Source organism: Watersipora subatra, chromosome 11 (genome assembly GCF_963576615.1).
Source record: "Watersipora subatra chromosome 11, tzWatSuba1.1, whole genome shotgun sequence".
Taxonomy (NCBI): Eukaryota; Metazoa; Bryozoa; class Gymnolaemata; order Cheilostomatida; family Watersiporidae; genus Watersipora; species Watersipora subatra.
In genome coordinates this window covers 28728641-28851935 of record NC_088718.1, presented here as the reverse complement: position 1 = coordinate 28851935, position 123295 = coordinate 28728641, and the positions used below count along the sequence as shown (strand labels likewise).

Below are 123295 nucleotides of genomic sequence, written 5' to 3'. Positions count from 1 at the left end.
ATATCTACTTCTGTTTCAACACAACTAATTAAAAATAGCATGTCTGTGCACATCAGAAAAGCTGGGCCATGAGGTGTCTAACAACATGCAGCAAGATATCATCCTTGGTGCATGTGTACTTATTATTAGTCTGTAATAAACAACCAAATTTGAATTAGTTCTGTCTAACTCAATCTTAGTTTACAGCTTAATACTTTTTAACTAAAAGGTTGGTAATAAGATATAAAACTGAAAATAATTTTAAAACATAGAGTGGTTCTGGTAGCCATCTTAGATGATACATTGCTGGAAGACCAAACTAATATATGCTGTTCAACCATGCCCAACAGTACAAACTGCTCTGACATTTATTCAGCTCAAAAATAAGAAATCACTAGTAGGCACACCACACCTTCTCCTCCCTCACCTCTTTGAACTCTCACCTTTAAGAGCTCTATAGGCTACAAAATGTCAGAGAGTACAAAACATTTATTCTTAACCAACGAACGCTATCATAAGTTTTGATGTGGGGATCACTACATTGAAAAACCACTCTGTCATTCTATGAGTCTATATGTGCAAGAGGAAGAGTGCTAAACAATGTGTCATTATGACAAGATAATTTGACTGGTTGAAGCTGAAAAGATCACACTTCCCAGAATTATTGAATCGACGACAAAATTAACCCTCTGAGGCCCCATGTTGCATAATTTTCAAAACTGAATGGAGCCACTACAACTGCTTTGTAACCAAATATTATTCTCAAGTGGTCTCTTACATGTCTTTATGCATCCTCAAACCCAAAATTGATTGGATTTCATGCTCGTGATGTCATCACATAACTCTAGAACATTCCTTGAAATTGAAAGTGGACCACATGTGAAGAAAGCAACTTTTTAGGCATAGATTTTTAAGTTTTTGAGGTATGTTGGAATAACAAATTTTCTGTTTTGAGTATCATGTTGACCATACTTTTACACACATAAAGTTTTTTGGGTAAATTAATTTCTTTGCTATCTTTATGAGCTCAAAATGTCTTGTGCAGGAGTGCAACATTGGGCTCTGCATAGCTAAGCTGCAAGCCAAGGGATTCGTATTCGAAAGGGAAGTATACAACATTCTAATTGACCATTGTTAGGGCTAATGCTTTTTATTCCTGTTGATGTGCATAATACCTAGTGTTGTAAAAATGGTAGTAGAGGTACACAGACTACCATTGAGGTAATATTACCAGTTACCTTCACTGCGACTACCAGTACTACTGCTATGACTGTAGCCATTTACTACCTAAGCAAATTGGTTTTTCAAAATGATACAAAATTATGCAATTCTTACACTTGATATAGCATGATAGTTAAGTGTGTAGGCTTTATGTTGGGCTATTTTAGGTGTTAGATGAATGATATTGCAAAATAGACTGCCTTAGTTTGTAAATACAAAATCTATTCAAAGCCATAAGAAGCAGAGTTGATGGAATGCATTTGCTAAACGAGCTCTGGAAAATGTGACCATGGATAGATGTCATATGGAACAAATGTCTGTAAATAGAACCCAAAAAATGTCACTTTATAGATGAAATAATGTGTCAATACACTGGAAAGATTAGCCCTTGTCAACAATGCATAAAGAGTAAGCCACATTTATGGCGCTTCAAGATCTAGGGTCGAGCAGGAGTCAGTGGCATTTTGCACGACTTTGAAGTATACCCGGGTGGTGATGGCAAGCGGACGGAGTTAGGCTAAGAAGCTGATTTTGTACTCAAGCTAACATCTACTCTACAAGAGGACTGGAGGTGCAAAATCTATAGAGATGACTTGTTTATCAGTCTTCCCTTCATCCCTGAGCTAAATAAAAATGGGATGTTTTATACAGGTACTGTTCGAACCAACAGGGTTCGCGAATGCAAGTTCAATGATGAAAAAGTTCTCAAACGAGAGACCAGAAAGTCCTATTGACAGCTAAGTGGAGGAGGTCTACAATCTGGTTGCTGTCAGATAGTGTGACAACAAAGTTGTCACCCTTCTCTCCTAGCTGACTGGTGTACAGCACTTTGCTCAAGCCAAAAAGTGGGACAAGCCATCAAAAGAGCATCATTTCTACAACATGTCTGCTATAATACAATCATATAAAAAATATGGCAGGCAGTGATTTATAGAATTTATTTTTAGCAAAGTACCGCTTTGCCATGAAGAGCCGGCGATGGTATTTCTACCTGTTGTAGCATTTTTAGTGGTAGCAGTAATCAATGCTTGGAATATCTACAGGCGTGATAGTCGCCGTCTCAAGCTACCAAAAAGTGAAGTACTAAATAGAAGAAAATTCCAAGCTGAAGTTGCTGACAGTCTCATTCATGTCAGTGCTGCTGCTAAACGAGGATGTCCATCTGCAGCAAGTGAAGCCACTCTATGCCCGACACCAGCTAGAAAAATTCGATGTTCGAATTTCAAAAAAATCCGAAGTTCCCTATGACAATTTTGCTCATTGGCCAATAAAGGTTCCAAAGTGAGGTCGCTGCAAGCTGTGCAAGAAAACAACTACTGCAAATTGTCAGAAATATAAAATAGTCTCTGTGTTTTTGATGAAAGAAATTAGTTACGTACCAATCATTGCAAGCGAATGGAGAGATAGAGTTACTTTGAAACAGTTGACATTGCTCCAGTATTTTGTTCATTTGTACCAAACAGTGGTATAAACTTATATGCTTGGGTTGTATATATAAAGTATATATATATACATATATATATATACATATATATATTCCAATGTAGTGTGTTAAAGCTGCCAGATAGTGCTCAATGAGTGGTCAGAGCTTAAATATAAAATTTATTCATGTAAAACCTTAGATAAAAAACAACTTCATTACTATTAGTTTCATGTCTGTTACGCAGACAATCATCAGATAAAATTGTTTTGGTCCAACTGAGTTATATATGTAAGGGAGGTGTAATTACTATAACGACTGATAGCTATGTAATTGCATTTCGTAGTGTGTATTTAGTAGAATGTCGATCACTCGAGTAGAATCTAGTAGGATCACAATAAGAAGCTCTTGAACAACGCCTCGACGCACCCAGCAAACAACAAAACATGCAACTGTTGCGCACCAAATGAATGCCCTCTCAAAGGAAACTGTCTTAGCAAGTCGCTCATTTACCAAGCTGTAGTCACCGCAGACGACGGTAGCAAACCTACAGAAAGTTATATTGGTCTCACAGAAAATACCTTTAAGACACGACTCAGCGGCCACATATCATCTTTCAGGCACCAGGACAAGCAATCTGCCACAGAGCTTAGTAACTACATCTGGCAGCTAAAAGGCCTGAACACACCGTATACAATTAAATGGAAAATCGTTCAACACGCAAGGCCATACGACCCAGCCACCAAGCGTTGTAACCTGTGCATATCAGAAAAGTACATCATCCTCACAAAACCAGAAATGAGCTCACTCAACAAGCGTAACGAGCTAGCTTCCACATGCCGACATTCTACTAAATACATACTACGAAATGCAATTACATAGCTATCAGTCGTTATAGTAATTACACCTCCCTTACATATATAACTCAGTCGGACCAAAACAATTTTATCTGATGATTGTCTGCGTAACAGACATGAAACTAATAGTAATGAAGTTGTTTTTTATCTAAGGTTTTACATGAATAAATTTTATATACATATATATATATATATATATATATATATATATATATATATATATGTATATATATATGTATATATATATATATTGCATGAGTATGTGCTCCCTCGCTTCGGTTTGGTTGAGCACTCTCTGAGAGGCGTGGCACTATTCGCCTTTGTGCAAAGCTCGTCACATTTGAGATTTGAGCACTCTGGTGTCAGCACATTGACTTTATTTAAGTCTGTGAGGCAACTTAGTTGCTTCATGGCAGGAAGTCACCTCTCATTGGTAATGGGATTTGTGTTCCTTGTCTGAGCTCTGAGCTGCACTGATGAGGCTTCAATAGCCAAAACAGTACTGTCTGTAGCATGACTACATATATATCTATATATTTTTAAATTTATACAAATATATAAATACCTATATAATTATACAAATACATATATAATTATACAACAATATATATAATTATACAAATATATAAATGTTGATATATATGCTATATGCTATATATGTATATATATATACATATATGCTATATATATAAATATTTTTATATATATATATTTTTTTTTTTATATATACATATATTTTTTATAATATATGTTTTTAAACTTATTGGATAGCCTCCAAATATATATATGAGTGTTCTTCTAGATTTTTTATTTTCTACTATCACCTTGACCTGAGATATTAAATGTTGCACTCACACAACATTGGGCTTTAATGCTATATACATTACCGCAATAGGCAATAATGTTTTGAAGTATTTGAGCCAGTAAAATATCTTTATTTTGAATAAATAAGTGCTAAATCTACATATATATATATATATATATATATATATATATATATATATATATATATATATATATATATACATACATAAATATATATATATTTAACATAAAGATATTTTACTGGCTCAACTACTTCATAACATTATTGTCTATTGCGGTAATGTATATAGCATTAAAGCCCGATGTTGTGTGAGTGCAACATTTAATATCTCAGGTCAAGGTGATAGTAGAAAATAAAAAATCTAGAAGAACACTCATATATATATTTGGAGGCTATCCAATAAGTTTAAAAAATTTCAGAGCAAAGCTTCTGTGTGTAGGCCTCAGAGGGTTAATATTGATTTTGTCTCGTAAAAGGTTGACTTCTAAAAGTTGAAAATAATTATTTTGTTTGAACTCTCATGGCGCATCCATGTTTTTGAATATCATCACATTTGCAATAATTACTTGTTACAATAATATGCATGGATTTATCTCCCCGTTTTTTAGATTTTCACTATAATAACAGCCATGTCTGTCTGTCCGTCTGAAGCCACACTGGAAGCATTAAGAACAAAGACTGCCTCTCATAGGAGTATAGAACTCAGATATTTCATTTCAGCCAAGCCCAGTACTAACTTCACCACTCTACTACCTTACCATATTGAAGAATAAATGTATACATAGTTATTACACCTGACAATTTCGCACGGCACACAAGACTGAAAGTGTATTAATATATAAATTAATCCTAAATACGGAATTATTCGAATGCTTGTAAATCTTTTGTATGCCTTATTAAACTGTGTATGAAACATGTTTCAACAGCTATGAAGTCTCCTTGAGTCAGCTGTTAGTGTACGCATCGCCTTAGCTTAGAATCAATAAGGGTCCTAGAGTGAGTTTTTTGACTGGGAAAACTTGCTGCAGCTTGCCATTTAGTAATATTTAATATGCTGACAATATAAGCACAACCTTAGTGGCAATGGAAATTTAAAACTTAATTTGTGCTAATCAAAATATTAATTGTGATCTTTTAAAACTTCAAAAGTATTTTTGTATTCATATCTTTTCAATTATAAAAAGAAAATGTGTAAAAACAAAGTGAGTTCAATTTTTGTTCCTTATGCATTCATTCAAAATTTTCCGAAAAATAACTTTTGCTTAGTTTCTGCTTAGAAAACCATTTAAAGGTCCCAACAACCATTTGCTTGTTTTCTCAAGATTGATGTTGGAGCATTACAACAAAATCTGTTCACCTTACATCAACAATGTGAGCAGGATGTTATATAATCACTTCTGGCCAACCTTGTACTATTCCAAGCTTTTGCTGATGTTCTCTTGAAAGGTTAGAAAGCAGCAGACGCTAGTATCGAGTAGCCACGTAATGAGAAAACAAATCATTCTTGGCATCTTGTTGTGAGTTTTTGTTTGCCACAACGTAGAGATTATATCATTAAATTGTTTTCACAGTATTAAACACTTTGTCTTTTGTTCTTTTTTATGCAGACAAAAACACTAAGACTGAAGCAAAGGCAAGAGATCATATATACAGCAGCTGCTGTCAACCTGGCTTATTGGCAGCTCAAACAGATGATGAGAACCTTGGCAGCCTATATTTATAGTTGACACTGACATGATCCACGTGTCAGTGTGTGACATATTTTAGTTTATGACATACTGAATAGACAACGTAGTTATATATTCTGTTGTGCCGCAGTCTACACAGGAGTTATTTTTAGTGCAGTCCCATAGGCTGTCAACAAGGACTATGGCATAGCTGATTAAATGGTACACTGCTCTTTCCAAGCAAAGCAAGGTAGATTGCTATTCAATTGCAGGATAAGCTTTTTCTTTTATCACATCATGCATTAACAAACAGGCAGGTTGTCTGCTAGCTATGCAACTTCAGGTAGTTCTTCCTTGATCACGAGTTCATTAAACTTTAACCTAAGGCAGAACTTCCTCCCGGCTCATAAGCATCAGGACTACTTCCTTGGTAAACAGAATTAGCTTTCTGTTAGACTGGTTCTTGACTCAGTGAGCACATGTATATATTAATACTCTTGGACAGTGCTGAGGATGGGAACCATACAACTTCATCTTATATTGTTTAGATTTAGGTGTTTTGTTCCTTAATTTGTTGCTTTGTCAAGTGGTCAGAGCAGTGACTTAAGATTCGTAGGTCAGGAGTGCGAGTCTTACAAGGCTCATTGCTCATTGTAAGAACAGGGCAGACAACCATAATTTCTTTTGTGCGGCATAAGCGCAAAGTCGGTCGACTAAGTTTAATAATTCTCTAATTTTTTTACAAGATTGTCAGACTAAACCAACCATGATGTTTTTCGGTTTTGAATATTAGGAAAGGAAATAAAAGCAAGTAATAGAAATGTTAAAGATGAGTCGGTTGGAAATCTATGAATTCAAGCAAAGTTCGTTTTAATCTCTTGACAAGTAGAGTAGTAAAATAACTATTTTTTCCTTTTTAGTTTTCAATCAGTTAAGTAGTTTATTGTGTATAAGCAAATATGTAAAGCTGTTGTTGTTAATGTTCTCATGTCAACAATCTTACTGGACCACTTCGGGACACAGATATTGCAAAATTTTAACAGAACCAAACAAAAATTAATCAGTTTCAGCGGTTACCATAAGTTTTCCAATTCATATAGTCAGTAAAAAAAACTGCATGTGCGTCATGATTGGTCTGCATCAAGCTCGAGCGATTGTATATTCCTTTGTAGACAGCGAGTTTGACTTGGCTTGTGATCCAGTGTACACATTGAAGTTTTCTGGACTAGCATGATATAACAAAGCAATAAGCATCAAAAATAAACAATGCTTAAAATATTTACCATCTTCCTTAGAGCAGTACATAAGATTGTTGAGAGGTGTCATGATAATTGGGCACTCCATGAGCTAGAATGTTATCTATGTACAACCACGTGTTATGATTACATGTACTCAGGTTTGAGGGAATAGGTGTATTCTATGCTAGTGTTTTAACCTCAATCTATTGTCATATCTATTTTATTATTGAAAATATATAACTCTATTTTTCACTTTAGCAGAAAACTGAATTAAAATTGATGTTTATCTTGCATCAAATAAAAGTTATTATCTGAAGCACTAAATACTTTATACATGGCTGAGTTAATAACAAACTATTGATTAAGAATGTATTAATTTTTGTATCATCTTTAGATATTGAAACTGCTTAAGAAAAAAAATACTTGTAGCAATAAATAAGTCTGTCATTGGGTTTAGCGGTAATTGCCCCTCTGTTATGTCATTAATATCAGGCTAAATTAATCTATTCCTTTGTCTATGACACATTTCTGTAAACAATTCCTTCAGCCGCTAGCTACGTGACCCCTGTTGTTTTGAGCAGAGAGTGGTTGTGTATAGGTTGGTATATTTCTGACAACTGACTGGAGAAGGTAAAGCAGCAACATAAAAGCAACAGCAGATTGAGTAAATACTGAGTAAACATATAAAACAATGACAATGAGATAAACATGAGTTCAGGCAAAAACTGCATAGTTAGAATTACCGTATAAAACTGACAAAAGGCTAAATATTGACACTGATGGAAAGTCACATTACATTCCAACGCTCCCACTAATTTGACTTGTCATCCTTCCAGCACACACAGTAGCACGTCGGAATCTATTGCAAAACACCCATGGCGGTTCTCAGTCTCTCAAATTTTGACCTTGGTAATGGTTTAGTCATTATGTCAGCTGTCATGTCACTGGGGCAATATTTTATAACAATCTCTTTATTATCTTTAGCTTCTCGCACATAGTGGTACTTGACCTCAATATGTTTTGTTCTTGAATGGGCGACAGGGTTGGCGGACATAGCAATAGTTCTTTGGTTGTCTTCATTTATTAGAATAGTTTGTTTTTCTTCCCCTGGTCTTAGTTCGGCAAGCAGTCGTTTCAACCAAACAGCTTGTTGGGCAGCTGAGCATAGGTCTATGTACTCAGCTTCAGATGTAGACAACATTACCACCGGCTGTTTTTTGCTCACCCAGCTGATGGCGCCACCAGCTAGCATAAAAATTTGGCCTGAGGTAGAATGTCTGTCATCATGGTCACCTGCGTAATCAGCATCTGAGAAACCAATTATCTGGTCATCACTTGATGTGCAATATTGTAATGTGTAATCAACAGTTCCTTTCAGATACCGAAATATCCTCTTTACCGCGGTTAGGTGAGCATTGTTTGGGTCAGCATTGAACTTTGTGACGGCTCCCACGGCCTGTGCTGTATCTGGTCTTGTTCCAAGAGCCACATAGAGTAAACTGCCTGTCATTGATTGGTATAGCTTGGGATCCGTTGGTTTGCTGACTCCATAATCTTTGCACAGAGCTACACTGGTATCTGTAGGTGTTGTAACAGTATGAGCATCAGCTAGCCCATATTTATTTATGATGTACTTGATGTACTCCTTTTGATGCATCTCCAGCTTTCCTCCCTTTCTCTCTATTGATATGCCTAGACAGTAATGTATTGCGCCCATATCTTTCATTTTGAAACGTGTTTTGAAATTGTCTTTCAGTTGAATCATTTCCTCTTCTGTCCTCGTTAGCAAAATTAAGTCGTCCACATACACAGCTACCAGTGTTTGTGTAGTTGGGTGTATATATATATATATATATGCAAGCATCAGCGTCAGGTTGCTTGAATCCAATAGATTCAACGAATGCTCTGAATGCCTGGTTCCAACATCGAGGAGATTGCTTGAGGCCATACAATGCCTTTTTCAATTTACAAACCAATCTTTCTTTTCCAGGTCGTTTATATCCTTCCGGTTGGCACATATAAACCGTTTCTTCCAGCTCCCCATTTAGGAATGCAGTTTCCACATCCATTTGATGAATTAGCAGATTTCTTTTTACAGCATGAGCCAATATTGTACGGATAGAAGAAAATCGCACCACCGGAGCAAATGTCTCTTCGTAATCTATACCATGTTTTTGCATATAGCCTTTGGCTACAAGTCTCCCTTTGAATCGCTCAATCTTTCCATCTCTCCCTTGTTTAACTTTAAAAACCCACTTGCAGCCGATTGGTTTCTGGTCTTTAGGCAACTCCACTAGATCCCATGTTTCATTCTCCATCAGGGATTTGAACTCCGCCTCTGCTGCAGCTTTCCATTCCAATTTATGCTCACTGTTCATTGCTTCTGTAAAGCTGCTTGGCTCTGCAACTTCGCTAGCCAGACAAGCAACATGAGTAGAGTTAATAAATTCATCAGCCCCAAATCTAATTGGTGGTTTTCGCTCTCGCTCTGATCAACGGCATGGGTGCTGTGCAGGTTTTTCATCGGTGCTACAGTGTGTGCTGGGTATTGGCAAGTTTACATCAAAGTCCATGTTGTTGTTCTGAGGCTGTCTGCAATCAAGTACAAAATCTGACTCATTGAAGACAACATCATGCCTAACCAAAAAATTTCTGGATTTGACATCAAACAATCTATAGCCTTTCGACTGTCTACTATAACCAAAAAATCTAACCTTAATTGCTTTACTGTCAAGTTTTTGCCTGAGGCTATCAGCTACACGTGCATAGGCTACACAACCAAAAACTTTAAAGTCACTGACATCAGGTTTTTTACCATACCACAGTTCATAGGGTGTAACGTCTGTATTTAGAGCAGTTGTTGTTACACGATTACGTATGTACGCAGCTGTTGAAACTGCCTCAGCCCAATAACAATTGGACATTCTAGCATGCTTTAGCATAGTACGTGCTGATTCTACAAGTGTTCTGTTCATCCGTTCAGCGATGCCATTCTGTTGTGGCGCATAGGGAACGCTGAGTTCATGTTTGATACCTTTCTGTTTTAGATATTCCTTAAACTCAGTTGACAGATATTCACCAGCATTCTCTGTCCTTAGTGTTACAATTTTCTTGCCAGTCATGTTTACAGCTGCATTTTCAAACTCTTTAAATCTTTCAAGAGCTTCAGACTTATGTTTTAGAAAATAGACAGTGCAACAGCGTGAGTAGTCATCAATAAAGGTCAGAAAGTAAATGCTTCCACCAAGTGATTTAGTTTGCATCGGTCCGCAAATGTCACTATGAATAAGTTGTAACTTACGGTTACTTTGTGTGTGAGACTCTGTGAATGGTTTGCGAGCCAATTTTCCCTCCACGCAACTTTCACAGAAGGATAGAGTTTTCTCAGCATCTTTGGAGTTATTGATACCATTTACTGATTGTCGAGTTATGAGTGTGCGTAGTTGTTGTTCATTCAGATGCCCTAACGGCTGGTGCCAAATGTTCATGTTAGGTAATTCTGCAGCACAGGCATGTTCACTACATCTATTCATCGGAGTACATTTTAGCTCATAGAGTTTGTCTACCAAAATACCCATGCCACGTAATTGTCCAGTTTTATTGCGAATCCAGCATTTTGTTCCACTAATCTTCACGGTGCTACCCATTTTCACTGCAGCTCATACCGAGAATAGATTACATGATAGTTGAGAGACATAGAGCACTCGAGTAAGCGTAGCAGGTTTTGTTGCACTCACTTTGAAGGCCATGTCTAGATGTACATCACCGCAACCTGTTGCTTCCACAGCTCTCCTATCTCCTAGCCTGACTTGTTCTGGGCATGCAATCTTCTTAAAATTGATAAGCAATTCTCTCTGGTTTGTCATATGAGATGAAGCCCCTGAATCTATCAGCCAATGCTTATTATTAGCTTGAGCTCCACCATTGCCAACAAATAGCCATTTAGTATTATTAGTACTGTTGTCATTGTCATGTTGTTCAGGCTGCTGCGCTCCCACAATTTGAGCCTGGTGGTTATTCATGTGCTCAGTTTTTCGATAAGGACACTGGTATTTCAGATGTAGAGGTGAGTTGCAAATGTAACAGGCACGAGGTCTACGATTTTTGTTAGCTTGCACAGGTTTTTGTGCTCCCACTAGCGCTGCATCATTTTCACTCATGACTTTTTGCTGAGGTTTCGTTTCGTGTCGCTTTAGTTCTTCATTCAGCATAGCCTGATGAGCAAAGTTAATGTCCAAGTTATCATCAGCACGCGCTTCCAGAGCCGTAACCAATGTTGCATAGCTTTCAGGCAAACTCCCTAAAAGAGTAACTACCTGATCTTCTGCAGCCACAGCTGCTCCTATCGCAGCAAGTTTATCTGTCATTTCCTTCATATTCTTTACATTTTGCGTAATTGATGTTCCTTCAGCCATTTGTGTGCGGAAATACTGTTTCTTATGTAAAGCTTATTAGCTAATGTATCTCTTTCATAATGTTTACACAGTGCCTTCCAGGCCTCACTTGGCTCCTCATAAGATGTGATAAGGTACAACTGCGGGGTACTGATTGTCATTACGATGGATGCAAACGCTCGCTGCGACCCTTCCTGAAATTTCCTCTTAGCTCCTTCATCTGCATCACTTGCTAGGGTAGTGCTACCGTCTACGTAACCCCATAGACCCTTTGCTAATAGCAAATGCTTGAGCTGAAATTTCCATGTAGTCCAGTTTGAGCCATCCAGCTTGTCAACGGTGTATTTCTCATCTCCAGAAGCCATGATGTAATAATACGGTAATGGTTACTATGTAATCGTCTATGTAGATTATGTTATTCCACAGTCCGGAGGCACTGGGCCCATAACCTGTTGTTTTGAGCAGAGAGTGGTTGTATATATGTAGGTTGGTATATTTCTGACAACTGACTGGAGAAGGTAAAGCAGCAACATAAAAGCAACAGCAGATTGAGTAAATACTGAGTAAACATATGAAACAATGATAATGAGATAAACATGAGTTCAGGCAAAAACTGCATAGTTAGAATTACCGTATAACACTGACAAAAGGCTAAATATTGAGACTGATGGAAAGTCCCATTACATTCCAACAACCCCATGTAGGCATTCCTTGGTCACGTATTTATTGACCTTTGACCTAAGACACAACATCCTCCTAGCTTATACACATCAAGATTACACCCTTCCTAAACTAGTTTAGCTTGCTACTAGAGTGTTTATTGATTCAGTAAGTATATATTCAATACTCTTAGAGTTGGTGATGGGAAGCATACACTTGATCTTTATACTGTTACAATTCGCCAACTCTAATGTCTTGAAGTGTTTTTGATGATGAGGAGACGTAGTGCAGTGGTTGAAATCTGAATTATAAATAATAGTTTAGCTATTTGAGTGGCATGAGAAACAATTGTGTTGTTAGAAAAGGCATTTGTTTGTAATTTAATTTGTGTTGCATTAGCTGAAAATTTGTAGAATACAATTAGAATACTCTAAAGCTTTCTCATGAGCATATCAGATTATATACAACCTTTCAGGTTCTTTATTTTGAAATTAAAAGATAGGAAATAAAAACAGGTTTTTAAAATGGTAAAGAGGCGTTAGCTATAATCTAACATTTTAAGCTAAGCTATAGTTGCTCTCTTGATGAGTAGGTCAGTAGAACAAGTATTTTTACTTTCTCAGTTTTTAGTCAGTCATGCAGCTCATTGTATGTGAATGAATTTATCGAGCTGCAGTTTTAATGTAGCTCCTATTCAACAATTTGAACTCACCACTTTACAACACATCTACTAAAAATCTTATACGTAACAAATAAACTATTTTAGCTTTATTGATTACCAAAGCTCATACTATATCCATAGTCAGTCTGAAAACCTGTGCATGTGTGTCACCTATAGATAACATGCAGTAGATGTAGCAGTTTATTAGCCAGGAGAAATAGAGTTAAACATAGCTTGTTATTCAATATACACATTAGAGTTTTTGTAGCTGTTATGTTAAGCAGGTTTAGCTTAATAATTTACAATGTTTAGGATCTGCACATGTGTACTCAACTGGTACATTAAAATGGTACATAGCTGTCATGGTCTGTAGATACGCTGTGAGCTGGTGTGCTGTTTACATACAACCAAGAGTCATAATTGTTTGTAATTGGTAGTGAGAAGGGCTGAGAGTGGACCTACTGTGTGTTTTCTACGCTAGTTATTAAATCACAAGCCTATTGGTTTACCTACTTCGTCAATGAAAAATTAAAAAAATTTTCTCACAAAAAATAGTTAATTGAATTACATTGATTTTTATGTCAGATTGCATAGAGTTTACTATTTTAAATGACTAAATACTGAGAGCCTTGCTGAGCCAATGTTTTTGGGAAAGACTATTGATTGGAAATGTTACAAGCTCTATATCCTGTGTAAAACTTGCTATTGTTTATAAAGGAAATGTACCAGTAAATATAGCAAAACTTATTTTTGTTTCAGACAGTAATGGTCTCAGTTCGGTCGCTTTAACAGCATAGCACACATTTTTTTCTTTTCACGGCAAGCCTAAATGAACGACTCATTCAGCTGCCATCTATGTGACTTTGAGTAGGCATTCCTTTATGGTTTGTTCATTAAACTTTGACCTAATGCAAAACTTCCTCCTAGCTCATACTATAATTCAGGTCTATTCCTTTCCTAAACAGGGTTAGCTGGCTAATAGAGTGATTATTAATCCAATAAGTTTATATTATTACTCTTAGATAGTGTTGATAATGCCGGGAATCATTCAGCTGTCTTTATACGCTACCATTTACCTGTTTCCTTTCTTCTAATGTGTAGTTGTTAGAGCTCTGACTTATGGCTAGTAGGTCAGTAGTTCCAAACACATGAAAAAGCACAGGATCATTGCTGATGTGAGACACAACAACACATTAAAACTTCTTTTGTGGTACATAAGCCCAACGTCTGTAGACCATGTTTCAGAATCCTCTGATTTCTTACAAAAGTATCAAACTATAAAAACCTTCTAGGTTTTATGGTTTTGAATGAGAAGAAAGGAATAAAAGCTAGTAATAGCTGTGGTACATATATGTTAGTTAGAAATCTATCAATATAAGCGTAAGTACTTTCCTCTCTTTTGGTGAGTAGGTTAGTCAAAAATGTCTTTTTGTGGTTTTAGTTGTAAACTGATAATGTAGTCTATTTTATGAATGTATTAGGCTGCTGCTTTCATGCTCTTTGTCGTTCAAAAGTCTGACCACTTTGGGACACTTCTAATCAAATTTGTTAGACGTAATCGACAGACAGATTTTACCTTAAGTTATTAGCCAAAATCCTTTCAGGTTTACTGCTGGGTTAATCAGAGATGCATGTGTGCGATGATCCGATAGCATGCAGGAGAAATAGCAAACTATTAGTCAACAGTAAAGGAATGTTTAGCATTAAATATAAGAAGTTCTTGAGAGTTATAAACTTACGCTAAACTGGTATATGAGAAAGGTTCTAGAGTGTCACGATCTGGGCTAAGCTGTCAGTATGTGTATTATTTACATACAACCACAAGCCTTGATTATATGTACCTATTGTTGATGGATGTCTGTATGCTTTTTTTATGCTAGTGTTTTAACCTCAACCTTTGAGCAATATTAAAATCTGTCCTTGGGTTGCGCAGCAGTTGTCTATGTTTGGTGTTATAACAACAGGCTAAACCAATTTTGTCCTTTTTCTTTGATACACGCTTCAGTAAAATATTCCTTTAGCAGCTAGCTACGTGACCTTGTGTATGCGTTCTATGGTCACGTGATTATTAACCTTTAACCTAAGATAGAACTTCCCTCTAGCTTTACATGTCATAACACTTACATATCCTATTGTCTAAAGAATGATAGCCTGTTGTTAGAGTGATTCTTGATTCAGTAAATATTGGCCAGCAATAATTGCAGGTAGTCTGTGTCAATGGTAAGCATTATGTACTAAGTTATTCATAATCACTATAAACATTGTACCATCTACAAAACTTGCCAAAGACAGTATAACTTTATATACCTGTGACAATAATCAAATAGGTATTTGTGTTCAACAGTAATTGAGGAAACTTTTCGTATTGTTAGTCAATGGAACACAGGGTTTGGTGAATACATGTAGTTTTCATACTGAATAGACAACATTGTTATATCATCATATATTCCACTGTGATACACTCTACACAGGAATTGTTTTTTGAGCTTGTTTTCATTTGATTTCGAATAGAATGTCATATAGACTGATAACAATAATTATGGGGCAACTGAGTAATTGGCATGCTGCTCTTTTAAAGTGAAGCAGGATGGTTTGTAATTCCATAGCAGGAAATGCTTTTCCTTTATTTGCGCCTTGCTTTAACAAACGGGCATTTAAACTGCTAGCTATGTGATGTCAGGAAGCCGTTTCTTCATCACCTTACAAACTTTGACCTAGACAAAAAACTTTCCTAGCTCATATGTACCAAGATTACACCCTCCTTAAACATCGCTGGGGCGTTTTCAATGATCTGACTTGACCACTTAGAAAACATCCACTAAAAGTTCTTATTTGTAACAAAAAAAGTATTTTTAGTTCTAGTGATTATCAAAACTCTGTCTATTTTCGTAGTCAGTTTAAAAAAATTTCCTATTGGTTATGATTGGACAGCATGCAGGAGGAATAGCAGTTTATTAGCCAATAAAAAGCGAGCTAAACATAGCTTGTTATCCAAGATACACATAGGGTTTCTTTAGCTGCAGTGTTACATGGGTTTAACATTACAATTGGCAAAGCTTTGAATACACACACTTGTACCTAACTCGGTACATCAAAATGGTACATGGCTGTCACGATTTGTGGATACGCTGAGAGCTGATGTGTTGTTCACATACAACATTGAGCCATAATTGTATGTACTTAGGATTGAAAAAGTATTGTATGTTTTCTACACTAGTAATTTGACCACAAGCCTAACGGCTTATTTACTTCATCAATGAAAAATAAAACTATTTCTTCCACAAAAGTAGTAAACTGAATTACAACATATGTTTATGTCAGAGTGTATAGAAGTTACCATTTTAACCAACTAAATACTGGGAGTATTGCTGAGCCAAGGTATTCTACTAAATTCTACAAAGTACACCCTATTTCAAATTTTATATCGACAAATTAAGTGGTTTTATTATTTTGTAAACGAAACTGCAAGTTTCCTTTACTGTCCACAAAAATAAATACTCCATGTGTATAACCAAGGCAATCATATATTTGAGCAACATACTTGTGGTTAAGGTACATGAAGTTAATTTTGCATATACAAATAGCAACATGAAAAGCGATGGTCCCATCTCTTTTGGGTCTTTCATTCAGGCTCTTTATACATCTATACATATTTTCATAAAATAATTTAAACTTTTACTCAAGATTCATGGTCATTTTTATTTGCCGCAGCAACAGAGTTGTTCACTTTTTTAGAATCGCCGTAGTCATTTCATAAATAGGGCAATTCCAAATTGTTACCTTTCTAGATATCCACACAAGTGAAAGAGAGAGTACATCTTTCACATCAAATTGGTCAATCCCATATATGTTCATTAAGTAAGAAAGACATAATTGCTTCCGTTACCGAGCTTTAATATACTGCACAAAATGCAATAAAGTAAACACGCCTTGTTGTCACAAAGATAAAGAACAAACCTGACTGTATTAGGAGCTTTACAGACCAAATGCAAGTTTAGAAATATGTAGTAATCAGCTAGCACCACCGGCTGGTGGTCTTGCTTGTTGTTGTTTCCACCTGAGGATATCATTTTAAATAAGTATAATAGTAAATAAAAAGCTATTGCAATCAAGTAATATTTTACTTTCATTCTAAAAATTGTTATTAACAATTGATAATATGACACAATCGGTCTTGTTGTGACTAGAACCTTTCCATACATGTACATGTATATGATTACAGTTATTACACTACAATTTCATTCATTCTATGCCAGGTGACAATAAATCTGAGAGAATAGTTTGGTTGTACCATTATTCAGTTGATATCTGAGAGTTTCAAAAATATTAATTGCGTCTGATTATGAGCAGTTCTAGTAAAAAAATGTTGTCTTTTTAGTTTCAGAGCAAAATGGCAGAGGCTGTAGCAGATATGGAGTGCGGTTTTTGCTGTCGCAAAAGTGATACTATTGTAAACCCCAAAGTGCTGCCATGCAGTCATATCCACTGCATAAGCTGCTTGACTACATATTATGATAGTAAGCATCTCCTCCTTTGTGGATACAGTGAATGTGGGTAAGTCATTATTTTAATAATTAAATGTCGATATCGTATATATAAAATGTAGTATATACAATATTTGCATATTTATTTATTATTATTTATTAAATTATATTTATTTTTGTTTATTTACTTATATTTATTTATAGCAAGCTGTTCTGTCATTTCTATTGCAGATTGCCAAAATAATTCTCAACTCATGTTTAAAGTGACACATGCTGGATGTTAACAATAATTGCTCAAACACTCTCATGTACCTAGTCGTCAACTCTCACATAACAAATAGCATTGCCGATATCTCGCATAGGATTTTCAACTTTGACCTTTCATTAGAAGGAATTAGTCAACATCTAAAGATTGACACAAATAAAGGTTTTATTTTTCCCTCTGGTTCATGATTTATAGACATATTACGTAGTCTAAAGTTAAAGTTTATCTGAGAAAGGAATTGTGTCTCAGACTTTGTGACATTTGGCTGCTAATGTTCTGAGGCTCTTGCATAAGGAATGTTACCAGTTGAGCATCACCTAACTTTGTTGAAAACTTATGGAATGATTTTTCTATTTATATGATTTGTAAACGCGTCAAATTTAAGCTAAAGTAAAAGATTAGAGTTTCCATTAGATTATGATTAAACATGATAAAGTTTAGCAAAAAAATTGAGTAACTAAATTTATTGATTTAAGTTGGCTTGCCTAAAGGCTAATGCAGCTGCATACAGCAAAAGAGGAAAACTCAAAATATTGTGTAATATCATGTGTGGCCTAGAAAAACTCAAAATAAAGTTGTTTCTTGTGGAAGCTTTATAAATATGCATAGAAGCCATGATATCATTGTATATAACTCAAAATACTGATGTGACTACCTCATCACAATGATGAAATGACTGAGCAGGTCTTGTTTTACTACAGCCAGGTGTTTGAGATGTCGCCAGACAGTCTCCCATCATACGATTTGAGTTCAGATAAGACCCTGTGTGATGTTTGTCTAAGGAAGAGCTCACCGAGACAAAAAGCTATAAGCTACTGTACCCACTGCTGCAAGAAGTTCTGCCCTACACATTTGATGGTATGTTAAAATAAGACACTTTTGGATGAGATGATGTCAGATTGTTAATAGATGTTTATCAATTTGAAATTTAACAAGCATGATATAGGAGCAGACAACTCTGGATGTATAAAACTTAGTTGTGGTACTACACAGAACTGACAAACTGCAAGGTAAATATTATTTGCTCTCTAGAAAAAAAACACTTATAAACTTTCACGGTAGTTTTGGCTACTTGAAAGCAGCTATCATGTCTATAGTGATATTTATAGCTTATGTTATCTGACAACAGCAAAGTTGGCGCTGACAAACATTGTAAATTCATTTGTCCATGTTCATTTTCTGTTCATGAGCATAGTGTTCAGGGTTGAATAAGTTTCATGATATGATCGTAGTAACAGTACGTAGAATACCAACTAAACTTAAATATCTATAAATAGCATGATTGTTAGTGAAAAATTGCTTATATAAATCTTAAAACATGTAAACATATAACTACTACAAAGCCAAAAATCATATAAAAACATATACACAAACGTTTATATAATAAGTGGTAACTGCTGTGTTTTCGTAACTCTGAACAGTGAGAGCTGTTTAAAGGCTCTGTATTAAGGATTCTCTTTGAAGTGCATAAATTCCTAATATTACATTATAAAGTAGTATTACATTATTAGTATTAAAATAAATAACAACCTGTTTTCAAACTTGGAATTTTACTTGAAATCACTTATGCTAACAAAATTTAAAACATATCGTAAGTGAAACAGTATATAAACCTCTTAGTGTTTAGGTTAACACTTATGACCTTCCTGTCCATGAGTCAACACAGTTAACCAGCTCTGTTCTACTGGTTATTAAATGCTTGGTGAACGCATAAGGCATGGAGGGGCTACGTCCAATGAATTGGTCAATGGTTTGCATATTGTGCCATATTAAATTTGAACAAAATGATTTTAAACTTCTCAAGATATAACTTATAGTTTTTGTGTGCCATGTAATTACGCAGTAGACACTCCTACAACGTAAATTTCAGAAAACGTAAAAGATTTCTGTGAAGTTTTTGCTTCCAACAACATTAAATTCCATATAACGTAGAGTGTCAAGTCAGACAAGTTTCCAAATTTGATTTGAATGTTAGTTTATTTCACTGCATTTGCGGAAAGAAAAACACCGTGCTTATAATGTTATATATAACCCAAATATAAATTGTGCGACATTTCAGTTCATCGTAATAGATCATTAAATGTGTCGACAAAAATGAGAATAAGATAGCTGTGCAATTGTTCATAAATATAAAGGCCATAGATTGATGAGGGTGTTACAGCGTCGGCCTAGCAATCCGAATGTCACAAATTGAAGTATCGTCAAAAATTTTATTTTAGCCTAACCTTGACCCCTGAATACAAATAGGCAATTAACAGATAGAAATGCTTTTTACAGTCAAAAGGTTTTGCTGTTTTGGCTTATTGTAGACATACAAAATACTTTTTTATTAGCTAAAAGTTGCCGATGACGTTTTGCTGTTTAGAAAAAAATGAGCAAATCATTTTAAATGAACATTGAAAACATGCAGTTCCCTTCATATTGTTGCAAAATTACTGCAATCATGGTCTACAAAAGCAGTGAAATTGATCATAAAAAGGAAAAATGTGGTCGATGCAAATCAATAATACTTCAGTTACGGTACCGTCCACAAATTAAAAGAGTTGACACAAGTTTTTCTTATTTGAATGGCCAAAGGGCTGAGTTTGGAAAGACCTTGGAGCGGGTTGGGCAATTTACATGTATTTTAATGATCTTATAATGTAAATTTCCTCTACTGTAAACATTCCTGAAACAAATTATTTACATTGTAGAAGAGCCTACTGTAAAGCAGGGATTTCGCGTATGTCACATTCATTTCCATATTATTTCCGTTTTCAATAACATTTCTATAATTCTTTTCTATATTATTTCCATTTCCATACCATTTTTATAATTCATTTCCATATTATTTTCATTTCCTTATCATTTCTATAATTCGTTTCCATATAATTTCCATTTCCTTAGCATTTCCATATTTCTAAAATAAAATTTCCATATCCATTTCTATAAAATAATGGAAATATTTATGTTTATGGAAATGGAAAAGTAAACATTTCCATAGTATGTTTAGCGATCCCTGCTGTAAAGTAGTTTTGTTGATGCAAGTAGAGAATCATTATATTGCAAACTAACAAATCAGTAAACTACTAGCACTAGTTACTAGCTGTTAAGTTTATAAGCCTTTGTTTATTCTTTAGTATACCAAGATTAAGCCAAACATACCTTTACTATAGTTTTAACAAGCAGAAACCATCCATTGCAAAGCAATTATAAGTATTTGGCAAAAACATGCTAGGTTCTGAAGCAATTTGATTGATGAATATTTTAGTCACATGATGATGTGCTAGAGGAACATGACAAAATCACAATTTTGGAATATCTTACTCGAGAACAAAAGGTCAAAGTCAGCAACTGTACTGAGCATAAGAACCAGCCATATATTCTTGGTTGTGGAGTCTGCCATGTGATCAGCTGCTTGAAGTGTGTTCCTGACCTGCCAACCTGTGACAGGGGTGTGTCTATAAATTATATTGTTGTTGTAGTTTATTTGTGAGCAATAAGTTCCAGGCTTTCGAATTAGTGAAGGGCAATTTATACATTGGTTTGACAAAACTTAACTTCTCATGTTGGCATTCTAACCTATAGCAAGATCTACTTTATATGGTCTTAGCGTATCAATGATATCACTGATGTCTGTAGCTTGTGACTGGCTAATGACAGGCATGCAGATATAACTAAACTAGTTAAAGGCCCGGCATTGCAGGTGTAAATTTTGTACAAAAAAATGAATTTTAATCACTGTACACAACATTCAACATTCTAACTTTTAAATAAAGGTGTTTGTTTATTTCTGTGCACTATAAGTATAGTTCAGTTTGTGCTATTTATACATATACAGTGCACTCTCGAGATACATGTACGATGTTAATTCGTTCCAGGGTTGGCATCGTATGGTGAAAAAAACGGATATCGGGGTATGGAGACCATTGTAATTATACAATGCAAACACCCCCTGGTAAAAATCGCCATTTTTTTATAAAAATCTGTATATATTGACAATTAGCAACAAAATAGTATGTTAACTTTAGTAATTATAGTTACCTACAGTAACTGTATTGTATTTAGTGTATTTTAATGGTTATGATCTGCAATAAAATGCAAAATTATAATGTGTGTACCAAATGTAGTACGTACGGTAAGGAGTTCTTACCTTCAAAAGGTACGCATAACATAAACTTTGAATTCACTTCAAGTAAGTTTAGCTTGCTAGGCCTACATTTCGAACTATGTTTTAGTATGTACTTTGAACTATTTTACTGAATTTCAAATTTTTATCACGAAATTTTATCCTTCAGCAGTTCCTATCTTCACTTTCACTATCAACTTTAGCTTATCTGATTGAAACCTTTTTCAACTTAAATCAATAAGGCCGAGCGATGCAGTTATAGAAAGCGGCCTCTCACACACTTGACCGTTTAATGGCTACCGAAAAGAAAAATGAAATTATATTTTCTATACTGGGCGTACATCCCTTTGGAGTAACGTGGCTTTAGCTGGTACATGTAGAGGATAAAGCAGAGAGGAGGCCAAAACGTATCAATGCTAATTATGATGCTGTACACTTGTAAATAAATTTAAAACGTAATGAATTGGAATTTTTTAGCAGGCTAAAAGAAGTTGTTCATTCCTGTCCAATTTTTTTACTTTTTCTACAAAAAAATTGATGGTGCAATGCAGAAAGTTGCTAGCTAGCGCTTGTAAAAGGATCCAGAGAATGTGGTACAGGAGTTTGTCTTGTATGAAGTGTGCACAAGAATCAATGTAACCATACATACAAAGTTTGTACGTACTTATACCCTATGGAGGGACAGGGCTTTAGCAAATTTCAGAAAGTAATGTAGATGCGTCAACTATCTTGAGTAGCTAGTTATATGAGTTACATACGATGAATTGTATTCACATAGAAGATAACAAGCCCATATGCAAAGACATAGTTAAACAAGAAAATATAACATAAAATCAAAAGGAAACAAATAAAATGAATAAAATATGAAAAATTGCCACACAAGTGATGAATAATATATATTATGCATGCATTGTTTTAATGTACCAGTTCACATCAGTAAATTAAACACTTGAAATATTTCTGCGAATGTGGGATTTTCTGTATCTTCTACATCCTCGCCTTTACTAAATGGTTGCTCCTTTTGAATGCTGATCCTTTTGAATGACCTAGCTCATTCAAATCTTCAGTCGGAAGCTCTTTCTTGTGCTTGCTTTAATGGAGTTCTTGTTTTAATAATAATTGCAAATGCTGATTGGTTGCGATCATATTCCTTGACAATGTTAATAATACAGGTCCCTTCTTATTTACGACATCCAACTTTGTTGACGGAAATAAATTTTCCTTCATTTTGTAACATTTGTATCGGTCTCAGATTTCATAGATAACGAATTAAATGTAGATAGTTGTAGTTATATACGTATGCCGACTTGAAAGTTAATAGTAAAAGCTATAATAACGCTACAAATGAATATTTGCTCTCGCTTGTGTATTTTACACAAAATTTTCCACGCGGACATGAGAGAAGTCGATCATCGTGTCTCTTCTAAACGTTCTAAGAATGTTTTCGGCAAACTATATTTCGGTGTCTTTTTTATTTAGACGTGTGTTATGAGCACACCGACGGCCAAATTTTAACTCGGGCGAAACTTTTCTCAAATTCATATGGTGAAATAAAATTCATATAGCGAGGTGAAGATATCACAATTTTTTACTTCGTAAGGTAAAAAAATCGTATATCAGGGTAATCGTATCTCGAGGGTGCACTGTACTAGTTGTGCCTCCCGTCATTGCTTGAGTATTAAAAATCAACTTATAAGCAATGAGAAACAATGATGAGAGTTGCTTGCCACTTGCTGGCAGGCAATTCTCCAGCAAGTGGCAGGCCATTGCCAAGTGGCTTGGCACACTGCCATTGGAAAATTGTAGTAAGCTTGGCTTCTAAAGACAGTATGCCATGACGGTGTGTCAGCCAGTGTTGTCCAGCTACAGCTATTCTAAGAATAGCTTTAGCTGGAAGGACACATATACTTTCACACTTATATACAGTCAAACATGGATAAGTCACCCTCGGATAGCTCGAACGGATTTGTTTGGTTCATTCTCACGCAATGATAAATTGCTTCAGATAACTCGACCTCAACTTCGTTAACTTGAACTGTTTTTTGCCCAATAGCTATCGAGATGGTTGTTACCGCTTTAGAATACCACTTTATTACAAGCCATAGAGATAACCTCAACTTTTAATAGTTCACAGGCATTGTTATTACCATCATCAGCAAATTATTTTTGTTACCGACTTTTCTAAAGGTTTGCAAAAAATCGAATTTTAGCAAAACATCTGCTTAGCGATGGCCCTTGGAAAGCAAAGAAAAGTGAGGTAGCCTTCTGATAGACTTAAAAAAACCTCGGCAAAATTGATCTTAGGTATAACGCTCAAAAGAAAAAAATATTTTTTCTTCTGAGCACTCCAACAGCAATCAAGTTTTGCCAATTTTAATCTGAAAATGTCCTGGCAGTCACATCACATAAAACAACAAACAAATCTCAAGTAATAAAAAAATCTTTATACTTTTTGATAAATATTTTTTACTTCACATTAGAAGCCTTTTTACTTTGCAAAAAGCCATCTATGCTTTTGATTTATATATAGTTCGTATACATACATGTATCTACTAATAAATACATGGACTTGTGACAGTGCTCTGATAACTTGAACACTATGATAACTCGAACACTTTCACTCGGTCTCATAAAGTTTGAGTTATCTATGTTTGATTGTATATAGATTTTGCATTTATAGCATTTTGGGGAAGTCCGGGCACTTATTTTTTTCTAATAAAAATTTTACTTTAGTACATTAGTTAAAGTGCGAAACAAAGATATATTAACCAATTGTCATTGACAGATGTGATAAGCCTGTAAAATATTATTCCACTGTACAGCAATATCACTGCTTGATATAGTAGTTAGCTTGCATATCTGCAAAACAGAAGGTTCCTAGTTGAAATACAATGTGAAATAAGTTTTGGGCAGGCATATTTTATTGCTATATCTGAACACTCAAACAACTAACAAATAACGGAAAAAAGAAAAACACTGAGATTATTATAGACAAACGTAATAAGTAATAGATTTCAATTAAACTTCATCTTAAGTTTAGTCTTGTCTTTATTAGGTATGTAATCCAGTCAGCGTTGTCTAACATAATTTGTATAATTAACACTCTGGTTCAGGTTCCTCACATTCACTGATGCCATTGGAAGACCTTGCCTCAACTCTTCTCACTGGTAAGATATCTGCTGAGAGTTCAACCAGGGATGACCAACTTGAAGCACTTTTTAAATGCATTTCAAAGCTTCAAGCTGATTATGACAGTCAGACTGAAGCTATGCTAAAGATGATTTGGGAAAAGAGGGATGCTCAGGTTAGAGAAATGAACATTCAATTGTTCTTAAACTGAATCTATGAACAAATTCTGCATTTCTTAATACATTTTTTTAATACGCTATGTTTTGCACAGATTCAATGTCACAAATATAATAAAGCGGTTAAAATAGTTTCAACAGAAATATATGGTAATTTTATTACTAAAGAGTCTTATTATGACATATATCACATATGATGATATTTGAAGCTAATAAAATAAATAAACTAGAAACGACTGGTACAGTTATATTTATGAGTGACTCGCAAATTACACCTTGAAGGGGTTATATTCTATCAGTGTTGTTTCTATTTTGTTTATAGTCTATGTAATGTCATGTTAACAACAAAATAGGGTTGAAGAATAAACTGTATAATTATGTCTTTCTAGCTACATAACTATCTATACCAATTATTCATAAGGAAATTAAATTGAAACTGAAACTTTGCTATCACACATAAAAATATTACCTCATACTGCCAGTGAGAAAAAGATACCTTCAACGATTTAAATAACCTTATCAATATTAATATAGAATATTTGATGTTTAATTTGCATATTTTTATCTGAGACTGAAGCTAAACTTAACTATGATACATGTATATCAATAACTATGATTTTTATTACTGTACAAATTAATGCAAGGGGAGTTGGCTTCTCACTACTAGAATAAAGCATTGCCAAAATAGATCATTGTTCAAAAAATCTGGCAATATGATATACCCAATCAGCATGTCAAATTGGCTAACTTGGTTCACAAGTACCTACAACTCACATGACATAATAACACATTTATTGTTGGCTTTTTATTATTACACATAATCTTAGATAAACACACTGAAGCAGCAGTATGATGACCTAGAAAAGAAGGTCACTGAGAACAGGCAGAGGTCAAAAGTACAAATTACTGACTTTCTGGAAGGTGTCCTAAACAAATGGAGAAGTCTTAGAAACCAGAGAGAGATGTTAGAGTCTAAAATCAAGTATTCTCCACCGGTAAGTGAATGTTTGTTTTAAGTTGTAATACAGTAGATAAGATGTCTTCCTCTTATGGATATATACTACTAGTACCTGAATAGTTTGGTGTGCTTTGAAAGATCATCAGCTGTGTCAATAAAGCACAAATAATAAGTTTATTTACAATAGCCTACCTGTAATTCTTCAACGCAGAAGAGGAATAGCTGGTTCGGTAGTTAACGTGTTGATCTGCAAAGCTGATCCTTGTGAGTTCAAATTCTGAATGATGAATTTTTTTCAGCATCTAACCATGGCTTTGGACATATGGATGAACATGACACTTATTCTAGTAAAAACTTAAAACTGACTTGAAAAGTCTCATTGAAAATGTTTATTTCCATATAATGATCATTTTGGTGACGTACAGTAATAATGATGTCTGATGCCTTCAAACGCTAGTTAATGATCAGACCTAACATGCAATTTTGGTTCTAGGTTCATCTTTTACTACAAGCTCACCAACTTTTTACAGTGTAGTTAGTTATTTAAAATGATATCATTCACAAAAGGTAATTATTACTACATTTTAAACTATAAACATTTGTTTTAGAGAATCTCAAAAATAATCAAACTGTACATATTTTTAGACCTGATAGTGTTATTCACATTCTGATAATATTTGCTGATGATTGGTTTATTATTGAGAATAGCTGACTGATTAAACATTACTTATAAAACTTACATACATGTATTTTAATCTGATTGAGTGTATCATGTATATTAAAAACTTACCTCGGTGATCTACTGTATATATCATGGTGGATATTCAAGGAATGCACCAGAAATATAGTTAAAAAACTGCTCTGTATTTTGTGAAAGTCCTCTCCCCATTTAATGTTTAGGATGCTGTTGTGAGAGGATATAAAGAACTCAAAGAGCAAATGGACAAGTTCATTGTTGAGGAATTGCCTAACCTGGAAGTGAAAGAACAACTCCACCTAAAAGAAAAAGGTATGAGAAAAGAAAATGTTTGTATGATTAAAAACAACATAGCCTAATCATAACATAACAATAATTTTGCATCCACTATGTTGGCTAAATCTGATGTAAACCAACTTATAAATTAAAATTTTAAAGCATTAACATGTTAATTAAGTTGACAGTAAACTACACACTCCCAGTGTGTAGTTTACTACTACAGCAAGTGTGCACCTACTGCAAAGAGACCGACAAGACCATGGAAGAGCAACCGTGCGTAGAACAAAAAAAGGGAAGGGAGCAAAAGAAAAGAGAGTGGTTTCGCTGGCACTTAAAACTTAGTGTTGTTGTTTGACTGCCTTGTGGAGAGTAAAGGGAATTAGCAGTTCGCAATATGTTTCACATAGAATTATTACAAACTACTAGAAATTTGGTAAAATGAAATGGAAAATGAAATGGTACTGCTGATTGTTGAAAAAGTAGCTTTTAGCAGGAACTGACATAGTATAGTGTAAATGAGACTTTTTTGAGATGATATAAAATAAATTTGAAGGAACACGACTCCAAAAAGGTGCAACTAACAATTTTATAAGTAAAATTGGGTTGAAACCAGGTATATGAGTAATTGGTTAATTACTAATATTACAATATCCGTTATAAGTATACAGTATGTGTTAAAGGTCGCGCAGTCTAGTCTCCTCTCTTTTACATTGTAAGATTTGATCATTGATAGCTAATCGAGTGATCCGCTCCCTAGCAAAGTTGTTAACAAGTAAGTCATTTATGTTTCGAACTCGAGAGAGCAACAAACAATAATCCAGCAGTCATTTTGAGGTGGTCTATACCAATGGCAGCTTTAGCCATGGTAAGACCTTGACTCTTGTGTATTGTCAAACCCCATGCTGGATTGAGAGGAATGCCTGTACGGCTAAAAGTGGCATCGCCAGCAGTCCAAGTACTCTTGATAGGTATAACTGGAAAACTGTTGGGGTGTTTGGGAAGAAATGTTGGACCAGTATAATCTGGAAATATGCAGACAAAGAAAGCAGGTAATGCAAGTGGGCCTTGATTTGCAAAGTATCTGATACGCAAAACAGTACCAATTGAACCATTGACTAATCCCTTCTCAATCCAAAGATTTGCTCTAAGCATAACTTGTGAACCGACTGATAGAAATACAGTGCGTTGAAGACCGCATGCAAGTTTAGAAGATGCCAAGTGATCATTGCGGCCAGCGTGTTTTGAGTTAATCTGAGCAATGAGATTGCCAAGTAGTAAAAGTCTGTTCTGAGTTGTAGTCGTGGACCAATTCACATGTTGGAAATAGATGAGTAGCGGTATCGAAGACGGGGTCATGATCAGCAATGCCAGAAAATTGGCGCGACAGGAGTTCATAGTCTTGCTCGGTCGACTCTCCATCACGGAGTCTTAGTAATAGATCACAGAAGATTAGATCGTTTGCTTGACGCATACATTGGGATAAGAAGAACGCAGTATCAATGGTTTGGTAAGTTGAGTGGCCATGCAAACAAACAGCACTCCTGCGTTGGGCTGAAACATTTTGGCATTCAAAACAGGCGGTAGTTGACCGAGATCTTCAAACAGGATTATGGAGCAGCAACCAAAAAACTGGTCAGATTTTTCAGGGAAGGCTTGTCGCAAACGTTTATCAATTGTATTTATTAGACGGCAGCAAATCATTGAAAGTTTGTTAATTATGATTTATTTAATTTGCAGACACTTAGCTTGAAGAATTTGCAAAGCAGGGCCATTTAGCTGCCGAGTGTCAGTAGGTTTAGCAAAGTGTAGGAAAGAATAAATGGTCAAACCAGAGATGTTCAATGCCGCAACACTAGTAGGAGCCAAAAGTTTGCAATGTTGACCGAGTAGTTGATGCAATGTTTGAATTAGGAAGCTTTTACCAGTTCCAGCGGAACCAAGACAAGTGCTCTGAGGGGAGGAGGATTGAGAAGCTGAGAATGGTTGTCTAATGTGGTCATAGACATGCCTTTGCTCATTGTTTAATTGGGCAATATCAACAAGCGGTATTTCAATGAGAGGTGAGTTGTAATGTTTTGAGCATCAATTAGAAAGGTAGGAGCCTGTGGGACAAAGTGTAGGAGATCTTGGCTATTGGCAACCCAGTCAAAATCCGGATTGGCTTGTGAAGCAGGTTGAGCAAGAGGCAAGTCGTCTTCTTGGTCAAGTAGGCTCATCCAGGGCTTACATTTATAGGGAGGATTTTCAAGAATGTTTTCTGCATCTTGAGCAAGTTGGGTCGCCGCTTGTTCCACTGCATTTTCAAATGGTTGATCTTGGTCAAAGAGTAAGGGTTTTCATGAATGAATTGTGCGTAAGCATCGACTGGGTTCTCAAAGCCTGCGGGCAATTGGTTTCACTGGGTGAAAGGTTTATGCAGAACTAAAAACTCCATGCATTACTTGGCAAGTGCGCCACAATCTGGATCTGAGCTGTATTTGAGGAAGATTTGCATAATGGCATCACCACCAGTACAGGCATGAGATGTAAGGAAGTTTGCATTACGGTGTTGGATAAGTCTAAATGATTTTGTGAATGCAAAGAAAGACATTGCGTGGAGGGCAAAAGGACGGGTCATGTATTTTTGCATATCAGAGTTTCCTTGACCAGGTTAATTGTCCTGTATTGTTTGACCATCAACAATAAGAGTGACAAAGCTGCATGAGGAGTGATACAGAAGTAAGCTAGCAATGACATGAACTGTTTCTTGTGAAGAAACATCTCTAGAAATAGTGTTGAGGAGTAAAGCAGTTGCAGTGCATTGTATGTTGGCTTCAGGAGGAAGCCAGGGGTAAACCTGTGTGTAGTCAGTCCTTGTGGTTTCAGCTTTTGAAGTATATCTGGCAATGTATTTGGCTGCATCGGTTATGTCAAAAGTCAATGAAATGTCGTGATTTGCAGTCCAAGTAACCATGTGTTGTGTTCTCACTGTAATTTTCTTTATTCCACTACTGAGTTTACAATGAATTGGTAAGAGACATCCCAAGTATATACATATATATATATATATAAATATATATATATATATATGTATATATATATATATATGTGTGTGTGTAGGTATATGTATGGATAGCTGTTAGCAAAAGTATTATCCTGGAATTATACATGAAGCAAGTGAACGTAATCTGTAATTATTCCATAAATACCCAGTTATGTATAATACTAGTATAATGTAGAGCTGCACAACGATTATAAAAATTGATCGCGATTAATAACTGGTCTGAACCAGTTAATCTTCGATTAATCTTGGCGTTAATTTAGCAGAAACCTGCATATTCAAAAACAAATAATACAGCTACATATAGATTAATTTTATTTTAGACAATTGTTAGCAATAGTAAATGTTATGTACAATGTACATAAGTTACAATGTAATAGTTTTTAACTATCTATGAGTCTATAATTAAGTCAGCCAAGAGTTGAGGCAGCACAGTTTAATTTGTTATCTATGGAATCTGAGACCGATACAAACGTTACAAAACAAAGAAAAAATTATTCACATCATCTGAATAAAGATATGCCCCCTTCCTACATACAATATTGCCAGCTTTAGAGAATAGCCGCTCACAGGGGACAGTAGTGCCGGTAATCGGTAGTATTAGTTATTGTCTGCGACAGCTGGTGATGATCTCTGCATGGTAGGATGAGAATTAGTTAAAATATATCTTAATGATGATGTGCTATGGTGGTAAGCAAATTCTTTCTGGCATATACTGCACTTCACTTTCTTGTTTACGCTTCCAACAACTTACAGAAATGCTCTACCTAGGGTGGAAGATATTTTTCTGTTTTCATGTTCCAATAAAGTGTCAATCTCATATTACTAATATTCTGAAGCTGAAATATGATTGTGACTTATTTGAAAAATGAAAATACATGTATAATTTACTTGAGAAAGTTTTTAAAAATAAACCAAGATAAACTGTAAGATACGTATTAAATAATACTGAAATCACTTTTGTTGCTATTACCTAGAAACATGTTCAAACAACTAACAACATGGCCGCTTAGGGCTAGATCGGCACGGCGCTTGTGCTTTGTATAAACAAGTTTAATGTTAGCGACCCACTGTGTTTTCATAGTGGAGTGCAAAATAATTGTGGTTGTAATTTATTGGTAAGAAATTGTTGCTTGTTTTAATATTTATTTGTTAGTAAATTAAATGGTAGTAACCTGCTATGTTAGTATTACTAACGTATGGTACTAAACAGTACAAAGGAAAGCAACCACATCAAGATCATCACCTCCGGTTGCATTTTAATTGATGATTAATTGGCCCAACTCAGTTAATCGTTTATTTGTATTGGTTCCGTTAATCGTTTAATTAACGCGATCATTGTACAGCTCTACTATAATGACATAGCCAATTTCATTCGTAATGTAATACACTGGTTTTCCATTGTAATGTCCCAACACCTCTCTGCTAGCTTGAAGTTGTATGGGTGACTTCAGCAATTAGATTGTCTCTTTGAGCGTCTGGGATTATCCCTGTTTTATTCATTGCCATCAGGCAATCTTGGGTTTCGTTTTTTCGGCTTTGGTACTGTAGCTAAGGGCAATGGTTGCGATTGTGAAAGACTGCTTAGAGTGGTTGGTATTTCGGCAGGTGGTTAGGCATTTTCTGGTGAAGCATGTCTAGAACAAAGCTGTTCCAGATGTCTCTTCCAGGTTGGTCCTCTTGGTAGTACTCTAACATTGACTGTTCTGCTGCCAAATACTTTGATAACAGGTTCCACCGATTTAGGCTGTTTATCTCTTTTGGGTCTACAGTACAAAGCATAGCAAGGTGTTCCAACTGTGTAATGATGAACTGTTTTAGTTGATCGATTGTCCTGCATCTGTTTGCTTTGAGCTAAGTGCTTAATCTTCTGCGATTGACATTGGTTGATTAATCCATCAACTGAGATTCCAAGCTGTCGAATACCATTTCTTGGTATTTTTCTTACGACAAAATGTAATTGCTTCTTATTTTGATGTGAATCTAACTTTGTTTTGACGAGACAGACTCTTAGTATGTCGTTCTTGTTTTTTGCTGCGGACTCATAATGGACTTTTGAAGTTTTGAGTGTAGGGCTCCCCAATTTCTTTCAGTTGTCCAGGAATATGAAGTTGTCTCCTGCTCCAGTGTCCACTTCCAAGGTCGTTGTGTGACCTTGTAAATGAAGGTTGACATGTAGCTGTGGATTATTGTTGACGGTTTTGACAGCCTTCACTAAGTTCAGAAGCTTAGCACCTTTCTGCTTTTTACGGCAGACGACTTCTAGATGTCCTGTAAGTTTACAGTAATTGCAGGTAGACTTTTTATATCTGCATTCAATAGATTTGTGGTTAGATTTTCTACATCGGTAGCATTTCTGTTGATCTGCAGATGTTGACGGTTTTGAAGTTGTCGTTTTCTGGTTTACCTCTTTGACAGGATTTGCTGCACTATAGACTGTTTCCTTTGCCACTTTTGTTGCTTCCTCCATTTCCATAGCAAGTTCGATAGCTCTGGCAAAAGTAAGGTCTTCATCTTTCAATTGGAATAGTTCTTTAAGTATTGCTTCATTCCTTACTGAGCAGATGAATCTTGTACGTAAAGCTTCATCTTGTGCATCCCTAATATTTGCAAAGTCACAAGTTGTAGCCTCATGTCTTGATCTTGCTGCTAACTCTTGAATTGTCTCTCCTGGATTTTTTTTCATATTGCTCCAGTAATGATATCTTTCTCTAACGATGAAAGTTTTAGGGTTATATTGAGTCATCATGTGGTTCTCAATATCTTCTATTGACAGTTTGTTGACTTCTTTCTTGGGAGTTTGTTGATCTGACCAATCAGTTAATTGTTTGTAAGCAACTTTTGATTGATTGGTTAGAAATATCTGTGGAACTCTGTTTTCAGTAATAGAATTGGCTCCTATGAATGTCCTAAAGTGCAGTAAATAGTCCGTCCACAGCTCTGTATTTCGGTCAAAAACAGTAAAATTAGGAGTAGTTCCTCATGCTTTTATTTCGGTCTTCATTGTTAGAAGTTTGATCAGCCATCTATTTTTTTCTTTCTGCTGCTGTCTCTGCTGCTCCATCTGCTCTCATTGCTGCTCCATTTGTTCTCTTTGAAGAGCCATCTGTTGAGTCAGCAGTTGAATAAGTTGCTCAGTTTGAGTAGACATTGTAAGGAAAATTTAGAGTAGAGTTGAACTGTAGAATGTCCAGCTGAAGACTGTCCTTGTTGCCAGGTATATCTTTGTTGCCAATAATATGTTGTGTTCTCACTGTTATGTTCTTTAAAACACTACTGAGTTTACAATGAACTGGTAAGAGATATCCCAAGTATATATATATATATGTATAGATAGTTGTTAGCAAAAGTATTATCCTGGAATTATACATTAAGCAAGTAAAAGTAATCTGTAGTTATTCCATAAATACCCAGCTATGTATAATACTATAATGACACAGCCAATTTCATTCGCAATGTAATACACTGGTTGTCCATTGTAATGTCCCAACACCATATATCTGCGATTATAGTTGTTCAAGAGAGGATCATTAGTGGCAGATGATATAGCCATAGATGTTCTATGACCTGGTTCATCTAGAAAAAATCAACAGATGTTTGTGCATGGAGTTCTTTTGGGAAGCCAAATCGGCATTTTTGAGTGCCATCTGGCTTTGTTCGCAAGCAGTACCCCGGATTCCAACGTGTATGTTTTTGATAAATTTTGACGAGGTCTTTCAAGTAGTTTTTTAAGTTATCTACATCTTGACCTCTTACTGAGCATGGGTAGTTTTGAACATCCCAATAAAAGTTAGCTGGATTTTGGTTATGTTCAATGGCAGGATTCCAAGTGCATACATATTTATTCCAATATGATGTTAGTTCAAGTTGTGAACAAGTTTGTGTGTTTGGGGCATTTTGTAACCAAGCTAGGCCATGTACATACAAGCTGCCTCGATTTTGCCATTTAAATCTGTACCAGTGGCCATCAATTAGAAAGTAAGGTGTAAGGAAATGTTTGAAAAACGTGTCAAATCTAACACCTAGGTATGAGTCAACAGTAAGAGGTGAGTGCGCAATTGCTTGAGCAATGGTTCTATTGTGAGTGTCAAGGAAATGTGCAAGATTGGGCCACTGCATGTCAGCAACTGAAAATGTGAAAAAAGCAGTAAAATTTTCAAGTTGTTTGATTATTGCCAGGAGATCATTGCGTTGGCTATACCAGTATTGAGCAGTACCCCTGATTTGGGAACCGAACCTAAGAATTTTGTTGCTCAAGTTTCGTTGATTTTATCGACAAGTTGGCGAATATCAGCAACAGACATTTCACGTTCATTTGGGTTGTTCTGTATGAAGACTTGACCTACTTGAATAGATTGCCAGCGGAGTGTACTATTATAAGCAAGGAAAAAAATTTAGGATCAGCTTGAAATTGACCATCTTTGTAGTAAATAAGATGTTTGAAGTAGTCACGCGGGGAAACAGGTTTAGCACGGGGTGCACATAAATCCGCTGCACCTGTCGGTAACAAAACAGGAAATGCTCTTGCTATGTAGCCAACAGTGTTGAACTTGTTGATAAGTTCACCCTGTCTTGCAGGCCAATCAATTACATCATTGTTATCAATTGCAGCCTAAATAGCTTGATGTTCATTTGGTGCGGGCCTTCGTGCAGGTGCAAATGTATTTGGAATGACATGGTCATTTGGAATATTTGGTTGACGTTGCAAGTTAGGTTCATTGTTGTTGGCTTCATTTGGGTTGTTGGCGCGATTATCTGGAATAGTTGCTAGAGGTAAGTCAGCATCTAACTCTTGTACTATATGATGGTCAGGTAGTTCCACAATGTCATTAAGTGACAAAGCATCTACGTTTTCCTGAATAATGTTTATGTTACGATAAAAATCATTGTTAGCTTTAAGCCAAATGAGGGCAGCAAGAGCTCTCTGATGACAAACTGTAAAGAGATTGGCTGGCAAGGCGGGTTGGTCAACGCGTCGCAGAAGGACAATGATGTCAATTTGTTGTAGTTGGCGAGGTAAATTTATAACAAATTTAGTTACACTCTGAGGAAAATTGATGACATGGCCTCTGAACCCAAATTGGCCACCACACGGAAGACGGAATATAGACATTGTAGGATTAACCTGAGCAATGAGTAACTGTTCTGTAAGTGTAAGAGAAGATAACAATTCAACAGATTGACTTGGGTCCATACTGTTGGCTGCACTGAATTTATTAACAGTGTCAGGTCTAACTTGTTGGCACATATGACATAGTTGTATTTGAGCATTGTATGTAATGAAATGTTTCTCATTACATCCATTACATGTGAGCTGTGATATTTTGTTGTCAAGTCTGCTTAGAAAGTTGTTACGCAGTTTTTAAAAATCAAAACAATCTGAAAGTGAAAATGAGGAAGGTGATGGAGGGGGCAGCATTGGGAAGAACAATATTGTTTTGTGCAATATTCGGTGCAATATTTTCATGGTCAACGATGTCCATAAAATCATGATCATCATGTGGAAACAAAGGGGCTGCCAAGTCCATGTCATTAACATCGCCTACAACATCTACTAAAAAATTCTCTGAATCAAATAAGTTGTTATTATTTTGAGTAACGTGTTGTTAAACATTAGCATTTGATGTTGATGGTTGCTGTGAGGACCTTCTAATTTTCCTCCTTCATAATAATTGGGAGACACGTGGACGGCCACTGCGGCGATGTGGTGTTCTGGAAAGTTGTATTTCCATGGTAGTTGTCAAGTTGCTTTGAAATGAAATTCAGAAGGTCAATTATGCAAAACAAAAGATTGTATAAAAATCAGACCTAATCTACAACTATCTCAAACCTATGTTTTACAACAATAAAATAAATGTTAATTCAAGCTGTAGGCCTAACCTACTGTACGTAATTTTACTAACAACGGCAATAATAAAATATGTTTATTATATCTCTGAAATGCAATATTAAAAGTAAAATGGCAAGCTGCCGTGTAATATACACAGTTTGAAAGTTGGTTGTGTTGAATGTAAAATGGTTTTGACAGCGATATGTAACAGAAAGCAAGCATTAGCATTCACGCGTCTGGAAGTTTTCTGCAAACTGGAGTAAAATAAAGAAAGATTCTTGTCACAAAGGGGCCTTGTAGTTCAGTCCTAGCTTGTAGATAAGATGTAAAGAAATCTGGCTAATGTTTTACTGTAGATAATTTAATGAAACCTTTGGTAATTGGACAAAATACATAGGCTGATAAACTGTGTACCACATTTTCGTACCTGTAAATCGGTCTACGCCTCAAACGGTCTACGTTAATTAAAAAAATCTTCAGCAATTGGACAATGCCATCATTATACACTTTGATGTTGTAAATTCAAATGATTATTCTTATAATTAAATATTATAATAATTTTATAAAATCGAATAATTAAATTGAATAATAAAATCGGCAAAAAAGAAACGATTACTTTTCAATACTTCTAAGTTAATTATAGAAATCTTCGGCAATTGTACAATGCCATAGACTGGTGAAATGTGCACGTGCTTCTTGCGAAATGTGCACAACTTAATGGTTCTACTCTCTGTCACACGGTCTTATCGGGGTTTCGTTGGCCGGTCTTAATTATTGTTGAAAAAGGTTTGTCAATTTTTATTTCGATTTTGGGCCAAATTAATCTGTCTATTTATGTATAATTCGAACAGATGGGTTAGTTTTTAGATGTTGCAGAAACTTTTCAATGACTTGGTAACATATTTAAATATGTTTATATGTGTTTTGTATCATTATTATACTTAAACGACTCTACACCAAAATGTTTAAATTTGTTGATGAGATTTCGGTACAAGGGTTTGGTAATGGCAGTTAACGGATAATTTTTCAGGAGTTGTATGGACATTTGCATTTATCATAAATCTCCCAAACAATCGCTTCGCTCATATTTGGTCGTGGGATAAATTTTTAAAATTCTTTGGGTATTTATATCATGCTTAAATTGCTGTTAAAGTTTTGTGAACGAAGCACAAAGCTATCTTTTCTAAATTTGGTAGAACTTTTCATAAATTTCATTAATATTTTATCAAAGGAGCAGCAGCGCTATGCACATCAATACAACAATGTAAGTTATTACCCTCAGAATTGGAAGCGCATATCAAGGTGTTCTAGTACCAAGTTTAAAGATGCTATACATGCTAAGGATTAAGGCTTGATCTACTATATAAACGGCAATCGTTGTCTGTCTATCTATCTGTGTATCTGTCTGTCCGCTTTATAGAGTACCGTACTTTTCCGACTATTAGCCGCTACTTTTATATAAGGGCGTGTCTATTCTGCGGTTTTTTTCACCGCTAGGGCGCATTAACGGGAATCTTCGGTTAGTACACGCCTCTATTATAATACGTAACTCGCTATTCATCGTAGGGATGGACGATAAATACTGATATGCTGATAGTATGAGTTGTCTTCTCGATATATTGAGTCACCGATAACTCCCAAATATGAGCAGTATAAATAAATTACCTTATATGGCGGTCTTTTTTTCGATTCGATCGTTAGTTAGTAATCTTTAATTTTGCTGATAACAAAATAACAAAAAGCCTCTATTTGCAGGCATATTATCCAATAAAACGGAAACTGTAGAGGAATCCTGAATGCAAGATAGTAGTGAACAATTCATATTTAGTTTGAGATTATTTGTGTAAAATTTTAAAAAAAATTTACATGAGAGGATGACTTCTAATAAGTAATGCAGGATAGCTTATACAAAGATAAATTGATTGATATCTCCACTACTTAATAACGTTGGATTTGCCGCTGTTCGTGATAGTGGGTCATGTTCATTTCCTTCAGCAGCCGAGTTACTAATTTTTTTCCAGCTACGAGTAGGCCTACTGTAACTTACTATTACAGAACTTTCACGAGTACTCCGAGGGTTGCGATACGCTATTGTGAAAAGAAAGAGAGCAGCTGCTATCGACTTACTGTCACCCTGCATCAACCATGACCAGCTATACGTCGCCTGCTCAAAAGTAGGCACACGCCGAAAACTGTTTCTTCATACGCCCGACAGAAAAACCAAAAATGTTGTCTATCCGCATGTGTTGCGTTGAACTAAGGGAGAGAGAGAGGGAGAGAGAGAGAAAGGGAGAGAGAGAGAGCGAGGAGGAGATGGGGGGAGAGAGAGAGGGAGAGAAGGAGGGAGAGAGAGGGAGAGCGAGGAGGAGAGGGGGGAGAGCGAGAGGGAGAGAGAGGGAGAGGGGGAAGAGGGAGGGAGAGGGAGAGAGGGATAGAAAGGGAGAGAAAGAGGGATAAGAGAGAGGGGAGAAAGGGAGAGAGAGGGGAGAAAGGGAGAGAGAGATGGAGAAAAGGGGAGAGAGAGGGAGAGCGAGGAGGAGAGGGGGGAGAGAGAGAGAGGGAGAAAAAGAGGGAGAGAGAGAGAAAGGGGGAAGAGGGAGGGAGAGAGGAGAGAGAGGGGGAGAGAAGGGGAGAGAGAAGGAGAGGGGGAAGGGGGAGGGAGAGGGGAGAGAGGGGAGAGACGGAGAGAGGGAGAGAGGGGAAAGAGGGAAAGAAGGGGAGAAGGAGAGAGAGAGGGAGAGAAAGAGGGAGGGAGAGAGAGGGGGAAGAGGGAGGGAGAGAGAGGGGAAAGACGGAGAGAGGGAGAGAGGGGAAAGAGAGAGAGAGAGAGAGAGAGAGAGGGAGAGCGAGGAAGAGAGGGGGGGAGAGAGAGGGAGAGAAAGAGGGAGAGAGAGAGGGGAGAGAGGGAGAGGAGAAAGAGGGGAGAGACAGAGAGAGAGGAAAGAGGGCGAGAAGAAGAGAGAGAGGGAGAGTGAGGAGGAGAGAGGGAGAGAGAGGGAAAGAAAGAGGGAGAAGAGGGAGGGAGAGAGAGAGGGGAGAGAGGGAGAGAGAGGAAAGAGGGAGAGATGGAGAGAGGGAGATGTAACTGCATATTTGGGGTTGTTTTACGGTATGAAAGCCAACTCTCAATAAACCTTGTGCAGCCCGTGAATCTGCTCCAGTAGACGGGTAATGCAGCTAGTCAAGAAAAAGGGATGGTAACTCACAAATCTCCTTGTTGGTTGGTTTTTTGAGGTCTTCACTCTTTTTATAACAGCTTTGATGTTCTAAAAAGAGTGAAGTTATTCTAATCAAACCTTCTTTGAAATTAATAGGTACTCATCAGGTTTGTGATACATTAGAACTGCAATGTGCCATTGCAGTTCAATGAGCAGCAATTGTGCAGTGTGATTCAACTTTACCACAACAATTCGCATAAAGATTTTCTGCTGCTACAACTATGTTCTCGCTGCAAATAGCACTTTGCAATGTACTCTCCATCAAATTCAATCATCGACTATCTGGAACCCAACAGTTCAAGCATGCTGAAAATGTGAAACTGTAAAACATTGAAGCTTTCTGTGTGCAACTACTACGCATAAGTACGAAATGGATACTGTGGATTAACTGACACTTTTGGCTTTCCAAAGATTTGTCCTGTAGTTTCATTGTTACTGAAGACTGCCTAAAGTTTTCACAACAACTGATATTATTTGAAAGTTGAAAAATGAACTAGATTATGTACACATATAGTCCGATGCTATGTTTAGCGAGCTCATGAACGCGTGCTTTAACTAACATATCTTTCAAAATAGGGTGACGGGCATTATCACCATTTCGATGAAGTTGGGCATCTTTTTATTGTCGTTTTATCAACAATGTATATTAACACCATAACATGGTGTCATTTCAAACATATATGACAGGCTCATTGTGATTATATTGTTTGCTCACTCCTACTCAAGTTTCAGCGATATTCACATTGTGCAATTATATTGAACTGTCGCTAATATATTTTAGATGTTGCACATGTTTAATATATTCAACTAAATTAGTTTTTGAAATTAGCAAAAAAATTACAAAAAACACTGTACTTTTATACATTTTTAAAAGGGTCAGTGTATACTGTATTTAGTTGTAAAGGTTATCATATTTTGTAGGTGAAAATCGTGAGATTGAGTTAGAGATTGTCTCCTCTGATAACATTGTACATGTAGTTAAAAACAATCAGGACTTAGTTACACCTCAACTTCAACAACTTCCTTCTTCTAATGCTTCACTTCCAACATCTATAACTCTACTCAGCACCATAGAACTACCATCAAACCCCATGTCAGTATTTCAGCATGAAGGAGTCACATATGTAGGACTGAGTGATGGTACAGTCAGTAGAATTGATAGCAAGTTGAAGCTGCATGGCTCATTCATCTCTTCTTCTGGCCGTGTTGAGTCCATCAGCATCCATGAGAATAGGCTATACATATTATTCTCAAGCAGTAACACTCATAGTAAAGTCTGTGTCAATGATATATCAGGTGAAGAAATAACAACCTGGGCCCACCCATGTCATAACAGTTACTGTAGCATGCTGACCATAGCAGCTGGTAAGGTAGTGGTTGCTGACCCTCCTAACAAGAGAGTAACTGTTTATTCTCTCAATGGTGAGACTCTGCATAACATCAGCTGCAGCTTGCTGAGTGATTATGTGGTCACGATATGTGCTGGATATGGAGATGATGTCATCATAGCTGACTATCATACAAATATGGTCTTCAGATTGAACATCACGACTAGAGATATTTTGTGGACTGTCCTTCATCCTTATCCAATTGGTCTGGCACGCTATGGAGACTACATACTGGTAGCTGTAGGTTACAATAATATCATCTCCACGCTCAGCTATGCCACTGGTAGGTTGTCTAATAGATGTGCTGATTATCATAGTTATTAAGAGTGGCATTTATAGCCTCTTGTTTGCTCGTGATTTGTGCTGTACATCATTCATGTCTCACTAGTCTTTCTATTGAACACAAATGTTCTCATTTTGTAAGGCAATTAGATGGTAAACTTGCAATTATTATAATTCATTCTATAATAATTACAATAATATGTGGTTATTAAAATTGTCTTCACCATAACTATTCATTAAGAAAGATATGATTAGCATGAGTATTGTTAACAATAGTGAGTATAAAATATCCTTTATTATTGATCTCTGCAGCAAGGATTTTAACTCATTTATGTTGCTGTCTCGCTTTTGAAAAAGTAAAGTGGAATTAAATAAGATTTAGTCACCAGATTTTGAGCAGTTTACTACTTATATAAGTTCTCTATAAGCTAGCAGCTGTAGCAAGGTCTCACCTTGTGGTAACTAGCAGCTGTGAACAATTGCTGCGGTAAATAATTTTAATCAAAATTGATTACAGTCATACTCCAATTCAGTAACCGTGAGCTCTGCTAACTTTTAAAACAGTTCAATAACAACATGCTACAATTATGAATTACGGACAGCAGACACACAATAAACTTATATTTTTCAGCAAGTACCAATTTATGTGAAAACCTGCTTATTAACAAATATATTACTAGCATATTTTTCCTTTCTAACTATTATTTGGTTATTTTAAGAGGCTCTATAAAACATTGAACATAAAAAGCTGCTAAGTACTGTTTATTACCAAATGTACAAGGTTTAATAATTAAATTACATGTAGTTAAAAGTATTTAACAGCATATTAACAGCATACAGTATTTAAAACCTTTCAGCAGAAACTGCTCTTTTATTCAAGCTTTAAACTTATGCAGTGATGTTACAAATACTTTCACATCAGAGTGTTCTGAGATTTGAGACAGAATCAATATAAATTGGGTCATGTTAATAATATAGAGTTATTCTTATCCTGAAGGTTCAGTATGGCGGGTCGATACACTATAGCTTAGTTTCTAATAAAAGTCAAAGATGTTTTCACCTTTGATGGCAATACGTTTTAGTTTTATCATGGCTTTGGTAACATAACTTTTATTCTTATTCAGCAGTTTTTAAAATTCTTTAATTTCATAACTATTTTCATTCTGAGTTGCACTTAAAAATATAGTTGCTAACAGACTAGTTCATAGATCATTGTCTGTTTGTTATAAATTGGTTGGTTGCAAACATACTCATTGACAACCAGAGAGATCTTAGCAGGAGTGCTTCATCAATCATTCAAAATACCATTGATATACCATTCATACCATCAAAATAATCATCATACCATTCAAAATACCATTAATATTCATTGCCATACATTACCCTCTCTGCATCATTTATTATTACTAGTACTTTTGGCAGTGCACCGTGAGAGGCTGTCATGAGTAATCAGTATGTGCATAGTTATTCCACGAAGTGGTGAGGTAGCTGAGTGGTGTAGTAGTTATCTTGCTTGTCTGTAAAAGGAGGGTGTGAGTTCAAGACTCGAGCAAAGTAGTGAAGCATCTGAGTAGTGTGGTGGTTAGCACACTAGTCTATAAAAGAAGAGTGTGAGTTCACATCCTGTGCAAGACAATTTGTTTTTCTAATGCTTTCACCATGGCAACATTACCAACCCTTACCATTGCTAATGCCGTTACCATGGAAAGTCGGTTAGACAGAAAGACACAGCTCTTATTATAGTAAAGATTATTTCATTATGCTTCAGTCTTTAGCAAACTTTGAATGTAGTTTATAAGTTCTTAGAACCTGATGAAGTATGACTCTATATACTTTTGTTACAGGAAAGAAAGTATCCAAAATGGAGCATGATGATCTTGAAGAGAGCAGTGTCTATAGCTTAGGTGTATCTGACAGCACCTTGGTTGTCCCTGACAACAACAATAAAAAACTGCTCTTCTATAGACTTGATGGAAAATGAGTGTTTCACTCCTTCCTGCTATCATAAAAGGCTCGAGCACAAATAAGCAAGCTCAGACCACCGAGTAACTTATCAGAAATCGAAGAGATTAATAAATATAAAAGTGTTCGAAACATAACGAAAAGCGTTTGTATGAAAGAAGAAAAGCGCTAACACTCCTGCAGATCCAGCGCAGGCTTCTTACATGATTGCCATTTGTTGCACAGACCTATGAATTTAGTTATTTATATATATTTGTGCTAAAATACAAATTATCAGGTAACTAAACACTCGATGAGTTTATTTGTAGCTTGACTGTCTTGTAGAGAGTAAGGAGCGGACAGTTTCCTTTACAAGTTGCCAATTAGAAACTAATAGTTATGTAGAAGTTTTTGCACTTAACATGTTAAACTCTTAACATGTTAAACACTTAACATGTTAAAATGTTAAAACACTTAAGACTTAAACATGTTTTCAAATATTTTTGACATTCAAAAAGTGGGTCGGGGCCCTCTTGTGGATAAACCTTATTAATTCAATGTCATATCTATAACCTAGGACACAGATGCAAAATGAGAATCAAACCTGGAAAGAAAACTTTTATATGCTTAAGGAAAGTGTAAATATATTGAGGTGTAAGATGGGTTGGATTAGAAGCCCCCTTATATCTTGAGACCTACTAATTCACAGTTTGTCATTGTAACTTAAGTTACATTTTTTTATTTGAATAAAACATTCAAACAGTACTGCAACTATCTCAAACTTCTAATGCAAGCAGATGGTAATACCTAAATTACCCAATATCTTTCCCTGAGAAATCAATGCTAACACCAAATGAGGGGAAGGAAAAGGTGCTTTTATTTAGAAAATTTATCTTATTGCTGCAGATGTTCCTTTCAGGTTTAGAAGATTACAATTTGCCTATTAGGCTCAGTTTATCAATGTCCACAACTAAGTCTCTGTTAAAACTCTCTCTATCACCGTAGTAGACTCAACATAGTAAACTCCCTATCACTAGACCATATGTAGATTATACAAGCCTTTCCCATCATCAGCTGAATGTTGTATACAAAGCACTTGAAAATTCAAAGACTCTAACCACGCATTCGTCAAGAAAAAATAACAAAAAATACTGTCCATGAGGAAATGCTGTCTTAAGCTCACTATTTGAAACAGTATGTAAAGTGATACGTCATTAAAACTCATAAATTTATAGACAGATTAGATGAATGCCTGGTGTTCCCGAGTAATAAAAACGATTTCGCGCAGAAATATTATTTTTAGTCAACATATGCAACATTTACCATTCTAACTTTTAAATGAAGGTGTCTGTGTTTGTGTTCAAGTGTGTGTGTGTAGGCATGTGTGTGCGTGTGTGCACGAGTGTGCGCGTGTGTGTGTGTGCATGTGTCTATGAGTGTGTGTGTGTGTGTGTAAGTGTGGGTAAGTGTGTGTGTAAGTGTGCGTGTGTGTGTGTGCGTGTGCGCGTGCGCGTGTGCGTGTGTGCGTGTGTGCGTGCGTGTGGGTTAGTTCACTGTGCGCTACACTGTTCAGTATTTAGATAGGAATAGTTTATGGTATTGCGAATACAAAGGCTTTATACAGTTTTACTTAAATTTAATTAAACTTGTTAGCAAAAAGTGAGTTTGCAACTTTATTGCGGTACAAAATGTTTGCAAAATGTCCTCAGCTAGATCTTAGTTCTTATATAATAGAAAACACATCAACTTGCATATATATCCTTAATTGTTTACACTCATCATGATCAAACAATAAAGGCAGTAAAAAGAAGCGGGTAGACAATGGCAACGAAGGGATGGTCAGAGTTGAGAGTAGAGGAAAGGCAAGTCCAACTTCTCTGAAACAGAGAACCAATGTGAGGAATGAGAAATCACATGAGTGAAGTGGATACAATTGCATATAATGATTGCTGTAGAGCAGTAAGGTAGGCAGAAAAAATTAAATGAATGAAGAAGAAAGAGACCTTTATAAAACTAAAGAGTTAATGGGAGAAGGAAAGATGCAATAGATGGAAGAGAAAGACATGTGCAACAAAGAATTAATCACAGTCAAGAGTTTGAAGAAATGACATGACTGGAGAACATCCAACAGACAATAAGGCCTTATCACTGTCAATTTATACTTGTAAAGGTTAGAGTCAAGATAGTTTGTTTTGAAAATATTTTTCATACAATTTAAAAGTGTGAAAGGCGTGAGGGAAAGGAGACATGACGGGAAGTAAGCGTAAAGGTAAGTAAACATGGAAAACATTAAATGTGAAAAATAAACAGTGTGGAAAGGTAAGCATGAGGAGAAAGAAGATCGGGTGAAGTAAGCATGTTGAAAAGTTAACATGGTAGTGATATAAATGTAGTGGATAATTAAAAATTGGAAATGTCAACATGGGTTTCCCTCAGCTGTTTTAAAAGTCAACCAAAGACTAACATGAGCAGTCGAATACCTGTGTTTAAAATTGGTGAGTAAACAAAATACAAAACTGTGAAATCAATACAAAATAACTTGTACGTCAAAGTTTCACATACTAGCTATTATCAACAAATACCACGAGAAAATATGCCAAATAGAGTGGTGTTGAAGTAGTAGTTTTTTATTCGTACAATTCCATAATCTGTTTGGACAATAAGTTAAAGTCCATTGCATTTTGAATTTTTCCACATCATTGTGCTGGTCACTAGTTTTATCTCATCTATAGATGTTATTTTATTGGTTTTTTTTAACTAGCTAATATTTGGGTTACGATTTATCTCAGTATTTTGTTAGTGGCATCTTCCGTTCATTAGTTCATGATTCTTGGCCTTTCTCTTAAAATATGTCCAGCATTGCGGCTAGACTAATATGAATGGCATGAATTGTTTAAATAACTTCAGTAAATAACTTCAGTCTATTGTTTCATGGGTGAGTATACTCTACGGCAGCTTTATCATTATCAACAAGTTGAAATCTAGTCATGTACAGTTATAAGCAAGCGGGTCTCTGATTCTGGGCCATATTAACAACTTTTTGTCGACTGTGAAAGCAATTAGATTAGCACTTTTCTCTTTTAACTGAATATCATTCTAAAGCTCTAAGCTTGTAAACATTAAAGAAAATAACATAAATCAGTTAATAGTATTTTCTCCACAATCTCTCAAAAAGTTTTGATTTAAGGTACCTGCGAAACATGATGATATAAGTCCACTGAGTCTGATGGAAGGTGCATATTTGATATTGTATGGATTATTATTGTATAGATGGTGATATCAGTACACTGAGTCTGATAGAAGGTGCATATTTGATAGTATAGGGATTATTATTGTATAGATGGTGATATCAGTACACTGAGTCTGATAGAAAGGTACATACTTGATATTGTATGGATTATTATTGTATAGATGGTGATATCAGTACACTTAGCCTGATAGAGTCTGTATATTTGAATAAAAAACCACTAGCTTTAGTGTAAAACTCATCCTATTAAAGAGGAGAATCTTTTTAGCTTTATCTATTTCTGAGCCTTCATTAGCTAGAATATCAATCAGAGTTTCACTAGAAACCAAGGTCTAGTCAGCAATCATGTTTATTTCCTAAATCTATTTTAAATGCTTTCTTTGAAATTTTAAATTTCTATTTTAATTTTCAAAATTTTAAATGGTGTTTTTGTAATATTTTATGAACTAGTAGTTCAATCAATTTGAAACTTCAAAATTATACTGCAAATTCTCAAACGTGAACAAAGTAAAATTCATAAACTTAGCTAAACCAAAAGTTGGAAAAAATAAAGAGAACCTGTCTAGCAGAGAGGTTACTAGGGCGTACGATTGTTAAAAAGCGTGCCCGTAGCGAGGAAAGACATCAGCAATGTACTCACTTCAAGATTTATAATAATTTTCAACAATAAAATAGTTTTATATTGTCGCTATGCATTCATTGCAATCTATAAAATATTTGTTTATACCAATTTTTTACTTATCTAATGCATATTGGTTTTGCAGTTTTATTTCATCTGCTGTGAAACAGGTGCAAATCATGTTGCTGCTTTTAGTTGTCCCTTACACACAGGCAGTAAATCTTTCCTTGAATGCCGACGTCTATCAGAAAATGGCGCTTCATCCTAATATCTTCAGGAGCTTCATTCTATTAGTAAGTTAATGTTGTAGCCTGTGATCATAGTGGTGGTGGTTGGAGTGGTATAAGATTATTGACTTTTTAAACTTACTCATTAAAGTTCTTGCCATTTTAATTACGCAAAATCTTGTTTCTGTAAGTCTTGTATTCCCTGGCGCAGCTGGGCGGCTGAACCGCCGTAACTTTTTAGTAATTTTTTTGCGGGTAAGTACTAAGAATTGCAGTCTAAGCTCAATCACTTGGAATTTCCAACAACTATATTACTAGCAAATAGCATTCTATATTGTCTTTGTGATGATCTCGCCAAATGAGTGGTCTTGTGAGACTTTGTTAAAACTTGAAAACTGAACTTTATTGCTTAAAGTGGAGGTGTAAAGAAAACTCTCGAACTTGCATTATCCTTATTATAACATAACCGAATCAAAACATCGATGAGTAGCGCTATGGGGCAGGCTCTTCTAAATAATCTTCTAATATTCTAATATACAAAGATGTTGAAATACATACAGAGTCAGTTGTAAAAGATTTGTGCTATGAACAAATTGACAGACAAGAGCTATTCCAATAAAGAGGTAATAGCAAAGAAAAATTGTTGCCTACTATAAGCCATAAATAATATATTTATGTAGATTTTGATGCTTACAATTGGTTGCATTTATGCATACGTTGAGGGTTTTAGATGCTTAATAAGTCCAGAGCTTAGAGGCGCTGCCCCGAACCCTGTTGGAGGGCTTACACCACCCTCAAACCTCCAGGTGCTCATAACTAGTCACCTAACATTTGGAGCCGCCCCAACTTGTAACCAGGGAATACAGGTGTGCTTTCTGCCTACATTTATTAATAAAACAAGCTAACTATATTTGCTGGCTAGTACATGACACCTTTTTACTAACTTTATTTGGAACTATTCAAATGCTCAGTATTTCCTGATAAGTACATCTACATTGGGAAACGATACTCACTGAACTTGATGCTTGGGCATGATTTTTTAAACTATTGTAATTTCAACAAATAACTTATACAAGATTTTTTGCTAATTAAAGAATTTTCCATGATAAATAAAAATTAAAAAGCTCATTGTTTTAAAATTTAGCTTTTGACTTTGAACTTTTAAAAAACTAAAAACCATTTAGCACATGTTTAAGTCAAAATTCTCCACTTTGCTGCATGTTTAGTTTTATGCATTCATCTCAAAACTCTTCAACTAAACCTAATAGATAATTGGAGATATTGCATAATTATCTGGAGCCATGAAATTTTCTATTTTTTTAAAGTAATATTTCAACAACCAACAGGCTTTCATACGTTTAGATTTTAATTTTTTTGTTTATTAAGGCTTATATAACATTTTAGCTTTTAAAAAAGTTACACACCTTTAGTTTTGTCCAAAAATATCTTTAAAATTTAATTTTGGAGGTTATTTTATTATCATTCTAATATCTAAAACGTCAAAGCAATTCACTTTGTTAGAATGCGATAAGATTGTAAAACTCAAACAAAAAAGTGTGATCCAAAGTTGTCTGCTCTTTCAGTCTAGAAATACAAACCAATGTATAAATTCATGTATTGCTGAGAATAGCTGATCTCTAAACTGTATGATATTGCAGACATGGATGTTGAGTGCTCATGTATGTGGACAAGAGAGAGCAACTCCGCAGGATTTCTCAACTTTTGATGGTACAGAGTAAGTTCTATTAGCTGATTATATGTAAAAGAAAAACAAATCATGTTCTTTTAACAGTCATAAAACATGTGAGTGAGATGAATGTAACATTTCTGTTTAGTATCTTGTTGGTTTTAATTGGAATACTAAAGAGTGAACAGTAATATATCCTTGAGAACTAATGGGTACTTGTACTTGTGGGTGCCAATAGCAATTTATCTACTAAACAATTGCTAGTAACTGCAATCTCTCCCAATGAATCTGTTACAGCCTCTTGCTGAATTTAAAGTTTAAAACTTTGCTTTGCAAAATAAAGTTTCTTTTCAGCAACTCGGCTGACTGTTAAGTAGAAATATGGGTGAGCAACTCCAACACTTATTAATAGTATCATACAGATGGTGGTGGCTGAAAACATTATTTGTACGTAGTTTTAATAAAATAGAGTTAAAGAGACACAATACTTTTTTATTTTATATTTCATGCTTTGGCTCTGTTTCAAAAACATTTTAGCTTGAATCAATAGCGGAGAGTTGTCCCACCCTCTCATTTACTTACAGCCAATCATGATAGTGGCTAATTTATAAAAACTACGCACAAAGATGTTGTGTTGATAACTACTTTTGCTTCATCAATCGCCTTTCATTTAGCTCGTGGTTCGAGGTATGACTGCATTCAATTTAAAAGTTCCCAAACACCAGCTAGATTTTTATATATATACACCATGTATATATAAATTGTTTCCTCACCCCTGTTAACTCGGGTGGGTGGTAATTTTTATTCAAGTTTGGGTCTTCTACTAGAGGCCTGGTAGTTTGAGCACTCCTCTTTAGATCTTAACCATTCTCAATAACGGGCTTTCCACAACCCACTTGTGTTGATGGTTGCCGGTGTTTGGGCAAGACGCATTTGCTGTGCAGGAGTTATTGCACCCAGAGGTACAATGGCTACTGGAATTAAATTGTTCTTGTATAATTCATTGCATTTTGAATCATTGAAACCAACAAATAGAGCTCAATATACTAAGTATAGAGCCTGGTAGAAATACAAAATTAATATATAAATTAATCAGTAGTCAAACAAACTGCTGGGTTTTCTTCAACAAATCTTTTCAGTATAGATCATAAACATAGATTAGCTGTACAGCCTTAGATGAGTATTTTTATCATAAATATAGATTAGCTGTACAGCCTTAGATGAGTATTTTTATCATAAATATAGATTAGCTGTACAGCCTTAGATGAGTATTTTTATCATAAATATAGATTAGCTGTACAGCCTTAGATGAGTATTTTTATCATAAACATAGATTAGCTGTACAGCCTTAGATGAGTATTTTTATCATAAATATAGATTAGCTGTACAGCCTTAGATGAGTATTTTTATCATAAATATAGATTAGCTGTACAGCCTTAGATGAGTATTTTTATCATAAATATAGATTAGCTGTACAGCCTTAGATGAGTATTTTTATCATAAATATAGATTAGCTGTACAGCCTTAGATGAGTATTTTTATCATAAATATAGATTAGCTGTACAGCCTTAGATGAGTATTTTTATCATAAATATAGATTAGCTGTACAGCCTTAGATGAGTATTTTTATTCTCTCAGAGTGCGTACTTATGGTACGTACTTATGGTACGTACTTATTGTACGTACTCATTGTATGTACTTGTTGTACATACTTATTGTATGTACTTTTGTATGTACTTATTTTATGTACTTACTGAATACACTTATTTTATGCATTTATGGTATTAAGAAAGTTGTTTTCAAGTTATCAAATTTATTTTAGCTAATAGTGTATTTATTTTGCAAAATAAAGCTGCAGTAAATAATAAAGTCCAATATAACCAAATGTTTAATAGAATGCTGTGCGGTCCGCAATAAAGAAAACCAATCGTATGATTTCTACACATTTTTGTAGACTGAGATTTGGAACAATGACAGATTTTTCCCGGGGCGTACTCAACGATGTTTTAGATTTGCAGGCTGATTTGTTTATTCCTGGAAACCTTCTCGCCGCTGACTTTTCATCTCTCAGAACTGTAAACGCTACTAGTGTCGAGGTAGTCATTGGAGCTGTATTTGATGCAGTCCTTAGGACTATAGCTTTCAGTGGCTATGCAAATGGAGCAGGGACTACTGCTCGAGTATCTCGTCCTGCATTCTGTCAGATTACAACGAACATCGTTCTACTAGCTGAACATGGCAATAATTGTGTTAGAGTTCTCAATAGAGCTAATCGCAACACAGTTTCAGATTTCGCCTGAACTTGTTTAACTTCTGGATCTGCTGATGGTGTTGGAACAGCTGCTTTATTTAATCGCCCAGTTCGAATAATTCAAGATATTGATAACCCCAATTTAGTTTATGTTGGGGAAGAACCCGGAAACATACGTTTGATCGATGTCAAAACCCGAACTGTTAGTACATTTCTACCAGCTGGGTTTACTGCTTTGCATTCTCTTCGGTTTGACACGTATTACTGCGGATACATGCTTATTGCTGATGATTACTCATTTAAGCGCCTAAATTTAAACTCGTTCATGTTGACAACGTATGGTACTGACAGAAACTATACTGATGGCAGCCTGCATTTAGGAAGATATGATTCTATCTATGATATGGCAGTTCTCTACAAAGATACATATGTTGTCGTAGACCAAGGAAACAGCAAACTGCGACTCATTAATACAGCCAGTTGTCAGGTTACCACGATACAAGGAACAGAGACCGCAAATGATCCATATACTATAGTGTTCACAAACGGCAATCTCTATATCGGGGGTCTAGGATATATTGTGAAGTTGCCAGGTCAGTGAATTAAGATCACTTAGTCAACTGTTAATTAAAACTAGGGCTCCCCTATTTTCTCTAATGTTAACAACCATACTTTACACTAGAAATTCCCCTGTCATACAGCCCACGACCAAAGAGATATAGGAAAAAAAGAAAGGGTACTGCTGGTTGAGAAATGCTATATTAGCAGTCAAATGGCACTGCAGTGCAATAGGATAACTGCAATGGTAGCTGTAATGTACTGGGTGTGGGTGTTATTATATACAACAAATAGCAATAATGAAAGGAAAATATTATATGTTTATATCTCTCTCCTGCAATAGGAGAAATGTAATATTGGCTAATATTAGAAGTAAAATGCACTGATATTATTAGAATAACCAATATTATTAATATAGTAATAATATAAAACCAATGCACAATTTTGTTGACATTTCAAAACGTCATAGCTAGCAATATCAAGATGTTGTGATATCTATATAGATTTTTCAAAAAATCTGTTCTACGTAGTCATTGTTCTGTAGTCATCCAAACTTATAATTAAATATTGTAATAACCTCATGAGGATCGTTAGAAAAAAATTTCATCATCATTTCCTTTACTTACACTGCGTTGGACATCAGTTAGAATACCAAAGTACTCCTATTTCAGTACTCCTACGTTAATTACAGAAACCTTTGGCAATTCGACAATGCTATAGACTGGTGAAATGTGCACATTGTTTTTTCGTGAAATGCGAACGACTTAATCGTTCTATTCTCTGTCGCTCGGCGTTTCAATTTCCGGTTTTAACTTTTATTAAACCAAGCTTGTCAAGCGCTTTGTAAAAAATTTCAGAAAAATTAATTTGTCTATTTGTGTTTAATCCGTTCAGATGGGTAAGTTTTAAGATAATTTTGACAATTTACAAAGACTTGGTAACATATTTAAATAGGCTTATATGTTTTTTGTATCGTTATTATACTTCAATGACTCTACAAAAGGATGGTTAAATTTGTAGATGAGATTTCGAGACAAGGGTTCATCTCATTGTTGATGAATTATTTTCGTAAGTTGTGTGCACATGCATTTATCATAAAAACTCTCAAACTTCGCTCCGCTCGTTTGGTCGTGGGATGACAAATTGTTTAATCGAGTGAATTGAATCTTTCCCTTGTTGTTACCGCTGTTTAAAACTCAATATCAGTTTTGGGTGCTGATAAATAAGACAAGGAAACGATATAAAATTGGGTATTATGAAACAAATGACATGTTAATGAAGCATACGGAATAATAAAATAGCTTTTATAGTCTTTTTGATGCAAGTCATCTTTTGTATGATGTTTCCCTACAAGTTTTGTCAAGAGTAATTAGCTTCATAGGGTTTTACCACATTGAGAATTACTGAAGAAGTATTTTGTGTATCGAGTTGATGTTTTAATACGATTTTTAAACAGACTATCATCTAGTTTTCCAAAGCCATAAATATAAACATTACATATATGGTTAGAAAAAAAGGCGCAGACGGCTGAACCAGCCTACTCAAGATGGCTTGCTAAATAAATACCAACTCATATTATGAAATACATCAACTGTTTTGAATTAAAAACATCTAAACTCATTCAAGGCCCTGACTAAAAAGTTGTGTTCAACAGTTTTGTCAAAAACAGATTGCATTTTGCCACTGGTCATGGCAGTTTTTATTGGGCTCTTTTAGTTGATATAGTCTTGAGTGGATCGGGTGAGATGACCACCTCTGGCCCTGGCTGCTCTCCTGTAAACTCCAGTTCAACAAGAACTGCTGCAGAGTTTGTTGATGACCCAAGCTGTGACCATCCAGTTACTACTACTACTACTACTACAGTAGTAACTACTACTGTATTTAATGACGCAGGAGCAAACAGGATGCCGGTTTGGGGAGCTGCTGCAATTGTTACCATAGGATGTGTTGCTGTCATTGCTGCCATTATCATTATCACCATAGCAACTGTAAAACGAACGTAAGTACACTGGGAGTACACTGTACCAAAATGTGTTTGTACTCAAATTTGGTTGGGTTTTTTACCGCGTGTTTTTATCATTTTATCACCGCTTGGCAGCTGAGACCTGGAAACAAGAAATAATTCAAACAGATCTTTTTTTAATATTGATTTGTAAGTTGAGGTCTTCTTCATTCCATTTTGTATGTTTATTTGAGCTGTGTTATTGTGCTAAGTAATTGGGTATACACAACTTAATGCTGGCTGGGTTTAATCTAGGCCCAAGGTTGGTGATTCACAAGATGTCAACTGAGGAATTCAAGTCTATCACTGCGCAGTCAAAAATGTGTTAGCTTCAGCCTGTGGATTAAAAGAACTCAGCACCCTCTAAAGGCCATTACATTTAACAAAAAGACAGATCGTGAAGCCTCCATTTTTAAATTTATGTGACTAATACGTGTTTTAAGCTAGCGATTAAATGCAATTTATGATTATGCCAGACTAACTACTATATATTTAGTATTGAAACTTTAAGACATTTTTAGTGGCAGCCACTAGTTATCTAAATACAGTCAAATTTAAAAACAAAGTACTTATTATTAAAAAGCAAGATTGTGGAAAATTCATCAAGAGATTTCAAAAACATCAGAAGAGAGAGAAAACAACTACCATCTAAGATCACGAGTCTTCTTGAGACATCTATCAGTTCATTCAAGCTTTCAATCCAACTAACCAAACCAACATAACTTTGTTAAATTCACGAGAAAGACCAGCATTCATTGGATTTCTGATTGGATCTATTGTCACTGATGAAACAACCAGTCATGAAAGCTTATTGAGACTGTAGGTATACAGAAATTACTAGGCAAAAGGTGTGTGTACCATATAAGCATATAATAGGACATTCATGTGATATAATGATACAACTTCATTTATGTGTTAAAAAGCATAACACATCAAATGTGCTCAATAAGTATATTAGTATTGTATAATTTGCAGCAATTCGTGTACATGGATAGATAACTCTAAAATTCCTTACAACAGACTACCTGGTTTTTCTCCAAATGCTGATTGCGGTCTCATACAAATCTAAAAACTTTTTAGAATTTTCAGCAACTTTTTAAACTTTAATTAACCGAGGCACTCATATTGTAGTAGGAGTAAAGTAACTATAGTTTATGTTTTATGCTTAGTTTATGTAGTTTACATTTGTTAAGATCTGTTTTGTGCTTTTATGTTGAATGTTGGCAAAGTTGGGATAATTTGCCTCATCACTTAAATATTTTACCAAATTAGTTTGCAAAACAGCCCATGGCATGGTCTTGCAATGCTGTTATTATGTAATTATGCAGTTTATGGTGCCTGAAGTCAAATTTGAACTCAGTGTGAACAGAATTAGCTAGTATATTTCATTGTGTGTCTGTGTTGGACTTAATCGGTTCAAGTGTCTGCAATCAATCTACTTACTACTAATCAGAATTCATTCTACAACAACTTTATCTCTCTCAACAAATCAATCAAATCAATATTATCAATATTGATATCAATCAATATCAAATCAAAATAAATCAATATTTAACATTACAAGTAGCACTGCGCTTTGAATACTGTTAAGCATACCTTAAATATGTCTGAGAATTAAACTTGTTGTTCATCTGATTGCGCATCATTAGCTGTCAAAGAACAGGTCAGCACTGTTATCCGAGTGCTGACCTATTCTAAAACCCACATGTCTCAAAATTTAATTCTAGGAAAGCCATATGTATAGCTTGAATCTTGAAAACATTAAATGGAAAAAGAAGACCAACAAATTTAGTTGTTTGTAACCAGCAAAGCTAGCGGAATTAAAGACACCTCGTTGAGTCGATACACGGAGCTTCGACTGGCTAGCTTGTAATCTAGACAGAAGTTTTTGGCTGGCCTTCTTTCTAATGTTTCTCATCGAAAAATTCACTGCAAATGGGGCATGGCAGGAGTCAAAGTGTCGCTTTATATTTTATGGTTTCATTGTCGCAGTTTTATCATTGCATCTTAGACACACTGGAGACCCGCTCTCTTGATCTTAGACACACTGAAGACCCGCTCTCTTGATCTTAGACACACTGGAGACCCGCTCTCTTGATCTTAGACACACTGGAGACCCGCTCTCTTGATCTTAGACACACTGGAGACCCGCTCTCTTGATCTTAGACACACTGGAGACCCGCTCTCTTGATCTTAGACACACTGGAGACCCGCTCTCTTGATCTTAGACACACTGGAGACCCGCTCTCTTGATCTTAGACACACTGGAGACCCGCTCTCTTGATCTTAGACACACTGGAGACCCGCTCTCTTGATCTTAGACACTCTGGAGACCCGCTCTCTTGATCTTAGACACACTGGAGACCCGCTCTCTTGATCTTAGACACACTGGAGACCCGCTCTCTTGATCTTAGACACACTGGAGACCCGCTCTCTTGATCTTAGACACACTGGAGACCCGCTCTCTCCACAAAAGCAAATTCTTCTGACCAGTTTTGCTGAAATGTCCGATACTCCTTGTCTTTTTTCTTTTAGCCATATTTTGGTTTGAAGGGTCAACCTTGTGATCTATAATGACCCGTGTGGTCTCTGTGCGACCTGCGCGGAGCAGAGTACAGAAAGCACTAAAAATTCTTCGCTGCGTTTGCCACACCAAAAAGTTGCAAATGGAATTATATTTTTACTAAATGAACAATATTTTTAGCATTATTTGTATTATTATTTTAATTAAATTGACAGCAAAATTATGGATTATTTATTTACTTTATTTTATTTAATTTATTAAACTTTATTAATTTATTTAGCTAATTTATCAAAGAGCCAGGTGTAACCATCAAAAGAACCATAGGTTCCTCTAAACTTGATCTAAAAACTGACACTTCATGAGTAGTTTTAAAGGTAAGTTCACTGTGGTACAATCAATCCAGCGATGATTGTATTGCACCTGCTTTGGCGGTGGAGAGTCACACATAGTGGCTTTTGTGTTACCCTGTGGCCAATGGTCCAGTAGTTCCTTACTACCGGTACTGTAATTAATAACTAAAACAACCGAATGGCTTTTTACCATCCATTTTTAGACTCTCCTGTCAAAACTGCATGCTCTGTTCTCATTATTTTATACTCTCATTATAAATTCCTTTATGAGTACGATATTACTGGCACAAATTTTGAGAAAATGGTGACTTTTGCATTGACCCAATAAGGCGAAAATCCATGAAAAAAATTTTGAACAACCTTACAACGAAACAAATCGTGTTATGCTCAATAGGGTAAAGTAGGTAGTTGTTTTTACTGCAAATGTTAAGGTAAAAGTGCAGGAAGTTGCGAGTTATATTCCTAAATGTAGCTAAGGAATTATCTCACGCACCTCAGTATCATTGCTTTACAAAAGCTTTAAATCTTATAACATTAATGAAATGATTAAAAAAATAGTAATGTTGATTATACAACTATTGTACCTTTCATACCAACCCTGGACTTTGGTGCTGATATCTGCTTTCCCAGTTTAAACACACTTAACTTTGATGTACATGATGTATAATTAATTGGTGTGATGTGTCAATGGATAGTGAAAGTTGTATCATCAGCATTTAACCAGCAGAATCTCCACTTGATTGGCAAGCCTATAAATGACAGTTTTATTAGCGTGTTAGTTAGTGCTGCCGCTAAAAATAAATCAAGTGTAAAGCATTTCTTTGAAAATTTAATGCCTGCAGTATTATGCGTCTATCTTCACTTCCTGATGCTCATATTTTACATGTTAAAACCTATTTGTAAAAAGTTGTGAAACTAGATTATGTAAAGAGTGGCTCTTTCCTATGAACCACCAATTTGTAATCATAAGTTTCAAAGACATGTGACTTGATAAATATGAGAGATGGCCGTTAAAATTTAATCTTAAAAAAATTATAGTTGTTTTCCCTTGCAAATAGTAAATCTGAATTTCTCGATGCTTCTGATTGAGTTTTAAAGCACACTAACATCTCAAGTGTTTCTTTTTCTTTCTAAAAATGTTCATCATTTTTGTTTTCAAACACTAAAACATTAAAAATTAAACATTAATTCATTAAAACAGATAAATATCAGAATGCCATGGTTTCTGTTTTTACTGTTTAACATCTATGTTAGGGCTGGGCAAAGTGCTGCTCTAGAGCTGCATGTGGCTTTTTGCAAATGTTGTTGCGGTTCTTTCAACTCTGCGAAAATTCAAATTTTTCGACGTATTTAAAAATATCCTTATAATATACTGTACAAAACTAGATGCATTGTGACATATTAGGCGTATTTAACTGTGCACTATTACTGCATTATATATAGCTCACACATGCATCATGAGTCATAGCTCATGGCATCCTTGTCATGGCATTCATTGGCATCATGCACGTGTAGCTATTTTGGTGTAATAACATCCGTTGCTGCCCTAATGAGGCCAAAAATAGAATGCTCCAGAAAGATTCATCAGGAAGACATTTCATCATGATTTCATAATGCTGGCTTATATAAGATGATGTACCTTAGTTGAACATGTCATTTGCAATTGAGCCAATTAATGCAGTGGGGTTAGCAATGGCATCTTCAACAAAACGAACCGTTCCCGGAGTCACAATGGAAGCCTCACAAAGTAAAGGAAATAGAAACGAATCTACCAGAGAATTCCAAGATGAGTGAACCCTGGAATATGCATTCATTTTAGGCATGGCAAACTGCAATGTCTATTGTGCCAGGAAACGATCTCCGCTAACAAGAAGACGAACATCAAATAACATCAGGCGATGTAGCACTGAAAGTTTACTGCAACATTTCCACTGGGATCTTCAGCGAGACATCAAAAGCTAGTTCAATTTCAAAAATTACAAACTTCATCAGAAAATATGCTAGTTTCTTTAACAACTACTGATAAACGTGCTACAGAAGCTTCTCTATGAGTCTCAAAGATTCTAGCAAAAGCAATGCTTCCTTATTCTCATGCTGAGATTGTAAATGAATGCATGGTTGAGGCTATGGAACTACTTTTTCCAGATAAGCTAAATGTTATTGGTACAGTCAAGGCAATACCACTTTCTAGGAAAACTGCTACTGATAGAATTGGAAGCATTAATGATCATCTCGGAATGACTGCTAACCCATATAGACCAGGCGGATTACTTTTCAATCGCCATTGATGAATCTACTGATATAATGGATGTAGCTCAATTAGCAGTGTTCGTAGGGTATGTAGGGTACTGTGTGTACACTAACAACTAGTAATCATTTTACCATGCATTTGCAAGCTGAAGTCATACAAGTGCATTTAAGACAGTAAAGAGAGAACACAACTCCAAATAGAAAATGTTGCACCTATTTTATCATATTTGTTTCAAAATGACTAACCCACACGTTTATACTACATGCTTTTTTATGAAGCATCAGTATGTTTCTTTATAAAGCATAGCCTTATGCTTTAGTCATATACCCTGTGCTGCAGATTTTGTGAGGGTGAAGAAATGAAGGAGGAGCTTCTTACTTTGGTTGAATTAGAAGGAGATACCATCGGTCAGGCTACCTATGATGCACTCGTTAAAAGACTTGACAAGATGAAGATACCTCTCCACAAATGCATATTTGTAACAACAGATGGCGCACCAGCCATGGTTGGAAGAGATCAAGGGCTCATAGCTAGATTGAAGAAGGATATGCCATCAATGCTAGCATTCTATTGCATCATCCACCAAACTGTTTTATGCAGAAAACTAAATGACCGCTTTCAACAACTAATGTGTAAGGCTATGAAGATGATCAACTTCCTCAGAAGTCAATCAGTTCTCAAACACAGAAACTTAAAGAAGTTTCTCAAAGAAAGCGATGTCACCTGTGAAGATTTACTAACATACAATAACATTAGATGGCTAAGTAAGGAAAATGCTCTGTCGAGGTTGTGGAGTATTGATCAGGAGCTAACCTCATTTCTAAATACATGCAAAAGCCTGAATGCAAAACAGTTTCAAGAGATGATGAGCTCTTCTAAAGATATGAGTGGCCTTGCCTTCCTTGTTGACATCTGTGGCCATTTGAATGATTTGAACCTCAAGCTTCAAGGGAAGAATAAGACTATCATTAATACACTATCAGCTGTTTAAGCCTTCTCTCATAAGTTAGAATTGTTTCTAGTGGATGTGCAAGGTGATATACTTTACTTTCCTACTCTAAAAGCAGTTTTAGATGATGATAAAGAAACGGTATCTTGTACAGCTGAGTACACTCACTTTATAGAAAAGCTGCGACAAGAGTTTAGCAATCGATTTAGTCAGTTTCAATCTTTAAAACATATCATACAACTCATAAAAGCACCTCAGAAGGCAAAGCTCAATGGAGAGTGGGTTACTCAGTTGCCATTGAAGAGTGTTAATGCCTCATCTCTGCAAATGGAGTTGTGTAACCTCAAAGGTACCTACAGATATAAATGAAATTGAGGGGGCTTCTATTTGAAAGCTTCAACAAAGGCTGAATATCCACAGCTTGCTCAACTAGGAAGATGGTTGTACGCTGTGTTTGCTGCCAAATATATATGCGAATCAGCATTTTCATACATGAATAATATCAAGAGCAAGTTGAGATCGACTTTGACTCGAGATCACTTGTGTCAGCTCCTAAGAATAGCATGCTGCAGTAGAAAGCCAGATTACCAAGAGATAATGAGCAGCCATAAACAATTCTATAAATCTCACCAAACTTTAAGCTATACAAAGCTCTTTAGGCTCACTTCAACATTATTCAATGTTATTTTAATAAATAAATTTAATTACAATACCACTACCAAACTTGTATTATCAGTATGAAATGTTATTATGTAGCTCTTCATGAAATTTTATACTGTTATACAAAGTTCTTTAGGCTCACTTCAACATTATTCAATGCTATTGTAAAAGTATTTTAATAAATAAATTATATTATAACCACTACCAAACTTGTATTATCAGTATGAAATGTTATACTGATACACATATTATGCGGCTCCCAAAAATCTTGCAACTGTGAAACTTGGCTCTATGAGAAAAAACTTTGCTTATCCCTGATTTATGTCTTCTGTAAGGAAACTGAATTACCATGTCGAAATGCAAATCTCGGCAAGGTAATGCAGTTCTCTGATTTTGACCCAGGCATCACGGTTTGTACTAGTCTATGCTTGCGACAAACTAAGAAGCTCGACAGTGTTGATAGCTGAGTGGACAGAGTGACCAAGGTTTGTGTAGTCATCAATATTGAACAATTGGTTGAGTCAAACATGTTGATCACCTGTGTGTCACTATCGGTGTTGAAAACGCCTTTTCATTTTCTGATAGATCGTTAATCATCGCTTCAGAGTTATTTACACTTGGATCTGTCGACAGATTTGGTAAACCGAGTTTGGTTATTAATGGTAACATCACGCTTTACTTCTAGTTTTCTAATGATAGGATCGTAAAGTCTGTAGGCTTTAGACTTAAGGCTATGCTCCACAAACACATTGATTCTGCTTTCTTCTCAAATTTACGTCTCAGTTGATTAGGTATGTGGGCAAAGGCCAGACATCCAAAAGTTTTCACGAGCCCAAGATCAGGTTTTCCGTTATTCCATGTTTCATGAAGAGTTGTATTCCATTCAAGTACTCATGCGAAGAGGCGATTTCAAATGTATACGGTAGTCGATGTTGCATTTGCTCAAAATGACTTTGGAAGTTGAGATTCAGGAATTAACGAGTGAGCTTCAAAAATCTCTTTGAATGAACTGTACGATTAAATTTCTCAGCACAGCCTTTTTTGTTGTGGAGACTAGCGAGTGGTAATTTAATGATGTATACCTTAGACTGACAGGAAACTCTCAAACTCATTAGATGTATATTATCCACCACCATCGCTTCGAAGTGTACCTATTATAGTCTGTCCAGTTTGATTTGTCACTAATGATTCTCAAGTTCTAAAGGCCTTGAAGATGCTAGATTTGTCACGTAAAAAATATACATGTACATGCCAACTAAAACCATCAATAAATAAAAGAAAAAACTTGCTACCACTTAAAGATTCATTCTGCATCGGGTCATACACATCTGTATGTAACAATTCAAGAATCCTACTTGATGTAATGCCAAGGTCAGTTTGAAGTGGCCGTCGAGACATTTTACCTTTCACACAAGCTTCACAGACACCTACTTTGCTGGAAGCATTTCAACCATTTTCACACCAATGATTTAGGTTTTTGAGGCTAATTACGTTTACATGAACAAAACGTTGATGCCACAGGAGGGAGGAGGATATGGCAGCATCAGCAGTATAAATAGCAGACTCGAAATTAAGATAGTATAGCTTGTTTACTACAGATCGATATGCTATTAACAACTTTCTTTGATTTTTCATTCAGCATCGCGACGGTCCAAACTTTCCTATATACCCTCTTTGTGCAGCTGCTTTTACAAAAATAGAGTTTTGTGCAAGTCAGGTATGTGTAGTACATTGTAAAGTGTGGCACGTCTAATTTTGTTTCTATGAAGTTTTGTTTGCAGCTGTAATAACCTTTTCCGACTACTTGAACTTGAGACTCATCAGCAACAACAATGTACTCAGGTGATTCTAGCTTAAAGTAATCACAATAAACAGCTTCATTTTTTGTCGCGTGACTTGTATAGCGCCACTTTTGATCAACCATCTTTGAGAATCAACATCTGTCTCTAACACGGTAAATTCCTATTCATCACCTTTGCTATTATCATCATGTGTAGATATTTTTGGCCTGATTTGGACTTGAGTTACTACTGTAATATCTATGACCTTGGCTTCGGCCGCGACGTGATCCACGGCTCTGATTATACATGTAGTTGTTTTTAGGACAACTATTTCGATAATGACTGAAAGAACCACCAATATAGCAGCCTTTGGACTCTTGCTGGCTATGTTTAAAGCGGTTACTTGCTGACAGCAGAGCAATGTCAGAATTCGCTTTCATGTGACGTAGGTGGTGTTCAATTGATGAACCTTCGTTTATAACCGTCCTAAAGTACCATTTCTAGAGAAATAATTTATTCGCCAGTGTATCACATTCAAAGTGAGCTCTCAGCTTGTTCTACGCAACTCCTGGGTCTTCACATTCACTAATTAGCTAAATAAGACTATTGCTGACAGAAATCATTGTGGGAAAAAGCTTTGCTTGACTTCTTTTTTTCTTTGGCTTTAGCGGCAGCATTAGCATCATCCTCCAGAGTAATGGCTCCATTCACATATCGAAATAAGTTTTTAGCTATGAGTAGGTGTTTGAGTTTGAACTTTCATGAGGCATATTTATCAGTGTTTAGCTTATCTATTATAATAGTCAAGCGTTTCTCATCGCTAGTTATTTGATATAATATTTAGTGGGTTGACTGGGCCGATAACTTGTTGTTTATAAAGTTTGAATATTCAGTTTATTGACAGAAACTATTAGCTGCATTCCTTTTGACATTTGAGAACAAAAAAAAGCTTTATATGAAAAAGCTATGGGTACCAATAAGCAACAACCTTTCAGAAAGCAAAATGAGAAATCACTATTAAAACTAAGACACTACTATTAATGCAATAATTACTACCGGTACTATAATTAATAACTGAAACAACCGGATTGTTCTTTACCATTTTGTGACACTTGCAGTGACTGGTGTCAAAACGGCATGCTCCATGCTCATTATTTTATCGTCTCATTATAAATTTTTTTACGGATATACTGTAGAAGATGATGACTTTTGCAGTACCCTCATTAGGCAAGAGTCCATAAAACAAATTTTGAAAAGCTTTTCAACGAAACAAATTGTGTTATGCTTAAAATAGTCAAGAAGGTAGCTGTTTTTCCTGCAAATGTTAAAGTTAGAATGTACGAAGTTGCGAGTTATATTCCTAAATGTAGATAAGGAATTATCTCAAGCATCTCAGTATCATAGCTTTACAAAAACTTTAAAATATTAATGAAATGATTGAAAAAATAGTAATGTTGTTTATACAACTATTGTACTTTTCATACCAGCCCTGGACTTTGGTGCTGATATCTGCTTTCCCATCTTAAACACACTTTACTTGGATGTATATAGTGTATAATTAATAGGTGAAATCTGTCAATGGAAAGTGGAAGTTGTCTCAACAACATTGAACCTACAGTATCTCAATTTGAGTCTCTCTTCAAGTTTATATATGACATTTTTAATAATGTATTTCTAGTGCTGTTTGCTGCTGTCAAAAATAAATAAAGCAAGTGAAGGGTATTTCTTTACAATTTTGAATACTTTCCGTATACTTACAAACACAGCAAAGAAAGTTTCAGGATAACACTATTGGACCGAGTTGAGGTGATGTTGAGCCGGGCAGGAATATGACCAGCTGGCTGTCAGATGGTAAAAACAAACTGGTCACGCCAACGAGACCAGCAATCTGCTTGACCAGCAATAAATGGCCTTCCAGCCCCAAAAAGAGGGGGCAAAGCTTAGCCACTCTAGAACAGTATTTATGAGGCAGAAAAAGAAGCGGTAATACACCAGAGCACAAGAAAGCCTCATATTTATCAGTTGATTGTATGTGCAAACTGTCAATTGTATCTCACATATTTGTTCTATAAATATATATTTACCCGTATAACCTTTATAACCTTTATTTACCCTTTTAACAAAGTGGTTGGTTCTAATCAAAGCAGTAATGGGTTTGCAGTGGGCCCTTTACATTACACAGACAAACGTTTATATCGATTATCTACCTATTACACCCTTTTTGTTCATATTAGACTAGAAATTCCCCTATCATACAGCCCACCACCTGATAATGGAATAAGTGATAATAGAAAAAAGATATGGCAGTGCTGGTTGTTGAAAAAGTAGTTGTCAGCAGGAATTGGCAGAGTATAGTGTAAATGAAATTTGTTCGAGATTAAATTAATTATTAATTGAAACTGTAGGCCTAACCTACTGTAATGTATGTAATTTAACAACAACAATGAGGAAATATGTTTATTATAACTCTGAAATGCAAAATTAGAAGTAAAATGGCAAGCTACTGTGTACTATACACAGTTTGAAAGTTGGTTGTGTTCAATGTTTAATGGTTTTGATAGCGATCTTTAACAGAAAGCAAGTATGAGCGTTCACGCGTCTGGAAGGTTTCTGCAAACTGGAGCAAAATAAAAAAATATTCTCGTCATAAAGGAGCATTGCAGTTCGGCCCTAGCTTGTACATAAGTTGTAAAGAATTTTGGCTAGCGTTTTAAATAATTTAATGAAACCTTTGGTAATTGGACAAAAAATCATAGGCTGATAAACTGTGTACCACAATTTCGTACCTGTAAATCGGTCTACGCTTCAAATGGTCTACGTTTATTACTGAAACCTTCGGATAAATTTGATTAATTATTCTTATAATTAAATTTAACAAAAATATTAAAAACCTTAGCAAGTAAACAATGCCATAGACTGGTGAAATGAGCACGTTTTTCTCGTGAAATGCACACTGCTAAATAGTTCTACTATCTGTCGCAAGGCTTTATTGGTGTATCATAGGCCGGTCTTAACTATTATTAAACCAAGCTTTTCAAGCGTTTTGTGGCGATTTTTGGCCAAACTAATCTGTCTATTTATGTATAATCCGATCAGATGAGTAAGTTTTAAAACGCTGTCGACACTTTTCAAAAACTTGGTAATATATTTAAGTAGGTTTATATGTGTTTTGTATCGTTATTATATTTAAACGACTTCACAGAAAAATGGTTAAATCTCTTGATGAGATTTTGGTACAAGGGTTTGCGACGTTGTTGATGAATAATTTGCGTGAGTTGTGTGCACATGCAATTATCATAGAAACTCTCAAACATTCGCTCCGCTCGTTTGGGCGTGAGATGATATAATATTTCACACTTAAAATAACAAGACAAAGCTTGATTGTAGTGCAAATCACATATTATGAGTTGACTTCAGTGTTTGAATGATTGCATCAAATCCGGAACTATGTATTTTGTACATCATCAGATAATGTTGCTGAGCAACAGAACAAAGTACAGGTATTTACTTAGAAAAGATAAACTAACTTTAGTGATGGTGAGAGATATCTCTGCCTATCCACAAGCTAACCGCCTGCAACCAGCTGTCAGTTCTCATCTGCTCATGATATATTGACCTACCAATTTATTTCCTTTTCCCTTGTAGTTATGGCTGGTAGAGGCAGAGCCTTTTGTCTGACCTTTCTTCTGGCGCTTACTTTAGTTGCTGCTGATGTAAGAAAAACGCCTCACTGTGAGAAAGACAAAAGTGGGCAAGTTCTTGTAGAGCTTTTTTCTTGGAGATGGCCAGATGTCGCTGTTGAGTGTGAAAATTTTCTTGGACCTAAAGGTTTCTGTGGTGTGCAGGTAAGGTAGCTCATACGAAACTTATATCTTCAATCTTCAGTATAGACAATCTTCTACTAATAGCTTCTACTTCATCAGGATAGCATCATCAATGCAGCATCTTAACCTTTCACCCCAAATCCATGCCGATCAATAAAAGTTGACTCAATACAGCAATGTATATAGTATATATACATTGCTGTATATATATATATGTATATATATACACACACACACACGCACGCACGCACGCACGCACACACACACACACACACATTAGAAGCCTTTTAATATGCAACAAGCCATCTATGCTTCTAATTTATATATAGCTTGTATATGTACATGTATCTACTAATAAATAAATGGATTTGTGACAGTGCTCTGATAACTTAAACGCTCTGATAACTCAAGCACTTTCGCTCAGTCTCGTGAAGTTTGAGTTATCCGAGTTTGCCTGTATGAATATGCATACGTATACATGTATACATAAAAAAAATTGTTTCTCCACCCCGGTTAACCCGTATGAGTGGCAGTTTCTGCTCTTACTCGGGTCTCCTACCAGAGACCTGCGAGTTTGAGCACTCGCCTCAAGATCTTAGCTGTTCCCAATAGCGCACTTTACTGCAACTCACCTGGGTTGATTGCTGTTGGTATTTGGGCAAGCCACATTTTATGCGCCGGTGTTATTGCGCCCAGTGTCCCAATGACTAATGGGTCTACAGTTGTTCTTACATCCCAGTATTTTTCAATCTCTTCTCCAAGAGGGATATATTTCTCTACCTTTTCTTTTTTTGTTGGCTATATTGTAGTCATTTGGTACTGCTATATCTCTTATAGTAGCCCTCTTGTTCTCCTTGTCCACCACCACTATATCTGGTTGGTTTGCTAGGACATGCTTGTCAGTCCGGATGTAGAAGTCCCAGAGGATTTTAGCGTGGTCATTTTCATTGACCTTACCAGGAGTTTCCCACCAGTGTTGCGGCTTATTAAGGCCATACTCATCACATAGACTTCTATACACAACACCTGCGACATGATTATGCCGCTCAGTGTATGCATTTCCTGCTAGCTGCTTGCATCCACTGATGATGTGTTGGATGGTCTCAAGTGCATCTTTGCACAGTCTGCATCTAGGATCGTCTCTAGTGTGATAGATTTTTGTTTAGAGTTGCCTTGTTTGGAGCACTTGCTCCTGGGCTGCCATGATTAGCGACTCTGTATTGGCCGTTAGGTTTCCTTTGTTCAGCCACATATATGTCTGGTGAAGATTGACAACCTTAGATATTTGTCGGTGGTAAGCACCATGAAGAGGTTTCGTGTGCCAGTCAATTTCCTCATCATCAGGGCGATGGTCCATTGTAAGAGCAGCCGATTGAAATTCAGCTAGCAACTTATCTGAAGTGGCCATGGAGGCTGCATAGGCTTTGATGTTTTGCTCTTCCTCCTTCACTGTCTGCTGTACACTTTTGAGTCCCCTACCGCCATCTTTCCCATCGAGATACAATCTAGTAGTATCAGGTTTTGGGTGGAGTACTCCACCCAAAATATATATATATATACTTTTTGGGTGGAGCACTCCACCCAAAATATATATATATACATATATATATATTTATATATATATATAAATACCGTAAAACCTCTAATTGAGCGTCATGGCACTCTATTTTCTACCCCTTCCTCTATAATGGCGGTGAGTTGAAGGCGGCATTCAAATAGAGGCTGACGATGTATTTTTCAAATGGCTCGTCATAATTTTGGGAACGTAAATTTAGCCCGATTGCAGGCGAGGCAAATGTCGCCCATAGTGTGCTCTTTTTTCCAGTGAAGCACTACTATACCTTTTGGATACTGTTAACTGGAAGTCTGTTAACTTACACCTCCAACTTTTCAAAGACCTTTTAATAAATATGCATCAAGAAACCACGAAATATCTTTACCAGTATAGGTATTGCTTGCAACTGACCTGTGATGATATTATAATCTGTGTCTTTCTTTGTAATTTGATGGAAATTTCAATTTTTGTTTTATTTTAAATTTGAAGACATATTTTATTTTATATCTATATTTAACAATGTTGAATAAAAGCTCATTGCACTCACTGATAAGTTTGCTACAGTTTGCAGCCAAAACGAGCTTTTTATGTGTCTTAGAAGTAGAGTTTTGGATGAAGCGATGGAACGAACATCTTTCAGCTGTCCAATACCTTCCATAATATAGTCTAGTCTCAATTTCCCTGCTGCACTGCTGAACTAATCAAACTTAACTTTCAAACAACTTTTTGACAGAGCGAAACCTTTAGGCGCTGCATTTAGACTAAATGCAACGCGTAAAAGCTTTCTCGCTAAACGTAACCTTTGCCCCACAAATTGCGAACTGATTTTATATGCATGTTCTTCGAACTATTAAGACCAACAAAAAACTACTGTTAGCCTGAGACAGTCAGTAATTATTTTCATGACGTTGCTTTCAAAGTTATTCTATATCATCGTAAAGTTAAACCGGTTATATTTCAACCGGTTCATTATTAATATGATTTTGTAAATACTCTTCTACTGATCACTTGGTATTCTTCTTGCTATTCTATTAGTATTTCTACTGATCACTTGCTATTCTTCTTGCTATTCTATTACTATTTCTACTGATCACTTGCGATCAAAGTGGCGGTGGCGTACGTACGTATGTATGTTCATACGTACGTATGTACATACACACATATGTACATATGTACATATGTACATACGTACATATGTACATACGTACGTATGTACATATGTCCCACGTATGTACATACGTACGTGTGTACATACGTACGTACATACGTATGTACATACATATGTAAGTACATATGTACGTATGTACGTACGTACGTATGTACGTATGTATGTACGTACGTATGTACGTACGTATGTACGTACGTATGTACGTACGTATGTACATACGTATGTACGTACATATGTATGTAAGTATGTATGTATGTATGTACATATGTACGTATGTATGTATGTACATACGTATGTACGTATGTACGTACATTTGTACATACGTACGTACATACGTATGTACATACGTATGTATGTACGTATGTATGTTTGTATGTACGTACGTATGTATGTAAGTATGTATGTACGTATGTATGCATGTACATATGTACGTACGTATGTACGTACATACGTATGTACGTATGTACGTACATATGTACATACGTACATACATATGTACATACATATGTATGTACGTATGTATGGACGTATGTATGTGCGTACGTATGTATGTAAGTACGTATGTACGTATGTATGTACGTACGTATGTACGTACGTATGTACGTACGTATGTACATACGTATGTACGTACATATGTATGTAAGTATGTATGTATGTATGTACATATGTACGTATGTATGTACGTACATACGTATGTACGTATGTACGTACATTTGTACATACGTACGTACATACGTATGTACATACATATGTATGTACATATGTATGTTTGTATGTACGTACGTATGTATGTAAGTATGTATGTACGTATGTATGTATGTACGTATGTATGTATGTATGTACATACATATGTACGTACGTATGTATGTACGTATTTATGTACATATGTACATACGTATGTACGTACATACGTACATATGTATGTACGTACGTATGTATGTACGTATGTACGTACGTATGTACGTATGTACGTATGTGTGTACGTATGTACATACATATGTACGTATGTATGTACGTACATACGTATGTATGTAAGTACGTATGTACATATGTATGTATGTACATATGTACGTACGTATGTACGTACATACGTACATATGTACGTACGTATGTATGTACGTACGTATGTATGTACTTACGTATGTACGTATGTATGTATGTACGTACGTCTGTACATACATACGTATTTACTAGTGTTGAGCCGGTATTGGGTTATCCGCTCTTACCGATACCGAGGGATTCTCGGTATCCGAGGAAACTAATCATTTTCGGTGTCAGCTAGGTGTCTGCGGCCGGTTTGATATGATCGGTATTTATCCGTATAAGCCTACCAGTAAATGACACGGATATCCGGAGAGATTTTTAAAACGCTTCGTGACGAACATGCTAATCTCAGCACGCACTGGCGAACAAATTCAACGAAGATTTCCACGCTTACTGTATCTACTATTATATTACGTTACATTGATAATGCCACCAGCCTCAAAGGTTTGGGAGTTCTACACAGATGGGAGGACGTATAAAAACTCTAACGGGACTGGACTCTAATTAGACTGCGTATAATTAAGTGATTACATTACCTGATTACAATATGTGATAGTAAGATTTTTTTAAACTGTTTCAGTATATTTAACAAAGAGAGCCCTTTGCCATTATCTATCTGTTATTTATTATTCATAACGTTTGTATCAATAACTATATTTTTAATAGAATAAACAATAAAAACATCTATCATGAAAATTTTATTTCCATCTTTCTTTTCTTTTTTGGTTTTCTAAAACAAGGAGTCTCTTTGCCGTAACAATATACTGCTGACTAAAGAATGTTTTTTTGCACAGGCTACTTTTTGCACAACGATAAAAATTGTTCGAAACAGTTATGATTTAAAGTTTAAACCATTTAAAGACACACTGATAACTACATACCGAACAATAGTACCGCCAATACCGAACTTTTTTAGTTGGCAAAGGATACCGAAGATGGTAAATACCGAGGATACCGATACCGGGAAAACCGATAAAAATGTGCAAGGATATCCGATCCGGCACTAAATTAGATACCGGCCCAACACTAGTATGTACGTATGTATGTACGTACGTATGTATGTATGTATGTACGTATGTATATACTTACGTACGTACATACGTACGTATGTACGTATGTATGTACGTACATATATACGTACGTATGTACGTACGTATGTGCGTACGCATGTACGTATGTATGTACGTATGTATGTGCATGTAGGTCTGCCAGTTGAAGGTTTCATTTTCAAATCCAGTGCAAAGTGAATTTTTCATTTCGAAAACTTTATCAATATAACTGGACCCACAAAGGACAGATGACAAACAGCAGACAGAATACAGACAAACGCCGAAATTTCTAAACACAGATATATATAATACATATGCTACACTAAAAATTATATATATGCAAGTTAGCATTTTGTGGCTCAAATCAGCAAAGGAAAGAAAGCTGCCAAAATAAGCACTAAATTTATCAGAGGTTACAATGACATAAAAAACAAGATATTGCGAAAGCTGAAGGTTATTTATAGACTTGCCATAGGTCTTCTATATTTCATTGTTAATGTTTTTGTTGCCAATAAATATATAAACATTTTTTTCATTTAATTGTGTTTGTTTCAATTTTATGGACTGTACGAATATTTAAAATAGCCAGGAAACTAACTAGAATAAACACCTAGAAAAATTAGTAATATTTCATTAAACAAACACTTGCTACATGTATATGCAGGTGTCACCTCCAAATGAGCATAGACGTCCAAATTATTCAAACAAAACACTATGGGATAGGTACCAGCCAGTCAGCTATGAGTTGAACAGTGCTTCAGGAAGTCGAGTCGAGTTCGTCGACATGGTTAGGAGATGTAATGCTGTCGGTGTGAGGGTTTATATAGACGCTGTTATCAACAACATGGTGGCTGATGATGCTGGTGCAGGAGTTGGAACTGGTGGAAGCTACTACAATGCACAGGTATTCTAGTGTAGTAAATACTGTAGGTTTTTTAGGACATACTCAACATAGCTGTAATAAAATATGACTGTATGCATCTCTAGGGTGTGCTAGATTTCTAAAGTTAGTTTGGAGTTATCTGACAATAAGAAACTAAATTTTTAACTTATTGTATGTATTTCTTCATTGTGTGATTGGTTCAAATATGTAATCAGATTTTCTATTTATTCTTGCATTACAAATCACTTGAGACATGCCAAGATTTAAAAATGAGAGCAAGTAATTGTGGTTCACATAATTCAATGGCTAAATTTGCCTGACCTTACTCTTAAATTTGTGTTATCCTACTATCCGCCCGTTACTGTTAGTCCTGGCTATCTTTAGTTATCCACACTACTATTCATTCTTGTCACTTTGTTCAACTCAACTTTTATTCTAATAGACCCAATCTTTTCTTTCAATAGAGCTGATTTTCTTTTCCATTAGAACAGATTTTTTTCTTCCAATAGAACCAATCGTTTCCTGGGGTGCCCTATGATAAAGATAACTTTGGTGACCAATGCTCAACAGCAAGTGGAAGAATAGATGATCCCGATGCTGTAAAGGATGTCAGATACTGCTCTTTAAATGGCCTTCTTGACCTTGACACAGGAAGCGACTATGTCAAAAACAAAATTGCTGCTTATTTTAATGACATGCTGGCTATCGGAATCGATGGTAATGTGCTTTTTGACAGCAGATGAATTTAACGCCCTCATGCTAAAATCTTTAGCTTCCTCTACACTTTTTACATTTTTTTTGTTGTCTTAAGCCTGGTTCCCATATCGATTGCGAGACCCCAGCGGTAATATTGCGCAGCAAAACACTTGCAACACTAGGCTCGGCGGCTTCTGTTCACATAAAGCTGCATCGCTAATAACTACATAAAAATGTTCAGTCGCCATGATATTTTGATAATGCTGACCTTCACTTGTACAGTGCATTTCGGGAAGGTTTTGCCTGCGGCTCTTCGCGAAGTTTGAACAGCAATAAACTTTTGCGATGACTGCCGGCAACTACCGGCATTGCTCGGCGCGTAGGTTCACACTTCCCCGCAATAGCTTGCAGTGCTGTCATCGGTGCTTTGCGGCGTATATGGGAACCAGGCTTTAGTTTCACTTTTATTATAATTTTGCGGGTTTATTGCAGTCAGTTTGTAGTAGATTCAAACATTTAAGATTTATTGTTTTGGTTTAACTAACCTATATGCTCAGATAAGTAGAAGTCGGCACACGTTATTTTGCAGTGAGACTAACAGACTTTAATTTTTATTGAGTTCTATTGTGCTTAGTTGTCGCAGTCGTAGTAGTAGTCGTAAGGGTTGTCAAACATTCTTATTAAATACTAGGGTACAAATGTACTACATTTTTTTCATTTTCAACACACACTCACTATGTTTCCAAAACACGCATGACGCGCAAATTGAGCCAATCCGTCAGGCAAGTTAACCGCATCATGGAAACGGCACAAATCCGCAAACTAAGAAAGTTTTGCGATTTGCAATACTATATCGAATCCATCATGCATGCGAATGATAGAAACAGCACTTGCGAATGATGCTCATTAAAATGTTATGCAGGCTATTCCATTATAAACATTTTCAGTCGTCAGTCATTTTTATTTTTATTTGAGCAGTCTCAATGTGCCAAGCCCATAGATATAAAAACCTAGATTGGTCAATAGGGAAAAAGCCTGTCAGACATAAATAGCATGATGTAACGTCATTGTATTGTACCTCACGTTTGACTGCACTGTTGTTAACAATGAAGCTAATGAGAATTTGACAAAATCACATTTATTGTCACATGAAAACCTTCTTGGATACATAATCCAGTAAAATAAAGCTATGTGATAATACTATGTGATAATATCTGATAACCACCTTAGATTAAAACTATAAAAGCTATGAATTGTTGCGAACAAATCATGAACCATCAGGGCTTTATTTGCCACCCTCTCCTATCCCCATTCTCTCTTTTCCCCTTCTCCAAAGAAGAAGTGAGATGGGGAAAAGAGAGAAGGGAGAAAGGAGAGGGGAGGCAAATAGCCCACTCACTCAAAGAGCCAGACCCTGGCTAGGTAAATAGACTAATACCATGTTGAACTAAACATGACTAAATATGATGAGCCTGTGAAGTTTTGATCTGATCAGGGAAATGGAATCAATGGCTTTCTTAGCTAGAGCTGGAACGAGACCAAGGAATGCAGGATCGGACCAGACTCAGGGTCAGCAATTAGGGCCAAGATCGGGTCGGACCGGGTCAGCACGCGCCGATTTTTTATTCATTTGAGGTTAAAAGATAGTTCCATTACAGCCTAATGTTGTGACATCAATTAACTAAGATAAAAGAAACCATTTTCACACCAATCATTATATTTTGTGGCTTGGTTTATAGATGCAATCTACAATTTATGGCTAGACATTGGTGGATCAATGCTATTCAATGGGTGATAGATTGATGGCATGATTTGGCTAGTGTTTTTATTACATATTTTATTTTCAACTGCTATTATAATCAACAAGAGATTAGTTAAGAAATACTTTACAAATATAGAAATAGATAACCCAGCATAGTGGAAAGCAAAAATCCATCACTTCTCTAAAACTTCTGGTATTAGTGAAAGAAACTAAAAATAAAATAAATTTGCTGGATTGAAGGTTCTTAGAAGCGCTTTTAAGTTCCTCAGGATGCCCTCGTTGTAAATGCCTCAATAGTATTGAGGTGGACCGTTCTTTGTAGCTTAAAGGTTGACTTGCGACAAAATTCACATTACAGTTATTTGGTATCAAAATATTCACCATGTTTTACTCTGTTGTGTTGTAGGTGCCAAATACGTGGAAATGTGATTACAAGCATTTAAAAGCTCAAAAACTAAAAGCCGCCGTAGATTGGAATCTTTTTATTTCGATGACGTAGTAATTACAGTTTGGTTATCGTCTTGTCACGTGATGTTCTCACGTGAATTGAAAAACCAATAAAAAGCTAAATATAAAGCTTATCGTAGCACTAGTTTATGACAAACACTTCGGGTTTTACCTAATACCCCGTATCAAACATAGATGCTCGCTACTTTACAGTTGTGTTTCGGCATTATTCAATCGTCAAGTTGTAATCTGATCACGTGACCCAATACTTTGAAAATAATTTTTGCAGCACTTTTTGATTATCCCAGGTGACCAACAGGCTCGTCATGATTATCAGACAATGATATGTACTCCTTCGAGCTAAGGTTAAAAAGTTTAACGATTTTTTACAGTAAGTTATAAGATATCAGTGCTAAAAGTGACAGCATTACAATGACGATAAAACAGACGCGTAAAAACAATAGACATGGTTTTATTGAATGCGTGAAGTATATTTATGAAAATACTTTGACGAATGAGGTTGCATAAAAATGTAAACAGAAACCATCCTGTAACAATTACAGCCCATTTGAGCCGTTTTGGAAAGCGAATCCAAATTACGGCGGTCTCGTGTGGCTGCGATTAACTGTTCGTTTTTGAGCTTTTAAGAGCTTGTAATCACATTTCCACATATTTGACACCTAAAACGCAACAGAGTAAGACATGGTGAATCTTTTGATACCAAATAACTGTAATGTGAATTTTATTGCAAGTCAACCTTTAAACAATAGCATGATGTTGAACCTCAGCAACTTCTCCACGGTAGCAATTAGTGCTAGCCTGGGAAAGTTTTTCACCAATCCAGCACTACTAAGCAACACTCTCGTCGCGTTCTCACTGTGGTTGCAAACCTCAATCATCACCGGCGAAGACAAAGTCAAGCCACCACGATTCTTAACTGTGATTAGAGAATTTGTTGCTTGGTTTACATCATAGTTGGTAACATCCACAATACTAGTGATACAATCATTACATTTCAGCTTTGGTGACCTAGCTGAAATGTACATCATGTTACATCATAGTTGGTAACATCCACGATACTAGTGATACAATCATTACATTTCAGCTTTGGTGACCAGCTACATAGCCAGCTGTAAAATAATCATTCTGTCTCATTTTTGACTTAAGACATACTTGCATACTCATCATATTTAGTCATGTTTAGTTCAACATGATTTTAGTCTATTTACATAGCCAGGGTCTGGCTCTTTGAGTGGGTGGGCTATTTGCCCCCCCCCCTCTCTCCTTTCTCCCTTTTCTCTTTTTCCCTTCTCACTTCTTCTTTGGAGAAGGGGAAAAGAGAGAATGGGGATAGGAGAGGGTGGCAAATAAAGCCCTGATGGCTCATGATTTGTTCGCAACAATTCATAGCTTTTATAGTTTTAATCTAAGGTGGTTATCAGGTATTATCACAGAATTGCTTTAGTTTACTGGATTATGTATCCAAGAAGGTTTTTATGTGAAAATAAATGTGATTTTGTCAAATTCTCTTCATTAGCTTCATTGTTAACAACAGTCAAGTGTGAGGTACAATACTGTGACGTTATGTCATGCTATTTAAGTCTGACAAGGCAGCCGATGGGAATAGCTATCATTGGCCAATCTAGGTTTATATTAGTGCTGGGCACGGGTAGTAATACTCGTTGAACTCACGGGTTTATCTTCTCTCGAGTATCGGGTAATAGAGATTTCGGGTATTCCGGTCTTTCGGGTTCGGGTTTTGACTTTTGAGTTCGGGTTTTTGTACACGGATCCGTCGAGTACTGTGAACATAAACTCGGTCTATTGCGCCCTGCGCTCTTTATCTGGGGGCCACAGGGCATTTCTGTGTCATTTTGCTAAGGAGGCACGACAATGGGGTATAACGAGTTTTTAATTTAATAGATAGAATAAAGCATCTCATACCTTATTTACCATACCTACCGGAGATATTGTAGTCAAGCAGTGATTACTTGTCATTAAAAGGCGCGTAGAAATACTTAAATCAAATGTTATTTGCGCAATTAGCCAAATCGGCTTCGTAAACAAATCTATGCCTTTATTAATACGGCGCATGTTCGCTTTCACCGATAACACATAGGTCCTTAGTCGGTTTCCGCTATCGCCTTGTTGGAAACTGCCGTCAATGTTGGTAGTAGCAGTGAAAATTTAATAACTCTCTTTAGATTGATTACCACAGCTAGCTATTATGGATTACATAATTCAATATAGCCAAGTTTTACCAAGCCAACAAGCTTTACTAACTGAAAAAGCCGATAATGTAAAGCTTTATATGATATTTGGAGCACCATCTACAAAAAGTCAGAGAGGTCCATAGAATATGCTCAAGTATTAAGCTACCATAGACCCTATCTTCTGCTACCTGTTGGCACGAAAATGCCCTGTGGCCCCAGGCTATCTTGACTGTTTAACAATCCGCCTGTTAACGCTGTGAGTACGAATGTCAGTCGATAAAAACTGAGAAATGATAAATAAATTGAAAATAAATATAATTGCTTTGTAAATTTGAAGATATGTCTGTTTAGAAAATTTAAACATAAAATCCATATCAACAAACCCGATACCCGAAAAACCCGTAGGCAAAGAAATACCCGAGCCTAGCACTACTAGCTACCCCATACTCGAAAAACCCGAACAGAAGGGGGCGGAGTCTAAACCCGTTGGCCAAGAAGTCCTCGTGCCCAGCACTAGTTTATATATCTATGGCCAAGCCAAACGATTGCTGCTAAGCTTAGTGTGAAATGACGGCGTAGCTATTTATAGAGTCATTAATTAGGTTAATACTTGACCTATGGGGTCAAGCACTGGCGCACATCGTGCCGGTGCATGCATCGTGCCATGCATCGTGCAGGTGTTCATTGAAACACTGGATTGCAAAGTAGCTCAACTTGTACACAGCCTCAAATGGGTATCATGCGAGTCATGTAAGCATATGTGACTACTGGAAAGCTTTTGTGGCATCCATCCATGATTGGGGCATTGATGACTAGTGTCTTTAAAGCATTTGAAGGCCTTATTTTGAGTTATTACTCAAATATATCGTTGCATTTTTATATGGGATAACGAATGTTATAAGATCTTTGATAAAAGTTTTATAAATGGTCAAACTCTGATTTTATGTGAAAAGTGAGAGTTTACATATTGTCAATTGAGCTTAGCATAGCTTGCAGAGGACTCGCTTGTGTCCCGCTAAATGAGCCATTGATGAAGTGTGGAAGTTTAGCCGTCTGCTCTTGTAACCTTTTCCTCATGCGAGAATCTTTTTACGTCACTAATTTTATTATAGTTAAGATTCTTGTGCAAAAGAAGGGCGGCGGTTGAATCCGTGCAGAGAGTATCGTGTTGGTGCCCAAATCTAACTGTCACGGTTTGGAGTTTCACGTAGGAATTTTTTATGAAGCACTCTAATGAGCAATTGTGTTATTTTTTTCCAGTGTAGCGATGTATTAAGCAAGGTTATAAGATCAGAGTTTTATTAGTAGATAGATGGGTAGATGATTAGATGGATAGCCGGACAAATGTAAATCTGAATAGATATATGGATAGATAGACAGGTAGATAGATAGATGGATAGAAGGATAGATGGATGGCATATGGCTACATGGATGGCAGATGGCTAGATGGATGGCAGATGGCTAGATGGATGGCAGATTGCTAGATGGATGGTAGATGGCTAGATGGATGGTAGATGGGTAGATGGATAAACCGATAGATTAACAGATGAATAGATAAACAGATGGATAGAGGGATAGATTAACAGATGGATAGATGAACAAACAGATAGGCGGATAGATTAACAGATGAATAGATGAACAAACAGATAGGCGGATAGATTAACAGATGGATAGATGAACAAACAGATAAGCGGATAGATTAACAGATGGATAGATGAACAAACAGATAGGCGGATAGATTAACAGATGGATAGAGGAACAAACAGATTGGCGGATAGATTAACAGATGAATAGATGAACAGACGGATAGATTAACAGATGAATAGATGAGCAAATGGATGGGCGGAAAGATGGATATATCGATAGATAAACTGCTAGCAGCCAGTCTCAAAGTTTGGCATGGAGCTGGTAGAACAACTCCTCATGTACTTGTGTAAACTATTGGAGGTAGCATTAGTAAGATATTCATTCAAAAGTTCTGTTTTTTACATTAAAGATTTTACTAATGTGTTGTTGAAAAAATAAGAACATAAAAAGCCTTTAATAAGATATCTGAATCCTTTAGAAAGAAATTAAAAAAATACTTTTTTGGCACGAAAAATGAACTCAGCTGAAAGTTGTTGATGAGACACTGCAGCAATATTAGAAAAGATATTTTATAGTGTTTTTGATACATCTAAAACAAGAGATCCACAGTAAAAGACTGAATGGCTAAAAGGCTTGGCAAGTCTAAAGAAAGATGAAAATTGTTTTTCAAATCTCAAGTGTAGAAATGGTAACATTACTCCCAACAACACGCATACTGAAGCTGTTTGTATGACATTGAGAGTAATATTACTGATCACCTAGAAGCCGTACTATAAGTTTCCAACTCCGATTATTTTCCGTAATCACGGTATTTTTACTCACTATTATCCAGCGAAAACCTATAGCAGTGACATACTGTTTTTATAGGTTATCGCATTGACTCAGCGAAGCACATGTGGCAGTCAGATCTGGAGGATATCTTTAAGAGAACAACCAACACGACGCTAGGAAAGATTCCATTTGTGTACCAGGAATTGGTGAGCTACTCAGCCAATGATGCAATTCAACCTGCAGACTATGCAGGAATAGGGCGAGTCACTGAGTTTAAGTACGGTAAGTCATACATGTGAGAAATGTAAGTTCCTGAGTTCATGATGCTAAGTCATACCCATGAGTAACTAAGTCAATGGGTTCAAGTAGGGCAAGTCATAAGTTTAAGTATTATCAGTCAGTTTTTGTTTGATGACGCTTTTGAAATTGCATTCTGCAAGACATAAAGCTTGTTATCCTGTTAATGTCTTTTGATCCGTGCGTTTGGTGATAATGGGATTATCACAAACTATGAAACGTTGTGCTCATTTCTAATAGTGACTTTCTATTTGATGAAATTGCATACGACACAGAGTATCCTTATATCAATATATAAAGGTTGGTAAGAATGTTAATCAGACTACGTAAAAAAATCAAAAGTAAAATTGAAGTTGAAAACTGTAACCAAAGAGTTATAACAAGAACTAATCATATCAACTCTAAACTAGACAAATTCAAAAGGGCAAACATGAAAGAAAGATCATCAGACATCATCAGTATATACGTAAAAATTGCAAATAATGTATAATATACTTATGTATGTGATGCCTAAAGAAGTTTTTCTGCACTTTGGTATATATATGGCCTGCGGTAACACTTGTTCTGGTCATATGAATACGATGAGGAAGGGCAAATTTATTGTTATCAACTTTTATTGTTGTTATCTTAATGTTCCCGTACGATACGGGTATATACGTGTATAGCCTGGTGTTACAAGGTATATACGTGTATAGCCTGGTGTCACAAGGTATACACGTGTATAGCCTGGTGTCACAAGGTATACACGTGTATAGCCTGGTGTTACAAGGTATATACGTGTATAGCATGATGTCACAAGGTATATACGTGTATAGCCTGGTGTTACAAGGTATATACGTGTATAGCCTGGTGTTACAAGGTATATACGTGTATAGCCTGGTGTCACAAGGTATATACGTGTATAGCCTGGTGTTACAAGGTATATACGTGTATAGCCTGGTGTTACAAGGTATATACGTGTATAGCCTGGTGTCACAAGGTATATACGTGTATAGCCTGGTGTTACAAGGTATACACGTGTATAGCCTGGTGTTACAAGGTATACACGTGTATAGCCTGGTGTCACAAGGTATATACGTGTATAGCCTGGTGTTACAAGGTATACACGTGTATAGCCTGGTGTTACAAGGTATATACGTGTATAGCCTGGTGTTACAAGGTATACACGTGTATAGCCTGGTGTTACAAGGTATACACGTGTATAGCCTGGTGTCACAAGGTATATACGTGTATAGCCTGGTGTTACAAGGTATACACGTGTATAGCCTGGTGTTACAAGGTATACACGTGTATAGCCTGGTGTTACAAGGTATACACGTGTATAGCCTGGTGTCACAAGGTATAAACGTGTATAGCCTGGTGTTACAAGGTATACACGTGTATAGCCTGGTGTTACAAGGTATACATGTGTATAGCCTGGTGTTACAAGGTATACATGTGTATAGCCTCGTGTTACAAGGTATACACGTGTATAGCCTGGTGTTACAAGGTATACACGTGTATAGCCTGGTGTTACAAGGTATACACGTGTATAGCCTGGTGTTACAAGGTATACACGTGTATAGCCTGGTGTTACAAGGTATACATGTGTATAGCCTGGTGTCACAAGGTATACACGTGTATAGCCTGGTGTTACAAGGTATACACGTGTATAGCCTGGTGTCACAAGGTATACACGTGTATAGCCTGGTGTCACAAGGTATACACGTGTATAGCATGGTGTCAGAAGATGTTCTACAGAACTTTGGGGTATCCTAGTTATCTTGGCTACTGACTGGTAACAAATAAAAGTAGTATGTAGAGAGCAGATCTACACAAAAAAGTGACGGATCCAGCGGGGGGATAGAAAAAGGGGGTTGCGAATTAAATTGGCTAGGGGTGTAGATTGAATTGCGTGGAGTTGAATGAGATGTTGGGGTTTGGGGGGAAATTGTGGTGTAGAGTAGGGGGTTGAATTCGAGGGGGTATGGATCCGCTCCTGGCGTAATCGGCGGATTATCTGTGGATGAGTCATCCGATTAGTGGGGGATGAGTCATCCGATTAAACGTGGATTATCGCGGGATTAGTCGGGGGAATCGTTGCGGATTAGTCGGCCGAATCGTCGCGGATTATCGGTGGATTAGTGGGGGGTGAATATCTGGGACATCGAGGGCTGGTTGGTTTTCCGGAGTGGATCTCGCGGATTATCGAGGAGAGCGAGAGATTACCGGATGAGTGAGGGGGTTAATATCTGGGACACCGAGGGGTTGATTTTCTGGAGATTGTTATATATTTGAAACATTGAATATATATGAGAAAGTGTTTATGTTCAAAGTTATTTTTTGAAGATTTGATGTTTTTGTAATGTTGAAGCTCTTGAATGGTTAAGAATTTTAAGGAATTTATTTTCGGTTTTTTTTTGTATATATGTAAGATTGAAATTTGTTGGAGAAATTAATATGTTGAATGAAAGATCAGTTTTATTACAAAATTATTCACTTTAAAAGATATATTTATATGTATTATTCATTATTTCCATCATCATTTTGTTTCAATAAAATAAAATAGTTTATGTTTAACTTGAAATATATGAAAATGTTCAAGTAGATAGGTCACAATAAAGATAATATAGTATAAATGAAACATTGAATATATATATAAGAAAATGTTCATGTACAATCTTTAAAACGAAGTTTGTATCGAGTTGTTCATCAATCACTCATCGTCATCGGAAATATCTATGATAGCAGGATCCTTTTTGCATTGTGCCGAACTCTCGTAAAATCTGCTTGCTTCTTGATGTCCCATGACTACTACATTGTAGTATTCGCGAGTATTGTGAGATGTTACTAGTCCCTTGTATATAATGATACCCGGATAATTTTCTTTCAACGAAAGGGCATATCTCGAAGGCATCGTTAAAGTTCCTTGAACTTCCTCTCCATCAACTTTGGTTGAAAATGCTACAGTTGGTACCACATTCACCTTGCCTTCAGCATCTTTGTATTCACTTGTTCCAACATTGTGATAGTAGAAAATAGATGGTGCTTTGAACTCCTTGAGATGACGAGTCTCGAAAAGTTGTATAAGTTTTTCAAGTCTCTTCGTTCTCAGATTGGCTAGAGTGCGTTTCATGTCCAAGGGAGTTGAGGTTCCTTCTGTTACTCGTCTTAAGTCATAGTAACTTCCCTGTCCATTACTCTTAGGTTTTAATCCAAGATATACCATAATACTTGGATAAGACAGCGATTCATCTAGAAATCGTTTTGGAGCAAATACAGCAGTAGATTTACTAATCCCATTTTCCACATAGTTGAAGTGAATGATACAGCACGCTCCATGGATCGAATGAGCTTCTTCCGTTTTTGTCACCTCCATAATCAATCCTACTGAAAGGTCTGTCATTTTCTGCAGTGATTTTGCTTCCATTAAAGTATCCTTACTTAATGTTCTTAACTTGTCTGCCACATCTTTTGCCCTTTGCTCCAAATTCGTTTCGATTTGGTTGGATTTCTTCTTCTTCGTTGGAGGAGTCGTGTTAGAAAGAGTTACAGGTGAAATTTTCTTTTTCGACATCTTCACTGAACTATTCGATCCAGGTTTTATCACTCCAGATTGAGTATTATCCTCCATAGTTGTGTAGTGTGTTAATTCTCTGAGTTTGAATGAAGAACTGATATCGTTTTAGTAAAATTCCGCTGGTTATATACAATTCTCCTCATCAAATGATTAATGAGTTTTGATAAATTTAGCTGCATCATCCATAATATCAGAAGACTTTTCGCGAAATTGAAAAAACGCGAAATTCAATTTCGCGAAAGTTGACTATATAATATATATAATGTGTAATTTCGCGAAATCCAATTTCGCGAAATTCACTTTCGCGAAATTCAATTTCGCGAAAGTTGACTATATAATATATATGTGTAATTTCGCGAAATTGGATTTCGCGAAATTCACTTTCGCGAAAGTTGACTATATAATATATATAATGTGTAATTTCGCGAAATCCAATTTCGCGAAATTCACTTTCGCGAAACTCAATTTCGCGAAAGTTGACTATATAATATATATAATGTATAATTTCGCGAAATTGGATTTCGCGAAATTCACTTTCGCGAAAGTTGACTATATAATATATAATGTGTAATTTCGCGAAATCCAATTTTGTGAAATTCAATTTCGCGAAAGTTGACTATATAATATATATAATGTGTAATTTCGCGAAATCCAATTTCGCGAAATTCACTTTCGCGAAACTCAATTTCGCGAAAGTTGACTATATAATATATAATTTCGTGAAATCCAATTTCGCGAAATTCACTTTTCGCGAAATTCAATTTCGCGAAAGTTGACTATATAATATATATATAATGTGTAATTTCGCGAAATCCAATTTCGCGAAATTCACTTTCGCGAAATTCAATTTTCGCGAAAGTTGAGTGAGACAAGATGGATTAGAAGTGATTTATAGCTTTTGTCCGGGTTCCACCTCTTTGAACTTGACTAGTATAAATACAACCAAGTTTGACGGGCTCATCATTATCGAGACTTTTTTTTCCTGGAGTTATTATACATGAAATTCTCAGAACTTCGAACTATTTCTATACCTAACTGGATTATATATCTCACAAAAGTTTGGATTAATTCTACAATTTGGATATCTACGTATAATCGTCTCTCAGAACTTTGGATTATATTTCTCCGAACTAACTGGATTATATATCTCACAAAAGTTTGGATTAATTCTACAATTTGGATATCTACGTATAATCTTCTCTCAGAACTTTGGATTATCTCTGTTTCACTGGATTATATTTCTCCGAACTAACTGGATTATATATCTCACAAAAGTTTGGATTAATTCTACAATTTGGATATCTATGTATAATCTTCTCTCAGAACTTTGGATTATCTCTGTTTCACCGGATTATATATCTCCGAAATTTGAATACAACAAGGAAATGTATCCGGCATCTTCTCATTCAGAAGGAGACTGGAGCAAATCTGATGAGGTAAGTTGATTTACAATAATTGGTGGAAAAAATTTTTAATGAATGAATAAATGTAGAGAGAATAGTAAAATGAGATTTTTAATTCTTGGCAGCTGGAAATTTTCCTCAAAGATGTTCAAGCTTTCACGAGAGCATAATTTAATTTCATCGGAAAATTCTACTCCTTCCACTTCAATTGATAATAGAGAAAGAAGCAGAAGTAGGGAAAGAAGTGCATCATCCGTTTCAGCTAATAAATATATCTGCTTAGAATGTTCGACTTCATTTAACAAAAAATCAATCCTCAAAAGACATGTTAAACACATTCATCTCCAATCGAATGAAAGTTCAGAATCGTTTACAACATCAACTAATGAATCTTCGGAACAATATCACGAATATGATGATGATGATGATGCCTCGATTATTATACAAGTTTCCAATCCCCCTTTCATTTTCGAAAAAGTAAAGAATGTTTCTCATCATTCTTCATTTCATTCTGCTTCAACTCAAATTGGAAGAGGAGATCCTAGTCGATCTAAGATAACAGTAACTCCTATTACTCGAAATCTTGCTGATGATGAATCCGATGAATCAGATGTATCAGAAGAAGAAAATACAAATGAAATCGAAGAAAATAGATATTTATCTGATCAAGCTACAAAACAAATCGAAAGAAACGAAAATGAAGTGGACGCTGATGATGACAATTTAGTTGGTATTAATGATAGAGTCGAGCCCATCGTTCCTATCGAAAATGAAAGAGAACAAGTTAATCAGGATATCATTCCTGTTAATGATGATGAGGCATGGGATGAGTTAATAAGAAGATATTGGAATGCTATGAAAACAAAAAGACGACGAGGAAGAGTTGTTGAAACGTTAAACGTAAATTTATGGAATGGAAATATTCCTCAAGCAGAACTTCCAACTCCAAACCATTCGGAAAGAATATGGAACGATATGTTGACAACTTGGAATGGGTTACAAACAAGAGCTAAGTTAAATTGTAGTGTGGGATGCATTCTTGAACATAAAGCCTCAGGAGAATTAAGATATTTTCATGCTTCATCGAATAATGCTACAATTTTCAAAAAAGCAAAACTGATAACAACAAGACAGGAATTACAGAATTTCTTTGAAGAATTGACAAGACAAGATCTTGCTGCTATAGCGATTCGAGAACGCCCGAATACAGCTTGGAAATTGAATGTAATTACCAATATTTCATTCTATTTCTATAAATTGATTGGAATGGGGCAAATAGGAGTGGCTTCAGATCTTCCGACTCACATTCTTAACAATCGACATGTAATCACTATGAGCTGCACTCCTTACACAGACAATCTCTGTTTCTTCAGATGTTTAGCATTGAAGGAGATGTGTGAGTGTTCAAAGCGATGTAGTTGCACCAGACAAAGACCAAAACAGCAACTTGTGAAGATGCTATTTCAAAAGTACTTGAAACACATTTCTTCTTCTTCCTCATCCTCCAAAGATCTGATGAAGAATTTTCCTGGAATTGAGTTAGGAGACTTAATTTCTCTTGAGAAATGTTTTGACATCCGTATAACCGTATTATCTCTGAATGCTGATGAAACCTCAACAGTCATCTGGACATCGACCCAAAAAGAGGGAAAGGAACTCTTCCTCGATTTGCAGAACTCTCATTTCAGTTTCATCAAGGATGTTAATGCTTATACTAAAGGGTTTAGTTGTCCTTCCTGTGAAGTGAGCTTTACAAAAAGAGGAAATTTCAAGAGACATAAATGTAGTCAAGAAACAGTAACAAACTTCATCTTCGAAGGAGGAAAGTTTAAGACAACACCTACAATTTTCGAACAACTGAAACGAGAGATAGGAATATCCGTGGCTGAGGAAGACACTTATTATCCTTTTTTAATCACCTATGATATCGAGTGTTATCTTCCAAAATCCGACCTTCCACCAAATTCCAATTCGGTTACATTCACATCGAGACACGAATTGATGAGTATATCAGTTTGTTCAAATGTACCCGGATTTAAGGATCCAAAGTGTTTTGTAAGTGAGGGAGATACTGATTCTTGTATATCTTTTTTTGTTCAGTATATTTCCCAAATTGCTGATGAAGCCCAGGATATCCTTGAAGAAAAACTTTACTACATTAGACAGTTGATGAAGGCAAAAGCTGAAAAGCAAGGAAAAGTTGAAGAAAGATTTAAATCCTGCAAATTTTCCAATCCTCGAGTATACCATTCAAGAGAGGGATTTCGTCATTTATTTGAACGTTTCGACAAATTCATCTCATGTATTCCGATTCTAGGATTTAATTCACAAAACTACGACTTGAATGTGATGAAAGGACCTCTACTTCGATGTCTTCAAGACACAGAAGATGAAGATTTTGATTTTGTAGTGAAAAGAACAAACAAGATGAGCTGTATTCAATCAAGAAGATTCAAATTCTTGGATATTTCCAACTTCATTGCTCCAGGATTTTCCTATGCAAAGTATCTCAAAGCTTTCAAATGCTCTCAACAAAAAGGATTCTATCCTTATGAATATATGGATGATCTTGAGAAGTTGAAACAACCGTTTCTACCGCCTAAAGAATGCTTTTACAGTTCTTTGAGAGATGAACATATTTCGGATACTGATTATGAAATCTGTTTAAACATTTGGAAACAAGAGAAGATGAAAACGTTAAAAGATTTTCTAGTATGGTACAACAATCTCGATGTAGTACCATTTGTTGAAGCTGTAGAAAAACAAAAAGAAGTTTACAGAACCATGGGAATCGATATGTTGAAAGACGCCATTTCACTTCCTGGATTGGCGGTAAAATGGATGTTGAAACTTTCAGATTCACCTCCTCATCCTATGAGTTCTCATCATCAGACAATCTCATCACATCATTTCAAAACTTGTCAACCTGTCTGTCTGATCAAGGAAAACGATAAAGATATTTACTTTACCATCAAGGACAATATCGTAGGTGGACCTAGCATTATTTTTCACAGACTTCATGAGTCGAAGAAAACACTGATTCGAGAAAGAAAGTTTGGAAAGGAATCCAAACTTTGTGAAATTATTCTAGGAGTTGATGCAAATGCATTATATTTGTGGAGTATGATGCAAGAAATGCCTACTGGAAACCCTAGAATAAGGCGATTCGAAAATGGATTTGCATACACTCATCCTCGAAAAAATAGCAAGGCTGCTCATGGATGGTTACAATTTTTGACTTGGAAGGACAATATTCAAATCTTACATGAAAACAATGATAAAGAATTTAGAATTGGACAACATAATCTTCCTGTTGATGGATATTGTGAAGAATCGAATACAGTGTTTCAATTTCATGGATGTTTCTGGCATAGACATAACTGTAACAAGACCAAAGGAATAAGTATACATCCATATAAGAATCGACCCATGAGTGAAGTTCTGGAGGAAACGATAAAGAAGGAAGAATATGTTAAAGAACTTTGATATCGTTTAGTAAGAATCTGGGAGTGTGAATGGGACAAGATGATTGAGGATAACACCGAGATTAAGAACTTTATTAGTATCTTCAACGAAGAGTTTTATCCTTCCAATTCCTTTGCCACTGAGGATGAGATTATTCAGCAGATTATAAAAGGGGAGATATATGGATTCATTGAATGCGATATATCTGTTCCTGAAAACTTATACGAAAAGTTTTCAGAAATGAGTTCCATTTTCAAGAATACATCTTTGAATAGAAATCATCTTAGTGAAAGTATGAAAGAATTTGCTGAAAAGGAAGGAATGCTACCTCAAGAACAACGAAATATGGTGGGGAGTATGTTTGGACAAAAAATTTTACTACTCACCACTTTAGCAAAATGGTATCTTAATCATGGGTTGATTATAACCAAAATATATCAACTCATAGAATACACCCCTAGAAGAGTTTTCCAGTCATTTGGAGAATCTGTCTCAAATGCTAGAAGAGCTGGTGACAAAGATCCTGACCAAGAGTTGATAGCCACAACCAATAAACTCATTGGAAATTCATCGTATGGGAAAACAATCACTGAGAAATTAAAACATCGAAATGTCAAGTATATTCAAGGAGATTATGAAGCATCCTTGAGAATACGATCACACAGATTTGAATCTTTGGAGGAAATTGATGATAGCTTCTATGAGTTGACTCAACACAAGACTTCGGTTAGTAGTATATATTTATTATCTTATTGATATAATTGAATCATAATGAAAAATTTACTTGGACTAATATATGTAAAGGAATCTAATAAGACTGTATATATATTTATTCAGATGAAGATGGATATACCTGTACATATCGGATTCTCCATATTACAACTGGCTAAACTTCGGATGTTGGAGTTCTACTATGACTTCATGGATAGGTAAGTAATCTCATTTGTATCTTCTAGAAAAAATATGTATAATGGTAAACATTTGAATGATAAATTTTTGAAATGAGAGTATTATAATACTAAGATAACAAGAATTAAGGATTGAAATTTTTTTATTTTAGATACTTCGACAGAAAGGACTTCCAGTATGTGGCGATGGATACAGATAGTGCCTACATGGCTCTTTCAGCACCTATGGATAATATCGTTAGAAAAGAGATCGCTGATATATACTACAAAGAATATGGAAAATGGTTTCCTAGGATGTATTGCGAACGACACGCGGATGATTTCCAACTCTGTAAATCTGATCCTACAAAGTTGTGGGAATTAAAAAATTGTTGCAAAGAAGTATATCAATATGATATAAGGACTCCTGGTTTATTCAAAGTAGAATTTTCAGGTCATGGAATAGTAGCCTTAAATTCTAAGACTTACTTTTGCTGGAATGATGAAACTCATTCTACAAAGCATAGCAGTAAAGGATTAAGTAAAACTACGAATAGTTTTACAAAAGACACTTTTTTAAAAGTATTACAATCAAGATTTCCTAAGGAAGGGATAAACAAAGGTTTTGTAAAAAAAGACAATAGAGTGTTCTCATACACTCAACTTAGAACCGGATTAACATATTTTTATTCAAAAAGAAGTGTATGTAACGATGGAGTGAGCACAGAATATATTTTAGCATAATTTTTAGAAGTGATTTTGTTGCTAAGTATATATGATAGTAGAGTTTTGCTCCTCGATGTATTATTACTATAAAATTTTATTTTCTTCATTGACTCTTCTTTTCGTATATACAATATCAATAATATATAACTAAGCTCATATAAATTCAATATACTATCCAATGTAAAATCATTTCGAATGTAGACTTTCTCATAGTAACATGGCTCAAAACATTCTGATTAAAGATTTTGTTCCATTCGAGGTTGCAGAAATAATCCCGGATAACATCTTGGTTCAACTTGACGAAAATGAACAAATTCGTACACATCTCACCGAGGAATGTTTATACTACATTCTAGGAACAGCTGCTTTTAGAAAAGTTGTGTCATTGAAAAGATTAAAGTCCAACTGTGTCTGCAGTGCGTTGGAATGCAGGGAATGTTTGGAATCAACAATATGTGTAAAAGAAATATCGATAACACCCTCAGATTTGAAGATGATCTTTGAATGGGTTGATCTTGAAGCTACCATTCGAGAAGGTAAAATTGGAAAAGAGGTTGATTTAGAATGGATTAACAGATTTATCGCGATCGATTTTAAAACGATGGAAGAAAAGATTTTTGAAACCGTGCTTTGGAATAGAATTCGGCACTACATGACTCATCCTACACAACGTGATGAAACGAAACAACTGCTCTTCAGAAGACTCCTTCATATAGCGCAATTTCCATTAATCGGAGAAATACTGGAAGAGGAAATCGAGCATGAAATTGATAATGTAATTATAGATGAAAAAACTGTTGGATGAAAATAAAAAAAAAGATTCGGAATGTTATTAAGTCTACTCCTCTAGAATTCTCCACCATTCTTCAATTTAGCTCTGACGGTGAAGGAACCAAAAACGAAGAAAACAGAAACAATGTCGGTTATATTTCTAGAGGAGTTTATTCCAGCTCATCTTAAGGATGGACAATTATCAAGAGTGGTTGTAAAGAAAAACACAAAAAAATTCATCAGAAGAGTTACTGAAGAAACTTTTTACTATGTTATCGGATTCTATATCTATAAACGCTTCGTAACATATTTAGAAAGTCAGTGTAGATGCTTCGAGGGAGCTCAAGGATGTCAACATTGTATTAGAATAATGCAAGTACGATATGGAAATGAAGGATTGACTCGACAAGAACTTCATGAGACTTTTGCCGAACTCGATATTGGAACGTGTTTGGAATCTGCTCAAATCGGACCAAGGAGTGACAAAGTCCAACTATCATTATTATCCTCACTTGATTGGAACACACCTTCAAACATAATATTAACCGAATCAAGACTTTATCCATATTTGAGAGGAGAAGCCAATGATCAACAAGTTACAAATCATTACTTCAGTGAACTCCTACATATCAATGGGAAGAATTGATAAACATCACAGTTAGACTTTGCATAATTCTTTATATTTAATCACTTCATATCCAAGAAGGATTGAGTCATCAAACAGAATTGAATAACTTTTTTGTATAGTATTTCAAGATAATTTTGAAGAATGAACTATATATATTATATCGACATACTTTTTATTCATTTTCTTTGCCTACTTCAGTCAAGAGAGTAGTATTTTAAAAAGACACTATGACTATAATGAATTTGCACATTATAATATTTCTCATTTTACGGTTTACGGGAATAATAAATGGAAATCAAAGAATTCAATATGTTACCGATGCGAATAACTGCTTAAGCAGAACACTCAATGAATTTGAAGTTTCATTACTACTTCCATTCGAAGAAACTACTTTATATCACAAGAATAATGAAACATGCGGAAGAATATTTCCATCAGACTACTTTCATTGTGGTTATCCATTACCAGGCAATCACAGATTTGCGTGTAAAGAACTACTAAATGAAGATGAAACAGATGGAGAAAACCTATACCTTAATCCTATAGTGTCAGCTTCATCGGAGCAAGTTCTAACATATTCTGAATGTGAATATTCAGTTCAAAATTCCACAATCGATATTCTAATTGATTTCAAATTATTCTACAGAGGAGAATTATGTGGATATAACTCTACTCTTTCAATGTTTTAATGTCCTCCAGGATCGAATTTTCAAGATATTGACTTTATCTGTAATCTTCAGCCTATTTCAAATTCTACTACACCTAAAGATACCTTCATTTATGATAATATTGGAAATAATGAAGGGTTAGATTTGTTACTTCCTGTTCAGTTTCTCAATTCTTTGGGAAAATCAACTCTTATCTTAGTTCTTCGATGTGACACAGAAATTGATGAAAGATGTATTCCAAAACTTTCCTTTTTAAAACGAATGACAGAATGATTTTGAATTTTTTGTAACATTTATAGTTTATATTTTATAATAAAAACTTATCTCTCATTCAACCAAATATATAACAATCTCCAGAAAATCAACCCCTCGGTGTCCCAGATATTAACCCCCTCACTCATCCGGTAATCTCTCGCTCTCCTCGATAATCCGCGAGATCCACTCCGGAAAACCAACCAGCCCTCGATGTCCCAGATATTCACCCCCCACTAATCCACCGATAATCCGCGACGATTCGGCCGACTAATCCGCAACGATTCCCCCGACTAATCCCGCGATAATCTACGTTTAATCGGATGACTCATCCCCCACTAATCGGATGACTCATCCACAGATAATCCGCCGATTACGCCAGGAGCGGATCCATACCCCCTCGAATTCAACCCCCTACTCTACACCACAATTTCCCCCCAAACCCCAACATCTCATTCAACTCCACGCAATTCAATCTACACCCCTAGCCAATTTAATTCGCAACCCCCTTTTTCTATCCCCCCGCTGGATCCGTCACTTTTTTGTGTAGATCTGCTCTCTACATACTACTAATAAATCATTTTACGTGTGGTAATATTGCCGTAGGTTTGCCATTACATACATGTACTTGCTGTTATGAAATAAAGAGTAATATCAAAAGAAGAAAATTATTTATAGAATTTGATTGTTGAGAATTTTTGGTTCAACTACTGTTCAAAATTGTAGGAGAAAAGCTAGCAGGCGCATTTCTCAAAAACTCGATTTCTTTAGACAATCTTCATTTTATCAACAGTAATCTGGGGCTTTTACCTAGTAATGATGCATTATCATTTGTCGACAACCATGACAACCAGAGAAAAAGCGGTAAATACAGAGATGTCATCACATTCCAACAGAAACAAGTAAGTTTTAACAAACTGAAGTCAAGGTAAAAATGACTTAGAGATTGATTGAGAGCTGTTGGGTTTAGAGGAGTCTGAATCCAACAACTTTTTATACCTAATTGGGCACCTGTTTATGGCTGTCAATCGAGATGTTAGTTCTGAAATATTTGTTGTAATTTTAGTACCTAATTTTTTTTCAATGTGTTTTGCTATGAAACTGAGAAAAAGTTAATGATGTATGAATTCCTCATTAATACATGGTGACCTTATTAGTGCATGGTGACCTTATTAATACATGGTGACCTCATTAATACATAATCATCTCAATGATACATGGTGACCTCAATAGTAGATGTTGACCTGATTAATACACGATGACATCAATGATGCATAATGACCTCAATGATACATAATGAGCTCAATAATACATAATGACCTCAATAATACATGGTAACCTCAAGGATACATAGTGACCTCAAAAATAGATGTTGACCTGATTAATACATGATGGCCTCAATGATACATGATGACCTTAATGATACATTGTGACATCAATGATATGTGGTGACCTCAATAATACATGATGACCACAACTCTTTGAATATGGGAAACCACCTTATCTACTTATAACTCATTTTAGGCATACTTAATGGCATCCATATTTATGCTCTCTTGGCCATACGGAGTTCCTAGGGTGATGAGCAGCTATAATTTTACTCAAGATTGGGAGGGACCTCCTAGTGGCAGCCCTAACCAAAATGGTAATTGTGGAAATGGTTGGATCTGTGAGCACAGGTGGAAAGAAATTTCAAGCATGGTGGAGTGGAGAAACCAAGCTGGTAATTCTTCATTTTATCTAAACAGTAAATGGCTACAGGTAACAAGATGACGCTTGATGGTCTAACAGGTCGGACCTGCAAGCAACCGGCCAGGGTTCAATGCCTAATCGTTCCTGCAATGTTTTTATCTTAAATGTTCATTACTGTGACATCTGTATAAATTCCACGTATGCTACTGTGGTTTGTGCATACATTCAATGTACAATACTGTCGTGTGTGTATCTATTGTACATTAATGGGGTGTATATACAGCAGCTATAGCCTAGTGGTCTAAAACTCTTGACTTGCCAACAACAGATTGGGCTTCAATTGCCGAAAATGGTTACCGATGGTTCCAGGAATGACATTCAACATTAAATTGCTCTCTGCAACTGGAGATGTATCCAGCTGTCAAAATGCCCTTGTCGCTGAACTCAGACATGACCAGCCAAGATCATAGAGACATTGTCTGTGCAACAAACAATCAAACAACAACAACAGTGCCTGTTAACTAAAAAAGTGCACACCGATCTGGGATTGCTCAAACAGATAGCTGCAGCCATCACGACCAGGATGTTTCAAAACTATTAGGATCCCGCATCGTCCTATGCCATATCGCTTATAAATAAAGATTATTAAAATTAAGTTAGAATTATAAGTTAAAAAAACTGGATAAAAAATTCTCAAAATACCAATTACTGGACCTAGCGGTGCAGGGTAATAACATTTTCATAAGTCTGTGTTAACAAATGAAGCTCTAGTTATCTAGCTAGTACTTATCTACTACACCATAAGTTTGATAACTGTAGTTATGAATGATGAGATGAAACTGTTAGTGTTACTGTGCAGACGTTTAAACCCTTTCAATTTCTACTTTGTAAAATTGATCTGCAATGTTTGACACTCCCTCCAACAGTAAAACATCTCTTCTACATTCTTTCCTTGTTTATGCTTATACATGTACTTTGAGTTGTGTATTATGTATGTATATTATGTATGTATATTATGTATGTATATTATGTATATATATTATGTATGTATATTATGTATGTATATTATGTATGTATATTATGTATGTATATTATGTATGTATATTATGTATGTATATTATGTATGTATATTATGTATGTATATTATGTATGTATATTATGTATGTATATTATGTATGTATATTATGTATGTATATTATGTATGTATATTATGTATGTATATTATGTATGTATATTATGTATGTATATTATGTATGTATATTATGTATGTATATTATGTATGTCAGATTGCATATAAACTGCAACAGTTTTTGTAAGAGTGTAGGCAACAGCTTTTTTTAATATTGCACGATTTTTTCTCAAAGTTAAAATTTTTAGCAAAGCTTAAGCAGGGCTTATTTGCAGGGTTTGGGGTCGGAACTCTGTAATTTGGTTACGCATACTTGCTCACTTATCTATTACTAGTACACTGGCAGTCTGGCGCATAGTGAGAGATCATCAGCTGTAACCACTAACTGTACAATTATTGCAAATTGTGGCAAGTTAGTTGATAGGTGCAGGAGGCAGTGTCGATCTTTCAAGTCGCAAGTTGTGAGTTCGAGTTCTGTTAAAACTAATCATTTTTCTTAACCTCCAAGTATGGTCTCAGACGGACAGATGGTCGGATGGACAAACATAGCTCTTATCATAGTAAAGACTAAAACCCTGGCAGTCCCGTATGTCATAATAAGATTGGCAGGTGTAATAACTATGTGTACAATTATTCTTAAACATGAAAGTGGGATTTATTGATATAATAGTGGTTAGTGTCGGTATATCAAGCTGAAAGTTGTGAGTTCAAATCCCACATGATGCAATCTTTTTCTCAACCTCAAACTGTGGCTTTGAACAGATGGAATAAACAAACGCTGCTGTTATTATAGAGAAGATTTACTTGTAAAATTAAACTTTACATCAGTAAAGTACCTTTGTAATCCTTGTATACTGCACTGCTGGAGAGTAATGGCCCATCTATAAAAGTCTCAAAGTTTGTCATCTGTCGTCGTTCCGTGTCTGTTTTGCTATAGTGATTAAAATCCAGCAAGAAAAAACCCATATCGTAGAAGATTTGATCTTGGAACCTTCCATTTACAGGGCCTCAAGTTAACCCACTAAGCTTATCAGGAAGCAATAGATTCATAGAGCGATACGAGTCATTATATGGGTTAAAATAAGCATAGCGACTCTGTGTTAGCGCAACGTCACCAAAGCTTGCTATAACGGTTCTCATTAGCAAGTTTAGCAATACAGATACTAGCTTACTCAAATTAGCCAATGGTAACCACATTATCTGCCACTGTTTATAAGCTGTTTTAATGCCCCTGCAACGCCGGGCATTCAGCTAGAATTTTAGTAAAGACCAGTATGCTGCTGACGGTGCTACTCACTGCAAGATATCGTCTGGTATAATAACTAAACATACAATTATTCTTTAATTTAGCAAAGTAGTTGAGTGGTGCGGTTGGGTGGCTCAGTTGTTGGCAAGCCTAGTTGCAAAACGGAATATCTGTAATCTATTCTCGCGAGGCAATTTTTCTCTCAAGGCAATCTTTTTCGTAACATTCCTAGCATGATTTCAGACAGACGGGCAGACACAGTTTGTATGGTAGTAAGAGATTAATATCTCTATGATGTTTGAGATTAATATCTCTATGATGCTTGTAGGTTCTAGTGGTGTGGATAACTGGTGGTCCAACTTAAATAATCAGATCGCTTACAGTAGAGGAAATTCATCTTTCATAGTGTTCAATAACAATAATGGTATCTTGGATAAGATGCTCTACACAGGATTGCCTGCCGGAGAATATTGTGATATCATTAGTGGAGACATCAAGAACAAGTAAGCGGATAGCATTGTCATACAATACAAGGGCGGTGATAATATATGTACAGAATATTTAAACTATATATCTATATATTTCTCAAAGTATGTCCGTGGATAGGTCGTACGTCTGTCTGCATTCCGGCTATAGCTATTAAAATCTTGATATTAATATTTCACATTTTGATGGATTTTAACTAACAGCGAATGCATCGACCAGTTTTTTATCCGGACACTCTACCATGAATTAGAACGGCATATAGATCAAAGAAGATTTCATATACTGCATACCCCATGTGCATGCTAATTATTTTTGCCTTGCGCCCATGCGCTAAGATGCCGCTGTTAAGAAATATTTTTGGGACTCAAGTTTATGCGACACGATGCTTCTTCGTTTTATTTTTCGTTAGGGCTAATTTATTTCGTCCCACGATATCGACAACAATATAACTCAAACTTAAAATTTGGCGATTTCTGTACTGATTATATACGTTATTTAAAGATATACGTTGCTGAACTCGCTATGGCGAGTTATCTGTTATATGGTATATCCGTTGACCGTTATAATAAAAACGTTTCGCAATGCTAAAACTTCTGTTAAAAGTTTAAAGTTTACTAAAATGCATACTAAAACTTCATTCAAGTATGTGTTTAGTAAACTAAAATCATTTAAGTTAGATTCAGCGTTCATGTTACGCGTCTGTCTCGAAGGTAAAAATTCTCCACGTAGTACATTGTAATGTTATAATATATTATATTATCTTGCCTCTCCCCAAACGTCAAAGATGTCAAATGTTGTTATATGTTAAAAACAAATCAATTTTCTGTTCTAAGACTTTTTTATTACCCAGGCAACGCCCGATAGCACAGCTAGTATATAGATACGTATATAACTTTATCAGCAATAATTTCATGTCAAACAAAATTTTTTTCCAAATTAAGCCATACACAAATCGTAAAACAAAATTAATAAAATTGGGCAACGGTTAGCCGCTAAAATCAAATGAACGGTCTGGCATATAGCATTTGAAATACCTTTCTCTGTTAATAGAACGTATATTAGGTAAAACATTGTTAAAGCAGCTAGAAATGGTGTTTTCAAAATAACTGTTAGATACCATATAAAGTTTGTTCCTATCATTTTAGTTGAAATGAGTTGAAAACCTGTAAATGCCATGTAAAAAACGAAAACACAAAATGTGAAAGATTTTAAAACCTTTAATGAAAGTAAAATAAATATTTAGCCCAAACAGAGTAAGATCATTTGTTGGAAAGATCAAACTATATATAGTATATATATTATATATAGTATATATATACTATATATAGTATATATATTGTATATAGTATATATATACTGTATATAATATATATAGTACCTAAAGTATATATATATATATATATATATATATATATATATATATATATATATATATATATATATATAGCATATATAGTTTACTCAACTAGTAACGCCACCAAACGAAATGTCTAAGTTTTTGCAAGTGCTCTGTTAGTGCTGAATGATTCTTCTATAAGTAGGTTTTTTATAGTTAATTTACATGTAATTTGGTATCAATTTACAAGACAAATGCAAATCATATTATTAGTAAGAGAATGGTATTTGATCAAAATGTTTTTTGCTGATAAAACTAATTTTAAATTTAATTTTAAAGACTGCAATTAAAAAAGACTGCGTTATGACTAGTGTGTAATTTACAAATAGTACCACCTTGTTTTGCATCTACAGTTTTGTTCGGAACACTAGATGTTTTCCAACTGATAAATATGTTAACTTATTTTACTAACATCGTTGAATACAAAATACTGACTGGATTAACTCCTCTATACTCACTGATATGTTTAAGTTCTCAAGTACCAGATATCCATGACATGATAATTTTATTTTCTTTTTACCAAAAAATGCACAACAATTGTATTGCCAAATATTTTAATCTTTTGTTAAAAAATAGAAAATGTATACCTAAACTTATTAGTTTTGAGTCTTCTTTGTATAAAGTTTTGTTTTAATCTTTATATCTTCTTGGGTACATGAATTCCTACACACTAGATAATATTGATACTTATTAGAGAGCATTTCATGTGTTATGCTATTTTATTATTGTCTTTTCTTTGAGCTCAAGTTGTATCATTACATCGATGTCTTGTCTGCATATCTTAGTATATGTCTATGTATTATACGTCTATGTGGTTCGCACACTTTTGGTCTAATTATTTCTATGAGTCCAGGTCAGACAGTGATTTTTAAACTTTTTGAACTGAACTAAATGAGTAATCACTATTAAATAAATATAAAATGTAAGCATAAAATATTATATAAATATACATAAAATATATTATAATACAATTGTTATATTATATATCATTATCATATATTATGTATTATATATATTATATATAATGATATATTATATATCATATATTTTATATATAATATATATTATATATCATATATATTATATATATTATGTTTATCATATATATTATATATAATATGCATTATATATGCTATATACTATATGTATTATATATTTTACATAATATATATATAAAATATATTTTTTATATAATAAATATTATATTTATCATATATATTATGTGTAATAGATTTAAAATAAATGTAAGTTGAATAAGCACTATCAGAAATCTAGGAATCAAAACGCTTTTTGGTTGAAGTATTCTCTCAATGTTTTCTGTTTTCCTATTGCTGTTCGTCAAATAATTTTATTCTCTTTGATTATATTTGTTGATAGATGGTAGCATATAAAAGGTTTTACAATAAAATTAATGAACTCTTCATACTACAGATCAAGACAAGAAGCATAAAATCTTTGAGTATCGAAGTTTGATAACAACTGTTATATCGTTGGATGCAGTAAATAGCCAGATGTCTCCTGTTTTCCGCAAAGTGCATTAACCGTTGCCATGGTAACAATGTACACTAGCAGTGAAACTAACTAACAGATTTATGGCTGAGCAATTACTGAGAAAATCATAAGAGGCATTAGCTATCAATAATTCAAGCATCCGTATGAATGAAAGAGATATATTTTCATTATAGAGAGTCTAATGAATGACATAAAATGATATAATTTCAATGGCTAAATAGATACATACATACATGCATACATACATACATACATGCATACATACATACATGCATACATACATACATACATACATGCATACATACATACATGCATACATACATACATACATACATACATACATGCATACACACATACATGAATACATACATACATACATACATACATGTATACACACATACATGCATACATACATACATGCATACATACATACCTACATACATACATACATACATACATACATACATACATACATACATACATACATACATACATACATGCATGTACGTATGCATGCATACATGCATGCGTACATGCATGCATACATGCATATGTACATGCATACGTACATGCATACGTACATACGTACATACATACGTACATGCATGCATACATGCATGCGTACATGCATGCGTACATGCATGCGTACATACATGCATACATGCATACATGCATACATGCATACATGCATACATACATACATACATACATGCATACATGCATGCATGCATACATGCATGCGTACATGCATACGTACATACATACGTACATGCATATGTACATACATACGTACATACATACGTACATACATACATGCATACATGCGTACATGCATGCGTACATGCATGCGTACATGCATGCGTACATGCATGCGTACATACATGCGTACATGCATGCGTACATGCATGCGTACATGCATGCGTACATGCATGCGTACATGCATACTTACATGCATGCGTACATGCATGCGTACATGCATGCGTACATGCATACTTACATGCATGCGTACATGCATGCGTACATGCATACGTACATACATACGTACATACGTGCATACATACATACATACATACATGTACGTAGGTATGTATGTACGTATGTACGTACATACATACCTACGTATGTATGTATTTTATTTTTGTCACAGGGTCTAATCTGCTTCGAATATTATCTACCAGTGATAATAAAGTTTACATGTATATCTATCTACCTACCAATGTATGTATGTACGTATGTACAAATGTACGTACGCATGTATGTGCATATGTATGTACATATGTACGTACATATGTACATACATACATGTATGTACATATGTACGTATGTATGTACATACATACATTGGTAGATAGATATACATGTAAACTTTATTATCACTGGTAGATAATATTCGAAGCAGATTAGACCCTGAGACAAAAATAAAAGTGAAATAACATTAAGAATAGTAAAATAAAATTATATGTATTGGAAGAAAAAGTTTGAAAATAAAAAGTTAGGCATTACTTTGTTACTTACTGTAATATAGCACTTTTATAATTATTTTGGCTTCCAGAGATTCACCTTTTTGAGCATGATTAGAAACAACAAGTATAGTGTTTGACTATCAACAAAACTGCATTACGCACTAAAGAGTAGTGAGGCGCACACATTCTCCTCACAGCGGTTAGTGGTTAGAGCCGTCATGTAGGAACCAGATGGCAGTCGCGTCACTCCTGTGTCACTGCGAAGGGCTGATAGCAAAAAATCATGTTTTGCATTTGCTACCACACTTCCTGTCAAGAATATTTTAAAGTTCGATTCGCTTTTGCAGATATATTTGCTTTATATTTCAGTGTTTGTACAGGAAAGACAATAACAGTTGGAGCAAATTCGAATGCTCGGATTTCTTTAGATGGATCAGTAGGATTACCTGTTATAGCTTTTCATCAAGGTTAGTATCGAATTCTACCAGATTCAACTACTTGTTAGTTATGTCAGCCTTTTCTCCTTTTCTCGCTGTCAAGACTTTTAGCCAACCAGTTTTATTTAATGATTTACATGTAGGTAATACTAGTATGCGCTGTTAAGGCTTGTATCAGACTATCAAGTGTTTGTAGCCAACCAGTTTTATAATTTTCAAAATATTTTCCTGTGTAAATTCCATAAGACTTAAGCAATACTAGCATTAGGCCTGCCACTGATCGGGATTTTTTTTCATTTTCAAAACAAATGTTTTTTGCAACACAAACCCCTGAAAGTGTTCATTGAGTATAATTGTCCTTAATGCATGCAAGGACTGAGTCTTCAGTTACTAATCAGACAGATCGTGACACATTGACATTGAAAGCGAAAGATCAAAATTTGTCAATCGAGTCAGGCATTGCTTGAAGTGGTTTAGTTGTCCCTTCTGAACTGACCCGCGCTACTTTTGTACATTTAATAAGCCTGTCTGTTCTCTTCTCTTCTTTCACTTGAGAATATGTTAACATCACAAAACACACTCTTATCATCCTGAAGATTAGTCATTGATAAGTGGAAGGGACTGAGTGGTGCAAGTGGTAGAATGTAAGGCTCACAAGTTGAAGGTCATGGGTGTGAGACCAGTGCTAAACATCCATTTATGAATGTCCGACAGTATTACAGTTCCAAGATCAAATTTTGATGCTTTAGTAGATAGATCGCAAGATTAACAGCTTACCAATACGCAGAGTAGAGTTTCAGTCCAGCCATTCAATTTTGAACAAATTTAGGTATTTTACTCAAGATAGAAATAACGTGCGTGTTTATGTTGTTGAATTTAATCAAATTTTATTGTGTGAAAGGATCTAGGGTTCAAGAACTCGCTACACAACCTTCTACACTATCAGTCACAACAGAAACAGCTACAACAACAATAACAATACCTATGAAAACAACAGTTTTGCCTACAACAACAGTAGATAAGCCTACCACGATGGCAATAACAACAAAGGGAACAATGTCTACCACAACAGCAAAACATGCAACCTCTACAACAAGTCCTACAACAAGTCCTACAACAAGTCCTACAACAGGTCCTACAACAAGCACTACAACAAATCCTATACCACCTACCGATAAAGAACAGACGATCGTATTTATTAGAAAGATTACTGACCCTGGTGAAAACTTGTTTATCAGAGGAGGTCAGTGTAATTATGTAATTATAGTATAGTGTGGAAGGGTGTAGAGAATAGTAAAGATGTAGCATGTAGTAAAGGTGTAGTAGGGTATAGAATGTAGAAGAGGTGTAGGGTACAGTAGGAAAGTATAGCGTAATAGAAGTGTAGAAAGTAGCAAGGGTGTAGGTTATAGTAGGGAGTGTAGAGAGCAGTCGGGGTGTAGACAGTAGCAAGTGTGTAGACAGTAGCAGGGGTGTAGGAAGTAGGGGTGTAGCGAATAGTAGGAGATCACAACCGGTCAAGCTGCCGGTTGCGTCTGAGCTATTTACAGCTGTTAGTGTATAACTTGGATTAACTTAAAAAAATTCACTAATAATTGTTTGTGTTCGCACTACTTTCAGATACAAGCATTATCACTAACAGATTAAGTATTTTTAAATAGTTTCTACCCAACTTCAATGATGTCATTCATACATGTAATAAGTCACCGAAGATTTAAAGCAGAGTCATACTGAACAAGAGTACAGCAATGATACATTAGTTAACCTAGTTGAGTGACAACACTCAATCATACAACTGTAGTAGGTCAACAACCCATTTATCTACTCTGGGACTTATTGTCATATATCAATAAGCTAAATGTTCAAAGGTTTATTTTTGTGGACTCATATTTTGACTATATAAGATGCAACTCCGCTATTCTTATAGTTTTACAGCTGTAGAAAGTTCTAGTTGAGATCATTAGCAATTCCTTGTTGGATAGCTGACTAAAGATGAACTGTATACATATAGCATATATATACTAGATGAATTCCCGACAATGCATGAGTAATAAAAAGGTTTTTGCCCAGAAAAGTTTATTTTTAACTAACTTAATATACAACATATACCATTGTGATTTTTAAATGAAGGTGTTTGTTTATTTTAGTGTACGGTGATTATTTCTGTGTAATTCATACTGAACCAGCTGCAGTTTATACTACAGCTTTATACTGAGGGCAGTAGTCTTGTTTGCCATGCGAGTTTAAACATTTGTCTTCACATATGGGCACATATTTTTTCTGGTATGGCTTTATGTATAACACTAAGTGAAGTGTTACGCATGAAGTCATGGAAGATTAGCAGGTGTAATGACTATGTATACAATATACTCTGTAGTATAGCCAGTTGGGTAGTGTAGTATATTGGTAGCATGCCTGTCTGCCGAACTGGAGGTTCTGAGTTTAAATCCAATGTGCAGTAAGTTTTTCACTTTTAAAACCTCATTGCTGTAACTAGACGCACAGACAGGTGAACACTAAGATTTGTAGATATATAAGATTAATAGATATAAGATTTATAAAAATGATATTTATAAATATGTGATATGAGATTTATAGATATGAGATTTATAGATATGAGATACAAGATACTGTGTAGAGATAGTTCGTATCTCTATGATATCTATATAAGTTTTGATGGACAAGCTGGCACCTTTCAATACTGGTACAAAGGTATAGCAGTGAAGCGCATGAGGTTATTTTGCCTTTGTACATTGTGGATTTAGCGATGACTTTTAGGAGCAACCGTAAATAGGAATGTAACACCACATTTTAAATTGAAATGGCACATTCGAAAACTGCAACTAAAAAATAGGTAATGGATTTTGAAATAGCTTTTAAAAATATTTTTATACAAACGAACGCTAACGGTATCAGTAATTAGTAATAAAAAATACATATTTAGTTTGTAGCCCGCAATCGTCAAAAGGATAGATAAAATTTTGAATACAATAAGAACAACTTAGCCTAGTGGTTGCGAGCGCTTGTTTGTAAGCTTGTGAATTGAATATCGCGAGTTCAACTATTTTGCGGAGCGAATTTTTCATACCTAAAACTTCATAGCTATAGCTGGACAGACACTCATGTGTATATATGAGTATTAATTGTATACATGTATCAGTATCATATCATGTTTTATTATAATCATTGTAGCAAAACAGACTATCTAGCCATTGTTTGCTATTTAGTATCAATGGCTAGATAGTTTAATTATTTCATGGTTAAACACCTTTACAATTGTTTTATTTTTTCTCTTAATTTATTTGAACTGCACAAAACACTTTTCTCATGACATAAAGTTTACAAGTTAGAATGGTAACTGTTGTATATGTTAAATAAAAATGAATTTTCTGTTCAAAAGCCTTTTCATTACCCAGGTAACGCCGAGCATTCAGCTCATATATTTATATAAATGTATGTATTTATATTGATATATATATATATATTTGAAAAAAATATTAAAAAAGGAAAGTAGTAAACTTTTAGTAATTGCGCTAAAAATTTGTTTCGTGCAATGCACTCATCAGACGGGGTTGTACTAAAAACCTTTGAGACTAAAAATCATATATATATATATATTTATTGACAGATTGATATTATATCTTATGCAGATAAGAACAGGGATGTTACACTTTATAATTTGATAATATTTAATCAAGATTGGTTAAAAAAACCTGGGTAAGTTAATAATAACAAACTTGATAGAGTCATTCAAACTATTGAAATAGCAACACATTATGTGCCGTCATAACAAACTGATATTCCTTAGTTATGTAAATTTAGAAAAATTAAATTGTCTAATTATTATACTAGCAGTAGATGATTGTTTTCTTTGCTTGTATTAGATTTGACTTGAGCAAAGTGTTACAAAAACATCCAATAAAGACAATTTGTAGTTCAATTTTTAGTCATCTAAAACATTTAACTCGAAATTTCTAGTTCTGCAGACAGGCGTGTAACATTCAATTAGCTATACTATGGATTAAATTGGGTACATAATTATTACACCTGCCAATCATTCATGTCTTCATGCTTAACACCTCAGCTAGCTTTATGTGTAAAGCCACACCAGAAGAAAAACACGTGCCCATACGTAAAGCAAAATGCTTAAACTCACATGGCAAGCAAGATTATTGTATTCAGCATAGAACTGTAGAAAGAACTGCAGCCGGTACAGTATGAGCTACACGGAAAAAACACAGTACACAGAAATGAACTCAGTACACAGAAATGAACACAGTACACAGAAATGAACTCAGTACACAGAAATGAACACAGTACACAGAAATTAACTCAGTACACAGAAATGAACACAGTACACAGAAATGAACTCAGTGCACAGAAATTAACTCAGTACACAGAAATGAACTCAGTACACAGAAATAAACAACTACCTACATTTAAAAGTTAAATGGTAAATGTTGTCAATGTTGGTTAAAAATAAATCTTCTGCGCAAAAACTTTTTTATTATCTGTGCAACCCCGGGCATTCACCTAGTATTATAAAATGAGGCTTTACTGTACATTGTATTAAATCTATTATCAAAAGTATTATGTTGTTGTGAGGTACAATATAGCACAATAAATAAACAACTTGTGTAACTGCCTATGACATAGCATGTCATTCTGTATTACATGAATTTTAAAATATGCAATGTCAGACTTTATTCAAATATTCTATATTAGGTCAGATTAAATCCCATACAAACATATTATAATCAAATAAAAATCATTGTCATTGATTCGGAGTGAGTAAAACCCTGAACTTTTAGTCATCTAATTATTACATAATTATCTATGTCATTATACATTATATATATATATTACTAATATTATTAGTACAATGCTATTAATATTATTATGGCTTTTAGTAGTAATATTAATATCATTGTTATCATTATTGTGGTTTGTACTGCTACTATTGTAACTAGTTGTTGGTATTTTTGTAGTTAACTTTGTTATTATGAGTGTTATTATTAATAATATTGTTACTGAGGTTACTATTTTTATTATGATTATTTGTATTTTTATTATTATTGAAATAGTTTACACTACCAAGTGGTTGGTAGTAAATGAGTCTTAGTTTAAAGCCAAAGGGTTATCACTTTAATTATTCCTTCTGCTGAAGAGTTTTCTTTAACATCTGGGCAGTTCCTAGTAGCACTGTTTTCTGAATTGTTTCAAAAGACAGTTCAGCGCCGACCTCAACCAGATATGAGATGATCTGGCTTGATATTGTTGAATAGCTCTAATAACTATAGCTATCCCTTTTGGTTGGACATTCTACAGCCTTCGAAGTTCGAATTCCAGCTCTTTAAACTTTTTCTTTTCATCTTCTTTCCTCTCCACCCTGGCGTCTCATGGTATTTCTATGTCAATAATCTTTCCTCGCTACCCTGGCATCTCCTGGTATTGCTATGTCAATAATCTTTCCTCTCTACCCTGGCGTCATTGAACTTAAAACCCCTGGAATGGCAAGAGGTCACTCGCGAGTACGGAAATCCGGTCGACGCCATTATCAGTTAATGTTCAAGTTAATTTCATTGCGTTCAATGTGAGAAAGAAATCTAATTTCAGATTTAACAGCTATGGAAGGTCACGAATACACCGCTCAATCAAAGGAACAGACTACTGAGATTGCTACTAATAATTTATGTACGAGAGATAAGGGTGTAGGTGCACAGTGCTATTGCTATTCCATGAACTGCAAAAACCGCAAGAATGGACTTTTAAAGGAAAAGGCATGACATTTCACAAGTGAGTCACTTCTACTACTAGTTCTATTACTATTGCTCAAGTCTACGACTACTAATAGTTGTGCTACTACTAGTTAGTACTGCTACTAGTTAGTTCTACTACACTAGTCACTGGGTGAGTGAGAGTCGATCAGTGTCACCAATGATATACAGCCCCCCAAGGATAGCCGACGGCTATCATATGGGCGGGGTTTAATGATGGAGCTCTATTAGGATTGTGCTAGCCTGGGTTTCGGAGCAAACACAACTCTCGCGGGGCGGTCGCGTTGCCTTGTTAGGTTTTAGAAAACACGAATCGCTGTTATCGTTTCATTAGCTTTTTCAGCCAGTAGACCCCGCGCGTCACAATAGCAAACATTGAATTTCTGCAATGTAGGGGTAATACCTAACCAAAATAATGTATTTATTCAAAATAAAACATTTCAAATTACCTACTTTTAGTAATTTTAAAATTGGTAAAGGTCGTAGTATATGCCTAAAGTTAAATATAATTACTCGAACAACGGCATTTTTTTTCTAGTTTTTGATTAATATTTTGCCACCCCTAATATAAAATGACAAAGTCTTTCATTGGTTTCACATTGTTTTACCTTGCCAATAAGATGGGACAGCAGGCAAAGCTGTGCAATGTAGTTTTCATACTCAAAATCTAAATGCGAAACCGAATTTGAGCTATTTTACGATCGTGACTATTAATATCACGAATGCTTGTGAATGGCAACTGACTGATCATAATGGTGACAATATTGGGATACTATATTTATTTGACAACAAAATGAATTCAACAGATAAGTAACATAACCACTATAGTTCATAATATTCGTAAATTTACAAGGTGCTTTATTCAGCATATTTGTTTGTTCGGGTGCCGTATTCGGGTTAATTCTAACAGAGCTTCATCATTAAACCCCGCCCATATGAGCGCCGTCGGCTATCCTTGGGGGCTGTATATCATTGGTGTCACTACTGAGTGTACGAGTTTGACTGTATTTTGTCGGTGACTAGATAAATTTATAAGCTTGTGAGTGAAATGTTCTTCCTTCAGAACGAAGGTTTTTTATTATTTAAATTTTGATTTTTTTTATATTAATATTTTGGAACTACAACCCATTAGGTTTGTGGCAGATTTGTTACTCCTCGTATTATACAGCTCATTTCAAGTGCATGCTTACTTACATTATTAGTCAACCCCGCGTCATTAACCCATATATGGTCATTATTACCATATATAGTCATTATGCCCTTGTATGGGCGAGCTGCAACCTATATAAAGGAAGGCATAGCCGCAGTGGGGGCAGTTGTTTTGTATTATAGTCAATACAATTATACACACACTCTCTCTTCATTTCTCGCTTGAGCGGTCAGCAAGAATTAATGCCGGATAGATGACCAGTATAGGCACCATCGGTCAGCTAGTTGACTACGGGGTCAACAGCTAATGTGCCCTGACTAGGTCGACCTAATTATAGGAAGAGAGGTCGACCTAAGCTAATCAGACGACGGACCTTAGGGTTGACGTGGTCTTCTATAATCACATACAGTTATAAGCACGGCAAGCTTAATGTAAGACGACCTGTCGGGTCGCCATTAGGTACACTGGTAGACCAAGACAAAAACCAGTACACTGGTGGCAGCAGTGGGATCGTCTGACCATGCCTGGAAGGCGGTCAACTAGGAGAGAGGCAGCTGAGGCTGACCTCCATCAAGCTGATCAGTATGGGCGGATGGCTGACGCCATAACTGAAGCTTTACGGCAATCTCGACCAAAGAGGGACTTCAAGCCCCCTAAGTTTGATGGCAGTGATGATGTTGAACCGTTCATCAGTCAGTTTCAGGAAGTAGCTGAAGCTAATCAATGGTCTGCAGGGTCAGCACGTCTGCACCTCAGAGAGGTGCTGAAGGACGGTGCTAAAAGCTGTGGCAGGGGAGAAACTACAGATGCCATCTTTGCAGCCTTGAGAACTAAATTTGGTCTGACAGTTAGAGAGGCCAGGAGTCGATTAAACCTCAAGAAGGAAGTCAAGGTTAGCTTGCAAGATCATGCTGCGGAAATAGAAAGACTAGCCAATATAGCTTATGCTGATCTGCCTGAGCACCATCGTGCAAATATGGCATTAGATGCTTTCTCCATGACATTAGGCAACACCTATCTACAGAGGCATCTGTTAGCGGTGGGAGCACGGACTTTGGGAGAGGCAGTGCAGGCTGGAAATGACTTTCTGCAAATTCAGCCATTTAATCCTCAGTTGACCCAAAGGTCAACCATCATGGCTATAGAAGGGGAGGAAGAGGATGACCCCAAGGCAGCCCAGGTCGACCTCCCACAAGCTGCAAAATCGGCTACGTTGGAAGATGTCCTTATAGCCCTAAAGGAGCTGACCACCTTGACGACAGGACTGGCGGTCAATGGTAGCCGACCCAGAAGCCAAGGTCGGACTACTCTAGAGCCGCAGCAGATCAGAAGGGCGACCAGCTGTTGGGAATGTGGAATAGTCGGACATGTCAGACGACAGTGTCCTCGGATGGCGGCTACCCAGCCAGCAAGAAACCAGCAGCAGGGAAACGGGCATCGTCCACAGCAGTAGGGGGACATACTGACTGTGGACCCTCAAACCAGAGAAAGCTACCTTGGCAAACCCCACGTCGGACAGGTCGACCTCAGACCCCCCATGGGTCGACCTCAGTCCTACTACAAAACTCCTTTGACTCACTAACTGAGCAGCAAACAGAGGAAATCCAAATCTCAAACCCAGTGGTTGCAGAAAAGCTCCAGACAAGGAGACGGCGTAAGAGGTGGCAGCACACCGGTCGGACGACTCAGCAGGTCGGTCCTGAGAGAGTGGCTGCAGACACCCTTTGGAAACCGTACAGTAGTAGCTATTTCTTACCTGGGAAGATTATGGGCCGACCTGCTCATTTCCTGATAGACAGTGGATGCACCTCCAACCTACTCAGCCGTCATGTCTTTGACCGGCTTCCCGCGGGGTTGAAGGCTCAGTTGGTAGAGAGAACAGACTATGGCACGATGGCTGACGGGTCTCGCCTAAACTTTCATGGCATGTTGACCGTACCCATCCGAGTCAGAAGTGTACAAGTGACTGTATCACTTCTTGTATGCCCCCTAAAAGAAGATGCCATCATCGGGATGCCATTCTTGACAGACCAATGCTGTGAGATGAATTTCCAAGAATCCACATTGGTAGTGAATGGTCAGAAGCTGATCTGCACAGATCGGGACGGACGACCTTTGGTGAGCAAGGTGCAGGTTGTCCGTACCATGACACTTCAACCTCGGTCGGAGATGGTGGTTACATGCCGCCTCACGACCCACACCTACCAACCCTTAGGAATGGTAGAGGGATCAGGAGATCGGTACATGGTGGCTGCCAGCCTCCACCTACCTGATGAGAAGGGAAGAGTAGCCCTGCGTTGTTTGAACCCGACAGATTCCCCTGTACAGGTAGCGTCAGGAACTGTGATTGGCAGCTACACAGGAGTCGATGAAACTGAAATCAGCCAGCCCTGGACAGAGGGGGGGCCAAAGGGAGCGAGACCAAGCCAGGATACCCGGCCTGACCCAATATTGGCTCCTCACGTGAAAGAGCTGTATAGCCAAGCTATAGTGCACTGTAGGGGTGACTACGACAGACAACAAGTAGTTAGGCTCCTTGATCAGTATGCCGATGTCTTCAGTAAAGGGGATGGAGATGTGGGTCGGACTACCTTGGTCCAACATGAGATACCCACGATAACGGATGCTCAACCCATTCGGCAGACCCCATACAGGGTTGGCCCTGAGAAGGAAGCGGAAATAGATCGGCAAGTCTCTGAGCTGGCCAAACAAGGAATGATAGAGCAGGCATATGGAGCTTAGAGCTCTCCTGTGGTCCTGGTCAGGAAAAAGGATGGAACCTGGAGACTGTGCATTGACTATCGGAAGTTGAATGCGGTCACTAAACAGGACGCATATCCACTTCCTCAAATCGATGACAGTCTGGATGCTCTGTCAGGCAGCAAATTGTTCAGCACTCTCGATTTGATGAGCGGCTATTGGCAGGTACCCCTGTCGCCGGGAGCGCAGGAGAAATCAGCCTTCATCACGAGAAATGGGCTTTGGAGATGGAAAGTGCTGCCTTTCGGGCTGACGTCAGCCCCTGCCACGTTCCAGAGGCTTATGGAGCGAGTGCTGCAAGGGCTCCACTGGAAGACGCTCTTGCTGTATCTGGACGACATCATAGTCATGTCAGCCGACCTCCAGAGTCACCTGTCTAGGCTGTCAGAAGTACTAGACAGGCTTCGACAAGCCGGCTTGAAACTAAAACCATCTAAATTTACCCTCATGCAGACAAAAGTGAAGTACCTCGGACATGTGGTGAGTTCAACTGGGGTAGCCACAGATCCGGAAAAAGTGGAAGCGATCCACAGGTGGTCGGAGCCAACCGATGTGACTCAGCTGAGGGCTTTTCTCGGCACTACCGGTTACTACCACCGATACGTGCCCGACTACGCTTCGGTTGCCAAGCCCTTGACACTACTCACGGCAGAAGGGTCCACCTGGAAGTGGGGTCAACCTGAACAAGAAGCTTTCAGTCACCTCAAGTGGCTCTTGACGCATGCCCCTGTACTAGGCTACCCAGATCCGACCTTAGAGTACACCCTTGACACAGATGCCAGCAACGTCGGAACTGGGGCCGTATTGTCCCAGGTCCAACAAGGACAGGAGCGAGTTATCGCCTATCACAGCAAGACGCTCTCCCCTGCGGAGAGGAACTACTGTGTCACGAGGCGAGAACTCCTGGCGGTGGTGTTAGCCGTGAAACATTTCCGGCCCTATTTGTACAGTCGAGAGTTTGTCATCAGGACCGACCATGCTTCCCTAGTCTGGCTGCACCGGAGGAAGGAACCTTCCTGTCAGATAGCCCGGTGGTTGGAAAGCTTGTCGGAACACAGATACAAGATTGTGCACCGAAAGGGAGAGAAGCATGGAAATGCTGATGGCCTGAGTAGGCAACAGTGTGAAGCCTGCAAGCAATGTGCCTCAATAGATAGACGAGATGGTGGGCCTCCCCGCTCGGAGATCTGTAAGGAGTTACAGGAGGGGACGATTCCATCAAGTCGAGTTCCCACGGGAAATCTGGATGAGATTGAGTGGCCACTTCTGCCCCAACAACCCCAGAGATGGAGGAACCAAGCAGTGGGCGTCCCGGCAGATGTAGAGATCGACCAGGTCGGACCCAACAGCGGGCCTCGGAGGGACAAGGAGGCCGGCCCCAGGCCAATCCAGGAGGGCGACCCTAGTGTAAACAAGAAGGTCGACCAAGGCTTAGGTCAGCCCTCCCCTATTATAGAAAAACGGCCCTCCGCACAGACGAAAGCTGGCGAAATTGTTGCGCTACAAAAGAGAGCAGAGACGGCAATCGGGAAAATTTACCAGGCAGTGTTGACTGGTAGACCCATAGATGCCCAAGTTTTACAACTAGGCGACCCAGAGTTGAAGAGGCTAGCCAACATGTTTTCACAGCTACGGATCGATTCCGACGGGGTCTTGACAGCGACAATCCCAGGAAATGGTAGAAGCAAAACAGTCACCGTCTGCCCTTTACCTGTGCGGCAAGACCTAATCTGGGAGACACATAGACAGGCCCACAGTGGCGTAGATCGGACACTAAAAAGGGTCCAGTTGGACTGGTATTGGCCAGGAATGACCAGTGACGTACGTCGGACGGTAATGTCCTGTGAAGTATGCCAACAGGCCAAACATGGCACTGGTGCAACAACCTCCAATAGACAGAGGCTCTACGCTGGTCGACCGTGGCAGAGATTGGCTGTAGACCTGGTCGGCCCCCTACCCTTAACCACCCGAGGAAACATCTGGGCTCTTGTGATGACCGACCACTTCACTAGGTGGTCGGACGCTATCGCAATCCCAGATGCCACCGCGCCTACCGTGGCCAGTACGCTGGAGGAAAGGGTTTTCAGTTATTTCGGATTGCCAGAAATAATCCATACTGATCAGGGGGCCCAGTTCGAATCCGACCTATTCCAGGAGCTGTGTAGACTTTGGGGAGTCGAGAAGTCAAGGACGACTCCATACCGGCCTGAAGGTAAGGGTATAGTCGAACGGAATAACAGAATACTCGGAGACTCCCTGCGAGCACTCCTTACGGGAAGAGGACAGGAGGAGTGGGATCTCGTGTTACCACATTTAATGAGAACACTGAGAGGGATTCCCCATTCAGCCACCAAAGAAACTCCAAATTACATGATGCTTGGTCGGGAGTTGCGCCTCCCTGACCAACTCCAACATGGGAGTTCAGTGGAATCTTTTCAGAGTACGAATGAGTACGCTATTGCAATCCAAGATCGGCTCTTACAAGCCCATGAGATTCTCAGGCACAGTCAGTTAGAAATCGTGGCTGAAGACACCACTGAACCACCACTGTTCAAGGCTGGCGACCTGGTCTGGATGACCCGCAGACGTCGACGGAAGGGGGAGAACTCCAAGTTGTCGGCCAAGAGAATTGGGCCTTACCGGGTAATCCAAAGCTTTCCAAATCATACGTACACAATCGAACGCCGGGGACAGCGTTCTGTGCAGTCTGAACACCGGTTGAGAGCTTACAAACCCTGCAGCAATTATCATGGAAAAGCCCCAGTCTTGCTTGAGCCTAGTAGAAGACCTAACATGCGTGGAGTAAGGAAAAACAATGGAAAAACTCAGGCAGAGCCTGTCTTGGAAGCTGAAAATGCAGAAAAGGCAAATAGGAAGGACAACTCCGAAGGTGGCGATGGGACAACTCCTAAGGAAGCTTTTGACAACCCAGAGAGCCAGCCTTCCAGTGGACAATGCCGAGATACAGAAAACTGCCCTCCAACAAGTGCGGAGGCAAGAGAGCCAGCTGTCCACCAACAGCCAGACAATGTTAGCAGGCCTCAGAGGAGTAGGAATTTGCCTTCGCACCTGCGGGAGTATGAGTTGAACAGTATCCAATTAAACAATTCGGGAGCGATTACGTCATCGGCAGCGGCTAGTTTAAAATGTGCTGCCATGCCCCAATCATTCAGTCAACACCAGCCTCAGATTTCCGTTCGGACTGTGAATGTACGTCCAGAGAGGTTGGAAATCTCGATGCCAAGGAAGTCAATGTCAGCCGCTGACCGGTTGAGGTTAGAGGCTCAGCAATTGCGTAGGACGGCCGCATACTTAGAAAAGCTGGCCAACCAGCAAGAGGCCAGCCCGTAACTGTGACAGTAACAAGCGGTTTAGACTCATTTCCTTCTCTATTTTATCACCTCATTACCATTATTTTTTATTTTTAGTATTATTTTTATATATGTCTATATAAATGGATAGCCGTCTATAGGGGCGGCGTATGTGGCAGATTTGTTACTCCTCGTATTATACAGCTCATTTCAAGTGCATGCTTACTTACATTATTAGTCAACCCCCGCGTCATTAACCCATATATGGTCATTATTACCATATATAGTCATTATGCCCTTATATGGGCGAGCTGCAACCTATATAAAGGAAGGCATAGCCGCAGTGGGGGCAGTTGTTTTGTAATATAGTCAATACAATTATACACACACTCTCTCTTCATTTCTCGCTTGAGCGGTCAGCAAGAATTAATGCCGGATAGACGACCAGTATAGGCATCATCGGTCAGCTAGTTGACTACGGGGTCAACAGCTAATGTGCCCTGACTAGGTCGACCTAATTATAGGAAGAGAGGTCGACCTAAGCTAATCAGACGACGGACCTTAGGGTTGACGTGGTCTTCTATAATCACATACAGTTATAAGCACGGCAAGCTTAATGTAAGCCGACCTGTCGGGTCGCCATTAGGTACACTGGTAGACCAAGACAAAAACCAGTACAGGTTATTTCTAAATATTTATATTTGAAGGAAGTGTTTGTCGTGCTTATAATATTATTTATTGTTGTACCTGGATCTAGCTAGCAGTAAGGAGATAAGAGTAATAATACTATTGTAATTACTACTGTTGCTAACTAACTACAGTTTCATTTTAATTTTTAGATTTCCAAACAAAGCAACTGAGAACTCTCGTTATTTACAATGGTATCGCAACCGCAGAAGAGTGAATAAGCCTGATCCTTGAGCACTTATCTGCAACAAACATTTCAATGATCTATGTTTTGACAGCAGGTTAAAATGTTCGACTGAAGCCATTTAAAGGTAATATTTTTCAATGTTGAATGATACTTTTCAATGATTGAATTTAAAACCATATTGTCAAGCACAGTGCTGCAAGGTTGCTCAACTTAAAGTAGCCATACATATTTGAAAGAAATTTAGAAACCTCAAACAGCACCCAAAACAGTGACAGCTGCCACAGCAATTGCCTATGAATATGTCTGCAGCTTAGCAGTTGTGTGATCTGTTCTCTGTGATTCTTCATCTTCGTTTCTGGGATTTAATGTCCAACGCATAAATTATGCTGTCCTTTTTATCAAATGTTAACTGTGTAAATGTTTTTTCATTTCCTAGTTGTTGTAATAAAACTACATAATACTCCTGCAAATCATAAATTCCAAATTGATAGCAATAACTTTCAATTTAGAACACAAAACATCTTTTTGGAACAAAAAAAATCAAAAAAATCGATTTAAATAAAAAAAATCAAATAAAACAATAGAAATTGATCTTTTTGATTTAAAAAAATCATCGATTTTTAACAACCCTGCCTACAACACAACAGGGTAAGACATGGTGAATCTTTTCATATCAAATAACGGTAATGTGAATTTTAGTTGCAAGTCAACCATTAAGCTTTATGCCTAAGATGGGTGTGAATGACTTCCAGTGAAAATTGCTACATTTTCATTTTACATAGCGATATGGTAGCATTTTGAGCTGTTTTATTTTCATTTATTTTATTAGTTGTATTGTTGTTTATTAAGGGTACTATGTTTATGTGAATAAGACATTCATTTTTGTTGATTTTATGTAATTGTTATAATTGGTGCTTTTGTTTAGGGGGTTGGAATAATAATCCTACTGTTACTCAGTTTAAGGCTACCTTCACAAACTTATCATCAAATGTGGTGCAGAATCAGATGCTAGTAAGACAGGTAATGTTACTGCTCAAAACGAGATTCTCATCATACAGGCTACTCCAGAAGTTGATCAGTTTGTGGAACTCAATGATTTCAGATGTCAAATTTCTGTTATAGGTAACAGTATAGTCTATATAGCTGGCTACATTGTGCAAAAGCTAACTAAAGTGCTGTCGTGACATTGGCCGTCAGTCGCTGATTACGGACTAAGTCAAATATCCAGTACCGACATCTCTATACTCTACTCAAGCTACAAAACAATGGAGGATTGGTGCTTCCATCAGACGATGTCATCAGGATCCTGCTAGTTGCAGATCAATACTTTCGTATTCATACAAAGCCAGATCCACTCCATTGTGTGGTGTATTTTATCAATAGTGTAAGGTCTAGTGATGTGTTATGCTTTGGGAAACACCTTACGGATATGGCAGATGGCATATCCAACCACTGCGTCATTGTCAAAAACCTTATTGAGTCGTTTTATGATCTCCGACAGCATCATTATGCTAAAATCCTACACTCAAACTGCAAGGTGCATCTTTGTGGCATACAATACTAAAGTAGTACTTTTTAAAGGCCAGTAACAATATAATCACTGTAATATTCATCTGCAGCTGTTGTTGTGCTGTTATTCCTAATCAAAATTAGTTCTAAGAAACTGATGCACCTTGTCTCAATATCCACTTTTATACAAATCTCCTTTTACACAGTTTCTGTAACGTGTATGTATAAGTTTAATCATCTGATTACACTAATTCCTGCATTTCCTTGTTTGCATTATTTTGATTATTCTCTATTACAACGGTTTTTAATTTCCGTTTAGTTGTTGCAGTAGTTCATTTCATCTTTTACAGATACTGTATTATACATATCATGCATTCATAAGCTATTATCACTTAAATCTTGAAAACAGTTTCTGTTTTGGCAGCATACCTCTGTGTTGTTTTTATCGAAATACTTCATGTGCTAAGTTTTTCCATATGCATTTATGCATATGCAATATAAATTTTAATATAATGGAACAGTTGTTATTTGCCTGAATATATCATTTGCTGGGTTTATGCATTTGTAATACAACAGTTTGTATGAGTAACATGGTCCACGAAAATCTATTATACATCTACTTATCATTTGATATATCCTACTCCATATGTTATAAATAGGTTTTCTTCTGTCAGGGCACTCTAAACGTTGTGTTGGAGTAGCTTTCTTTAACACCCAGCTGGAAAATAACTATTCAACATGTATATTTCTGTCATTTTTCACCGTTTGTTTACAAACGGAAACAGCATTCGATTAGCTCTCCAATATGGCGCACACGTTACGTATTATTATCAACGTAAAAGTCACGTGATTGCCATTCCAGGGGTTTTAAGTTCAATGCCTGGCCTCTCCTGGTATTGCTATCTCAATAATCTTTCCTCTCCACCCTGGCGTCTCATGGTATTGCTATGTCAATAATCTTTCCTCGCCACCCTGGCATCTCCTGGTATTGCTATGTCAATAATCTTTCCTCGCTACCCTGGCGTCTCATGGTATTGCTATGTCAATAATCTTTCCTCGCTACCCTGGCGTCTCATGGTATTGCTATGTCAATAATCTTTCCTCTCTACCCTGGTGTCTCATGGTATTGCTATGTCAATAATCTTTCCTTTCTACCCTGGTGTCTCATGGTATTGCTATGTCAATAATCTTTCCTCTCTACCCTGGTGTCTCATGGTATTGCTATGTCAATAATCTTTCCTCTCTACCCTGGTGTCTCATGGCATTTCTATGTCAATAATCTTTCCTCTCCACCCTGGCGTCTCATGGTATTGCTATGTCAATAATCTTTCCTCTCTACCCTGGCGTCTCATGGTATTGCTATGTCAATAATCTTTCCTCTCTACCTTGGTGTCTTATGGTATTGCTATGTCAATAATCTTTCCTCTCTACCCTGGTGTCTCATGGTATTGCTATGTCAATAATCTCTCCTCTTTACCCTGGCATCTCATGGTATTGCTATGTCAATAATCTTACACTCTGTTGTTTCTTTGTTGATTAGTACTAAATCTGGTCTCATGGTATCTATTATTTTATAAGTCTGCATGTTGAAGTACCATCACAGATTCACTCTGTCACTTACAGACACTGGCTCTTCCCAATGGTCGTACCATTTCTCTGTGTGTAGAAGGTTATGTTTCTTACAGATACTCCAGTGAACTGCTGCTATAAGTTTATCATGTCAATGTCGGTATTATGTTTGTGCCATCTTTGAGTATTCACTCACAATATGACTGACTGTTTCATTATTCGTCTTACACATAATCTACATTTAACATCATTAATGCTCTTCTCAATTCTTACTTTCCTGTGATTGGTTCGCAGTGGCTGGTCTTGCACTGCTAGTATCAGACTCTCTGTTTCTCTCTTTATGCGTTCTCTTGTCACCCACTTCCAAGTCTCTGGTGCTGTCTGATTACTCCTTTACCTTTGATAAAGTCCATTCATCAGTTTCTGCGTCCATTCATCTTGCCGTGCACTTTTTTGTTTTTCTCTATATTCTGATCTTGACATGTCTTCCTCATTGCTAGATATCAGTTCACCTGAATTAAGTATTATTCTCATCACGCTGATGTCTGTGTATTTCTTCAGGCTATGGATTTCATACTTCACAGTTTCCTCAATACTCCTGAGGCCTCTCCCTCCCTTCTTCCTCTCTACATAGATCCTGTCTACATCGTATCTAGAGTTCATTTCATGATGCAAGGCAATCAGTTTCCTTGTCCTTCTGTCGATTTGCTTCAACTCTTCCTTAGTCCACTGTACGATGCCTGCTTCATATCTATACAAGGATACAGACCAGGTATTGATAGCTTGAAACATGTTTCTCAAATTGCACGTTAACTTCAAAACTCTCTTTACTCTGTCTATGTGTTCATCATCATCATCATCATCATCATCATCATCATCATCATCATGATCATGATCATAATATTATTATTAGCATTATTATTATTATTGTTACCATTGCTAGTTTTGAACCCAGCTAAAGCCTTAAAGAAGACTGGTTTGTAAGCTAATGAACATATATCATACAAATGACAATTTTAATTCACTCAGGCTACGGAAAAGATATGCCCATTCTTATCACCTACAAGTATATGAACCTTCAGACAGAAAAAAGAAAAAAGTGGTACCATGCTTATAAAACTTGGTCTCAAGGAGACACAGAGTTGAGCTGGGATGGTGCTGAGAATGGGCAAGGGATGCTGAATGGTGAAAAGGCCTTGGGATCTCCTATGCTCTGGACCAACAGCAACAGCGGATTCAAGGAATATGTTCCTGAAAATACGTGAGAACAGATTAGTCTTCGCTGTGAATTGAGTGATCTTGAATTAGTAGCAAGTTTTTTCTATTTTCCCTTAATCCATTTATTGTAGATCTAAAGAGCTGGTACAATAGAATTTTTGACACAAACATTAGAATTATGACAATTTTGCGATTACACTTTTTTATTACAATGATGGAACAAAAGTGAAGAATAGAAAATAAATTTCTATTAACCTTTAATGTATGTTTAGAGTCTAAAAAGGGGTAATAATACAATAAATAAGGTAAACATATAAATTAAAGGACTCCTATTATGAGTAGAAGCGTAATATTTCTTTTGAAAGTATAATAATCGTATATAATTATAATAGGTATAATAATGTATATAATAGTCATATATAACCATAATAAGTATGATAAAGTATATAATAATAGTATATGATTTCTACTGATGACTCGCATAATTTTTTTGAAAATGATGTAGTCATGAGATACTTTTTTGAGGTTTTTCAAAATGGCTGACCACGACACATGCTCCACCTAATGCAAACTTTTAAATCAGATTAGAAGGATATAAAAGATAAACGTCAACATTTACAGTCAGTTATGATGATGCTTCCCCAAGAGAATGTTAAGCCCCATACAACAGCCAAAATAATAAAAACAATCAACAAGTGTCATGGTGAATTACTGCCGCAGGCTCCCAACAGACCTAATCTTGCACCATCTGACTCCTACCTGATCGGACCTGTTAAGGAGTTTGAGAAAGGAAACAACTTCAATAGTGATGATGAGGTTAAGATTACAGCTGGCGACCTTTAAAAAGTCAATCTAAAAGTTTCTATGCTGAAAGCGTTCAAAATCTGGTACCTTGATAGCAAAAGTGTGTCATTGCATGGAGATTATGTTAAAAATAAACAAAATTGCAAGCTTCAACTTATAACCAAACTCTTTATTATAAATTAATTCACATTATTTATTGGAAAGCCTTTATAATTTCTATTGCGAAGTATTAGTAGTATGCACAGAGCGACTAATACTAAAGTCTCAGATTATTGAGCTGCAAGGCTTTCAGGTTCGCTGAAAAACAACATTTTATTTTTTAGTCAAATGAAACAATTTCTAATAGAGATTGCAGTTAGCAGTCTCAACTAAAGTAAAACCCTAAAAATTGACAGTGATAATCAGTTGTCTATTTGACTTGTGAGCAGTTGTCAGTGCCATTCATCTCACCTGTGAACAGTTGTCAGTGTCATTAATCTGATCTGTGAACAGTTGTCAGTGCTTTCTATATGATCCGTGAATAGTTGTCAGTGTCATCTATCTCATCTGGTAATAGTTGTCAGTGTCATCTATCTAACCTGTGAACAGTTAGATAGATGTGTCAGCATAAAATGAACCAGTTATATTATGAATGTTTAATTTTATAAATGTTTGCAGCGCTATGAATGTAACTACAGAATTTGTTCAAAGTCTACTAAACAGCTCAAAGCTGTTAGTTAACCTAATGATTCATTTTAGTAGAATCAGAAACTCATACAGCTGGAGTTCATTGTTATTGTAGATTTGGTGACCATTACTGGATGTGGGACGTGACGATGGACTGTTCCAAACTACCCGGTGGTTACTTTGAGTTTAAAGGCTTCAGTAGTAAAGATGGATATGAAAGCAATGTGAGACAAGAGAAGTGTCTGGGAGAAACTACTAGCTATGGGAAATATCCGATAAACCACGTGGCCAAGTAAGATTTATCTTCTCATTTTGCCATGAGTCTCAATACGTTTAAATAAAATTGTGATGCCCTTGACATATGACTCTCACATCGTTACTCTTCCTTAACATTGTGACATATTTTATTGATCAATCTAGATTATAAGTCATAACAAACATATGTATAACAATGTGCTGTACTCTCTTTAGGTGTGGACACAAAACCATTGTGGAGTGGGGCAGGGGTAATTTCTGTATTATGCAAAGGATCTGATGAAAAGGTTGACAGCATTTCATCTTGTTTCTACACGGTTTAACCACTTTTATAATAATTATGATGCGTTAAAATGCCATGTTTGAGTTGTCTGTGTTGCTTATAACATCTTAGCATTTCCTTGAATAATCAATAAATTTATGTAATGTCGAGATGTCGAACATGTAAATGATGTCTAATGTAAATGTAAAGACTTGGAAGACATCGATCATTTACTAACATCTGCAAGGCTCAGTGTCACGTATTTTATTCATAATTATACAAATTCCTTTGTTGTAAATCTACAAAACAACATCGAGTAATGTGAAAGTTCTAGCAACTAAATTGCACAAGGTTGAAGAAAATCATTAGGAACTTGTCAAGTTACGCAGCTGGGTCCAGCATGTCCTTTAATTTTGTTTGTATGTCGTCAGTAATCAGTACATTCATATTAAAATGGGAAGTCAGCTGGCGAGGCTAGTGAAGCCCATACGTAGAACAGTAAATGGTTATTAGACACTCACTTACTACATATTATACATATGGTTTAAAGCACCGATCCAGTCTAGAAGTTCGGAGATGGAATGTGGCCAAATATTGCTTCATGAAATTTGATAAAAACTCTCAGCATTATATATGTATAGCAATTAACCGAGGCCTGTAGCAACAGCAAGAACATAAATCAAACGATATGAAATATTTATCTCCATATCTGCAAAACTAATTGCTACACTAGAAATTCCCCTGTCCTACAGTCCACGACCAAAGTGATATTGGAAAAAAGAAAGGGTACTGATGGTTGAGAAATGCAATATTAGCAGTCAAATGGCACTGCAGTGCAATAGGATAACTGCAATGGTAGCTGTAATGTACTGAGTGTGGGTGTTATTATATACAACAAATAGCAATAATGAAAGGAAAAAATTATATGTTTATATCTCTCCCCCTGCAATAAGAGAAATGCAATATTGGCCAATATTAGAAGTAAAATGCACTGATATTATTAGAATAACCAATATTATTAATATAGTGATAATATAAAACCAATGCCAATTTTGTTTACATTTCAAAACGTCATAGCTAACAATATCAAGAGGTTGTGATATTTATATAGATTTTTAGAAAATCTATTTAAAAAAGTTTTTGGTCATGACAAACAGCAATAATGAAAGGAAAAGATTATATGTTTATATCTCTCTCCCCTGCAATAGGAGAAATGCAATATTAGAAGTAAAATGCACTAATATTATTAGAATAACCAGTATTATTAATATAGTAATACAGTAATAATAGAAAACCAATGCACAATTTTGTTTACATTTCAAAACGTCATAGCTAACAATATCAAGAAGTATCAAGAAGAATATCCAAACTTATGTTAGCTACAGTGTCTGAAGTGGATAGTGATTCTTGGGGGTACTCTCTGTCATGCCAGGAGGGTAGTGTCCAGGGCCAACGGTCCTGCTCGCCGCTCACAGGGTGAGTCTGAGAAGGGCGCTGCACCCTCTCAGTAAAGGGGGGGGGGTCCGGAGATACTCCCCCGAAAATTTTTTTCGATGAATGTCCCTATATTATGCTGTTTTCCATAACTCAAAACCTTGTGTTGTGTTCAGTAAGAAATTAAAAGTGGGCTTAGCTGCACAACCTGTGTGCTCTATGACTATGGAGACTCCAGGTTGTAATGTGAGGAAGTCAAAAAGCCCTATAGACAGTCCACACAAACCCCAGACACAAGACAGTCCCATCTCCAAGACACCATGAATATTATTATATGATAAGCTCAGTCACTCACTATTTTATAAAATAAAGACTCTAAATTCATGACAGTCACTAATTTTTACTCACATTTAAAGAAATTATCTATTGGCCTATGCTGTTTCATTACGAATTGAAAGAAGCGAAGAAACTAGTATAATAAGCAAGAATTTATTCAAAACTACTATCCAAAACACAAGAGAAGAATCCAAGCAATGATTAATCTTAAGCTATTCGAGGGTTTCACAGGGCGGCCGACACAGGGTCCCGTCGATTGTGTCGGTTGATAGAAAACTGATCGGTTCTCAGGTTGTTAACAAAACAATCTAGTTGATCCGCTATAATAGCAAAAACTGACTGAAAAAATTAAAGATCAGTAGGGTGATTTTCTCGTCCCGAAAACGTGTAGTTTTTGGTGTAATGAACTCGAGCTAATATAAGTTCGGAAAGAAAAGGAAAAACCGTTGTGTGAATATTTCACTTCTATCCGGTTTTACCGCATTTAATAAAATATGAGCAACCTTATATGAGGGGGTACGCGTCCTAGG

General features: G+C 36.3%; 3 protein-coding genes across 3 annotated transcripts; 1 reads left to right on the top strand and 2 right to left on the bottom strand.

The window, feature by feature from the left end:
* Positions 1-27796: 27796 nt before the first annotated feature.
* Positions 27797-28438, bottom strand: LOC137407948 (ATP-dependent DNA helicase PIF1-like). Its single transcript, XM_068094335.1, has one exon. It carries the CDS (start codon positions 28436-28438, stop codon positions 27797-27799), a length of 642 nt encoding a protein of 213 aa, XP_067950436.1.
* A 3710-nt stretch (positions 28439-32148) lies between these two features.
* Positions 32149-32805, bottom strand: LOC137407947 (uncharacterized). The gene has a single exon (XM_068094334.1). The coding sequence runs from the start codon at positions 32803-32805 to the stop codon at positions 32149-32151; it is 657 nt and encodes a 218-aa protein (XP_067950435.1).
* A 32666-nt stretch (positions 32806-65471) lies between these two features.
* Positions 65472-121131, top strand: LOC137407946 (alpha-amylase-like). Its single transcript, XM_068094333.1, has 12 exons — positions 65472-65669; positions 71129-71368; positions 71857-72064; positions 78920-79105; positions 92206-92381; positions 93004-93202; positions 95875-96049; positions 100773-100870; positions 101742-102083; positions 118820-119051; positions 120594-120770; positions 120950-121131. The coding sequence occupies exons 1-12, from the start codon at positions 65472-65474 to the stop codon at positions 121011-121013; spliced, it is 2295 nt and encodes a 764-aa protein (XP_067950434.1). The 3' UTR covers positions 121014-121131.
* The last annotated feature ends 2164 nt before the right edge of the window (positions 121132-123295 follow it).

What these genes read in the sequence shown, in the direction of transcription:
- LOC137407948 (XM_068094335.1), bottom strand. Translation starts at nt 28,438, where the DNA reads ATGGAGAGTCGACCGAGCAAGACTATGAACTCCTGTCGCGCCAATTTT.
- LOC137407947 (XM_068094334.1), bottom strand. Translation starts at nt 32,805, where the DNA reads ATGACTCAATATAACCCTAAAACTTTCATCGTTAGAGAAAGATATCAT.
- LOC137407946 (XM_068094333.1), top strand. Translation starts at nt 65,472, where the DNA reads ATGGCTGGTAGAGGCAGAGCCTTTTGTCTGACCTTTCTTCTGGCGCTT. An exon ending in AAGGTTTCTGTGGTGTGCAG is followed by an intron (nt 65,670 to 71,128) that starts GTAAGGTAGCTC and finishes ATGTATATGCAG; the next exon opens with GTGTCACCTCCAAATGAGCA. An exon ending in TCACATTCCAACAGAAACAA is followed by an intron (nt 92,382 to 93,003) that starts GTAAGTTTTAAC and finishes AACTCATTTTAG; the next exon opens with GCATACTTAATGGCATCCAT.